This window comes from Amphiprion ocellaris, chromosome 2 (genome assembly GCF_022539595.1).
Source record: "Amphiprion ocellaris isolate individual 3 ecotype Okinawa chromosome 2, ASM2253959v1, whole genome shotgun sequence".
Lineage (NCBI taxonomy): Eukaryota > Metazoa > Chordata > Actinopteri > Pomacentridae > Amphiprion > Amphiprion ocellaris.
The window spans coordinates 33,015,889-33,160,067 of record NC_072767.1 but is presented as its reverse complement, the minus strand read 5'-3'; the positions used below and the strand labels follow the sequence as shown (position 1 = coordinate 33,160,067).

General features: G+C 39.0%; 4 protein-coding genes across 14 annotated transcripts in view; 3 read left to right on the top strand and 1 right to left on the bottom strand.

Annotated features, from left to right (window-relative positions):
* gabrb3 (gamma-aminobutyric acid type A receptor subunit beta3) overlaps window positions 1-23,232 on the top strand; it is a 63,190-nt gene extending 39,958 nt beyond the window's left edge. For 2 of the 4 annotated variants that reach the window (XM_035956723.2, XM_023289105.3), the window contains 7 exons: window positions 4,976-5,196; window positions 7,245-7,327; window positions 9,019-9,156; window positions 11,574-11,726; window positions 15,638-15,882; window positions 19,040-19,120; window positions 20,295-23,232. In XM_035956723.2, coding sequence (XP_035812616.1) covers window positions 4,976-5,196; window positions 7,245-7,327; window positions 9,019-9,156; window positions 11,574-11,726; window positions 15,638-15,882; window positions 19,040-19,120; window positions 20,295-20,642 — 1,269 coding nt within the window. In that variant the 3' untranslated portion in view covers window positions 20,643-23,232. The remainder of the gene's footprint in view (window positions 1-4,975; window positions 5,197-7,244; window positions 7,328-9,018; window positions 9,157-11,573; window positions 11,727-15,637; window positions 15,883-19,039; window positions 19,121-20,294) is intronic. The other 2 variants (XM_035956724.2, XM_023289104.3) reach the window with 1 other exon arrangement.
* Window positions 23,233-53,639: 30,407 nt separating this feature from the next.
* On the top strand, window positions 53,640-103,299 carry atp10a (ATPase phospholipid transporting 10A). Its single transcript, XM_023289101.3, has 21 exons — window positions 53,640-54,309; window positions 60,867-61,071; window positions 63,222-63,307; window positions 70,048-70,154; window positions 70,238-70,369; window positions 70,529-70,659; window positions 72,711-72,963; window positions 75,435-75,652; window positions 75,726-75,920; window positions 79,885-80,446; window positions 85,851-85,954; window positions 86,383-86,509; window positions 86,612-86,796; window positions 87,374-87,731; window positions 92,828-92,904; window positions 94,006-94,131; window positions 94,221-94,421; window positions 96,260-96,340; window positions 96,468-96,572; window positions 99,499-99,686; window positions 99,861-103,299. The coding sequence occupies exons 1-21, from the start codon at window positions 53,879-53,881 to the stop codon at window positions 100,501-100,503; spliced, it is 4,515 nt and encodes a 1,504-aa protein (XP_023144869.2). The 5' UTR covers window positions 53,640-53,878; the 3' UTR covers window positions 100,504-103,299.
* An 8,910-nt stretch (window positions 103,300-112,209) lies between these two features.
* ube3a (ubiquitin protein ligase E3A) lies at window positions 112,210-123,265 on the top strand. 3 transcript variants are annotated; one of them, XM_035956726.2, is made up of 11 exons: window positions 112,210-112,491; window positions 115,768-115,813; window positions 116,295-116,364; window positions 116,447-117,642; window positions 117,742-117,886; window positions 119,117-119,322; window positions 119,491-119,655; window positions 121,212-121,367; window positions 121,457-121,530; window positions 121,616-121,759; window positions 122,227-123,265. In XM_035956726.2, exons 3-11 carry the CDS (start codon window positions 116,331-116,333, stop codon window positions 122,345-122,347), a joined length of 2,241 nt encoding a protein of 746 aa, XP_035812619.1. In that variant the 5' UTR covers window positions 112,210-112,491; window positions 115,768-115,813; window positions 116,295-116,330; the 3' UTR covers window positions 122,348-123,265. The 3 variants fall into 3 exon arrangements, with proteins under 3 accessions (XP_035812619.1, XP_023144864.1, XP_023144865.1); XM_023289096.3 differs by having other exon boundaries at window positions 116,096-116,364; XM_023289097.3 differs by lacking the exon at window positions 115,768-115,813.
* Window positions 123,266-124,327: 1,062 nt separating this feature from the next.
* Window positions 124,328-134,197, bottom strand: cnga3a (cyclic nucleotide gated channel subunit alpha 3a). Of its 6 annotated transcripts, none has more exons than XM_023289100.3 (9): window positions 133,967-134,197; window positions 131,985-132,109; window positions 131,222-131,311; window positions 129,124-129,297; window positions 128,388-128,447; window positions 127,653-127,847; window positions 127,425-127,526; window positions 126,286-126,392; window positions 124,328-126,184 (listed from the first exon to the last, which is right to left on the bottom strand). In XM_023289100.3, exons 2-9 carry the CDS (start codon window positions 132,083-132,085, stop codon window positions 124,788-124,790), a joined length of 2,226 nt encoding a protein of 741 aa, XP_023144868.2. In that variant the 5' UTR covers window positions 132,086-132,109; window positions 133,967-134,197; the 3' UTR covers window positions 124,328-124,787. The 6 variants fall into 6 exon arrangements, with proteins under 6 accessions (XP_023144868.2, XP_054875438.1, XP_035812620.2 ...); XM_055019463.1 differs by having other exon boundaries at window positions 128,388-128,438; XM_035956727.2 differs by having other exon boundaries at window positions 129,124-129,252; window positions 133,967-134,195.
* Window positions 134,198-144,179: the final 9,982 nt, after the last annotated feature.

Genomic DNA, 144,179 nt, shown 5'->3' with positions numbered 1-144,179 from the left:
AAGGTGGCTAAGAGTTTCTTCATGGCTTTAGGACATCAATTGCTCTAATCATGGACTTTTACTCTGTATGAAGTGCTTTTTAATATCCAAATGTGTGTTTACAAACAACAGACACTGCCAGGGGTCTGTACTACAAAGACGGTTCAATATACCCAGCGGTCATATGCAGCTGGTTATCAACTCGTTAAATCAACCCAGGTTTTCCCAACTTACCTCTGAGTGTGTTCAAATAAAAGGAGCAAAGTTGGCACCGATTGCAAACATGGACAGGTCTAGAGCTGCATATTTCTCACAAGAATAGCAAACTATAATCTTAAATCAAAATGAGGAGTTTAAAATTATAATACAGGCTACAAACAACACAGCTGCCACAGCCGATGTCAGGAAGGAGTTCTTGCAACAAACTGTGTAAATGCGAAATTTAATCAGCTTGTTTATATCAGAGCCATCATTAAGGCAAAAGCAGATCTGGCCATAATTACAATTTTACGTTTCATTAAATGTGCTGCTTAGATGTAGTCTGATTGTATAGTGTGGAAGACAGTTGTTCTTTCATCTTACAGTCTTGGGAGAAAGTCAAGTATAAATATAAAAACATAATTCAAACCGGTAAGAAGGCTTATAGCAAATCTTATAAGGTCAACAAGTTCAAGGCTTTAATGCTGCAATCGGGCTGTTTTAGGATTATATGTCTATACAAAGAAGACCAGTGAAATGGCTTTGAAAATTTCTTAGAGTCAACAAGAGAAAAATAAAGCAAGGAAGACTAGACTTCCTGCCAGTGAGAGTCTATATCTGCCATATCTATGCTTATCAGAAAGAACAGGGTTTAGACAGAGTCCCAAAGAGACCCTCTCACTATCTGCACACAGCAAGCTCTGTGGTATCTTCTACAGATGGTAATGCTAAAACGAGAATTTGGTCGAATGAAGCCATGTGGATCAGCCAATCGATCAGCTGACCTCGACACTACAGCCCTGCCAGTTTTAGGGTTTTCCAGGGCATTTGCAGACCCCATTTCAAGCAGGTTGAGGAACTTTGTTTTGTTATTGCTGCTTGTTTGTTCTTTGTTGGTTTGTCTTGACTTCACTATTTTTCATACATCCTGATATCCTCTGTTACCGACAGAGTGGAGATGTATCTTCTGATGATCTATTATGGTTTTGATGGGTTGAAAGTTTCATTCTTTGTACGTCTACTGGTTATTGCAGTATATAGTTATATCTACGCTCCATAAAAATAGCCAATTGACAATTTTTGTCTTCTGAAAGTACTTGCAAGTGACCAGTTTTTAAGACAGTGGAAAGAATGAAATCATTTAATGAAAGGCTTGTTAAATGCTGTGTGGGAGAATGCAGAGAGTGAAATGATGAAACGCATGGTTTGTAAAACACATCTAGTACACTTCTGAATCCCACTGGGAACACTTAACTGTCTCATGGAGTGATGAAACGCCCCCCTCTCACACGGGGCAAGCGTCTCTGAGTGCTATTCCTGTATTCCCAGCAGATATCTTGGTGTTAAATTGACGTAGACGATGTTTGACTGACACACAGTAGCCATGTCTGAGTCTGAGACTGTGAACTCTCCGAGCCGAAGATGACACGACAGTCTCCTCTTCCCAGTGGGCCTCATTTACTCACTGGTGCTGAGAAGAAACCTCTTTCTGTCTCTTGTGGTCTACATATCTGACAACACACAACAGCACTCTTTAGTGTGCCTAAACCCAAATCAGAGTAGAAAGAGCATCTACAGGTATTCTCAGAGTTTGTTTTTAAACTCGGCTGCTTCACAGTATGACGCCAACATGCTGAAATACTTCACACTGAATATTCATTTGCAGTATAGTTGGGCCATAATTCAATAAAGCCGTTAGAGACTTTGAGTGGAATTGTATGTTTGCTTTTTACAAGATTAACATTTTCAGTCATGCTGGCTTTTTCATCAACTGTGTGCTTGCAGCCAGTCACAGTTGTGCTGCTATAGTAGTCATTATATCCATAGATATCTTGCTTTCTGGTGATACACTCAGACAACACTATTTAGTGCTGTTAGCTCCCTCCACCACCCAACCTCATCCTCACATGCTATAATTTAGTTTTGCTGATTTATCTACAAATAATAGTCATATATGTTTATTAATGGGGGGTTATTCTTAAAAGCAGACCCTTCCTCCCCTTTAATATAACTGTATAACCAATTATTAACAATGGCCGATTTCTTGACATATGCATCTCTGAACAGACTCAAATTAATCACTGGAGTTCTTATTTTACATCAGTTTTGTCTTGCATAAAGGTTCATTGCTTTTTGCAGTAATTTGATAGTTTGATTTGATTTTGCAAGCATTTACCATTTCACAATATTGATTTCAACTGTTTCACTCAGCCATCATATTCTGAGATTCAAATACAAAAAAATATATAGTGCATTAAGGATAAATGTTGAAAGTTAAGATCTAATTTTACACTTGCTAAGATGTTAGAGGGAAAAGATAGCAAAAGATGTGATTATATTTGTCCATAGTGCAGGGTTTCCTTATCCAAAGTCGCTCACGTGCTTCCATGATAAATGTGTTCTTTAAACACAGTGGAAGGTTAAGGTAAAGTGATCATCAAAATATAAATGAAAGAAATGATGTTCTGCAGTCTTATAGTGCCCCAGCACTTTAGTGAAATGCCTAACATTGGTTTTAAGTCATCTTTGTAGCAGAACTTTAGAAACTGAAAAGCTGCATTTGGTAACAAAGACTGTATATGCAAGATGGATGCAGCCACTCAAGGACACTACAAAGCCCCTAAAACATACCCAGCGTACTGTCCTTTTTACTCTACATGGAAATATAATTTGCAAAGTGAACATCATGTTGTATTGGAGGAGATGTGAAGTTTGCAATGAAGACCAAAAACTCATTAGGTAAATGTTAACTAAGGTAACAGATCAGAGGGGAAGCAGGGAAACTTTTGCATAGTCTTATTTAAAATTGGACTTCTTTATGCAGCAAACAGACTTGCCCCCTGCTGGCCACTGGGAATAATGCAGGTTTAAGGCACTTTCACACTCAGAGGCTACATCCTACATCTTTTTAATAGTCTAACCCAGCTATAGACTTTTGCAAAATATTTTTCCCTGAGGTGTATCACAGACACTACAATCTGGTTTTCCTATTTTAAATCCACCCAGAGTTACATGTATTGTGACAGAAAGCTACTTTTTAAAAAAACAATGGTAACAATCTTCTTATTAATTATTTATTTACATATAATAAATAAATAGAAGAAAGCATGTTTGCTGTATTTCAAATTTCTGCACCACAGACAGCCAACTAAGCGGACAAAATTAGTTTGTGACATAATCTCAGACTTGAGCCACTTTCTGAACAGCCAGTAGCTTTCATTGGACAAGAGTTGGCAATGCTGACCTCCAGAGAGGCTGTCGCCTTGTACACAAGCTGAAAAGCCTCTGTGGGGGATAAGCAGAGGACCGGAATAGATCCCTGTGGGACCCTGCAGGTTACACAGTGTGCTGTGGGAACGGGAGGGTGTACAGTACAGTGTGTACACTGAGAGTGATGTGGTAAAGCTTTGGTTCTGAAATGCTAAAGAAATGTTTAAGTGGGATCTGAAGATCTCAAACAGACTAAAATAGCCGCGGTCCAGACATGGAGGGAGCGTGTTGGTAGATGGGCTCCATCGCTGTAGTATGAGAGCTGTTGTGTAAAGCTGATTCACCCATCTCACACCTCTGCTGCATGTGGGAGGGAACATAATGAGGGCATCTTGGGGGTGAAAGAGAATTGGGAGGGCGAGGGCATCTCTGAAGAGGCTCAAAAAATAACACAGTCATTTCTCAAGCCAAGGATTTTCTGGAAGATACAGTATTTTCACTACAGAACCTACACCTAGTCTGACAAGCTGAAAATGTCTCCTTTATGGACAAACAAACAGAGACCCACACAGTCTCAGCAACCAGAGGCAACCTTTTGACATAGGCTAAAACAATAAATATGTATTCGGATTGTACGCACACACTGAATTATTCATAGGAATCAATACTATATTATACTATCAAATGGCATAATGTAATTTATTCCAAACACAAAAAAAGCTTAGAGTTTGTCAGTGGTGCATAATGCAGCTGCCCTTTTGCACCAGTGTACAGAGTAATGAGAGAATCAACAAAAAATAATGCAATTCTTCACTCTGTCAAAATCACATCAGCAGTTTCTAAGGTGGGACCTCGCAGACCAACTCCAAATCATAATTAGTTCAGTTTTGAAAAGGGAAATACCAATATTGATTTTCAGCTCTGGGCATTTTTGAACACTTTATTATGGATATGCTTTTGCACCAGAGGACAGACATTTTCAGCACAGCCAAGTTTTTTGTTTATTTCCTGAGAACTGCTTATTTATTTAAGAGGACATTAGTCAGCAGAACAAAGCCAAGTGAGCTGGTAAAGAGCTCCATTAAAGGCCTGAAAAAGCTTTTGTGTTTGATGGATCAACTTGTGGAACTAGCTGCGAATGAGCGGCCACTAAATTATTGATGTCATTGCATGTATGGCTGATAATATGTGATGATATTCATCTATCTGAAAAAAAGACTGTTAAGCTGAAACAGTCCTGATGCTGTTTCTGCAGTAATGGAAATCTATAGTTTGAGAGCCGGTGCCAGTCTTTTGCAGAGAGCAGATGAGGAAGGTTTCTTGGTGAGGCTGGTCTTGAAATATGGTCACCCAGGGCAGACTGACAATTCTATAAATATCACCTTTGTTACAAAGAAATCCATCTGCAGCTCTGGGCTGCAGACATCAAGTGCTGAACTCAGTAACCTTATAAAGAAAGCCTGCCTTCAGTTTTGCTCCTTTTGGCCACACAGACCCTAAGAAATTGCAAATGCCTGAAACAAAATTACATTTTTTATACTTTCTGTGACTCAAGTATAACTACGTGATGGTCTTTTACTTTCCACAGGACTACACGTTGACGATGTACTTCCAGCAGTATTGGAGAGATAAGAGGCTGGCCTACGCAGGGATTCCTCTCAACCTGACACTGGACAACAGAGTAGCTGACCAGCTCTGGGTCCCAGACACCTACTTCCTCAATGACAAGAAGTCCTTTGTACACGGTGTCACTGTTAAGAACCGGATGATTCGACTCCACCCGGACGGCACTGTCCTGTACGGCTTAAGGTGAGCACTGCTGTTTCCATGAAGTGAATATTTATGTGAAAGGCCCTTATTTCATAGCAGGCACACATTCTTTGTTCCCTGGTTAAAGCTGGAATATGCAGGATCATAGAAACAACAAGAGAAAGCTTTATTTTAAAAGCGCACAACTGAAACCGAACACACCGAAACACATAAAATCACACTGTCTGAGTACAACTAAAAGACTAATCCACAAGCCAAAGCGTTGGTGGGAATGGCAGTATAGTAAAACTACCTCATGTGTAAAAGCATGAGCATTTGAATAATGCATAATAATCATATCATATATAAACCTGCATAACATAAATACCATCAAAGGTCATTTGCTCACAATGACGCTACATGAACACAGACAGCAAACAGCTACATAGATAAATACAAACTGTAATGAAACTGGAGAAGGATGGAGAGCACAAAGAGCATTGAAAGACGCACAAATAAACAAGTTGGCGCAATCATGTGGCATGTTTAGCAGTGCAAGATGTACAGATGAAGGTGAAACTGTAGAATGCACTGCAGAAAAACACACTGCCGTTTTTTACAGGATATAGCAGCTACGTACAGATTGGGCTGTAGAACCGTAATTATGCCTGAGGTATTCACAGCACCGTGTGTGAATATAGCACAGGATATCTGGAGAATTTAGAACTTCTTACTGTGTTTGGGCACCATTGATGGAAAGCATGCGCAAATCCAAGCACCTCCAAAGTCCTGGAGCGACTAATTCAGTTCTCTATTCATACTTGCAGGGTGGTGCTGGTGTACATGGAGTGGGAAGGTGTAAATGAGGCTTCACAGATTTGCACATTCTAGAGGAAGCAACCATGTGGAATTACATTTAAGCCATTTTATTACAAGAAGGGATTATTTTCATAGATTTAAAAAAACTTTTAAATATGTAACTTTTTTCATAGAGATGAGTTTATGAGTTAAATCGACAACCAGAGATGGACTTTAATACGGCCTTCCCTGATGTTTACCCATTGTCTTAAAAAAATCTGCATAATGGAAACAGTGTTAAGCTACCAAGACTGAAAAACAACACTCCTTTCAGAATTTCAACCCTGTAAGTGTTTCAGCATTCCCTTTGACAGAAGGAATTTAGGCTTTTAGTTTGGAGTAATGGAAAAGGATAAACAATTATGAAAACATTAGTTCTCTTAAAAAATTGAATTAGTGCTGTGGAAATGGACACTGTGCTGAATTTAACATGTTAGCTGTTGCTGTAGACTACAGATACTGTAATTCCACCTCTCTTAGCCTTTATTAGCAACCGTTATTCGAATACTGGCTTTTTTATGAGAATTTGTGGTTTAGGAATAACATAATCTCCATTAATTCCCATTCCAGCTGGTCAATACGCACAAAAAAGACTCTATGACTGTATATGAAGACCTGTTAAGACTTGCAATTTAAGCGTCATTTATCCTGATAAAATTAACATATGATACACTTTTATTAACACTTCTCCACATTCTGTATAGTATATACTTACACTTCCATTAGCCAGAATGGAAATCAGTCTTGGCTGACGTTTGCATCTTGGAGTACCAGATGTATTTACACATTTTCATCATCTCTCACCACTTCCCATGATGCTTTCAGTAATTAGCAAGCAATCTATCGCCAGTGCTTATTGACTCTGCATTTACTCTTGGCTTTTACTCTGTCGTGTAGCTCTCTAAACTGCCCAAGATGCATGAAGTGGCAAAGCGCTTTATTTGCTTTGTTGAAGTCATTTGAGCTGCAGCTCAACACAATTTAATACCAACACAGCGACTCACGTCCCATAACTCGTGTTGTATGTTTGTTCAAACTGCGGCTCAGAATTGGATTTTCTTTATAAATGTGCAGCTCTGAGGGAGTGCCTGCCTCTGAAAGCAATTGGCAGTGAGTTTTACTTTATAAAGAAATAATAATAAATATTGTTTTCTTCTTTCATAGATGGTCTGTACTAGCCGCTTCTTACTGTAAAACCTGCACTGAATATAAAACGAGGTCACGTCTCTTTTGGTTCTCTTTTGATCCAGAATCACAACGACAGCAGCCTGCATGATGGATCTGAGGCGATACCCGCTGGACGAACAGAACTGCACTCTGGAAATTGAGAGCTGTAAGTTTAAGCCCCACATCTTGTGCTTAGTAAAGAAATACAGCAGACAGCTCCACTTTTTCATCACTTAAAAATATGAATAGCGCCGTGATTCTCATAAAAAAAAAAAAAAGTTCTCACACTGCTCATCTTGTGGAGACAGAAACTGCACAGACCGCTGAATCGCTCTGGATTTATTAACCTGTCGTATCTCAGCAAGATTGCTCGCCGCAGCCTCTCCAGTTACGACTTCATCCCCACAGAAAGGTTTTAGGCGGACAGTGATTTCTGTAGTAGAGATTTGGGTGCTGTGGCATTCTATGCTGCAATAAAATTATAGACAGTTATGGATTTCATGCATGTCATGCGTATCATGAGAATTTCCATCACATGCAATCAGATCTTACAGACCGTCAGGTTAGTGTGATTCATAAGACTTAGTGTAAATCAGTTATAGCTATTCGACCTCCAGATTTCACTTAAGGAAATAAAAGTACATGATTAATTTTAGCCATCTAAGAAATGAGACAGCAGCACTTTTCAATGCTTTTCTGCTCATAACAATCACATCTAGCTGTCAAGGGTGTCGGACACCTTGACAGCCATCTTTGACCAACAGGTTCTCCAAATGACCACGTCTACATTAAAACCCTTTCAGACATGCACTTCTTTCAGTTAATCTGACAGCATGAATGTGTCGGCTGCACGTTTGCATGTGCCCCTATTTGGTAATAGTTTTGGTAAAACTGCAATCTTACTAGGTCAAACCTCGGAACATTTCTGAATTACTTCCAACATGGCACAAGTCTGAACTAAATGTTTACTCAACAATGTAAATCTGGGTTTGGACAAAACATAAACAGGAGTTGAAGTTCAGCTTGTTGCTTCCAGCTGTTTGTGGGAAGTTTTCCTCTAAATTTATTAATTACCTGCAGCATCAAATAGCAGCAGGATCTGTATGAGTTTCCAAACAGAGAGACAGAGCTGCATGCATTTACACACATGGAACAACAGAAGTAGCATCATTAATTACTTCTAATTCTAAATTATCCCCAACATGGAGACAGGATCGATGATGATCTGATGGCGGGTCACATGATGTACTTTTATTTACCTCAGATAGATGAGCTGTCACATGGAGTCACAATGTAAAAGCTGCAGTTAAATCATTTGTTACACAGCGGATTTAGACTTATTCTTTTGCTTTTTAGTGCATTATTATGCATTATGTCGTTTGACGTATCATCCAATCCTGAATGTTGGTACTGTGGCTCACCCTGTCAATGTCATGGGTGCATTTGAATAAAATCACGAGGAGCATTAATGTGAAGGTGACCTATGTTTGCATCAAAGAATGCCGTCACTTTAACAGGGTGATGAAGTCAGCAACGTTACATATCCTACATCTGAAATGGCCTTAGACTGCACAGACCACCTCCTTCACTCTCAGTCTGAAATATATTTGTATTTGTAGTACCCCATTTCAAGTGCAAAACAAGTAAAAACCTGCGTTTGCTGCAACAACCCTGTTTAATTTGCACATGCACTTTTGCTTTTGTGTACACTGTATGTACAGGAAACATTTCATAATTAGTTTTCTTGTACATTTGTTTATTGTAATTGTGATGTCTTTTATCTTGTGCCCATGACTTTAAGGCAAGTTGCCTAAAATGACTGAATGAAACTGAATGTCGTGCCTTGTTTTCTTGCAGATGGTTACACAACAGATGATATAGAGTTCTACTGGAAGGGAGGAGACACTGCTGTGACCGGAGTCACACGAATTGAGCTCCCTCAGTTCTCCATAGTGGACTACAAACTGGTCTCCAGGAACGTGGTCTTTTCCACAGGTGAGTAAAGGACACAACAGTGGTGTTTGAGATAATGCATTATTGTTTATATTCCTATTTATCCTCTGAACCAGTGTTTGAAAGGCATGTGTTTGTTTAAAAAATCACCAAAATTACACCAGTTATTAAAGCTAGAAACTAAAAACAGAAGGAATCATCTGATTTTCAAATGTCCGACGATCCTTGAACTTAATGAGTGATTTGTGGTTTCATCAGAAAAATCAAGATATTTTATTAAAATCACTTTATTCTATACGTCCCATTAAGAAAATGCCACAAATAAACCACCAGAGATTGAGTTCTCTCTACTTCTAGTCGTGGTTGTGCTGTTTCCATAGAGGTGCAGGATTTGTATTGCATTGAAAAATGAGCCCACACTGAGTAAAAGTGTAAGAGGAGCAAAAAACACAGAGAAACTGCTTGGGGTTCATCGGGTTGAATTCATGTAATAACAAACACCTTATGGGGCACTTTCCTCACGTTCAGTTATATGCCCTTAAATCAGCTGAAAACGTCTGTGCATGTAACATCAAATATTCATGACTAAATAAGCATATATCAAAGTTGAAAACATCCTATTATTTATTAATAGTTTGACACAATGTCTACACAGCCAACAAAATAAAAGCAGCGTGACAGCAGTTCTCTGCCAGGTTGTAGTCAAGATGTATTCAGGCACAGTCCTGTGTTTAGTTCTTTCCCTTTTTACTACAGTCCAACACACTATTATTTTAGACATGTCATTATTATCCATCCATCTGTTATCTATACACTGCGTAATCCTCATTAGGGTCGTGGGGGGCTGGAGTCTATCCCAGCTGACTTAGAGCGAAGGGAGGGGACACCTGGACAGATCACCAGTCCATCACAGGGCTACATATACAGACAAACAAGCACACTCACATTCACACCTATGGACAAATTCGAATCACCAATTAACCTCCGCATGTTTTTGGACTGTGGGAGGAAGCCGGAGTACCCGGAGAAAATCCACATGTGCACAGGGAGAACATGCAAACTCCATGCAGAAAGATCCCAGGACCAGGCTGGGACACGAACCGGGGATCTTCTAGCTGCAAAGCGACAGTGCTAACCACTGAACCACTGCAGCCCCGTCTCTCTCACACACACACACACACACACACACACACACACACACACACACACACACACACACACACACACACACACACACACACACACACACACACACACACACACACACACATATATACACACACATTATTATACATATATTTTTATACATGCAATACTGCAAGTAAAAGAGACGTTATATTTACTGTGTGAATACAGGACTGTTGTTGAGTCCTGATTGGCATACAGGTTTTCTCAAGTAACACTGCTGCATGCAAGAGAAAAACGTGAAATAATTATAACTCTTCAGACGCTGTCAGAAATTTATAAGCTGATTGGTAGAATACCTCGTCAGTGCCTTTAAAGCTTCACAAGTATCAGCAAATCTGCTGCATTGTACAGTTTGGGCTTTCTTAAAAACAATATGTGCATCATATGTGAGCCTCTCTCATCAGAACTGAGAATAATAATAAAGAAGCAGTTACTGTCTGATAAGTCACATGTTACGAATAACAGCCAATCAACACTCAGAGTTACTGTGGACAGACTGGGACAGACAAGCGCATTAACAGAGCAGAGCAACTGATGTGAATTAGCATATTTAGGCCTTAGTGGGCAATCAAAGTGACAGCACATTGAAAGACTTACAAATCAAAGAAGAATAGCAGCCATAACTGCAGGAGAAGAGGAGATAAAATGTTTATAATCTCACTGTCAACTTAGGAGTATGTCCTAATGTCTGCACCAAGTTAGGAATGACAGGTTCCTGCTATCACATGCTGTTCATATGTAACATTTTATGCCTGTCGGCTCCAAATATCAAATATTGGTCTTACTTGAGCACCAATAATTGGAATCAGCCCTGAAGCACACACTCAGTCGATTCACCTTGTGCTCTTGATCGTGTTCCTCCATCTGTTTCTTAGCTGTTTCTGTGGTGTGGTGGCTATGTGCTGTCCTACTGAGGGAAGCTGCTGCTGTCAGGGAGCTCTCTTGCTATGGACGTGCTGATTGGTGGGTGGATGGTACATGCCAAAGTAATATCCACACGAATGCCAGAACAGGTGCAAAACATTGCACTGTGATGAGAAAATCAGTGTTTTTCACTTCACTTGTTGGTTGTTTTAATGCTGTATATGACTATGAGGTGTTGGATAATCTCAAGACTAAGTTCCATCAGATGATTTGCAGCTTGAACCATGCTTGCTTGTTTCCATGGTGATGAAATCAATTCATGAGACCATCACCATAGGAACCAAAACAAAGTGATGTTTCTCCTGAATTAAAGAGGGCTGATTCTTCTTCTGTGTCGTGTCCTGCAGGTGCCTACCCTCGACTGTCTTTGAGCTTCAAGCTGAAGCGAAACATTGGCTACTTCATCCTGCAGACGTACATGCCCTCCATCCTCATCACCATCCTTTCCTGGGTGTCGTTCTGGATAAATTATGACGCCTCAGCTGCCAGAGTTGCATTAGGTATGATGTGTCCTGTGCAGGGAGGTGACCTCAGGTCTGTGGTTTAATCTACAGGCAGATGTCTTCTGTGTTTAATAGATTGGGCCTGCAGGCTTGTGAACGGTGGCCACCCCTGCCACAAAGCAAGAAACCTGACAGAGGCATTTAAACTATGATATCATAAAGTGGAGTCAAATAGAGAATGAATCTAGGATTGATGGTAAATGTAAATGTCACTGGACCCTGCAACTTTTAGTAGGTTGACTGGTTCCTCTGTAGTCACGTTGACCCAGATGCTTTCATGGTGGTCCTTTTTGTCATTCAGCAAAGTAATGCCTTACGCTTGATCACATGATGTTGATTTTAACACAATTGCAGGTCCAAGTTATATAAATTGTTATGTAAATTGTACATTATTGGTGGTGTATTTGTGTTGTATTTGTATTGTAATGTTATAAGTGCAATATTCAAATCACAGAAACTCCATTTTTTGGATGACGCTCAAATTTGTCCAAAAGACCTTTTTAAATGAAGCATCGTAGTGCTACATAGATACCCCAGCCTACGAATCATATTTTCTGGACGAAAGGGAACACGTTTGACCGACAGAATCACCATTCCTGCTAAAACTATGACTCGTATCTCAAATATATAAGTATTCGCAATATAACTTTTTTTTTTTTTTGCATATCCTTCAGCCCTGTCATAGCTTCAGCTGCAAGGAGACAAGGAAGACAAATTACAATATATTTGCAGAAGTAGGAAACTTAAAGCATCATACAGCAATATATCCACTTAGCACCGTGTGTCAAGAGAAAAACTATTCCAAGAAAACATACACCAGCTATTGAAACATTACCTTCACATTGGCACTGACAACTAAATTTTAATGTCGGGCTTTTTTCTGCTACACTTCGCACCTTTTATCTTCCGATTTCGATTTGCAAGTTCTTCTCCTTCCAGTCTTGCAGTTCCCTTAAACCACTAATGCTTAGTCTTTTGCTGCAGTTGCACGCCACATTACTCACACAGGTAGGAAAGGACAGATTAAAAACAGGAAGTATGAAGAGAAGACAGTGGTGGGATGCAGGTGGGAGGTAATGAGGATGTTCTGAATGGATGGAAACTGCAGAAAATCAGACTGTTTTGTTACGCCGGATACGTTGATGACTGATGGCCTCTTTCCCCCCTGAGATGCTGTACAGTTGATGGAACGTTTGCTGTGAAATCATGTCTAGCTCTTAAGATTCACCATGCCGACCTGCAAGGATGACAGGTTGGATGTTTCTGGCCTCCAAAGGATATTTAGTGAACTGAAATTAGTTTGTGGTGACATTTGGATGTATCTGTAGCGCAAAAAAGGATGTTAAGGAGTTTAGTTTTACTTCGTGACATTATTTGATTCAGTAAGTTCTTCACAGATCTACTTCAGACTTTTAACCAGTACGCGGTTAAAGCTGCACCAGTCAGTGTTCTTTTTTGAAGATTCATTTTTGGCTTTACTTTGTTAGCAGCAGTAGAGATAGACATTACATGTGGGGAAACAGAACAGGAGAAGGACATTCAGTAAACTAAGTAGGGGCTCACTGCTGACGGCATTTCCATCCATGTGGTCTGCTCCCCACTCGGTTATCAGGTCGTCCCTCCAGTCACTGTTTTTATATTAACAGTGGGTCAAATAAGTAGGTCCAGTGTAAAATGGGTCACTCAGAGTGATAACCGACAGAGAATCATCACTCGACTCCTCAGTTCCCCTCAGCTCTCCAAATAAAAGTCACGGTTGACTTTTTGGTCTTAAAACTGACCACAACCTTTCCTAAACTTTCATCAAGTTCAGTAGCTAAATAAAACTATAACCAGCAATGCTATAGTCACTCCAAGTAAATATTGTACTGCAAAAAAAAAAACAAAAAACAAACATGCTGTCAGTTAGCATATTACTGATACTTTCCATATCATGTCTGTCACTGGTTACATGTTAATTATGTAACTTGTGCTGATACAAACCAGAATTAACAACTTTGTTTTCTTCAAAATGCATTTTCTGTCACAGTTTGGTCATAAAGAAATACAATTCCTATGAGGCATGTTTGACACAGACAACTTTTTTGTGTGCATTCACTATTTTATGAGGTGGTGAATTTGTGAACTGTTTTCCTCAGTTGGAGAAACAGTTATTTAGTACTGCTTTAAACAACATTCAACTGCTGCAATGGTAAATAAAAATTAGGTTAGTACTTTTCAGTAAATTCCTTGTGAGCAAACATAGTGTGGCGCAAATATTCAAGCGTAGCGTGGTGTTGACTTCCTGCTCAAATTTGACTTTTTTATCATTCTTTGATCAGATAGTTTCCAATTTAATTTAGCTAAATTAGACATTGTATTTATGAAATGTTCAGCCACTTGATTCTAGACAAAAAGATTTGAGAAAATTGGCTACTTTTGTCAAAATGAAACAAGGTTTTTTTAAAATAACGTTTATATTACTCAAAGTAAAAGCTTTTCTTTGCTGTCTCTGTACAACATTCTGTAGTATAGTAAATTACCCCTAGGTAACATTGTGCAAAGCAATACTGTTGAATTCACCTATGAGCAAATAAATATTTGGTTCAAAAACAGCATACTATCACAGTGTTTCCTTCAGCCTGTTCTAGGCAGCTGACTGGTGGAGTAACAGGAGACACAACTGGATCTAATACTCTCTCAGACTTTCCACTGACCTGTGATACTGAAACTAAAATAAGACTCAGTTCACCGCTGGAAAACACCAAACCTCCACTAACTTCATTGATCTCTGCAAGAATAGTTGCCTTAATGGAAATCCTCATCCAGCCTCAGTGCAGTAAAAGGTACTGCCTGCGTTAGAAAGAGCACATTACTGCAGCAATCATTAAATCAGCTGTACGTACACTAACTTAAGGCGAATATAGTAGGTTTCAGGAGGCCTAGTGGACTGTTAGAAGTGGAAGCACCTCCGCAGGGTCAGAACTCTTAAGGAAACTCAGTCCTCTGGTTCATCTGATGTAACGCCTCCTCACTGAGAAGAAAGCTGTCTGAGACACCATGAGATCAATGCAAGTTAGAAAGCTTTTACACTTACTGTGCTGTCCAAATTTAATCACTGTCTGTGTGATGATTTATTACAGGTTTCCATTCTCTCTGCCATTATGGTGGTGTGAATATCCTGAGCAAAACTACATTTGAAAGGATACCCATCAGGCTCAGCAGTGGAAAAACACGTCTAAAGTGGGATGTTAAGAAGTTAAACCGTATATTTATATGGAATCTCTGCAGCTGCATAATTTATGTCGTCTGTGATTTTCACTTCATAATTTGCCCGTCTACTTCAGCCGTTGTAAAGTTGATAGCGGTGCTGCACAGTTTTTCGAGAGGTTTGTTGAGTATCTGTCTCCTCTGGACTCTCAGAGAGTTTAGATTCTTGCTTGTCCCTTTGTTATGCAGAAATCGATGCCTTGTACCCACGGCGCTCTCGACTCCCCCACACACACCATACAGTGAAACATTTTTGTTTTAATTATGTAAGCCTGAATCGACAGAAATAGACGCACCGTCCAGGTTGGTGAGCCATCCAGGAGACACAGAAACAACACAGGCACATTACTGTCGATGGTGTTTATTGCTGGGAGACCGACTACACTGCTGTTTGTTGTGTATCTGCTGAGTTTGTTCACTCAGTGTGTGCTGGGATGAGCATTTTCTGCTTATCCAAGCTAAGAAAATAAAAGCCTACCACGATCCATCCAACAAAGTTGAAGGTTTTTATTTGTTTGGAATTTTTTTTAATTATCAATGATAAAAAGTTACCAGCAGCTGATGAAAATGACTCATACTTAGACCTTGACAGAAAAATAAAATGCTCTACTTTAATTTTAGAGAGTGACAGTGTGGGAATTGATTTTCCTTTCTTCCAGGGATCACCACTGTGCTGACCATGACAACCATCAACACTCATTTGAGAGAGACTCTACCCAAGATCCCCTACGTCAAAGCTATAGACATGTACCTGATGGGCTGCTTCGTGTTCGTCTTCCTGGCTCTGCTGGAATATGCCTTCGTCAACTACATCTTCTTTGGACGAGGTCCTCAGATGCAGAAGAAACTGGCCGAGAAGGCGCAAAAGGCAAATAATGACCGCAATAAGTTTGACGTTCCCAAGGTGAGAATCAGTTCCAAACACCGGGGAGGTGCTGTGTATGTTTTTATAACTAACCGCTGTTCAGCAAATCTTTATTCTAGGGCTGGATGTTAAGGATAGAATTTGTATATAATCAACTTCAGTGCATCCAGTGATTGTATCGACCACATGGATCAATTCTCCATGACCGTGATGGAAATATTTGTAATATTAATTCACAGTTGATCAGTACTTTTAACAAAACTAGTCTTAGAGGTTACTGATTTGTTTTCATTTGTGTGCACAATATAAGTAATTAAAAGTTCCGTAGCAGTTTTAAATCTTCGTTTCCATGTTTGAAATTGCATTGCGTTAAAATTTACAAATTGAAATTAACTTTTTGGCTCATCGGCTGACAAAATCCACCAGTCAAGCATACTAACAATAATTAATTCCCATGTTGTGTTGCATGTACATTTCTTTAAATTCAGATAATGAGGTATTATGTTGAATACAAATCTAAAAAGAGGTCATAGCAATATTAAACAACAGGTAATCAGTGTAGTAACGCTCAAAAAGTCTTGACTTTAAAATTCTACTGAACCTATTTGTTATTAAATGCTAATTAAGCCTCAAATATTTCAGGAAATTTGAAGGTTTTTCCTGAAATTTCCTTACTCTTCTCACTCTTTACCTAACAGTGATAGTTGGCTGTTGTTTGTTGGTTGGGATTATGGTTAGATTATGAGAGTTACACAAAAATAGTCATGGAAACAGAGCAGGTTCTCCGATGAGTACATGTGTGAAAAAATGAATTATTTGTAGATGCTGGTAGCATCCCATACTATAATAAATTTGATTGTAATATTTTTTTAAATTTTTGTTTAGATCAAATGAAAGTGAATATGCAGTTATCAAATCTGTTGTCATTTCGTAAAGTGAGGTTAACCCCCAAGTTGATTTCTGAAATCTGTCTCTGAAGATCGTCAAAACCCAACAGGAGAGATCTATGAGCCAAAACATCATGACCTCCCCCACCTGATAGACTCTTGGTCCTTGTGCCAGCAGCTCCAACCCACCGAGGTCTGGGCTGCTTTTCATTATGCTAATGAATGCTGTTTCGCATCCTCTCTCTCCATGTCATCCAGAAATGTTTCTTCTGTCCATCATGAAGAATTTTCCAAATATTTAGATGCACCTTGAGAAGACAAGGGGATGGATAGCTTCTGGAGAAGCTTTTAACAAGGAAACACAAGCGTAGCCTACCTGTCACATCTTTACTTGAAGCATCTTAGACACAAGGAGACACATCAGTGTGATGAGAAGCACTTCAGGACTCTAGAAGACCTCTGATGTGCAGCTGTTGGTCTCCACTAACAAGACTTGTGCAATAGATCCTGTAAATTCAAGTCCTGTAAATTGGCAATAGCAGCTGCTGTCTGTCAGAGTTGTTCACTAGCATCCTCCAAAACCCCGTCATTGATTTATGGTTTGCCATCACTGTCAGCCAATATTTACCACTGCTGACCTGCAGCACCACTCGATCCTTGCCGTTTCCAAGACGACGTGACCCAGACGTCTGACTGTCACAATTTGTCAAAGTCACTCAGGTCTTCACACCCAAATGAATCATCCACCTCCAATATGGTGACTACGTTAACAAATCAATTCCAGACCTTGACATGCATCAGTGACATGATAATCAACATCATTCTCTCACCTGTGTGGGGTCATAATGTTTTGGCTCATCAGTGTTGTAAACCCATGTTCTAGATGATCTGCTGGCAGGCAGAGCTCCCCCAGCCCCAAAATAAGACAACTACCCTAATATTAAGAAGTCTACAGCAAGGTTGACAGTTTTGAGCTCCGTTGTCACAAAGAGCAACAGTGAAATCTGCTAAAGGTAGGATTATGACAAATATACGTGACTGGATTAGGATGGATCATTTACAAGTCTGACTGATACCAATGTTTATGTTTAGCCTTTCTCAGATTATCTGTTTTGTAATTTTTAAAGATAAAGATAAAGATAAGATAAAGTTCTTTATTTCTCCCCACTCCAGGGGAAATTTACATTGTTACAGCAGTTTTATTTACAATATATACAAGGGTGGCAAAATTTTTAACAGAAAAAATAAAAATAAAAATAAAGTTTAAAAGTGCAAAGATGTGCAGTGCAAGAATGTTATTGGCCAATTATCGCTAAATATATTAAATGCCCTACTTTGACTCTAATGCAGCTTGCTGTCTCTCTCTGTACAGTCACTCTGACGTCTTTGCCAAGTCCCGCCCACAGCACTCTGTGATTGGTTACATTCACGATGACTGAAAGCTATTGTTTACGCAGAAGGACAGATGAGTGCATTTGCAGAGTGGAGCAGCTCCAGTGAGTTGGTGAAGTTGTGTTGGGAAGATGAGGTAGCAGATGTTGCTGAGGTTGTGATAAACAAACACAACTTTCAAAAACTGAGCACAGTACAGCAATCGCCACAAATCAGGAAATTAGGTACTTTCACAGTGGCTAAGGCTATGCTAACAGCTAGTGGCTAAGTTAGGTTACAGCCACAGATTACCCCGAAAAACAAAAAACAATAGCAAATAATGCTTTCAGATATGGGACTTCATGGGAAATGAAAATGGCAAAACAGTGGCAAAATACCGAAACAGAGAAGAACAACAGGTAGAGCTGCAGGAGACAAACTGTTGTTGATCTCAATCAGTCAATCGCATAGTCAACAGAGCAGATCATAGTCACGTCATGTGATGCTCAGACGTCATCACTTGTATTTCTAATGTACATATTTACTTATGGAATCCTTATTAATGATGTAATCTAGTTATAAATGACAGGTCCGCTGCTATCACATGCTGTTAATATCTGAGATTTATTGTGTATCACTTTAAAATATTGGTTGTCTGCCTTTCTTGATTACTTGTAATCAATATCAACATCAGCCCTGAAAAAAACATTTTGATCGATCCTGAGAATGGATGAGTATTTCACAATAATGATGTATTTTCAAACATGGAAACAAAATGAACCCTGGTTCAGTGATTCTGATGAATCACAGATTTTACTGGTGCACACAGAAGGACTCTTCCATCATCCTTCTGTGACTGTGAAGCTCTGTGAGCATCTCAGCTACCACCTGACCAAAGCTCAGATGAAGGAGTTTGTGTTTGTGTTTCTCCCGGCTAGTCCCTTCTGGAAGGAGGCAATTGCAAGTCCTCGTCTCTTAAACAGTCCAATCAGGTACAAGGGCGTCGTCACTCACGACGGGTGAGTGTCTGTCACTGCCTGTAGTGTCACATCTGTGAACCCACCGCTGAAACTTTGCTGCCGCGGTGCAAAGTTTGGCCTCCTCATTTAACCAAGGAACATACTTTTTATCACAGCATCCTCCTCGACAAGCCATTTCTCTGACCACCACCATCGTATGAGTATCCTCCTCTTAACACTGCTTTTCCCTGTGTCGTGTCTCATGTTTTTATTGTTGTGTTTGTGTCTCTTATTGTTCTCTATGTTAAATGTAAACAAACTAGCCATCACTGAGCTTATTGTTAGGTAATTACAGCCTTAGTCCTCAGTGTGCAGATGCAGATTTACTTTGTGCATTTCTAAAGATGAAATTGGTTGATTTAATTATGAATATCTTCACCTTGTCTTAAATGAAGGATGAACCACATGTATCGAACCTCAAATTTAGTATGTTATATTCATATTATTTTCTGCCAAAAAAATCTACTTCCCATATGTATATACAAAAAGTACACTGAGCAACTTGACAGCTTTCTGTGATGCAAAATGATGATTATATGACTTTAATGTTATGTCTGTTTTTTCTTTGATACATGTATAGCTACTTCCAGGAATTTGCTTGAATGAAATATGATTTTATACGTTTTGTTTCCGATGATGTGTGGCTCCTACAAATAATCAGAGGAAGGAGTCGATATCACACGAGGTGGAGGAGGCTTTAATTTATATGTGATCTCTGATGTGGATCTCAGAATGTCCATATTTCATTCTCATATTGTAGAATAAAATCAGATGGCGTCATGAGTTTCCACCAAAGTTGACAGAGAATAAATATTTCCCTTGTCACCTCCTCTCATGCCATGTCACCACGATCCTGTATCACTGTGTTCATCTTGTGCCTCTATTTTTGCCACACAGGTCCAAATGATTTATCTGTTTTTGTGTGGGCAGCGATAGTTGTCATGACATTAGTGTTAGAGCCATCCAGTCCAACCTTGAGCTGATTTGTGAGAAGTGATTTAACTTTGGGACAGAAAAGCTGCTTTTGAAGGCCACTCTCTGTTTCCTCGGCTGTAATCAGTCAGCTGCTGGAGGAGTTCGGCCCCGGGCCCCTGACACTTGCTGCACATGTGTCATCAGTCACCGACGCCTCAGCTTCAGCCCATTTTTAACCGCTGCTGTCTGTCGTTCCTAGGTCGACTCCCAGGGGAACATTTTGCTGACAACCTTGGAGATGCACAACGAGGTGGGAGGGAACGAGATCACAACCACCGTCAGCGAGACTCACAACTCCTCTTCCATGGTGTTCGACAACTCGGGGGTCCAGTACAGGAAGCCGAGTGCACCGCGAGAGTCGGGCCGCCTCAGCTTGGAAAGGAACGCACATCTTAAGAAAACCCGCCTGCGGAGACGATCCTCGCAGCTCAAAATCAAAATCCCCGACCTCACCGACGTGAACGCCATTGACAGATGGTCACGGATTATATTCCCCTTCACCTTCTCCCTCTTCAACCTCATCTACTGGCTTTATTACGTCAATTAACACATTTGTGTTTTTTTAAACCCATCTCTGACTCATTCTGGTTTCTGAATGAGAGCCTTGTTTGTGACGAACCTGACACTGTAACATTTTTTTTAATCAGAGTGACTGCAGACTTTGACACTCAGACGGTGCACAGTCATAGGGATTAATCTACAGAACATGTGTTTTACAAAGACTCGCATGTACAGACAGTAACTCTCTGCTCCAACCCCTGTGAACTCCTGAGACAACGATCTCATGGGTTGAAACACGCACTCTCTGCAGTGTTATATCTCCAGCTGTTTACACTTCTTCACATCAGCTCTTAGATCTGTCCCCAGAACTCCAGAATATAATGTGGTCACATTATTACAGCTTAGTGCGAATGACAAGTATTCATAGTATTACTGCAGCTCTAATCTAGTCCATCAACGTGCACGGGAACATACATGGACAAACACAATGTGTACATCTATGCTAAAATCTGACTTAATGATCTGGAAATGATTTATAATGACTGTGTTTACATGCGCATTAGTGTCCCTATTATGAGGTTTCTCACAGTTTTGATCATATTTAGGATGTGGCATTTACATAAAACAGGGAAAAGTGGTTCTTCATACCCTGTATACGTGATAAATAATATCCTGGTTACTACATGCTTTTAGCGCAGACACCTGTGAGGTTTACAACACAAACCATCAGTTTAATTGACATTCCTGTTATTATTAGCCTAATCTTATTATATATTCTATAATTATTTGACTATGGCGTTTGCCAACACTCATGCAAACACAGTCTATGAAGCCAGACTTGAAGGGGTAGTTCTGATTTCTGGAAAAAACATGCTTATTTGCTTTGTTTTGTGAGAATTAATTGAGAAGATCAATACCCCTCTCATGTCTGTCTCTTAAATCTGGAGCTACAGCCAGCAGCTGGTTAGCTTAGCATAAAGAAACCGCTGAGCAGATTTTCCAAAATCTTGAACTTATCCTTTAATTTGCCTCGGAGTCGATGCCACCGGCTGTTTTCTCACTGTGACCTTGCTCCTGTGATTAACCAAACACTGTGCAACGATGTCAGAAAGTCTTTCAAAGCCCAGTTTTAATCAACAAGTGAATCCATACCAGCATTTTATAAAATCATCATTCGTTGCCTTTACTTAAAGGAATACTTTGGGATTTTTTTTCTCATTAGCTTTCGTTCCAAAAAGAAGATTGATACCACTCTCCTTTCTGTACGCTGAATATCAAGCTAAAGCTAGCAGCGGATTAACTTAACACAATTGGAACCTCTGATGCTAACTAACACATTATATCAACTAGCACGTGTTGAATAGAAGAAAAATTGTGTTTTGAGGTGATTACAAACTACTTTTTTCTTCTCCTCTGCTACACTGGAGACAAATAATATTGAATATATTCAACAAAAAAGTTGTGGTGCAATAATGTTTGAAAACCCCGCAGTGAGCCCTTATGATTCAGTTATGATGAAACTTTATTGGTCCTCATCAGCATTTACATTATTCTGAAAAGCACCACTGTGCATGAATTCTTTTAATTATATTTTAATGCTCATACTTTGTTGTCATTTGAGTCAAATTTATGTAAGTACAAGATCCAAGAACTTCGACCATCACTGAAATTAAAAACAACATTATGCCAAGCCATGGTTATTTATATAGCACTTTTTAAACAAATGTTCAGGTAATCTCTGTTAGAGAAATGAGATAGCTACATATTTACCGAACAACTTTATACATTAAAGACCCTAAAGTAAGAAAGTATGTATGTGAATTTACTGGACCAACCCTATAATTAAAAGGTCTTTGTAAACTGTACAGCTGACATTTCAATAGCCAGGTTAGATATTTCATATTTTAATGCTAAGCTACGCTAACTGTCTGGTAGCTATAACTTGGTATCAAAGTGGTTTCAGTCTTTTCATTTTACTCACAACAACAATGTACATGCATTCAAGTATTTCCAAAATAACATCCTATTTCTTTGTCATTTACAGTGACCCATTTGCTTTTACTTTTTAAAAACATGCAGCCGACAACAAGCGGACAGATTATGTGTCAGTAGAGCTGCAACTAACAAATTTCGCAAATAGTTGATTATCAAAATAGCTGCTGCTTAATTTAAAGGCAACGAATCGGCTGATTGATTAATCGTTGTGGCTCTATGTGGCACATGACATCAGCGCAAACATTCCCAGGCTTTTATTGTAAACTTGTACACTATCTGTTCAGATTACACTATTTCACTGTTGTTGTGCTTTCATGACTGCCATCACGATATTTTACTGAGTTTGTAAAACACATATACAACACAGCAAAACTTTTAAGGCAACTTCCTGTTTCCCTCCAGACTGCATGTTGTGAGAGGGCCGAGTCGTCGCTGCATCTCCAGGTTTCTCGCTCCTCTCTGGGGTTTGATGTACATACTGTAACTCTGCACACGTTCTCTCAGCTCACGTTTACTACATGGCTACACGTTGTCAACAGTGTTTTGCTCAGTGATTTCTGGAACTTGCTGTTTTGTTTTGTTAGTCTTTACACAACATTATAATTTCCTATTTGTGAATGAAAATATAAAACACAAAGTCACAGCTTGTGATTATTTCCTTTCTTTCTAAGAGGTAGAACAAGAGATCCTCCCAGTGAGGAAGGGAGGGATGTAGTATGTCAGAAAAAAAACAACATAAAAAACACAACTGCTGGCAACTCGACACGCACCATCTGCACTGCCTGGTTGAGCGACTTGCAGGCGTGGGAGTGACAACACCTGCCAGAAGTCGACGCCGCTCAGCGACACCCGCGAGCCTGATGGAGCTCAACGTCTCCGACAGAAACGATGCATATCTGATGTCCCAGCAGCACTTTCTCAATGAATGGAAACGCTTTGAAATATTTACTGCACTTGATTTCCCCCATGTTCCTTTAAAATCACTTTAACCCTCCTGTTGTCGTCATTTACGAGCACCAAAAAATGTTTCCTTGTCTGAAAAAAATCCAAAAATTCAGCAAAAAAATTCCCCAATTTTCTGAAAATTTGCAAAACCTTCAGGAAGGAAATTCCAATAATTCCTTAAAAATTTCCCTTAAAAGTTTTTTTTTTTTTAAATCCCCCTAATTTGGCAAGAAAATTCTTGTCAATATTTTCAAAAAATTTGTAAAAATCCTCCAAAAAAATCCTAAAAATATCTAAAGTGATTACAAATTTATTATTTAAGAACATTCACATAAAAATCAACCAAAATCCAGCGAATTTCATTGGATTTTGGTTGATTTTTATGTGAATGTTCTTAAGAAACATTTTTAACATTTTTTTTTCGCCAAAAATATTCAAAGATTTCCCAAAAATGTTGAAAATGTGGACATCAATATATCAATATATGTTTTCCCCACATTTTCAAACTTTAAAACGGGTCAATTTTGACTCGCAGGACGACACGAGGGTTAATGTTGCTTTATTCTACCTACTCTGCAGACGTTTAGGTAACTGGCTGACAAAACATGAGAGTGAACAGGTAAGTCTGTCTAATTTAGCATTTATAAGCAGTAAGCAAAGACTAGTTATGAAGTTCAGATTTGTTTATTTGTCAAACTATGTAGTCAAATGTACTGAATAATAAGAACCAGTCAACTCAGTAGACAAACTACAAACACTGGAGAAACAGAAAATGCAAAATATTGCCAAAAGTGCCAAAAATAGGAAAAATCTAAAGATTTAGAAAAGAATTTGTCTATATGCTTGTGCAGGGTCCAGCCAGCGAGTCTTTGCTGCCCTTTGTAGGAAAACACAGCTAATCCAATGCATCTGCTGTCAAATACAGGTAGAATGTGAGCAGTTAATGTTTTAAATGCTGCACCTAACTATTGTTTTTATTTATTTGCGAGAATATTTCTTTTGATTTACTTTAATTCATTGTACTTTTCTTTTTATAGGTTGCAGCCAGTTGCACTCGTGTTGTTACTGTTTTGTATTTCTTGTTTTGACTGTACCAAACTTGTACTGAACCATGCTCTCAAAACTACGGTACACAGCAAACTACGATTTTTGTGTAACTTTACACTTCTAGTAGATTTGGGCAGACAGTAGAACTGATCCAATCTAGCACCAACCATCAGGGAAAGAAATAATATGAAGTCACCCTGATAATTCCTGCTTCAAAGTTCAAATTTTATGCAATGAAATCATTTCCAAAGCGTAGAGGTACGATAATCAAACATATATTTTTAAAAAAGTTGTTTAGAACAGGGAAGGGAACTTTAACACATTGTTCTTTTCATTAAATCGGTAGTTTTCCAATAGCTTTGCACTGAGATATGACGTGTCCGTGATTACATTTCTTCTTGTGTACTACATGACCATGTGACCAAACAGCACAGTGACTACTGTAACCCTATAAATAAGCCGACTGACTGATTACAAGTTTGTAGACACCTGTGATGCTAATTAGAGGACACACCTTGATTGAACATGTCCCTATGGTCACATTATTTTCAGTCTTTTCTAGGGGTACCATCATTTTTGTCCAGGTCTGTTTCATGAGTTTATTTTTTAAAATAATTCTGTTGAACCACAGTTCAAAAGCAATGTCTGATTTTCACTGGTTAATTTTCATAGAATTTTTATTTATTAATACTTTTGTCAAATTCAAATTATTTCTGTGACCATTGTGGGTTTTAGTTTCATTAACCGAGGGGTACCAACAATTTTGTCCATGTGTGTATTATTCTGGTGTCCACACACTTGTAACAACCATGTAAAACAGAAAAGAAGCTTTGATCTACTGCTGAAAAGTCAGTAGAATCATAAATGTCTGGACAAAAATTCATGCCATTATATGAAATAGTTGTTGATATTCCAAAGTGCTGATGCGGCTAAAAAATCCACCTGAAGTCTACTGTACTTACTGCTCACATTTTATGCTTATTTGCTGTTGCAGTGCAATAAAGTCAGAGCATAAATGATCTGCAGCCGTAGATAAACGAAGCTGGACGAGGTATTTCTCCTGTAGATCCTCGTCAGCAGAAACAGCCACAACAACCACCAGAACGCAGAAACTGTTTTACTGTGTGAGCACCAGCACTGACGAGTCTCAAACGAACAACGCTTGCATCATTTTCATAACCTGTAAGACGACTGTGAGCTCTAATCATTCATTAATCGTCTGCATTCATCATTTAGCTCCACATCCTCTCTCTGCTCCATTATGTTCCCACTAACGTTACTCATTCTAATCTCATTTCTGTCACTGGGCCTGTTTGTTCCTTATTCCCGGCTCGTGTCAGAGCAGTGATCGGTGTACTGGAGGATAAATGGATCGCAGGATTCGGCTGCAGGATAAGCCGGAGCTGCAATAATTCAATCCGCAATCCGCCGCTGATTGATAGCGGTGCACTTCAGACAAATGAACAGCAGGTGTGTGTCTGGCTGTGTGCTGCACATTATGATGATGTGACACACAAGCGGCAGATTTTAGGCCTGAAATTTCTCTCTCCTACATTATGGTGGAGTGTGAGCTGTGCAGCCTGCGGTCGCCTGCTCTGATTAAATGGCTCTGTTCTGGTGACACATGAGATTAATCAAACCACTGGAACTGGTCCGGGCTGAAATGACTCATAATGACTGAATGAAAGTAGGATGTTGTACAGTTAGCAGCGGCCCGTCTCTCCTGAACATGCAGGGGTGTTTTATATGTTAGCCATGTTTCCTTACAGCGGTCATGTGAATTTGAAACAAACTTTAGAAATGTCGAGAATGAAATAAGGCCCGTTTCTCCACACTGTTGAGTGAATAAACTCCATCAGAAGGTGGTGATAAATGCTACATTAGCTGTGTTATTAACCCTCACGTTGTCCTGCAGGTCAAACTGACCCGTTTTAAAATTTGAAAATGTGATCTACGTCATTCTGAGTGGTTCAATCTTCATACAAGATTTCTAGAAAGGACAATGTACCTTCATGAACAGATGTTAACTTGCACTTGTAAAGGCTGTGTCTAGCATGGCAGTCTTAAGTTTCCATTTATTCTTTTTGCAATGAATTCTCTATGATGGACTTCGCTCTTTTATAGATTTATTGAAGGTCTTCTAGAAATACGACAAAATCTGGTGGGTCAAAAATATACACACGGCAATGCTAATATTTGATTAAACTTCCTTCTGGTCATTTTCATCCCAATGAGGTGCTTTTGGTAGCCAGACACAAACTTCTGGTTACATCTTTGACCACAGTTCTTGGCAGAACTGGTGCAGTTCAATTAAATGTGTTGCTTTTCAACGATTCCATCAAATTCATATTGAAAAACTGGAAACTCAAGACTGCAATGAAATACATTGTCTTTACAAGTGTATGAAAACTTTTGTTCATGACTGTAGATATCTTGAATGGAGGGGAATTAAAGATACCTTGAACCAGAATTATGACTAGTCCCAGTTAAACTACAGATATCTGAAACTGAAATTACAACTAGTCATCATTCAGCTGCAAAAATCTGCAGCTGCGTTGTAGATATCTGTAATGACGAACACATGAATGGTAAAGGAGATTGGAATGATATGAAGAACGTCATCGTAGATATCTGAAGTGTTACTGCCGGCTCACTTTCCTTCTTACAGTGTCCATCACTTTCTTTAAATTCAATTTAATCATGTCAAAGTGAGCTGAAAGTGAGTTATAATTAGAAACTGTAACTAACAAACTCCTCCAGCTCTGTTCCCCATAAGCAGACGTCCTTGCTGTTTGTAAGAAGTGACAGTAGCACAAATAACATCTGTTTTTTAAAGTAAACCTTTAAAGCTTTTTGTTCAGACCTTAATTTAAAGCACAGAACAGGCCTTGGGGAAAAAAAACAACAAAAAATCATCAGCCCACTGCAGCACGATGACAATGAAACTGAAATAAAGTTGCCACATGAAAGCGGGCGTTGCTGTATATTCAGAGATGACAACTTTTAGAGAAACAAAAAGCTTCCTGTGTGATAGAATCCCTGAGGATGCTGGACTGTAAATGCGGCGCAACAAACAGCGCTTTGAGGATTTGACTGTATAATTAGGGTTTTTACAGGGAAGCTGTCAGATGGGTGGGTGAGAGAGAGAGAGAGTGTCAGTCGTAAAAAATTATAGATTTGTTCAGTAATTGGCATGTAAATGAGGGATCAGATGGTACAAGACTAGGAGAAGAGAGCGCTACTCGGGGAATCTTAAATGGACAGTGAGATATTTTTAACTGTTAGATCAGAACATAATGCTGGAGATTAAAGAAAACATTGTTGGAATGAAACAAAAAAAAAATCTCACCTCTGTGTCTTCAGATTAAAGATAATGAACCTCGAGGTGTTTGCAATAAAGGAAACAAATCAGACACTTGATTGGGCTTCTTTGGGACGATAATTAGACCGAGGCAATAATACGTTTCTGGGCGTAATGAGACAGACAGTTGGAATATCTGTACAGCCGCACAGGATAATGAATCTAAATGAGTGATATTAAAACTGGAGGCGGCAGAAACAACAACAGCAGCTGCCGTTAGAGACAGAAAATCCCCCCAAAGAGCAGCCGGACAATAACCAGGAGCCAAAGCTGCAGCCACAAATTGGTTCTCCAGGTTCATCAGAGAAGCTCTTCATCAAGCAGCCGAGGAGATTTATCACCAGCAGCCGCTTTCTGCATGTTCACCGGAGTGTTTTACACAGAAAAAGGCAACTTTTTAGAACTCTATAGTTAAAATTTGGCACAACTGCTTCACCAGATTGATCGGTTTTAGATGGAACTCTGCTCGGCCTGCACGCTTTTCTTCTCAGTTGTCTTAGAGTGATTGAAAGGCAGTTTATAAAGTCCAACTGCACAGCTTTGAAAGATCTTATTGTGCATGACTGTATATTTAGGCTCCTTCAGCATACAGCTTTAAATGATGTCCATCAAAAGGAGAATGACACAAACACTTATAATTCCTTTGTCCAATTAATTAATTAATTTTCATGTTCTGTTTTAAAGTAGTGCCACGGTCTTCTTGTTTTTTTCTTGCTTTTCCCCTCACATCTCCTGTGCATCTCTTCCTGTCACCTTTTCTCATTTGTTAACTTCTACATCCACGATTCCTCTCTTGTCTCTTGGAGTCTTCGTTCCTCCCACCTGACATATGAGCAGAGGAGGTGAGGAAGAGATACGTCAATTAAATGTGACACGTGTCACAGCTGCATCATCTGTCTGTGGTTTTGTTTCAACCTGCTGCTGTTTTATGATCTCTGTCAGATGTCACAACAGTGTTCATGACAGCTTACAGTCTTAGTTGCTATTAATTCAATTCATATCGTGACAGGAATAAGATGAGACAGAATTTTATTAATCCCCAAGGAAATTCTTGTGCCAGATGTTGCCAAGAAGAAAATGACACAACATGAGAATAAATGCAGTGAATAATGGAAAAGCGATAATATACAAGTATGATACAATACTAAAAACAAGAAAAGCACTCAGACAGTGCAGTACTCTGCCAAGGCTGCTCAGTCGTTGTATAAAGTCCCGATAGGTCCGCAATGGTTGATCTGTAGTAGCATCGTAATCGTGTGATCGTCAGCAAGCAGCTGATATGGTTACAGTGACGCTGTCGCTACCCTGCAATGATACAGAAATCTGCCCAAATCTGATCACTTGGTCCTTGTGTCATTTCTGACCTTCCCTGAAAATTTCATCCAATCATCATCATTGTGTTTTGAGTAATGTTGTGCACAGACAGACAAACAGACGGATTCACGTACGCCGATCATTACTTAGCTCCGCCGCATTCCTTGGCAGAGTAATAAAAATAAATAAGATAACATGACTAGAATAGAAAAATGGTAAGTAATACATAGTAAGGAATATAATAAGTAATAAATGGTGATGATACTGAATAGAAGGGAAGTAATATTGCAGATTACAGAAATGTTGCACCTGAAAAAAGCAATATTTTATTTATTTCATGTGCAGATGTCGTATTTTTTACTCTGCCAAGGAACACGGCGGAGTTACGTGACAATCGGTGTACGTTTGTCTATGCACAACATTACTCATTATTTGTGTATCGTTAAGAGATAGCGGCATGGCGTCATTCATCTAGACTGCAGCAGGTCTGCACCTGATGTCCCACAACAGCCAGGTCAGATATCACATCTTCTATCTGCTGCAAAAACAGCAGTGCTGTTGTGCTGCAAACTGAACATCTATGAACCTGTAGGAAATGCCACTACCTATTGAGAATTAATTCATTTCTTCTTATGTACAGGTTCAGCCACACAGGTGACCTCCAGCTACACTGAAATTAGAAGCAAAGGATGTTTTATTTATTGTTAAAGCACTGACTTTCTTTTACTGGTGTTCTTTCATTATTTCACAGTTCATCTGGTTTACATGAAATACTGCAGTTATTCTGCACAGTCTTATATACACTTGAGTCAAAGCTACATTACATACAGAATGCTAAATAACAATAAAAACTATTTTAAATCGAGTTTTTAGAAGAATAAGGTATCAGTTTAGCACTCGAGGCCTCATGTTGGTGAAACTCTGCACATCACATTATTCATGCAAACACCAGTACAGATGTGTGGCCCTGCCTCATCCCCACAACATCCCACTGAGCTGACAAGAAAAATAAACTGCAGTGACAAATGTACAGCAGATTCACTGTAACACCGTCAGGCTGGTTACAGCGAAGCACCTGAACTCATCACTTTTATGAGCTCACCTCAGCTGCTGCTAGAGTGCAGAGCTGCTCACCAGCTGGGCTGCAGCGAGTCCAGATGGTTCTGCTGCATTCACACCAGACAGATAGCCACGCAGCGTAATAGATGCACAGAGAATGAAGCGGTTCAAAATCAGTTTTCAGCTCGTAAATGTCTTTTATTATCGTGCAAATTGGTGCAAAGCAAAATATATTGTCTTATGTCCAGTAGCTTCTTTCTAGCAGCAAGTAAATGAAAATGATTTCTCAATCAGGTTTTTTTTTGTTTGTTTCTGATAACATGTTTAATGTGAATATTAGTGAAGTTGTAGCCCTCATTTGTCCTCACTGTTGCTAAAATATTTATATCGACAGGGTTGAATCACATGTGGTTCCACTTCCACACTGGTCACTTGTTCAGTTACATATAGCATCTATTTAGTTTTAGTGATACGTTTGGACTGAGAATGAGTCTATTCATCGTTTTTAGCGAAAGTCCCGTCTGTGGTTGCAGATGACACTTAATGCATGGTGGTGGCATCATCATTTCAACTGAATTTCTGAACAAGATCATCAAACAAACAAACAAACAGCACATGAATGTTTGCCTGAGAGTAAAAAGATAAAAAGTCAGTGCTCAACTGGAATTATTTTCCTGAAGAATAAAAACAAAAGTTGAGTGAATCAGAGTGTTAAAGATTCACAGTTCACAGTGGTCTCCGTTGGTTGCCATCTTTAATGGATGAATGAATGGTAAATATCGCTGCTAAACAGATTAGCATTTAACTTAAAGCACCTAAGTGTCTCAGTAGTCTTACAATCCTCCATAAGAATCAGTTTTTATAGCTTATGAACAAAATCTGTCATTTTCTTCCACACACCAGGCTCCATATTAAGCAGTAAGGAAATATCACTTCACCAAATATTCTATTTCATATCGTAAATAACTTAAAAATCACAGGACTATTGTCTTGATTTTGTTGTCTATTGATGAGTTCATTGTATTCCACATCTTCACACTGCAAGATTCAAGCCATCACGTCCGAGCAAAATGTAAACTTGCAGCTTTTCTTATATTTTATTCTAGTATCAGCTGAAAAATGAAAGTGAAATGGTGTGGAATTAGACATGCAGGGTTCGTGTTTGTGAGCACGAAAACCAAATATCAGTGGTTTTCAAGCTGCCGTCAAATACAAGGCTGAGATGAAAAAGGCTTCGGTAAGCAGTTGGTTCGCTCCAGAAAACTCACCATTATTAGTTCAAGGTCAGCAACCAGCGCAAGAACTGGACTAGATGTTTTTAATGAATTTTACACACAGTTCAGCGACGAGGAAACATTCATTTACTGTGGAATTTTAATTAGTTTTTAATAGATTAGTAGAAAGTGGGTCTTTTCTTGCATAATTATCCTTTTATTGTTGCAAAGTGATGCTGCTGCAATGTTTCACGTGGAGCTCTGGGGTGTTTCCAGAGAGTCCAGGCCTCTGTTTTGTTATTCTTCTCTCAGATTGATTGGATGTCTCTGAGTGGAGCCTTTTTGGACTTGACTGTGCTCCGTCAGCAGGTCTCAGCTCTTCACTGCATCCTCTCCATCTCCATCTCAGCCACGTTTAATGATACACTCATTATTACAATCAGCAGTAATGAGCAGCTCTGAGTGTGTGTTGTCTAGACGTTTAGGTGTGTGTGTGTGTATGTGTGTGTGTGCTGGTAGAAGGTAATAGAAATGTGATTCATCAAATGCTCCATAAAGTGCAGCAACATACTATAATAAGTTCAAATATTTTCAGTATTTGTTCATAAAAGCTGCTTCAGCTCACTGGGATGAATATTAACGTACCAAACACACAAATACACTTTACATTTACTTAACTCTAATAAATATCTCTCTGGTTGTTAATTTAACCTGTAAAAACTCACCTCTGTGTATCAAAGTTACAGATTTAGGAGTGTTTGTCATTACAGTAATCCCTTCCGTCCACTGGTGTAGATGTAAACCATTGCTTCCTCTAGAACAGGAGTGTTAAACATACGGCCTGCGGGTCAAAATCGGCCTGCCAGAGGGATCAATCCGGCCCGCAGTATGACTTTGTAAAGTCTAAAAATTACAGACATGACATTAACTGCAAACTGTAAATTTGTCAAACTATAAATTCAAAATAATTTCTAGATCATGACAAATTGTTTTGATCATAAAGGAAAATACTAGAATGTTCATTGTTATTTTGTTGTTTTGTATCTCATTTTTGTCATATTTTGTCTTGTTTTTGTTGTTTTTTGTGTTTTTTTTGTCTGACTTTTGTCATTTATCTCATGTTTGTTGTTTTGATTGTCATTTTGTGTTTCCTTTTTGTCTTTTTTCTTCCCCTTTCCTTTCCTTTTCTTCTCTTCCCCTCCTCTTCTCACAAAAAAAAAATAATTTTACAAGCTCTGAAACTGAAAAAGGAATAGGCTGAAGCTGAGGCTTATTTTGCCACAACAGACCATTACCTGTGGTACATGTCCTTTATTTGTAGGTTAATATTAACTGTCAGTGTCAGCAGCTCTCCAGTGCATTCTGTTAGCGTCACACTGTGCTTTGAATGATGGGACATCACTTTAGCTGCTCCTCATTTGCATTGAGTCAAGGTTTGGGCTGCTTTATGCAAATCATCTAAAGGGCATCTAAAGCAACTTGTCCTCTCTGGAAACTTTAAAACTGACTGTGGTTGACCTAAAATGAAGACAGATTCAGCAACTGCAGAAACACATTTCAGTGAACTGTTCATGTAAGAGAATATAAAGTTTCTGAAGCTGCCATGTTGGTCTTTTAAGAAATCCAGTTGTACAATGCCATCAAGTAAAGCATTCGTCCAATCAGGTGCAGCCAGCGTCTGCAGGGTTGTAGGAGGGTGGAGTCTTTCATGTTTCCTGTTTCAGCGAAGGAGAGAATCTGTCAATCTTCTGCTGAATCACACGTTTATCAAGTGTCCAATGCAGGGAAGCACCAAGACCCTTCATGTCCAAAATATCCTGTATCCCCATCCTGGAATCTGGCTTAAAGTGCTGCAGTGTTTGCTGGTATGCTTAGGTCCTGAGTGTCGTGCAGACAGACTTGTTGTCTTCCGTTTCCTTTTTCATGTTTTTGCTTTTTTCCAATGTCGTCTCTGATGACTGGGGTCACCCTGGGATTTCTGTACATCTAAGTTACTCGCAGTCGTGAAAACAAAACACTGACTCTGGCAAAAAATGCAGGAACGTAACATTTTTGTGTTCTTAAACTTGTCATCATCGTGCCTAAAAGTTGTGAAACAGAACTGTTACAACCTGCAGGAGGTAAAAAACCCCATACCAAGTTTCCATCATGCAAAGATCTCCAGAATGAAGGCGACCAGGGGAAGGTAGTCGATAGGCTGAACCTCATTTACCTGCCTACATATTCAGATATGAGGGTTTAATATGCAGTAATATAGGTTACTGCACCACTGTCTGTTGTCTGTAACACTGTGATCCAACCACTGGTGTTTGTGGACTTTTCAAATGTCACTTATGCTTGTTGGAAAATATTCAAGTTTTAATTTATATGCAGTTGTAGGTCGACTGAGTTTGGTCAGTTGACAGAGGACAATTTGACAACCCCATGTTGTTTTGTACTGAGATGACCCTAATGTGTTGATTGCAGTTTTATTTTGAGCTACTTTTCTGTTTCAGAAGGTTGTACTTCCGTCTTTGTCTTGTTCTCGTCTCTGATTGTCCCTGATTGCTTCCACCTTGTCCTAATTACCTCAGTGTGTTCATCCTGTCCTCTGTTAGTTCGTCTGTTCTCATGCCTGTTTTTCTGTTGTTCCCTGACTTTTGGTTTCTCCTTTTCTTCTGTTAAATGATCTCCTGTTAGACTTTAATACAGACTTTAACTACCAGACTCCTGCAGCCTCTTTTGTGATTCATTACAGTAAGTTCCATTCAAGTTCACCGTAGTTTGTTTTACCTGACATACCCAAAATGTGTTGCAACACTTCTCTCTGTCATTCAAACTGAGGTAGTGGGTGACGCCATTCACGACCAAGATCTCAAATTCAGTGTTTATATCTTATATTTGGGCTACTTTTTTTTGCAGTGTACAAGACAAATCACCAGTTTTGCTGTTAACCACGTGCAAGTTCTTGAGTCTTCATGCACTTATCAAGACCGTACCTCAGAGTCCGTGCATCTGTTGATGCAAACATCAGGATTGGATTCTCTTGTGACTCTCGTAAGAATCCATCTGTCTCCTAAAGTTCTGAGTCTGAGTCTGAGGCTGTGTGTCGGCAGTTTGTGTGCAGAACCTGAGAATTCAGGTGAACGCAGCAATTGTACAGTTACCTCATTAATTTAAAGGCTTTCTGGGCATCATGCCAGCGTCAGTGGAGTGTGCCAAGGTTGAGGAGCATCATAGACTACTATTATTCAGAGATGTTACAGTGATCTCCAGTATGCTTCATTACATGCAGGGTTAGAGGTGACTGTTGAACAGGGACGACTCTGCTCCGTTGGCTGACTTTTGCAATGTTCGTATCTGCAGGGCTTTAAAACCGTCCTGTTATCTGCTCACACACCTGAACTGAGACGCAGCGTGTTATTCATTTATATTTTGCCTTTACTGGTTTTTATATTTTGATTTTTTTAAACTTTAAGGCTGCATCATCCAGTACTTTACTCAAGCTGTATTAGCAACTCTGGTTAAAGGATGAAACAGCAACGTACCAGTCATTTCTTTTACATTTAAAATGCTATATTTAAATTTTCATGTGTAATATTATTTCCCTACTTCAGAATAACATTACTTCTTACTTTCTATTTTAGTCTTACATCAGCTTATTTTTAATTTTAGTCATGTTTCATACTTACATATATTTTGTTATGTATCTTTTTTCTTTTAGGGACTGTTTTTTTTTATTTTTTAGCGATGTCTATCATAGACATTTCCTTCAGGAATAACAAAGTTCTATATTATCTTAATTTGCACGGTACAGTCAACATCGATAGCCATTTGTATCGACAAGACTTGAATTCAGATTTGAATGTGGAATTTATGTTGTTTCAGCTTAGAGAAAACATTCATTTTAGGTGAATGTTTTAGATTTTTTTTCAATCATGCATTATGTTCAATAAAAATGCATTTTTTTCCATCTGTGCAAACTAACTAGGAAGTGGTTAATGTCAGGGAAACTTGGTACATAAAGTTAGAAAGAAAAATAGAACAGGGCTGAAATGGAGTTTTAGTGAATAAAGCAACATGTTTCAGTGGATTCATTTCTATATAGTCCATTAATTATTTTTATTCATTTTACTGAGCTATATTTATTTGATATTTGTTTAATATTTTATTAATGCTTCTTTTCATGTTTTTATTTCATTGTCTATTTCATTGATATAAATATGGCTCTTCTTGTCTTTGATATGTTTGCAGCCAAATCAAGCTCAAGCAGTTTATCCTCAGACGCTCTTTCAGTAAAACACTTAATGAAACAGTGATTCTGCAGTTCAGTCTATTAGTCTCTGTCAGTTTCAGTCTGAACACAAGCCAGTCCAGAGCAAACACAGCTGGAGGAACATTTACAGCCTGTAACATAAAGAACAGCTCTGAACAAAGTATCTTATAATATAATCATTTATTTTAAAGAACTTCATTTGCTCATTTATATTATTAGTTTACATTCTTTGTTACATTTTCTGCACATTCTTCAAACTACAGACTGATGCTGTAAGAATATTTGGTTCATATTGCAGGCTGTTTAATGTCTTTAAAGCCAGTGAGCAGATATTTCATGTGCAGAAATAATTGAATTTATTTCTGTGATGTTTTTTTTTTTTTTTTTTAATCAGAACATCTGCAGTCAGCACTGGAATAACAAGTTAAAAAACTCTGGCGCTGAATCAGGTCTAATATTTATGCTTTTCTCTGGAGAGTGTGTCTTGGTAATATTTATTTTATAGCTATTAAATACACTAAAGATTTACATTTATGATATTTTCTCCAACTGCCAAAACTATTTTATATCTGTTAGTTGGTAAAATAACTTGTGTTTTAATGTGTTTATAGTTCACTGGCCCCAAGAGATCTCATGCAGGAAACTTTTTTGGCTTCATCAATCATTCAGTGATTTCCATTCAAGTCAGCGGAGGCCAACTCTGACTCCGATGTCCAGATTTTATAACTATATAAACAATCTACATTTCAAACTCATCCAAAAGTCACTTTTGTAAATGTTTCACATTGACATCAACGCAGGCAACTTATTCATTAGATTCATGAGAGTAACTAACAGATCAGGCTAAACACGCTTTGGACTCTGGCGACAGGAAAGTTTACTTTTAGCTTCGGGAAAGAATCAACACACAGTAAATGTTTAGTGGCAGTGTTTGGCTTTCCAAAGGAGAATTCTAAATATTTACTGTGGATCTAAGCCTCTCACTATTTGCACTAAACGCAAACAGTTTACTGCTGATTAATTCAAACAATAAAAGCTACACTTATGATTACAAGAGCTATCTAAATGATAGGAAGAAGTTTCACTATTAGATCAGAGTGTCAGTGACTTCAAAATTCTGTTGACCCCCAGTTTATAAAGCAATTTCATGATTTCAAGTAAAGTATGCGGACTGGATGTGGAGCAGATGCTGCAACACTACATTTCTATTATAATCAATAAAAGCAGATGTAAACAGCGTGGAGGTGGTGCTACAAATGGACAAAAAAACTCAACGGACCAGTCTGTTAATATTTCTATCCAAAATGTGTGCGCAGCCCCATTACACAGAATTGGGTTATCAGGTGTATGTTTTTTGTTTTTTTTTTAAATAAACTGCAGGTACCCAGGAATTGACGGCTTTGTATCAAACAAGGTTCCACTTGTTGATTAATTTTCCACACCCTATTTCTTGTGCTTTCAGCAATCATATAATAATTTAGAGCCAAAATAATCTTACTGATTTAAAGACTAATGTAATGTTTGTGATTCTCAGATAGAACAGCAGGAAACAAGCAACGGACCAGAACGATAAGTGTCTTGTCTTCAGTAATTCATTGCCTACAAGCTACTGGTTGAAGCTGAGTAAGTCATGGAGTTTTGGTTTCATTGAGGAACACAGATATTTTTAGTTTTTTTACAGAATTTATTCAGAGCAAATAGATTATTATTGATGAGTTTTAAATGAGACAAATCGAATAGCTGTGGTATTTCATGAATTACCATGATTTAAGATATAGACTGGGTTCCCGACCAAACTGTACATCACAGATGAGCAGTTTCCTCCCCATGGGAGAGCTGAAAATCTAACCGTTCTGCAATAACATAAGATTGTAGTATATGTGGAAAAGTAGATATTGCACAAGGTTTTTAACAGTACAAAATATCTATAAATCACAGAATGTGTGAATAGATGGTGTAAATTTTGGCCGTTTTTTCAACATTGCATGTCTTCAAGTGGCTGACATCTCAGTCATTGTATGCGTTTATTTACAGAACCGTTCTGGGTGTTGTTCTTTCCTACTTGGAAGTTACAATCTCCAATCTACGGATGCTCTGCAATTTGTCGTCCCCAAAGAGCGACCTGAACTGGGCAAGAAAGCCTTTAGCTTTCTGCCACCTGATGCTTGGAATAAACTACAATCTAAACTTCAACTTCAAGCCCTTGTTACATTGAATGAGTTTAAAGCGCTGGTGAAATCATTAAAGTCTACCTTGTCTGTGTGTAAGTGTTGTACGTAGGCAAATTTTAATGCTAATTTTATCTGTTGTTTACTGTTTTTAATGTGACTATGCTGCTTGGCCAGGTCTCTGATCTCAGTGGGGCTAACCTGGTTAAATAAATGCTAAATAAAAATAAAATTCATGCCAATCAGGGTCAGCAAGAGTAAAGTGTTTTTAAGTTTTCATAGCTCCACCAAGCCGTGCATCGTCTTCTCTCTTTTCTGTGCTGTATTGATGTTAGTAAAAGTCATTTGTTCAATGCTTATTAGGTCCAACGCGACTCGTTCATTTTCAGCCACTGTGGTTTGAAGAACATTGAAGTAACTCAACACGGTGGCATAGAAACACCAAAGATTACTAGTGTTTTGGTGGTGTCAGTACAGAAAGACGCAGAAACACCAACAGACAATTCTGACAGCAGATCTGCTGTTTTCTATCACAAGTTAAGTGATCTTATACAATAAAAATTCTCCCTGGAAATAACGATTTGCCTGTGGTGAGTGTTCTGCACAAGTTTTACTACGACTACGACCTGAACTGTCCAGGAAAGTGACAACGCTCAGTGCTACATGGCTCCCTCCATGCACCCTGGAGAAGACCCACAACTCAGGAAGGCTAGTAAAAAGATTGCTGACCTGCTGGATGATGTTCTCTCCGATGAACTGAGGGACAAAGACGCTCTGCTAGCCAGGTCTATGGAGGTGGCCCACCAGCAGTCCATGAGGATTGCCTCTCTCTGTCTCTGCGGCCTTCCAGGACACGCCACGCTGGGATCCCTCCTGTCCACGGTCCTCGTCCTGCTCTACAGCCAGCGATCATGGACAGAGGTAGTGATCCGGGCAGGCAGAAGACCCAAGTCAGAGCCGTCTCGCCTCCACTCTCCCTCTAGAATCGCTTCATGGCTCTGTCGCAGATTGAAGAAAAGCCAGCTGGTGGTGAAGGCCTGAGCTCAGCTCCAGTGGTTTTCTCCGCGCCTTCCTGCTCCAACGGCCCGGCGGCTCCCCCTCCTCTGCTGGACACCGAGACGGTTGTGCACTTTGCTGGATCTGCGTCCCCGGATCAGCAGCTGACATCCCGGGCCTCGACATCTGCTTCACGCCGGAGGCTCCTAGAGGAGGCTGTGCGGAGGCGTTCTGGAGGCTTCCACTGCCCTGGAACGATCCTGGATCCTTCTCCAGACTCCTCAGTTCGAGCACCTGGCTCCAGCACACCTGCGCAGCTCACAATCTGAATTTTATTGACAATTTTAATCTCTTCTGGAACGGCCCTGGATTTGATCGACACGGCGGACTGCATCCGAGCACACCGGGCAGCTCGGTTTAACAGGTAACATTCTCCATGCGGTTCAATCAACACCTGCTGACTGATTGCCCACAGGCCACGCCCACTCACCACACACCTCACACACCTCCCCTCCGCCCACAGGACAACATCACCCACAACATCCCGACTGCAGTTTTTAACAGATCAAACAAAACTTGGACTGTTTTTAGACCAAGAACCGTGATTCCGTTAAAACGCCAGGAGGAGCGCGCGTTCTGCACGAGCATCAACATGGCCGTGCTAAACGTGCGCTCTCTTTTAAACAAAACTTTTATCACTAACGACCTGATTTTAGATAATAAATTGGATTCTGACAGAGACATGGCTTGGCACTGATGCACCTGCTGTTCTCACCGAGGCTTCCCCACCGAATTTTAACTTTTTATTCTCCACCAGACAGAGTAGAAGAGGAGGCAGAACTGCCTCCATCACTAGAAACGCTCTCACCCCAACTGAAGTATCTTTTAACAGTTACTCATCATTTGAGCATCATGCCTTTGTTTTTAGCAGCACTCAGATCCTCTGTTTAACAGTGTACAGACCACCCCATCACTCCAGCCTTTTTATCAGTGAATTTTCAGAACTTTTATCAGTCATTCACACCAAATACAACAGAATTTTAATAACTGGTGATTTTAATCTACATGTTGACAACATCTTGGACCCAATGTCCAGAGGCTTTTTAAATCTTTTAAACTGTCTTGATTTTAATCAACATGTCACACTGCCGACTCACAACAGAGGACACAACCTGGACCTGCTTCTAACCCATTGCCTGTCCATTGGTGTGTCCTCTGTTGTTGACCTGGCTGTGTCTGACCATTACTGTGTGTTTTTTAATATCACCAGTTTTAACCAGTGGGAGGCCCAGTGAGAATGGTGAGGAAACGCTACCTAACTTCTGAAGTGGCTGCAAATTTTATTGAGATTTTATGTAAGAACGATATTAGAGCCAATAAGACTGATGAGCAGAAAGACGAAGTAATCATCCAGCTGCACTTTATTTCATTAATCAATGCTCATTACTGAATATTTTGTAACTCTGCAGGAATGAATGTGAATTATTAATCCAACTCTGCTGCTAGCAGCTCAAACGTCTTATTATGGGATCAATTGTTGACTGATTTCAGTGGAGAATTCATCTCTTCGTTATTGGAGGTGGATGGTAAAGTTCTCTCAGCTTTTATACCCTTTAAAGTCAAACAGTTTCATTCTGGATGTTTGTGAATCCGAGTTTAACACAAAAGTCGCTCCACTGTTGGTTACATTCAGAGTCTCGGAGGTCCAGGAGAGCAGAAATGGCAAAATAATTTTTAGTGATTTGTGTGCAATAAGTCTTCCTCAGATCCATGAGATCAATACCTGCCCAAGAACAAACTGCTGTTAATTTGGAATTAAATATTGATTCATGTCATTCAACAATGCCATGGGAATCGGCAGCGCTCCATTTTCCATTTAAAAGCAGCAATTTACATGAGAGTAACATTTCATTTCATCATACTGCAGTGTTCAATCAGTGTATTCAGTGTGTAGCTGCACCAGGTTTTAGCCAATAGCAGGACAGCTCTGAGGATGGTAGATTTCTTCTGTTAGTCTCCAGTTTAACCCAGTCTGAAACATCTTAACAACTCGTGGACTAACTGCTGTGAAATCTGGTGCAGATATTCATAGTTTCTGAATGATTTGGATAATCTGTAATGACTTTGATGGTCCCTTCTCTGGTGAAAATCAGTTTAACTTCCATACGATGTTTTTTTATATGCTGGAAAACACATTATGGGCAAAATAAGTGAGTATTTCTTGAAACTACAGCCTCACTGGTTAAAAAACATGGTTTCAGACTTACAGAGTTTTGTATGTAAACAAACCTAAAGACCCAACGTTCAAACCAGAAACCAGTTTTAACATGTACAGCTGGATTAGTCCAGTACTGCCACTTGTCATTGTGTAGCTTAGAATAGTTTTACAGTGTAAAAACAGAGATGTAGGTGAGCTGATGTGCTGAGCTGCAGTGTGTGTGGAGAAGACACAGGAACTTTCCAGATCTTCACATTCTACAGGAAGCAACAGCATAGAGTTACATGCGAATCATTTTATGGCAGGAAGAGATTATTTTCATGGGGGAAAAAAAATCCAAAATATTTAAGTTTGATACGCAGAGTTTTTTAAAGGCTTCAACAACTATATTCTGTGGATCAAAATAGAAATACTTGTAACTAACTGCAAAACTAATGACGCTGATCGGATTGGGAAAGCATGCTAACACACTCAACTGAAAAGGGAGGTCAAGCAACAAAAGCATCCTCAGTGCTGACATGGAATTAGTCTGAAATTGTATTTGCTCGACCAGGAAGTCAACACGTTTCCACTAGAAAAGGCAGAATTTAAATCATGGGAGAATGTTTAACCCCTGAAAAAGTCCATGTTCTTTTTATACCTTCCAAATGAAGACCTTCGTAGAGAATAGTTCCTGACTTGACACACATTCTGTCTCAAATCCTGACTTTCTTCCTGTAATACAAACATCTTTAACTTATATCTGTGTATTTCTTACAGTAATATTCAGAAGATGAGGCTAATTTACAAAAAACTGAGTACAAGAATGATTATTATCTGCTTCACAGAAGGTGTCGTCCATTCTCTGCCTTAATTTTTACATCTGGCTGACGTGTTTCCACCATTCAGCCACTAATTAAGGGGTCATGTCATGGCTGCAGATTCTAGCGTATGTTAATTAAAAGCATCATACCCTCCAGCACAATGTGCCAGTTGTTTATGTGAGTTCTCTCTCGGTGTGATTTCCCAAAGCCCCACCAGCTGCACATTTCTGCAGATTTAGCAAAACTGTCTCCATTTTGCCGGGAAATCCATCAAATCAATTATTGAGTTAATTACTTTGATTTATTTGGGCCTCTGCGCAGTGAACTTCTAAACGCATTCTACATTCAAGAGGCAGTCAGCTAAATCTTTTGATAACCGGGTTATGCACACGCAGCAGAGACGCTGGTGTTTCTGAGTGTTATGGATCTCAGTGATAACAGCCAGTCTGGAGATTCTATAGCACAAAGTACAGCTGAGCCTGATAGGAATGCTGCATTGTGGCCATTTAGTCATAAGCCCAGGTGCTAAATGAAACAGTAAGAGGGAACTAAAGTGATTTTAATTCATCCTGAGGGGAGCATGAATCACAAATGTCTGTATTAAATTTAAATGCAACATATCCAATAGTTAATAAGACATTTTAAATTCTCAAACATAAACTTGATAGTGAAGTAACCAAAAAAAATGAATTCAATTTTCAATTCAATCTTATTTATATAGCACCAGTTGCAGTTCAAATTGTCTCAAGATGCTTTACAGAACCCATATGCTTGAACCTCCAGAGCAGCCCTAAGGTGACAGTGGCAAGAAAAAAACTCCGGGAAAAAATCCTGAGCAGAACATGCAGCAAACAGCCATGGGTGGGACTCGAACCCACGGCCGCTACCTCAGGGACTAGTCCACCAGTTCATGGGTTGCCTACATAACCAGTTGAACTACCGGGACACCCACAAACGCTCGATTTTTAAAATGGTATCTATGAAATTGACTGATATAACAAATACTTTCCAAGAGAATGCTTTTCTATTTAGACTAGCCGTTGAACAGTGAATTTTTTTTCCACACAGAAATTTGAGGATGTGTTTGAACAACAATGTCTCAGGAACTATTAAAGATAAAAGTCAGAAATGTTCATTGTCATATCTCATCATACCATTTAGTATAAGATCTGATCTATATGTTTTGCTTTGTATCATTGTGACATGCAGCTACACATGGCTCAGAAAATATCAGTAGTTGACGTATAACATGTTGTTGTTACTGTGAAAGTGTTAAACTAACCTTAACATATGGTTGTAGAGCCTAAATCAGACCAAATAGCAAGTAAAAATCAAAAATTAACAGGAAATGAAAAGTCCTGTTGCAGATTTTTGGTGGGAAATCCTCTAAATAGTTGTGGAGAAATGTCAATAAAAAATGTCATTCTGTTAGAGGATCAAAGTGGTGAACCGGCTGACATCCATTTAGTCCTGCTGGTACCATGGGTTTAAAGAAACTGTGCACAAACACTACATGTGCAACTGTTAGTTCATTACTATCAGTCACTGTCTAACATGTCCAAACTAAACTCAGCTCGTCTGTCCTCCATGAGACGCCGTTTTTATCTGCTAAGTTCCCACCTCTGCTCTGCTGTTTGTGTCGCATCAGTCCACATTCTCCGAGGTGCAGGCTTCATAATTAGGATGCTCAGGCGCTGCAAAGGGAGATACTAATTTTAAACTCATCTTCATCAAAATGGCAACATGTTTTTTAATTAAGCAGACCAGTATCCACTTCATGAACTCTCGGGAGAAATGCTCATTCAATGAGTTTTCTCATTAAACACCAATCAGGTTCTGCATGCTCCGTATGCAGCCGCTCGCTTACTGCTGCTGTGTTTTACGTTTGCTAATAAAGGCATGCTACTGCAGCTGTAACAGCCAGACAAACCCAAAAGACATCTCTGCCTTTATTAAAGTTAATGTCAAGCTGTTAATCAGACACCAGTGCTTGTGGGTGTGCTGCTAATGCCTGCTGGAAGCCTCCGTTTGTGATGACTTCAACACTAATTTCCAAACAAGCTTCTCCGGTTTCCGACAGCAATTTGGGGACACAGTTGGTGTAGGTGGTTGTGATGGTGGCATCCACAGATGGTGAGAGGAAGACACAGAGGATCCACTTGTTCTAAGTGGAGGAAGTAATCTACAGTTGATGTAGTGGTAGATTGTAAAGCCATAATGTGGGGTTTTCTGGGATTTTCCATTCTGTCTTTGCGCAATATAATAATCAAAAGTCACAGTAGCTTAACTGCACTTTGTACAAATGTTGAAGATTCCTACAGGATATTTATAAGTATGAGACCTTCTGTCCTTATATACACCCAGCAAAAGCTGTCCTCACACTACAGGAGTTTCTAATCCTAGCAGATTTTAATATCTAGTTGCATCACATGCATAACGATAAACTTACCTGATATTCTTCTCTGTAATTTCAAAGCTGCAAACACAAAAAAATTTAAAAAATGCACACATCAGGATATTGTTAAGATTACAGTGCCAGAAGGAGCAAACAGGGAGAAGAGCATCACCTCACATCATCTCACAGGGAAGCAAAATGGAATCTGTGTTGCAATAACTTGCTTTAATGTCATCAGTGCTTTTGTAGTAAGAAAAAACTAAACCAGGGAGCTAAAGCAAGTCTGAAAGAGAAAATGTTTGGGGAAATGGGATCACCATCAGTTGTCATCTGCCCTTTCTTACTGCTACATGTTGGGCTTCAGCACAGATCGTTTACACGTTTATTAAGCTTTTGGCTAAAGCTGGAGTGATGAGCATATAAATGATCACCTGTTATGTTCAAACCAAATTACTATACAGAGTTTCTTTCAAATTACTATAAATATCTGTAAAATAAGATTTTTTGCTAGTTTAAATACTGTGCAAAATATTGTGTTTTTATGGTCAGGCATTACAAAGGAACACTTACCATTTTTGGTATTTTTTTTATTTTTGATGTGGACATTATTTGCAGTTTTGGGCAGTTAAGGTCAACATGTAAATTAAAATGCAATCATCCGTAATTTCCCCAGAACAGAGAACACTGTTTTTAAATATCAGTAAATTGTTCAAAAACTAACAGTTAAAAACAGTTTAAAAATGCGTTCATTTTTTACAGTGTAGACTCTTGCTTGCAAGACTAGAAATTGCGTATTTTGACAGTGCAGTGTCACTACTTTTTCTGAATTAAATACGTCTGCAATACTCTGAACTAGATTGCTAAGAGTTGACCTGATTTAAACTGTCTAAATGCTCCATCCATGACACGTCTCATAATCATGCTCCTCAATCACTGAACGACTGAAATTTGATTCTCGGCCAACCAATTCCATTCAGCTTTTACACATTATGTGTTTGTTCTGAACTCTGCATATCAACCAACAACCTCCTGTATTGCAGGTCGAGCGGAGACATCAGCTGCTGGTTAGTGTAAGTTCCTTCTGTGTCTGTCAGACTTTTCCTGAAAGTGTTTGTCCAGTGTGCACACTGACTGCTACAGTCCCGGACCTGTTATCTTCATCACTAAAATTAGAATTTTGCATCTAAAATAAGCCCTGACAGGAGGTGACATGGTTCTCTTGTCCCAGATTTCATCAGTATCCAAATGAGATTTTCTCCAAACATCCTAAACACGTCAAAATACACAAACTTTTGAAAAACAGGTTCCAAATTGATCACCAGTTTACTGGGCCTGTTTAGCACGCCCATATACTACACCTTTACTGTGCATACTCTTTTATCTATTACTGGTGTTTTCTTAGCGGTCTAGTGTGCACACTTTAGGCAACTCTATTGGCAGAAATTGAGTTTAATTTTCCTAATTCTGTTTTCACTATTGCATAATCACCTGCTAATAAGAACTGCGTTTCTGTTGGCATAGAATGAGTCCTTTATATCTACAGAGACAATGATGATTCTACAGTAGCCTAGAATGGACAAACTAAGCACTGGCAGTATAGAGTGACTTTCTTGTATTTGTGTTTTTTAAAGTTGCCATCGGTTCTCCTACATATATGGAATGAGAGGGTGTGATGAGTGGTATTCAGTTGGATAGAAATAAGCGACTGAGAAGTTTTGCCAACGTAGAAGTGCCAGAAACTGCAGTTCTGCGAATGTCCACTTGAGGCTGGCTCCATAAACGAGTCAATCCCCATTGATCCTAATGCAAAAATGTCCAATTTTATAATACACATACACATATTCACAGACTTGTACCAAAAAAATTGGTCACTATAGCTAGTTTGCCTGTTCATAACTGTATGGAGGTGGATTTCTATACAACTTACCCATTTAAATTGTCTTAAGACTTAAGATTGTAGATAACCAAAGTTGAAGTCACAGAGGGTTTGTCTGCAACATCACTGCTACAAATCAAGATTTTCTACACCGCTGGCCTGGGAAACAGTACATACCTGTAGTGTCATTATTCATGATTTTGGTGATCCATAATATCTAAAATTCCTGAAGGTTACAACATAATAAGAACACTGCAAATTCAACTTTGTGTTGATTCAAATTTTTACATCCTTGTGTTGATACATCATCACGTTAGCAAGTGGCTAATTCTTAAGAATGTGACAGTGTTGGAAAGCATCAAGTATGTACTCGAGTACAATTTTGAGGTGCTTGTACTTTACTTGAATTTTTCCATGTTATTGCTATTTTATCTTTCCACTCCACTACCTCTACCTGACAGCAATGGATAGTATAGCAGGCTTTAAAATACAACACATTGTTGAAGAATAAACAACCTTTTATGTCTTCCTAAAAATGCAATGTGTAGTCAGGCCCACATCTCTCATGTGTTCGCAGCTCCACCATGTATTGATTTTTACTTTAAACTTCTCACATGGTTCCATTTCAATCAATGTTCAAATGAACCATTATTCACCTAAAATCAAAGTTTAGAGAAAAAATGCAAAATCTGGAAACACGGTTGTGTATCACAACTTTTTTTCATATTTCTTCTGTCATTAATCATGTTTGGAGCTCTCAGATTTATCTGCTGTCCCTTTATAGAAAACTATATGTAAAGCAGTTCAAACCTGCAGCAGCTACAACAGCAACATGCTGCTGACACACTGATGCTTCACTAGTAATAATATAATGTCATATATAACAATATATCAATCAGAGGGCCGAAACCAGATCTTTACTGTAATAATTTAACTACATACATGTAGGATTTTTTTATGCAGGACCTTTATTTGTAATGAAGTATTGTTAAATTGCTCTACTGGTGCTTTTACTTAACTATAGGATCTGAAAACTTGTTCCTCCACCACTGGAACATGACTGAAGCAGAATCACTGCAGAAGGACATTAAATACATGAGGGAATTTAATCATTTATCTGATTTTTCTGCAGCAGAAGTATATTTTTCTGCCAAGTGCAGTAACGGATTACCTTTGTTACAATGGCCCTGAGCCACTGTACATCATTCCTGCAGATTGATCTGCAACTTCAACAGAATCAGCAGGTTTACTCCTGGCTCACCTGGAAATCACTGGGCTCGGCAGCTATTGCTTATCTGTGTGACAAACATAATATCCATCCTGTGGATTCATTACAAGAAGAGAGTGAATAAGGTGATTTACAGCGAGTGCAGAGATGGATGTTTATTCACATTTTCTCACCTGTGAGCCTGTCCTCATCAGTCTAAATGGACATACTTTGTTTAGCTGCTAACGTTGGACTATATATTTCTAGACGCTGACATGTAAATGATGTGTAACCACTCAGTGTGAAGGACCTTTGGAGATTTTGTTTGCTTTGATTTATAGAAAAAGTTGAGTTGATTTAAGATCCATTTTGCTTCGTAAACTCCCCAATGGGTAACACACAGTTTCAAACAGGACGGCAGCTAGAAAAACTGCAAAATCTACTTTACTGCCCGAGAAAATTAGTGTTTTTAGTCATCAGACGTGAAAGAAGTTGGAGCTAATCCTGTATGTGTCTTTGCGTTTACACTGATGGCTTCCTCATGCTGTCTAAACACCTACAGATCACTTCACAAGTCCTAAACATCTCACTGTCTCTAGGCAACAGGAGGATGCTTCTCTCAGTGCACACATTGTTTGATTTCACACGGCTTCCACTCACTTTTAATTTACTTTATATCCAAATCCTTTTAATTTCTCAAGGTCGCTGCTCCATGATTGCAGAAATATAAATTGTGGCTGTTTGTGTGACCTGCAGGACTTAATGTGATGTGTAAATTTTAGTTCATATTCAGTGTGATCTTACTGGAGTTTGATCTCATACAATCTGACAGTGAAAACACCATTAAAGAATGAAAAATCATGCAAGATGTTTGCTCCATGTTTGTCGTATTGCACCTACAGTCTCCATTAACTTCTCCCTGCAGTTTAGGCATTGCAGTGGAAGGACTGATTGGAATATCATGCCCTCTTCTGGCAGGTGACAGCCGATGAACTGCAGCTGGATCACTGCACTTCATGCACAAACCTACTCTGATAGTTTCCAGCCTTGTTCTGAGCTTTTTCATTCCTGAGAGAGGATTATTTACTTGTATTTGATCTTGTACTATTTTGTTCTGCACTTGCTGTGAATATTAACCATTCTGAGCTACTTTACTCTTCTATTCCTCTGTGATTCAGGAGGAAAGATTGTATTTTTTTATTCTACCACTACTTGACCTGACAGCTGTGCCTACTTTACTGGTTAAGATTTTGTGTATATTAATCTTTTGTAAAATAGAATTTTTGCTAAACTTTAAGATGTGGTAGATGTTCAACTGAATATGATATGAGACAAGGAAATGTAGCAAATTCTTCAACCTCAATCATTTGCCTAAAAGTTTCTTTATGTTGTTTGTGACTCTTTTCGTGCTTCATTAATCATCTCACGACCCCTCAGATTTATTTTAATGACCTTGTGAGTGGGCCCTTACTCATGTGTGCTTGTATATTGTAGTGTACAGAACACATGCTGTCTATTTTTGCTGGAAATCTATGTGCAATCTATATAAAACTCTACCGCTTGATTGTCACACTCAGTCACAACATTAAAGCTGCTGACAGGTGGACAGAATAATTAGCTCCTGTCACTGGGTGAGATATATTAGGAAGCAAGTGAACAGTCGGTTCCTGAAGTTGAGATGTTGAAAACAGGAAAAAATGAGCAGCATGAGGATCTGAGAAACTTTGAGAAGGACTGAATTGTGATGACCAGACAGATGAATTAGAACAACAGCAGGTGTTGTGGGGTGTTCCTGGTATGCAGTGGTTAATACCTTCAAGAAAAGGTCCAAGAAAAGGATGGGCACTCCAAGATCACTGAGGAATGAGGAGAGCAAAGGCTGACAATGTGGTCTAATCCCACAGAAGAACTACTGTAACGCTAAAAACCTCAAGGCTGCTGTGACAGAAAGGTGTCAGAACATATAGAGCATCACAGTTGAAGGTGTGCAGCTGCAGACTGGTCACAATGTCAGTGCTCACTTTTATCCATCCCTGCAAGCAGCTAAAATAGGCAAATAAGGGTTCGGACTGGACCACGGAGCAACAGAAGGAGGAGGCCTGATCTGAGGAATCATCGTTCCTTTAAAATCACGTGATCAGCCTTTTGCACTTCCATCGTTTACCTGAGGAAGAGATGGCAGCAGGATGGGAAGAAGCTGAGCTGGTGGAGGCAGTGTGGCGTTCTGCTGGAGAACCTTAAAGTCCTGCATTCATGTGGATGTTGCAGACCATTTGCAGCCTCCCTGACAGCAGTACTTCCTGATGGTGGTGACCTTTTTCAGCAGGATAATGCTCGGTAGCATGAAACAACAGTGTTTAGGGTTGATTGAAGGAAAATGACAAAAAGCTCAAGGTGTTGCCTCCAAATTCTTGAGATCTCTGTTCAATCCTGCATCTGCAATATATGCTGTTAAAAACAAATCTGATCCCTGGAATACTCACGACTTACTGGACTTAAAAGATCTACTGCTAGCATATTGGTGCCTGATATCACCAGACACTGCCAGACTTCTGTATTGACCAAAACAATACTGGGCAGATAATGTTTTAAAGATGTGCTTTTGGATGATTTTATGTATGTTTTAACTAACATTAATTGTTCAAACAAATGCCTTTAAAAGTAGAGAAGATATATGATGCATAATTATACCTTGATATCAAACTGTTCAATTCAATTCAATTTTATTTATATAGCGCCAATTACAGGTCAAATTGTCTCAGTATATCAGTATTATTATTAGAAGGTACAGAGTTCCTGTTTACAAAAGTGATATTATGTAATACAAACCATTTAAAAATTGCTTATATTTTTAGGTCTGAAAAACATAAGCTATATAAGATGTGCATGTGTGTATGTACCTTAATAATGTCTCGAATCAATATAGATGTCTGTCCTGTGAGTTTATGTTCAAGGGCAGCAGCTTGTCAGTACACTCTGAGAGGCTGTTGCGTTTTTATGTTCCACTGAAGGACATGATGAAGACATCAAAGTGATCACAGATGGAGAGCGAACTGGTATTAAAGTGAGAGACATGAAAAAAGTTTAATAGTCATCACTAGTAAAGCCATGTGTTGTGTTTTATTTGACTTGGAATCACAAAGAATTAGTGGAAAATCTGTGATCCTGCAAGGTTAATTCCATCACAGGGATGAGAGAAACTTCAGTCATACACAAAAATGAAAAGGATCAACACTCCAAAAGCTGATTTAATACATAAAAAATTGAAGGGCGCCGTGTTACACCGTGAGCAGCAGAAGAAGGGAAAATGAAATGCTCAAAAGTTGCATTTGAGCACTTTTCCTTCACTGTCACAACTGTAATGCCAGGTAACATGAGAGCAGATGTCGTCATGTTCATCCTGTTAAAAATATTGGATGTACAAAATCTTATTTCCCCCAAAAACAAACAAAATCATTGGATGATTTCATTTTAATTAAGAAGCCAAACCTGATTTTTTTTCTTTTTGCTATTGTTTCCGCCATGCAGTAGCTGACTTTTTGAGGCCACAGTCAGCCTGTTGTCTCAGATCCACCTCACTCAGGTCATTTATCATGTGGAAATTGAATTGTTCTCCATGCCAAGATGCCACAGTGTACAATCAGCCATTACTTTTAAGCCCAACAGTTGGATGCTCCTGTGGCAAATTGCTGCAGACTGCCTTGGAATAAGCCTTTGATTTATCACCTCCGGGGAACCTGCTGGCTAAGAGGCCGGTCAGCCTCTGGAGGCGCTAATATTTCAGTCTCATGTCCACTCAGTGTAATTCTGAGGTCACAAGTTGATGTTTCCTTCAGGAATGTGTTCCAGCAATATAGCATCGCAGCAGTGAGTTGTGATGGATCTTATATCCGAGCATCAAATTTAAGGTCCTATGTGTTCGATTTTCGTGTCGAGATTTGGGGATTTCTAGTGATTGTAAATAAAAAGGCACAACTTGCTTGTCAAATTTAGTGACATAATGTTTCCATTATTTGAGTCCTCGTCAAAAGTCAAATTGAACTTTACTGCCAGTTCTGCCACATGTACTGGACATAGACAGGATTGAAATGTTGTCTCTCTCAGATCCCTGTGCAAACGTGCAAAGCACAGTAGAAAAACAAACAAGACAAAGATACTAAGAAACAAGCAAAGCAATGGATAGTGCAGTGGTGTAGTAAAATACTGTCTGGCTGTGTTCAAGTAGATCGAAATTCATAGATGTTGAGTAGATAGGTATTTACATATTACAGTACGGTATATTTACAGATGTAAAAAGCAGTGCAATATGTTGTAATTGGAGCAAAAGTGATGCTAATATGATAAAAATATTACAGTATAGCATCAGAGAAACAGCAGATCATAACATACTGAAGCACATGGAAATAACAGCTGTTAAAAATGTTGCCAAACACATTTTTATTGGTGCAAATTTACATATTTTTCTTTTCATGCTTGAATGTGGTGCAATGAATTTGCAAAAGAGTGTGAAAATCTATATGAAATTTCTTACAAGTACATAACAAGAAAAGCACTCAGAGAGCACAGTACTCTGCCAAGGCTGCTCCATCGTACGATTTCTGACGGGTAAGTGAAAACTGTTGTTTCTTCTCTTGATGTTTCGTGCTACTTGATGATCCCTGACATGAAGGCTCATTACCGCAGGTGACTGACACAGAAGGTGATGTTTTCTTCTTAGAGTGGTTTGAGATCCACAGAGAAATCACAAAGGTGTACCTGCCAGTGATCACAAAAATGTGTGTAACATTGGTCCAGATCCTGAATTGTGACACATACTGTTCACACATGTGAACGCAGAACCAGAAGTTTTTGATCATCTCTCCTATTTTCAAACTGTACTTTGACAAAAATGTTGATGTTGTAATGGTGGCTTACTCTGGCTGACACTGTTTACCGGAAATCAGTTGTTCTAAGTGACAGTTTACTGAAGAAACTACTGGCCATAGACCTGCAGCGTGAAAGGATAACTGTCCAGTTCTCCTGTGTGGATGGACTCAGAACTAAAGGAATAGTTCACTCAGAATGTATATTGTTGTCTTACTCTGCAGTCTATGGTCCAGTGTTTATTGCAAAATTTGCACCGCTTCTGTGACTAATGTTAATTTCATAATGATCTTGACCCACTGAAGTTAAGTGATAATGTAATGTAACGTAAGTACCACTTTGGGTGAACTAAATATGCAGGTGTACTCTTATGAGGTCCTCTTCTGAATGAGCCACTTTGACAAAAACAGTAATCTATATATAGATGAATATAACATTACATTTTACATAAATGGATAATATATGATAATATATATAAGGGCTGCATTGTACTAGAAGATCCCCAGTTTGTGTCCCGGCCTGGGATCTTTCTGTGTGGAGTTGGAATGTTCTCTCTGTGCATGTGTGGGTTTTCTCCGGGTACTCCAACTTCCTCCCACAGTCATAGCCATAAAATTGTAGTCATAAATTATATATATTGTATATTTTATATATATATATATATATATAAAATGACACGAAGGGGGTCACAAACAGGGTATTTGTTTTAATACATTTATATATATATGTCAGAAAATAATCTTTCTAGTTAGTAGTTTAATTCTTATCTGACTACTATATAGGTGTTTATATAATCAAAGTAAACTAATGTGATCATCATCAATAGTAGTAGTTGTATATTATTATTGTTGTTGTTGTTGGTATGATGCAGCAAATGTTGTATTAAAGTATTGAATGTGCACATTAGAATGTCTTCGCATATTAAAGTGATACTCAAATTGTCCTGCATGAGAGATTTCACATCCGTGACAGGCAGCAAAGAAATACTGATTAAACTTTTTTAACGTTGAAAAACTTCTTTACTGTCTGGCACCAAACAGTTAGTGTGATATAAACCCCCTCCAGGGTGAATAATCCTGCTTTATTGGTGTGTTTGCTGCGGGTCTGTGTAAACTGAATGCTACCGCGTGGCACTGGGGCTCCAGGTTGCTCTAGGAGGGGCCTCAGATCACATTTCACACAGGAGCGACCCCACAGCCGCTGGCGAGCCTCCTGCCGCTGCGCATCCTGCGCGCTGCCGCTGCTCCCTAAGCTGCGCAGCTGCGCGCATCCAGCGGCAGTGAAGGATCCACATGATGAGCAGATCTACGGAGCAACGGCGGGACGTCCGAGTCAAACCTCCCACCGTCTGAGCATCCTCCAGCTGCAGGGAAAAAACGAGAAGCTAAACAAGCAAAAGTTTCCTCCGAGTCGAGAAAAGAGGAGCCGACATGGAGGAAAAGCTGCCGTTGGTGTGAGCGACCGAGGACGGTGAGGGAGAGTCGGTAAACACGGTGAGAGATGATAACTTAGCTCGGGCTGCTAGTTTGAGAAAAGCTAAAGTGTGGGAAAGTTTGAGGAGCTGCTATGGCGCGGCGGAGCAGCGAAGACACCGGGACGGTCAAAGCTCCGGAGAGCAGGAGGCAGAGGAAGAAGAGGAGCAAAGAGAACAAAACCAGGACGGTCCACGCAAACCTGCTGTACGACGCCGCCAACAAAGGAGAGGAAAACCCCAACAGACACTACGCTAACAACAAGATCAAGACAACCAAGTACACCGTGCTGTCATTCCTGCCCAAGAACCTTTTCGAGCAGTTCCACAGGTTCGCCAATGTTTACTTTGTCTTCATCGCTCTGCTCAACTTCGTCCCGGTTGTCAACGCGTTTCAGCCCGAGCTGGCTCTAGCTCCGGTGGTCTTCATCTTGTCCGTCACCGCCATCAAAGACCTGTGGGAGGACTACCGGAGACACCGGTCCGACAAGGAGATCAATCACATGGACTGTCTGGTGTTCAGCAGGTTAGTGGGCCTCAGCAGCAGCCAGATGTGTCCAGCTGCTGTTAGTAATGTACAGACTGTGCTGCTCACATCAGCTGACCAAGACTCACTTTAAAAACAACAACCGACCAACTTTTTTTTTTCCTGGCCAGTAGGGCTGCAGCTAACAATTACTTCCTTTGTCCAAGAGTCTGTCAATTATTATTCTCGGTTAATCGATTAGTTTCTTAGAAAATCGTGAAAAATGTCCAAAAGTCCAGGATGACGTCCTCAGATGTCTTATTTTGTCCACAAGCTCAAAGATATTCAGTTTACTGTCATAGAGGAGGAAAGAAACCGAAAATAAATATCACATTTAAGAAGCTGAAATCTGAGAATTTTAACTTTGAAAAAAATGAAGTTACTGAGTTCAATGTTTCATTACTATAATAGATGGCAATTCATTTATTAGACAGCTAATCAATTATTCATTGCAGCTTTTGAATCAACAATTTGCTCCTTTTTCTTGCTCATAAGGCTACAACTAATACTTATTTTTATTGCTATTCAATCAGTTAACCATTTTCTCGATCAATCAATTCATTTTTCTCATTGAAAATTGTGAAAAATGTCCAGAAGTCCAAGGTTGTCTTGTTTTGTCCACAGACACAAAGACATTAAGTTCACTGTCATAGAGAAGGAAAGTAACTAGGAAAATAAATCATATTTAAGAAACAGAATTTAGAGAAGTTTAACTTTTTCTTACACTAGAAGTTCCTTACTGATGTCAACTTAATGATGAACAGTTAGTAATTAATTTATCAGTTGACAACTAATCAGTTGTTCGTTGCAGCTCTTGAATCAACAGTTTGCTTCATTTTCTTGCTAGCAGTGCTGCAACTAATGATTATCACTGTCCATTAATATGTCAGTTATTTTCTCAATTAATTGATTAATTTTTTCATTGAAAATTGCGAGAAATATCAAAAAGTGCAAGATGACGTCCTCGGATGTCTTTTTTTGTCCACAAGCTGGAAAATAATAAGTTTCCTCTCATGGATTGGGAAAGAAATAGAAAATAATCTCATTTTATAACCTGGAATCATTTTGTTTTAACTTTTCTGAAATTAAAGGTTACTGAAATCAGTTAATCAAATATCATAACAATTTGTGAATAATTTAGTAGCTGACAATTAATCAATTATTCATTGCAGCTCTTCAGTCAACACACATTAGCTTAGTTTATTACTTTTGTAATACTTCCGTATTTTGATTATGTTCTGGACTAATTGATTTGGTTTATTATATGTAAGAAAATGGTAAAAACTATTCTAAAGTCCAAGGTGATGTCCTCAAATGTCTTGTTTTGTTCACAAACATAAAGATATTTAGTTTACTGTCATACAAGAATGAATAAAACGGAAAATATTCACATTTAAGAAGTTGAAATCAAAGAATTTAGACATTTTTTCTTTCGATCATTTCTCTATATGAATTATTGATTATCAAAATAGTTGTAGATTTATTCAGTAATTGACAACTAATCAATTATTCATTGCAGCTCTTCAGTCAACACACATTAGCTTAGTTTCTGGCCAGTAGAGCTGCAACTCAGGATTACTTTCATTGTTGATTAATATTTTGATTAGTTTCTAGACTAATCAATTAGTTAGTCTCTCAATATGATGTCTTCAAATGTGTAATTTTGTCCTCAGATAAGACATTCAGTTTACTGTAATAGAGGAGGTAAGAAACCAGATATTATTCACATTTGTGGAGCTGAAATCAGAAATTTAGGACTTTCTTTCTTGCCTATTAATTTACTAGATGACAACTAATTGATTCTTTACTGCAGTTTAACAATGAACACACTTCTGTCTTAGTTGTTTTGCCAGTAGTGCTGCAACAAGTAATTATTTTACATTGTCAAAAAATCAAATCAAGTCAAATATTTTCTTCATTAATCCATTAGTTGTTCAATGTAAGAAGTGTCAGAAAATGTCCCAAAGCCCAAGATAATGTCAGAAAATGTCTTGTTTTGCCCAGTAACTCAAAAAATATTCAGTTTACTGTCACAGAGGAGCAGAGAAGCCGGAAAATATTCACATTTTATAAACAGGAATTAGAGAAATTGTAGTTTTTTTAATTAAGAAAATGACTCAAACCGATTAACCAGTTATCAAAATAGTTGGCGGGTTGAGCACTAATCAATTGCTGAGGCTCTACAATCAACACACGTTTGCTGCAACTCAGAATTTCTATTAATGTTGATTAACCTTCCAGGTAATTTTCTAATTAATTATTTGTTTTATCTATGAGATGTAAGAAAATGTTAAAAATGGTTTGTACACAACCCAAAGTTATTCAGTTTGCTGTCATAGAGAAGTAAGAAAGCCAGAAAATACTCACATTTAACGAGCTGGAATTAAAGAATTTGTTTGTTTTCCCCCTAAAATGTGACTTATAGTAATTAACCGATTCTGAAAAAAGTTGAAGAACAATTTAGAAGATGTCAGCTAATTAATTGTGTTGCAACTCTACTTGCCAGACTAGACACACTGATCTTCATTCATGAACCTCAGATAATCAAGAGCATAGATTTCACTTGAAATGTGGAAGAAACTTCATGTCCTGCTTTCTGGAGGTTCTCTGTGCTTGTTGTTGCTGCAGCATTGTGCAAGACTTAGGGTTAGGGTTACTACCAGTAAACTACTTTGGTGCTGGAAGACTCCTTAAAACCTGATGAGGGAAGTTCTGAAGTACTTCAGTTGAAATCTGGTGAAATTTAACTTGCAGTAAATTCAGAACAAGACAATCATCGCTCATTTGTGAACCTCGAAACCTCAATTGTTTGGCATTTTTATGTGAATTTCTGTGTGTAGTCGGTTTGTGATTTTGCAGGAAGACAGAATTCATTCACCAGGTGAAACAAAATATAACTGAATATAACGTAGTAAGGCTCTCAGACATTCTGTATTTCTTCTGAATATTTATTCTCCCATTGATCAGCTTTTCTGGTTTAATATCATCCCTGTTGATTCAACACTCATGCAGGTTGGAGTGACTCTTCTATCCTCTTTTGTGGTTTTCATTTGGGGAAGGAAACTTTTTAAATTTTGTATCTTTTCACGTCAGTGATAAATTAATTGATTTCAAAGCTTTCTGCACATTCAGAACACGTGTTTTCCTTCTTTCTTGTTTTTATTAGAGAGAACAAATGCTCTAAATATTGAGAGGGACGTATCTCCTGGAGAAAATCTTTATTTTTCAATCAGGATTCGAGGAAGCAGAACATTTCAGAGTTTTGCTCACACATGATAAATATGTGGCATCCAAAAGTCCAGAAAACACCAGATTCCTGCCCACCTGTCTGCCACACAGATGTGAAACTGTTTTTTTTCTGATAGTAAAAGCTTTTCTGCTTTCTCTATTAATAATGAGCCAGTTCGCAACCTGATGACCTGCTTCTGACTTATTTTCCTGCATCTGTGTGCTCAGACTGTATTTTGCTAATGAAAAGCAGCACTGTCGTTGGTGTACAGAGCATAATTCACGGTTATCAAAAGGCTCAGTGTTTAGCGGCTCCACAGTTTTAGCTTAAGTCTCGACCCCAGTTGTTCTGTCAAGGTTGGACAGTATTGAATTTTCTTTTGCTGTAGCAATATTGTGCAAAACATCGCCTTTCTTAACCTGGCGAGAAGCTGACTTGACTAAAAACGTATTTCATTTTTCTCAAGGTTGCGGCACAGGGTCGCTCAAACTATCTGTCACTTTGTGTTTGTGGAAAACTTGTAGCTGCTTCTGAACTCATCTGAATCCATTTTATCCTCACACAGTGCAGAAGCCGCAATAGGAAACCCCAGTTATTAAATATGTGATGTTTAGAGAGTCTGAAAGGAGGATTCCTCCTGAATGCAGATTCAATCTAATCATACATTCCTGCTAATAAACTTTCTGGAATGTAAATAGTTTGCTCTTAATCTGGTTTTCAGGGTGCACAGCCTCCTCTGGAAATAATCTGCTCTGCAGGTCACTGAACAACACTGTTAGTTTATGTTGTTGTTTTCTCTGAAAGCTGGTAAATTCCTTCGTAACTGGATAATTAATTAGTTATCGCTGATGAGTGTGCAGGCTGACTTATTTTGCAGTCATGCTCAAACAATGGCAGATACGTTTCACATTTAATCATCATCAAAAGACAGACGTGATTTCCATCAGACTGCAGATATAATGATATTTTTTCACTTTGTCCTCGTTAAAATTTTCCTGTTTGTTCCATTAAATAATTATTAAAGGGAATCTGTCTGAAATAAACCATTAAATTATAATTTAATGTAGAAATTCTTGTTTAAAATGGAACAGGAGTGCTTGTGGTGAATATTTAGACAGGGATTAGAGTTGCAACCAATTAATATTTTCATTGTTTATTAATCTCTCTATTATTTTCTTGAATATTAAATTCATTGTTTGGTCTATAAAGGTGAAAAATGCCGATCAAATTTTCTCCAAAGCCCAAGATGGCATCCTCAAATGTCTTTTTTTTTTGTTCTTAAAACTAAAATATTTAATTAAGAGTCAACCAGAAGGAAAGAAAACAGAGAATATTCACATTTCAGGAGCTGGAATCAGAATTTAGACGTTATTTCCTTAAAAAAAATAAATACAACTGATTAATCGATTATCAAAATAATTGCTATCTAATGTAATAGTTAACAACTAATCGATAAATTGTTGTGTCTCTAGTTTGAGGTACTTCTTTCCAGCGTGGATCTGTTCCAAAATCAGCTTTGATGAAGTGATAGACGGCAAAATCCACAGTTGTCCATAGGTGTAAAAATAGATTCTAAAGTTTATCTGAGGCAAACATGAGGTTTGAGGAAACTGACTCTGTCAAATCAGGAGGAAATCTTCCAGGAAAAACAATCTTCTATTGTTTAGAGGAGCAACTAACAATTTAATCATCTTGATTAATTCATTAGTTGTTTGCTTTGTAAAATGTAAGAAAATTGTGAAAATTGTTCATCAGTGTTTCTCCAAACCCTAAAATGGTATCTTCAAATGTCTTGTTTTGTCTACAATCCAGATATATTCAGTTTACTGTCATAGAGGATTAAATATATATATATATATATATATATATATATATTTTTATTTATTTATTTTTATTTTTATATATATATATATATATATATATATATATATATATATATATATATATATATATATATATGTATTCCCATGTAAGAAGGTTGAGTCAGAGAAGTTTTTTTTCCACAAAAAATGGTCAAATCAATTAATCAAAGATGAAAATCATTGGAGATTATCTTCAATAATTCTTTTTTTTCATTCATTGTTAAATTCACTGTGTTTCCATGCCTGCTGATCTTTCTCATCTCCAAAATAAAGTCCATGTTGTGTTTACCCTAAATATGGCTGCACGTAACCTGCTGTTTTCTGCACTAACTGGTCCAACATTTTGTTCAGAAAAGGTCAGAAAATATTAAAAAATGATCATCAGAATGTCCCACAGCCAAAAATGCTGTCCTCTAATGGCCTTATGGAGGTCTGATTCCCAGTGATGTTCACTTAATAGTATCTGAGTCAAAGAAATCGTTGTACTCACTTATTTCAGGACCATCATGTGTTTGGTGTTTTTGTCTGAAAAATGACGTCAAAGATTAATCAGTTATCAAACTCTGTTAGCTGAACTGTCCAAACTGTGGACATCATCCAAGAAAAAATTGTGTTTTTAAGTTGGATTTCAGCTGCTGTTACTTCATTGAGGCTGCAGATGAGAGTTGTGTTTATTGTCGATTGATCTATCTATTAAATTTCTCGAATGATCATTAAGATGCCTGTTGCAGGAAAGAATTCAGATTGCCACTTCATACTTAACAAGTCTGCAGTTTATTCAGTATCATCGAGAAATTGATCCATTTTTGTGCAATCAAAAGGAATTTATTGCCCTTTTCCAAGTTACTTTGCATTTACTTTGTATTTTACAAACAAAGTGGCCAGTGTAATGCTCTTGTTTTCTTGCTGGCATTACATGCATTTCACCATCAAAATTCACGGAAGGGAATGTTTTTATGTTACACTCAGATGCGAGTCATTAATGTCGGGGTGGGAGTTGTTATGAATAAATAACTGTAAGTTTTTCCTTTCACTTCTGCACTGTTTATATATGCATTATTTAGCAGTTCGCTGCCAGAATCATCACACTGGTCAGAAATGAAGCTGGTGGTCACCATTAGCACAGTTTCAGAGCGTTAATATTCATCCCTGAGTGTTTTTGAACATTAATGGTTTAGAGTTCATACAGTTCTTCTCAGAATAGTGACATTATGCACCATAGTTTACTCCACCATGATGGACTCTCTGAATTGAACATGTTCCATTAAATGGAATCTGAGAGTCGCTCCCCCAGCTTTAGCATCAACAAACAGGCTTTCCTCTTTTGTGCATAACATATTTACTATCCCTCATAGATTTATGGAAGTTGGGCTGAAGTGTCTGTTTATAGAAGCACCAATTGTTGCAAACAATAGCTTCACATCTTTCATTCTGCAGCCGTTTGTTTCTCGCGTTTATTCTGGCAGAGCTGAGAGACGCTATGTGGAGAAGTACTGGAAGGAGGTTCGGGTGGGAGACTTCATCAGGCTGCGATGCAACGAGATCCTCCCCGCCGACGTCCTGCTGCTGAGCTCCAGCGACCCCGACCGGCTGTGTCACATCGAGACCGCCACGCTGGACGGAGAAACCAACCTGAAGCAGAGGCAGGTCGTTCGCAGCTTCTTTGACCTGGTGAGACGTTTCACTTCTTGTCTGCTTTTTGGAAAAGATTTGGTGGTTTTGGTTTACTGTGATTCCAGCTGTTTTAATGTGTCATTGTGGTTGCAGACGTTTGATAGAAACCTCAAGCTGAGTTTCTACCAAAAGTCACTGAAGGCTTTAGTTCTCCTAAGTGTCTTTTCAGCCTTTTGTTATCTGCGTTTTTCCCTGTGGTAAAAAAACACTAATTAGACAGATAATTAGGCAGATTATTTAGCTGAGGATTCAGAAGTGTCATTTTGTTCACACACCAGTACAAATCAATTCTAGTTGTTTTTTTTTTTTTTAGCAGTTTTCCACTGCAGGAACTTGAGAACAATTTTAGGATGGCCCAAACCTTTGTGCCTTTTCTGACTGCAAGAACCACCTTTGTAGAACCTCTTTCAGGGCTGCTTTCATTGGGGAAAGTACTTACTCCAGGGTAGGTACTAATGAACAACCTTAAACAACTGCTGTGCATTGCCAAACACTGATTGGTTATTCATTGGCCATTTTTCTGTCCTCGTGATGTCCTTCTCAAGTTGCAGTTTTCTCCTCTCTAACATTGTTATCATAATTGAAAAAGTCTTACAAAATATTAGCTCACGTCAATTACTCCATTGTTTTATTTCCTACCTGCTCATAGAACTGGATTTATGCTAAGTTACTACTGTTGCAGTGGAATCATAAAGGCTGAAAGGGTGATTTTGAATTAGTTTATGTAAAAGTTTGTGCGATGTCGTGCCTGAACTGAGTTCAAAACCACTTGTTACAGCTTTAAAATAGACCTAGTCATTGTGGACTAAGGTTTCAAATTCAGGATGAGTATTTTCCTCTGCATAAATGCTTTATCTTGTCATCAGAGATTTCTTTTGACCTGCATTTTTTCACTGAACTACAGTGAGTGGAAGTGAAATAAACATACAAGCAAATGCAAGCTTTTAAAAATTTCACCCATCCCTGTTGTTCGGACTGAAACTGTTCCTGAACTTTTGGAAGATCCTCCTCTCAGCGGGCAGGTTACAACCATCTCTCTGGAGCTGGTTCCTGTGGAGGAGACACAGGCAGAAGAACTGAGATCCTGAAAAGATTCGTGTTGTCCAAACAAAGTGTTGCAGTGCAAAAGCAGCTTTACAAAAGTCATCAGATAAGAGCAGAACTAGTTATATGTTAAATAGTTTTAGCTCACACCTTCCATACATTTTGGAGAGTGTTAGCCATATAACAATGCCAACAGATAGTTTTCATTTGATGAATTTTACATTTTGAAAGTTAAATTGCTGAAGTTTTGTGTGGCATTCATGATTAAAGTCATCGCTCTACACCAAAGCTAAATATTTTTATTTCCACGTCCAATGATGATACAGTAGTTATTTACATACCAGGCTTTTTTCTGGCTCAGTTTGGCTTTTGGGGGTGACAGTACATGACAGTGAGCATGTTCAGTCTGTGTAGTGTGATGACAACGAGTCTGTGTGGCCTATTTTAATGAAATCTTTGCCTCTTTTGTTATTTCTGACCATCTGATAAACTAAAATGTATTTTCTGCTTGAGTAATTGAAGAGCTAATTATCAACAATGGTTAAAGTGATAAATTTTTAAAGTTCTCAGCAATTATCAACAATTTGGCACCGAGAAAAGTCTTTTTGAGCAGTGCCAAGAATTCTGTTACACAGTAGAAACCATGAAGTGATTAAATGGTTCCCATCGCTAGAATAAATAATAAACTAAGGTGTAACTGTGTAAAAACTCTGTTTTTTTTAGAGCAGCCGAGCATTTTGAGATCAGCATGAGTTAAGTTAGTCAAAGAAAATTCATTATATATAACATGCATTACTTTAACTACACTGTAGGTCAACTAAGAGTTAAAAATAATGAACTAAACACTTGTAGAAGTCGCCTAATGTACGCTGCACAAGCTTTTACTGTCCTGCAACACATCCTGCCTCCCTGATGAACTGATAAGATTCGTCAGGCCGTTTGTGAAATGATGTGTAATTGCACTTCATTATATAAAGCAATTTTTCTATATTTTGCCCACCCTTCCTGCTAGTATAATACACTAAACACTCTGTATATTAAGAGCTCATTTACTGAGGTGTTGCGTTCTTCATCTGAATAATCTGTTTGTTTTCTGGTTCCAGGACTGCGAGTTCGACCCCTTGAAGTACAACAGTATAATTGAATGTGAAAAGCCCAACAACGACCTGAACAGATTCAGAGGCTACATGTGAGTACTGATGCTGCACACGGTGGCTGCAAACCACGTGGTCTGAACTTTTAAAACAACTGTTTTCAACATCGGACGCTCATGTTGAACTTCCTTGCTAACTCTCATCAGAGGTTTCAGGTTTCATTTTTGCTTCACTGTAAATTAATGCAGTGCTGAGCTTCAGACTGGAAATAATGTGACCGTGCGGTTTGTTGACAAGCCAGCAGTTTCCAACTTATAATTAGGACTTGAACAGTTTTTCCAAGTCAGGATTACGATTTGCCGTCTTGGGATGTGGTCGCAGGGTTTTGACCAGGCACATTTGAAGATGTATGTGCTTCATCATGACCATAATAAACTGCAACTTTACTACTGGAGCTGTAGTTGCTAGTTAGCTTGTGTTTTCACTCTCAATCTTTCTTCCTTTCTGTCTGCAGTGGAAACGTTCAAGGGTGTTTTCCCAAGATGTACATACGTGATTGTTGGGTTCTGTGGATGTATTGAAAGACATAAGAAAGGAAGGAAGGAAGGAGTGTGGCTGAGTTTCATGCACTGACTCATCTCCTTCATTAACCCTCTGAACTCCAAACAGATTCTGGGTTTTGTTTTGCTCTTGTCACATTTTCCTCACTGTGGGCTCATTTTTGACTGCAGTATAAAGTCCTGCACCTCTGTGGAAACAGCACAGCCATGGCAAGAGGTAGAGAGAACTCAGAAATGTCTTTTGTGCGGCATACCAAAATTAATAATGCAATAATCAAAGAAAAAGAGAGAAAAAAAACAAAAGTTGAATTTACTTTTTTAAAAAATGTATTAATACATACACATTTTTCCAAGCACCCACAGATGTTAATAATATTGGAAAAAATGGTGACTCTACATACCTTAAAGATTTTATAACTTAAGCTTTTACAACTTCTACACACAAGGGACTTTTCACATCAATCTGCTCATCAGATATTTCAACATGCTGATTATGTCTTCCAATAGTTTGCTGAGATCTGGCTCCTCTGTATACTGTTTTTGAGCCATGCTGCATTAATTTAACTGATCAAGTATGTTTTACTGTCCTGTCAGCCTCTTTAATTTGTTTCCATGCTTGCCTCTTCTTCACTCTGTATACACAGCCTGCAGTTCAGCCAAATAGTCTGTAATGTTGTCATGTGACTGTTGGTACTTGAGTCACTCATGGCTGCTTGTAGTTGTTCTGAGGAGTGCAGAATTTGAATTTTTTTTTTTTTTTTTTTTTATTAACAGAATGTTACACAAAACGATTGTATTTGGCATTTTTTTTACAACTAGGACACGTAAAATACACTGATATTGATGAATTATAACAATTTTAAGCTTAGATTTGGTCAATTCTGAAGACAAAACGGCAGATCACACATGGTTAGTTCAAGGAGAATCTGAAATCTGAAATGTTAGCTTTTTTAAAGCAAGCATGCCGTTTTAAATGCACCTACAGGTTTTGGGGTTTCGAGAGCTAATGACATTTAAGATAGTTGTTGTTTGGCTTGTTGGACTATTCAGCTGCTGTAGTGATGACATGTAGTTTATGTAAACTGTCTGATCAGAGTTCAATTTTCACAGAGGACCTAATGCAAGATGTTGCTGTGTTGCATTCATGGGAAATCATAGTATTCATGGAGTTTTGTGCTTTACACATGCAAAATATGAGAAATTGGGATATGTCATATATTGCTGCTTTGATTTTGACACAAATGTTCCCAAGTGGCTCTTTAAACACTGGACTGTAAGACTTTGCAGTTCTGTTACATTTGTGATTTGCTCCGTCTCATACATGTCCCATAGTTTTTGGATCCAGCGTTGTCAGCTGTAGCATCAGGTTTCAACCGCTTAATTGCAATACAATTTATGTCAGCCTTTTAATAGATTTGTTTCAAACAGATTTTAGTGCTTCCCTGAAAAGCCTACTGCAAGCCTTCAGTGCCTTCTTGCACCTAGACAGAAATATACCGATCATTCTTCAACTTCAGACACATTCAAAAAATACAACTATGGTTGCTGATTTCAGATTTTTCTCCAACACTTACCTAAGAAAATTTTACTGTTACCTCCAGAATCTGGTATCTGACTTCCATTTAAAATAAATCCAAATCTTAGATTTGATCACAAAGTGTCGCTGCCCACACATCTCTCCCTGTATTTCAAATTATAGTGAGTGTTATAGTATATTATTTTTATGTAGCTCCTTTTGTTGTAAGGAGTTATTTGGCTTCATGGACAATAATATTTGGTATTAAACTGTTCTGTTGAGGTGAGATTACCATTTCCAGTCCCTCATTTGTTATTAGAAAGTGTTGGAGATCAATCAATCAATCAAAGTTTATTTATATAGCCCTTTACAACAGCCCAGAGGGTGACCAAAGTGCTTTACAGTGAAAACAAGAGAGTAACTTAAAAACAATACAGTAACTTAAAGCAGAAACAGCAATAAAATATACAATAAAACAATAAAAATAGACAGCAATAAAACAACACTAAAATATGCATCTTAAAGTTAGTACATAAAAAATTAATTTATTTATCAAAAATGTCATTGTCCTCTACGAAACACTGTAACTGTATGAAAACACCTTTGTCTAAAACCTTGGACAATAAAGGTAAACGTGAAACAGGTCTAAAATCTGATAAAACTGAAGGATCGAGCTGAGGTTTTTTAAGGAGAGATGCAGGTATGTGAAAAATTCAGTCCTACTTTCTTATCTCTTTGAATGATGTGAGGCTTCATAGTGCGATATTTGATGTGAGCAGCTTTGTCCGTGTTTAGAAATTTAGCTTTTTGAAACTTTTGTCTATACATACCCTTCATCCACCCTCCCAGCTGACCATCTTTACTTGTCACATGAATTTTGAGATTTAGAATCCTGCATCTTAAATATTGATCATTGAACAACAAATTAAAACTAAACATCCATCTATTCTTTTTATTATTTTCATTTCATCAACATTTTTGGTACTACTTTTAGGTATTACTGTTTATTTAATCCATCTAATTAATTAATGTTTTGCAATTTTCATCAGATATTTTCTCTGTAAACATGTTTATGAGAAATGTCTACTGGTTGCCTGCCAGCCTCATGCTGAAAACTCGACTACAGAAACATGTAACTGGTTAATTAGAGAACTTTAGAGGTGCTGGTAGGAGGATTTTGTTATGTTTTGACCATAGACTGTGTGTAAAGGAGGACAAACCCTTTGTGTCATCACTCACATAAATTCCTAAAGACCAGTTTTGAAGCTCAGTGTAGTGTTGTCATCTTGGCAGTACACGACTCCTTCTAGCTCGTGGCTAATCCAAAAATGAGTAAAGAGGTGGGGCTGAGGTGGACCATGCAAACCTCTCTGACTCATAGACTGTTCTGTGACTACACTGAGCTGTCACTTCTAGTAGTCACTCCCCTTAATTATGCATAACTTTAGGCCTTAGTATAATTTAAAGTGGTGACTTGTATTGAAATACACCCTTGAAAGTTGTCATGAATGAGAAAATTAGCTTTAGAGACCCAAGTAATTTCTGTACCAGGCTGTAAACATGTATTTTTCTACGGTGAACTTGGACATTTTAACATAGACGTCTATGAGGTTTGGTTCAATTTGGAGTCAGTCTCAGGTGGATATTGAAGTAGCTGCAGTTTTTGGTACTTCTGTGTTGGCTTCGCTTTTTAAGACCTAGAGGTGGCTGCTTGTTCCTCCCTATGATCACAGCAGATGTTTGACGGTCCTTAACCTGTTTGTTTAAGACACCATGTCACAGAAATATACATCTATCATAAATATGCCAAACAAGAAACTTAGCAAGTTTCTAGGTTCCCATCAGTTTTCTAAGAAGGTCTCAGACGGTTGTTATTTATTAATTACAGCAGACTCCATAATGACTTCCAATGTACTGCTTATTTTTTAAACTCTCAATGCTGCTTCTTGGTTAAGACACTGTTTCCAGTCGCTATGCTAAGCTAAGCTAACTTGCTCGCTCTAACCTCATATGTTCCATGCAGATAAAATGCTACCGATCTCCTCCTGTCACTCTCACTTTTGTGTTTTACCAAAATCATGTACTGTTAATGTTCTTCTAACATGTTGGTGTTTCTCAGTAAGATGCTGCCAAGACATTCAGAGTCGTGGATTCAAACCAGTCGTGTTTACATGCAGTTTTCTTTCCTCCCACACTGAGAGGTGTTGGGTAAGTGTGTGTGAGATGGTGATGAGCAGTGTCAAAGAAAGCGTCCATGTCGACATGCACTCAGACGGTTATGACATGTATTATTTGCTCAGAAGGCGACCAGATGCTGCAGGTATTCAGTTGCCAGGCTACAGCAGAGCACCTTGTCTCAGCAACGTTTTATTACATTATGACCAGTGACACTGGATCTAATCTCAGTCCCTTTGTGGAAGAGAAAGCACTCTGTGTCTCAGAGGGTGTTATCAATTTCTCGAACAGTGCAGGCTGTGAGTCGGACGAGCTGTGTGCGAACTGCTCAGGGTCACTGTTATTAGTCCATAAAGGTGGCGACCTGTCAGTTGGCTGCTGTCAGGGGCCAGAAGATGAACATTCCTGTTGGTAAACGTGCTGACAGTTGCGTGAGTCTGAAAGGAGCCACAGCAGAGCTGATTAAGCACTTCTCCCAGCTAAAGGTTAACTAACACACTTGTAATCTATGATTTAGTAATAGGATTAAGGCTGACATTAAAAGCTAAGCCAGCCCCCCTCAGTCCCTCATTTAATGCAGCTCAACATACATCACACTTTTAGTTAAAAAGCTTTCCCCTAAGAGGGGCTTTAAACTTCCTCGGTGGGCCGCCTAAGAGCTGAATTCCTTCTTTGTATGACATTGACTCTCTATATGAGCCTGACGAGCTTTAAACTGGCGAGTCTCCGGTGAGATCTGGGGGTCAGCGATGAGGCCGTGAATTGCCTGATTGACTCGAAGCCCGAGGGGGTTTGTGTGGAGCAGCAGAACGGTAGCTTCTTCTGTATCAGAGGGAATTTGTGCTGAGATAAGGGCTCCTGGTGAGGCGGGACCGTGGTGCTTTAGAGCGTGATTGATTGAGGTGCTGAGCAGAATAAACAGATGTTGTCTTTGGGCTCCGCTATATATACTTGCCTACAACATCTATAGTTTCACCTGAGTGTAGCGGCGCTCATTTTGCTGGCACAGACATTTTCATGCAGGGGTTAAATTTATATTTGAGGAGGGGTCAGAGCTGCAGACATGATACATAACGACCGTTTCTTTAGTTGAACGTAGTTCTAGTGAAAACTGCACACAATGTGTTCTGTAGATGTGGGATCTTGAGTTTTTGCTGTGTGATTTTGTCAATGTCTTTTTAAAACCCTTTAAACCTGCTTGTCTGTCACATTTTTAGTCAACTGTATAATTTTTCTCTGAAATATAAGGTCCTGCACCTCTGTGGAAGCATATTTAGAAGTAGAGAGAACTCAAAAATGTTTTCTGTGCAGCAAAGGTACAATGCCATAAATCATTTTAAAAAAAAGAAGAAACTGAAATGGAATTTCTTTGTTTGCCAAAATTTGGAAAAAACTGGAATCAGCATGTACAACATTTCTCCAAGCGCCCACAGATGCAAACAATACTGGGAAAATGGTGATTTTACAAATTGTAGATATTTTACTACTTAAATGTTAACAGCTTCTACATACTACACGTATTTCACACCACTTTGCACGTGAACTCAAGAAAAATATTTCACCATGCTGAATGTATCGTTCTACAACTTACTGACAACTTGCGTCTCTGTTAACCATTTTTATTGAATTGATCATTTATGGAAATTTCCTTACAGTCTCTGTAATTTGTTTCCATCCTTGTCTTGTGTAAACACAGTTCAGCCCAATCGTCTCTGTATTTTTGTCTTATGACTGTTGATTACGCTGCAGTCATTCATGATTTCTCAGATGTGTTGAGGATTTTTTTTTTAACAGAAACTGGTACAAAAGATGTGTATTGACATTTAAAAAAAAACAGAAAAAAGTAATGTTGCTGGAATATCATGATTTTAAGCTTAGATTTGCTAGTTTTCCCTGAAAAAACTGCCCATCACACATGATTCCGCAAGTACCAGTGATTCCCTCTGTACAGTTTCTGGCTCTGATGAATGGTGGTGTCTTTTTTTTTTTTCTAAACGATAACACGCCTTTCAAACGTGCCTGCAGGTTTTTTTAGGGTTCAGAGGATAATAACGTTTGAGATGAAACCCATGCAGAATTACAAAGCTATTATGCCATAAATCACAACAAAAACATAAATTCAAAGTGGAATTTCTTCATTTGTTTTGCAAGAATTGCTCTGTAAACACAACCTGTAGTTCAGTAGAAAATTCACTTCATTTTTGACATTTGACTCTTGGTCACAGCTCAATAAATCATGACTTCTTAGTTGTTGTTGTTGTTGTTTTTTTTTTTTTTTTTTTTACATAATCTGGTGCAAACAGTTAATTTTGGCATTTTTTAAAATTAGATATGTAGAATAAAGTGGGTTTAATGAAATCTCGCAATTTTAGCATAGATTTGGTTAGTTTTGCTGACAAATCCGAAAGCCACACATGACACATTCAAGGGCTTTCAGTAAGTTGAAAACGCAATGATTTTTTTCTGTTTTTACAGTTTCTGGCTCTGATAAATGGTGTTACTTAGGCCATTTGTGTATAGATAACATGTCTTTCAAACCTGCGGATGTTTTAACCTCTGTTTTTTGCATCTTCTAACTTGACAGAATCCATCGAAGCGGCAGAAGAGATGCACTTTACAAAGAAAACCTGCTGCTGCGAGGCTGCACCATCCGCAACACAGAGGAGGCTGTGGGAATAGTCATTTACGCAGGTCGGCCCTCAAAATAACAGTGTTGCCGTGTATCACAACACTACATACTTGGCCTCTGACAAACACGCCGTGTGTCTTCGCAGGTCATGAGACCAAAGCCATGCTGAACAACAACGGCCCGCGTTACAAGCGCAGCAAACTGGAGAGACAGATGAATGTAGATGTGTTCTGGTGTGTCGTCATCCTGCTGGTCTTGTGCCTGTTTGCTGCTATTGGTATGTAACAGTTACGTAAACAGCTGTTAGGGCGGCCTGCAGTTTTCTTGTAATGAAGAAGAAAGAAAATCTCCTTTCATGTCGTGTGTACACCGTTTTTATTCCTCTCCTATGATTCCGGTGTTTATATGAGTTGACCTTGTGGTGTTGCTGTTCCAGGTCACGGGCTGTGGATGTTTCAGTACGGAGATAAGAGGCCTGTGTTTGACGTTCTTAGTCCAGAGGGGACGGACTTATCGCCCATCATGTCAGCCATTTATCTCTTCCTCACTATGATCATCGTCTTTCAGGTACAGAACAGAGAGGAGCTTAAAGAAACAAAGAAGCAGATAAAGATATAAAGGAGCCAAACAGTATCACTGAGTTTGAAATGTTTTATCCCACTGTACACAAGCGCTGCTGTAAATCAAAGCAGTATTATTTTAGCCCCTGGCTGCCTGCGACCTCTAGATCTTTATCTTCACATTTATTCTGGAACAGCCGTGAGAAAGCACATTATAAGCTTCATGCAGCAAAATCATCTCTGAAATGCAAGATCAAAATAGGAGAAAGTGACACCAGACAGCTATTGATCTGGTTCTTTCAGTTTTCTCACTTGCAAACTTGTCAGTAAACGTCACCCTGTCTGTCCTGCTGTGTGAGTCGCCTGATCTCAGGTAGCAGAAGTCAGCGAGGAGAAAGTCTTGGTTTCGCTGTACAAACAGTAACTGTGTAGGACTGGAAATTTACCAGTATTACCAGACATGTACTGATACACTTTCAAATAAACACACGACTGTTGGCGTTCAGAGGAGAGTGTGCAGACTTCACTGCCCTCGCAAAAGCCATGACTCATTTCTCCGGAACTACTTTCCAGAAATGTTGCCTGGAAATGTCCCACTCTGGATTCCACCAACATTTTTAAACAATCAAACGTGCACCCAGTACACTCATAAATCATTTGTTTAGCCCCCAAGGTTTTGGATGGTAACAGTACCACAGAACATTTTTGTTGTCATAGTAAGCCAGGTGAACTTCAGTGCCCCTTGTTTTTCACCACCATTTATCCTTGACTTTTATCTTACTACTTCATCTGTTACTTGTTTTTGACTATTTCAGTCGTTTATCCACTGTGTTTGTATGTTAGTGAATGGTGGAACACTGAGCGCTTTTTGTCTTTTGTCTTGAATTGATCAAGTACCTGCCTGTCAGGTTTAGTGTCTGTTTGGTAACAGAATGCCAAATGCAATAATTTTTTCTGCAAAACGGATCTACCCATGGGTATAACCTTAAACCTTGAACCTTGATCTTTATCTAACTGCTCAAGCCATTAATCTGTTACTTTTAGGTAAATGTTTCAGCTATTTAGTAATTACTTCGAACTCTGTGTTTTTAACCAGGTATTGTGTTCTTTTGCCTACTTTTCAACAGTTTATCCTTGATTTTTAGCTAGCAATTTATGTCCTCTATTGTAACAATTATTCTGGGACATTTAGCAATTTCAATATTTATCCATATTACTTTGGGGTACATCTACAACAATATAACATTCCTTTTACTAATTTCAACCCTTATCTATTAGCTGCAACAATTGTTTATACATTTTTTTAATCTTGATTGTTTTTTTTTTTTTTTTTTTTTACTCTAAGCTGGCTAGCTAATATAGGAAGCTAAGGATGAGCAAACACCTGTCAAAGCTGACTGTTGCAACTGTTTATCCATGACTTTATCCATGATTTCACCATGTATCTCTTACTTGTAGCAAATCATTTCAGTTGTTTATCCGGTATTGTTTAGCTAACAATTTGTAAATTGCTTTTAGAAATGTCACCATTTATCCATTAAATGTTTGTACTTTGTCCATTTCCTTCTTTTTAGCTAGCCATCTATGTAATCTATTTTTTCCCATCTTTGCTTATCTGAGTTTTTTAAATTACATTTTCTGTTGTTTCCAAGTAGTTCACATACTGTACAATCGTTCCATGTTTTCCCTGTCAATTGCGAAACTTCTACTAAAGTAAAAATAGTTCTGGTTGGGAATTTTCATTTTAATTTCATTTATTTTTAGCCATATATTGTCACTTTTATTAACCTGTTTCAGTTATTTATTCACTCCTTGAACCTGTTTAATCTGTTACTTTAAGATATTTCTGTTATTTAGCTATTACTTTTCTTTGTTTTAACTTTATAACTCTGTTGTTAAATGTGTAACTATCTATTTTAATCTTTTAACCATTACTTTTAGCAATTTCCTGATTTTCCTGTTATTTCAAGCGTAGTATTAGAACCGTTTATCCATTGCTTATCCGTTTAACTGATAGGCAGTTCTACGTCTCTTAATAAACACTCTCTCCTGTCTTAGGTGCTGATACCCATCTCCCTTTTTGTGTCAATTGAGATCGTCAAGATCTGCCAAGTGTACTTCATTCATCAGGACATGGATCTGTACGACGAGGAGACAGACTCTCACCTGCAGTGCAGAGCACTTAATATCACTGAGGATCTGGGCCAGATGCAATACATCTTCTCTGACAAGACAGGCACACTGACTGAGAACAAGATGGTGTTTCGACGCTGCACTGTGGCAGGGGTGGAGTACTCCCATGATGCCAATGGTGAGACAAGGAAGCCAGCAAACACACACACACACACACACACACACACACACACACACACTTGCATACCCTTACAGGAACAGTTAGCAGTCACTGTCTTGTTATTCCTCTGAATACCAAGCATTTTCTGGCCATTTTTTAAATTTCCTGTCACATTTCTTCTCACCATGGACTCGTTTTTCACAGCATTTTAAAGTCCTGCACCTCAGTGGATACAACTGTGTGGTAGCTACAAGTGGAGGGAATTCAAAAATGATCTTTATGCACTACAACAAAGTTGTAATGCCATAAATCATTAAAAAGGAAACAAAGAAAATTTTATGTTTTAATTTACAAGAATTGAAAAAAATACGAAATTATACAAAGTACCCATAGGAGCTACCAGTACAAGAAAAAATGGTGACTCTACATAATGCGAGTATTTTTAGCTCACGATCTGATCTCAGTACCTGTTTGCACCACCAGGTGGAGCATGTCATGGTTTAACACTGTAGAAGTGGAAGAGACCAGCACCTCCATGTTGGCAAGCAGAGAGCATTAGTAAAGGAACACTGTGACAGAGACTTAATGGCATCAACCTAGGAAACGAGTGATAAATGACATTGGGTCTAAATAAGATGGCGATCCTGCATCTCAGAGTAACATCTGACCGTCATTCTTGCGTGTTGTTTTGACATTACTGCTTGAAAACAAATATAAACAATGTATCGAGTATAGGTATGTGCAGACACCAGATACTTCAAAATTCACCCAATCTTGGGATTGCGCTTGGGTCATCCTTACTAAGCTGTATTAATATTTTACTATTTATATTTTACACAGCCTGCAGTTCAACTTTCAGAATTTTTATCAAGTGACAGTCGGTGACAGCCGAATCAATAATTGTTGCAGGAGGAGCGCAAAATTTTTAGTTTTTTACAGAATCAGTTCAGTCGTAGCAGTTTATTTTTGTCCAGGATTTTAATGAAATCTTATTATTTTAAGCTTAGATTTGGTAAACTTTCTTGACAAAACTGCCCGTCAAAGTCAGGGATGGGCCCTGGTTCTAAATGAGCCCTTGCTTTCTAAATCTCAACGAGTTCTGTCTTTCGGAGTCTGTAGCTCCGACAGACGGAACACCTGCTGTGGAGCAGCTCCGTCATTCATCTGCAGTTCTGTGCAGCAACACAGACGTGATGATGGAGGAGAAATAAACATTTAAAACTATGATTGAACTTCACTACAGTTGATGCAGAAAATGTTTATTGCCACAAGAGTAACAAGTCGTTGCATGTCAGAGCAGAAGCACGGTCAATCTGCAGAAAGATTTGGTGAACGCTCATCACGTCTGGAGCTTGTAGTTCATCCCTCGATAACCAGGTACATTATGTTTGCTAGCAGCCCGAAAACGGAGTTTACTAAATTATGCGAACATTAGCTAATAACTAGGTCAGTAAGAAGTAAGTGTTCTGCAGCCGTTTGTTGAACTGTGACTGTTTATGAGTTTGATCTGAAAATCAGAGTATCATTTTAGTTTCACATTCAGAGCAGCAGGATTTCATGATTTGGAGACTGCAGGCAAACTGACTTTATTTTCAGTTTTTCTATTTCTGGATGTTTGTGTCAGAAGTAGAAGTATTTCAACTGCTTTCTTCACTAAACTATTAAAATCACACGGTAAAAATACTGTCAGAGTCCTGCGTTGATTTTACACTCAAAAGTCAAAAATTAAACCAGTTTTATATTTATTATCTGTTCTGTTCTGACACTGTCCTCACTGCTCTGATTATCCCATCAACACAACATTAGTGTCTATATAAATGTTAATTTTTACACAGTACATGTGAGAAAATATAGCAATCTTTATTCTGTTCCTAATTTGCTTAATTTTTTTCTCTCAAAAAAAACAAACAAAAAGAAAGATGAGTAGTTCATGGACTATTGGAAAGTAAAAATGTGATGATTGTTTTACAGGTTTTGGCTCTAGTAAATGGTGTAATTTTGAAGGCTTCTTTAGAGACAAGAAAAGCATTCAGAGAGCGCAGTACTCCACCAAAGCTGCTCAGTCGCTGTATGGTTTCCAACAAATACGTCCGGAGTGGTGGATTTGTAGTAGGATCGCAATCATGTGATCGTCAGCAGGTAGCTGATGTAGTGTTCACTTGTTGTCATAGTTACAGCGACGCCATGCCGGTATCCCGCCATGATACAGAAATCTTTAACAAATCCGTGGATCCAGACAATAAGCCGCATCACTGCCAAAATCTAATCACTTGCTCTTTGTGTCATTTCTGACCTTCCCTGAAAATTTCATTGAACTCCGTTTTGGTTTTGAGTAATGTTGCGCACAGGTAAACAGGCAAACTGACAAATGAACGCCGATCGTCATAACTCTGCTGCGTTCCTTGGCAGAATAATAGCATGCCTTATAAACTTGCCAGTGGATGTTGGGATTCAGAAGTCATTGTTAATGCTGTGTTTGTGTTATTCAGCCAAAAGACTTGCCATGTACCAAGAAATGGATTCTGAGGAAGAGGAGTGTACGTCTCACGGCGGCACCCTGCCCCGGCGGGACAGTGTTACCAGCCACCAGAGCGCCCGAGTGGTGCTGCGATCCCAAAGCACCAAGTCCCACCGCAGGACGGGCAGCAGGGCGGAGGCCAAGCGAGCCAGCATCCTGTCCAAGCACACAGCCTTCAGCAGCCCCATGGTTAGTTTCCTCTGCTGTCCTGCTGTTTTCATGCTGTCGGCTCTTCACTGATAAAACCTGCTCTGTCCCGCAGGAGAAAGATATCACCCCTGACCCTAAGCTTCTAGACAAAGTCAATGACTGCAGCAGTCAAATGGACTTCATGCGCTTTCACAGCCAGCCCATGTCCCAGCTGCCCTCTGACCTCTCCGACACCATTGATTTCTTCATCGCTCTCACCATCTGCAACACGGTGGTGGTGTCCTCCCCCAACCAGCCCAGGCACAAGGTAACCCTCGGCTAAATCAATTCAGTCAAACCTTCCTCCTGGAAATAAGAGATTACATCTTGATTTGATCACACATGCTGCCAGATGTGTGATTTTTATTAAACTGATTTTGCCGTAATTTTATTTCACACTTCTTTGTTCTGGTTTGTTGCTTTTCTTAGTCTAGTGTGTTCTGTTATTGTGTGTGCATCTCTGTGGCACCGAGTGTTTAACTAGCAGGTAAAGCCGGCTGTGCTTTTAATTACTGTAATAGACGTGTCTGTTCTGCTGGTGAAGAAGCTGAGCTTGTAATATCGTGCTGACAGCATAACAGCGGCTGGGTGATGTCCTGCTGGAGCCACCAGAATGCAACTTACAAGCTTCTCTCCACATCAGCCTTCCTTTTATCAGAGTGTGTCTGTGCTGTTACAATTTTACAAGCAAATGTACTTAATCTGGTGAATAATTAATTTACCCTGTTCTTTTATAACTACGATACCTTTTAAAAATGCAAAAAGAAAAGTACTTTTGGATAGATGTTGCCTTTATTTGATAGTAAACATGCAACAGGAGACAATGGGAGACAGAGGCAATGATGTACCCCCAGAAACACTGGAAATATACACCAACCAGCCGCAACACTAAAATTATCTACCTATTATTGTGAGTGTGTGTCACTACTGCAGCCAAACAGCCCTGGCAATTCTGGGCACCTTTGAGGGCGGTCCTGTGGTATCTGGAAGCAGATCCTTTGGGTTCTGTAAGTGGCAGGGTGGGATCTCCATGGTGATCCATGGGGAGCCTTACGGAAACAAAGAAAGCATGAATTGGTCTTCAGTTATACTTGGTTTGTAGTGCTAATTAGCAAATGTTTGCATGCTAACACGCTAAACTAAGATGATAATAGTAAACTTTGTACCTTGTAAAAATCAGCACATAAACATTGTTGCTGTGTGGATGTTGGCGTTTCGCTTTAAGCACCACTATGTCTGATGCAGCCTGATGGAGCTGCTGTCATCGCTGTAGTTTTCTGGTGAATTTCTTAATATTTTAGGTGTTTCTATGCTCTTAGACATATACTGGGAGATCCCAAATAGACGTGTCTCTCTTTAAAGTGGTTATAATTTAAAAAGTATTGTGATCCACTGCCCAAAGCTTCTGTTACACTATGTAATTCTTAATTCTGCCATCATTTTGTCAGAAAATAGTGTCACAGTAGGATGGAGTCCTACAGACACCATCTCAATGCACCATCTACCAACAAGCCAAAGTACAAATCACTGGTGTTTTGTTCCTTACGAGTCCTTTGTAATCTGAAACAAGAGTAATATGTAGAAAGCAACAGAGGATCCAAAAATTCAACTGATATGCTTCCAAAAACTACCAAAACACTGACAGGAGGGCTTCTCTAAAGTGCCCGATTTCTTGTTTGTCTTTTTTTTAACTACATGGGAGTAGTTTCCATCTTTTGATGAAAAGAATTCAAATTCAAGCTGCTTGTTATATAATTCGAAAACCTTTCCAAAATCCAACAAAGCCTGTGTTTGCACGTAGCTTTCACTGTTGTGCTGCGTGTATCTTTGATGTGCTCGGTCCAGTCGAAGCTGCGTATCCGTGTTTTGTTTTGCTCTTGTGTGAGTCTGGGTGTGGTCGTCCTGTTCAGAGGTGATATCCTTTCCTCGCCACAAACCGTCCTGCCAGGCAGACGCACAAATCTGCACAGATTAATCCGTGCACAGTGACACATTATTTATGTGAGGCTGTGTTTCTGTTTGGAGGTTATCTGATAACATGGAGGGAAATGTAAATCTGCAGAATACTGCTGGCTCTGACACAGTCTCAAGTTTTCTTTTCTTTCACTTTTTATTGTTTTACTTTGTTGTCCTTTGTGTCAGTGTAATTGTTCACATTTTCTGATGATGCCCTTGTGGCTAACCCAGCACCTGAAGGATTTATACTTGTATATATGTGAGAACTGTGGCTCCTGCTGCCAGGAGACCTCAAAGTGAGTCACTCTTTATGCTATTGTACTGCACCACCTTGGGATGAAGGATTGGCTGAAGGATTACAGCCAGGAGGGGCATTTTCATCAGTTTGAGATCTTCTGTGCCAGTAGAGCTGGGCCTTATTTTTTCTCAAAGATAATAAAAATCCCTCCTAAGAACTTTTTAAGCTTAAGAAATGTTTCCCAAAAGTAGTTTACACACTTTATGAGCCTCTTACAAGTTATCATAGATTAATGAATAATCTCCGTCCACTGGTTTCAGTCAAGTTTTTCTTGTTCTTTGCATTTACCCATGTTCCCTAATACTCTCTTTAAAGCTACGGTAATCAGTATTTCTTGACACACTTCATTGCCATAACATTGTCTTAACCTTTGACCATCACAGTCTGTAGCTGGAAATGAGCTGTCATCTGTCTGTGGACTCTCGGCAGCTCAAACTTGTTTATACTCAAGACACAGCAGCATATGTGATGGAACTGCACAGAGGATTGTGGGTCTGAATGGCCAGAAAGCATGCTAAGGCTTGCATACTGCAAAATCCGACTTGATGTCATAAACGTCGTGGTATTTTTGGTATACTTCGTTGATGTTAATGTGTCTTGGGACACATCAAATCTATTTCTGGGTTACCATATAGATGTTAGAAGAATGTGGTGACACATTAGGTTAAACGGAGGACTCTTTTTTAGTAAAATTGGGATTTGAGACCACGGGTGTATGTGGACGTTTAGATTGAGTATCTTTGTGTTTGAGGTGCGTGCGTATGCTCGTGCTCATATGGTGGTATTGTGTTGGCACACTTAATATAACAGTTCTTCATTTAGTTATAGTTTTAATACAGTTTGGATTACAGACAGTTGAACTGATAACTTTCAAGTGTATTCTGTAGTGGCAGCTCCATAGAGAGCTGACATTAGGCTTTTAACAGAGTGGCTGCACAGCTGCTCTGAGTGCCGCTTTGGGAAAATTTTAAATTTTAGAGTATTTATACACACGTGTAGAATAAAACTCATCATATAACTCTCTAAAACCCAAGCATTGATGTTACTGATGTGTAATTTTCTTCTTTATTTTTCAGCTGTTGATAGTAACTCTCTGTTCAAGACAATAATCAGGTTTCTTTTCTCTTTTTTCTTCTGGTTTTTACAGGATTTTGTGAAAAGTAGCAAAATTGTAACAACAGATCTTAATGCTGACAAATATCACAAATTTAATTTTAACAAAGTCCATAAATTATTAGGGATACATTATTCAATTATATGAATATATGGATCTTAAAAATGCAATGTGATACATCACAATAGAAAGCAGTGGGTTTCACTGATGAATCTCTGGTTTATCTCTACCTGACGCTTTGCTCCCCTCATGTCTGTAAATGATGTGGACAAAATATTAAGAACACTCTTTAATATAATATAATCCAGTATGACACCATCACAAACTAACCTTCTGAGTCCTCATTAAAGTAGAATTAATATATTTTATTGATGTCAACAAAAACTGAAAATGTAGAAGATTTGTAAAAGTAGAATGAATGGCAAAGCTGTTGCATTGGAGTTTATGGGTGTTCCTACTGAAAAACACTGAAAAAAATGTTCCAAATCTTGTGTGATGTACTTTTTAAGTTAATACGTTCTTTGAATCCTTAGTAATTAAGGGGAAAGGTTATTACTGGTCAAACTCTTAGCTGGAAAATTGTTGAGATTGGTCCAAAAGAGAGCCAGGAAGTCAGAACATGTTGTTTAAAAATGGAATGTGGTATGTTTTTCCCTTATTAATGTGTTTCCCTCTGTGGTGTTGTGAGATTTGTAGAGTTTGTCTACAGTCACTCTGTAATGAGAACTGCTAATCAGTGTTAAAAGGCTGCTTTAACTGTGGACAGAGTAAAGACGAGATTGATTTTTAAGAGGAAATGTGCCCCTGCTACAATCTGTAAGTTCTGCTGCAGATGTGATTGACCAACTTTTCTTTGTCCTCCAGGTCCGGATGAGGTTTGAGCTGAAGTCTCCAGTTAAGACCATCGAGGATTTCATCAAACGCTTCACCCCCAGCCGGCTGACCTCCGGCTCCAACAGCAGCAGCTCCTCCAGCCTCATCACCAACCGCTCCTCCAATAAGGGATGCTCCAGCCTGCTGTCGTCTCCATCGGCAGAGAGCACGCTCACCAAACTGCACGAGGAACGTTCATGTGGAGGTTTGGAAAACGCCTTCAGCCCCGTCCCGCCCAGCTACGATGGAAAGGCCTCCTGGAACATAGAGGAAGGAGAGCTGCGCTACGAGGCTGAGTCGCCGGATGAGGCTGCGCTGGTCTACGCCGCCCGGGCCTACAAGTGCTCCCTCGTCGGACGTCTCCCCGACCAGGTGACTGTGGAGCTGCCTCACCTGGGGAAGCTGAGCTTTGAGCTGCTGCACACTCTGGGCTTCGACTCCACCAGGAAACGCATGTCTGTGGTGGTTCGACACCCTCTGACGGATCAGATCACCGTCTACACCAAAGGAGCCGATTCTGTCATCATGGACCTCATCAAACCACCCAACACAGGTAGGAAATTGTTCATATTTATCAAAACTTTATCCATTCTTAGATTATTGCATGCAGCTGGGAAATTGAAGGTGAATTTAAAGTTGGTGCAGTCTTGAATGCTGTTGGCTGTTATGTGGTTTGGATTGGATGTGTGACAGATGCTGTATCATGTTCCAGCAGACATGATGAATCGTGGCTGTCAGGTGGAGATCAGCCACTAATCATTTTATGTAATCTTCACATGGCACATGGGCTTACTGGACATGTCAGTAATGAGAATAGTGTCACTTTATGCTGGTCAGTCCAGAATGATTTGTTTTCAGCTGGACTTTGGTGAAAACGTGATGAGACTGGGTGTGAACGCAGCACAGGGAGGTGCTCTTTGTCTTTATAGAGCACTAAAGGTCTCACCCAGCCTTCACTAAACCTTCAAGCTTTCCACTGAGGTAAACATATAAAGTCACATGTTATGTAAGAACTTGTATTTTTAGAGCTGCTCAACTCAATGCCTACCTTGACGGCTTTCTCAAAACAACTTCCTTGTGCATTTTTTTCCTCCTTTTTTCCTTGTTCCGTCTCCTACTCGTTCTTTTATGTCCTAATGGCAAAGGTGTAGCAGGTTGTTAGTATTCCAGGCACACAAAGAGCCACACAGGCACTTTTCACTAATGCTTTGTACACAGTCACCAGACATCATCTGTCCAACGGTGCTTAGCAGGGACTGTTTCAACGCACATGAAGGCTAAACACAACGTGCTGTTTGTAGGGCTGCAGCCAAGGATCATTTTAATCATTATATTTTGGTGATTGATCATTTATTCCGTAGAATAGTTTAGAAGAAATTTCATTCACATTTTCCTTGACGCCAAGTCTTTAGGCTCCTTGTTTTTGTCTAATTAACCGTTTGCAACTGAACGAAGAGTGATTGAAATAATATGAAACACAGCCATAGCAGCAAATCCAAAGATTTGAGACGCTGGAACCATCATGTTTGGCAGTTTTTATTGTTAAATGACTAAGACACTTCAGATGCAATTTCTTTGGATTGATGAGCCACATATGAAATTTTACATTTAACAAACTGTGCTATTGTGTTGTATTATTGGAAGTGTATTGGGATGTGCTAATCAACAGATGGGAATAGAGAGAGACGCTGACCAATTACAGCCAATAAACTGATGTGCACTAGAGTTGAAATGATTAATAAAGTAGTTGTCAGCTATTAAATTGTCAACTATTTTGACAATTGACAAATCAATTTGAATAATATTTTAAGAAAAAAATAAATTCTCTGATTCCAGGTTTAGAAATGCGATTATTTTCTAGTTTTTTTCCTCCTCTATGATAGTAAACAGAATATCTTTCTAAGGCATTGGAGGACGTTATACTGGGTTTTGGGTCATTATTTTCACTGTTTTTGGACATGTTATAGACCCAAATGACTAAAAACAGAGTAAGTGTGTCTTTGGTTTCAGTAATTTTTTAAAGAAAAAAGTTTATCATCTCTGATTGCAGCTTCTTAAATGTGAGTATTTTTATTTTTTTTAAAAAGGTACTCTTGTAAGGTATTTTCTTTCCTCCTCTATGACAGTGACCTGAATACCTTTGAGTTCTGGACAAAACAATAGACTAGTCATCTTGGTGTTTTTGAAACATCGCTTGACATTTTTCATCATTTTTTGCCATTTTATAGACAAAACAACTGTTTGTGGTACATAAATGAGCTTTTAGGGGTTTAATTAATGCCTGGAGGGGGACTTCAGCTTTATTCACAAGGCCTATCAAAGTAATTGTAATTAGAGACAACTGCAGGCGCCTACATACCAAACATTAGACAGTCACTAAATCTTTATTTTTACACACTTCCTTATATTCTGTATGCTGCAGTATATTGAATCTCAATTAATTAATAATCCAAATTATACTGTATAATACGTCAAGTTACTGTTTTGTTTTTGTATCAGATCCTGGACTTCGTGTCTGGATGCACATTGAGCAGAAGAAGTACTTCCTGCCTCTACTCTTTATCATTCTTTTGTAAGTGCAGTACTTAATCACTGGAGTGTACCTTCCAGGTATCAGGACTTCTACTTTGTTTACACGCTGACCATGATTTAGTGAGATGCACATTTCTTTTCATGATGTGGTATTTGGTGTAAAAGCCCCATAAACTAGTCGTATATTCTCCATATTTATATTTTGATGGAATGAATCAACCTGCGCAGCAACTTGTCTCGACTTCCTCTTAGTAAAAGCCTGCTGTCATGTCGTGTGTGTGATTCATTTATTTCTCATGCCTGCTTTGTGGCTCCCTCCTCGTCATTAGAAGCAGGCAGTTCATCTCAACAAGGCAGCTCAGCTTTGCAGAAAAATGACTCTCTGGCTAAATTATCCTCCTACTCTGAATAAAGACTTGTTAACTGCAACACATCAACGGAGGAAAGCACTCCCATCTAGTTTTGGCATGTTTTCCAGCTGACGTGCAGTCCCATTCTTCGCAGGAATTCTGAATTACAATATGATTTATTGTATTGATTTTCCATTATGGGGACCATGCAGCCCTTTCGCATTTGCTGATTGTTCATCATTTTTAAAGCCCTGTTCAGAGCGGTGCCTGAGCTGGCACACTGTGGCATTTAGAAGTTTTTCACGTCCTTAAAATTCAGAGCGATGCTGTTCACTAGAGAAGAGAGTCTCCACTGGGACAGATCCACACCCACCCACTCCTCCACCTTGTGTCTCAGTCCAGAAGCTTTAATGGCCAGCGGGGTGTGCCCTCACACAGACAACTCACTACTGTGTTTCACCATTGGGCAAAAGCAGCCAATTAGAGCGCAGTACGAGCTGGGCCTCCTCGTAACACAGACCTCCATAATGGCTCCATTCAGGCGATGAGGGAGTAGTTCAGTGTCACTCTAATAACAGTGCACGTGCACGTGGACATGGACTGTCGACCCTCAGGGCTCAGCAGTGAAGAGTGTGAGCCTCATGATGTAACTCTAGTCTGGTTCCTGCTGCAGAGGCCTGTTCAACTGCAAGTTCCACCTTAAAACAGAACTTTAATTTTAATGTTATTCATCCAGGTTTTGTTGCTCACAGCTTGTCTGTTGAGTGACAAAATTATGTAATTAAAGCTGCTGTAATCAATATTTATTACATCATAGACCGGGTTAAATGACTATTTGTGCTCATAAGTGTATGTACCCTTGCATAATTTGTAAAATATGTAGCATTATTTAAAATGAAAACATGAAAGCACAGAGCAAATACAATTGTGAGATAATAACTTAGACGTAGATATTCCATTAAAAATCATCCCTTTCCAGCTAGAATAGTCATTTACCACATTCACAATGTCTACACAGGATTTCTGATTAATTTAATAGACAACTGCTTTTCTTCCAAAAATAAGGACATTTCTAAGTGACCCCAAACTTTTGAACGGTTTTGCATGTATCCTTATGAGCTCAACTATAAATGCAACCTATAAATGCAAAATCATTATTAACTCGACTGAGTTGTGTTTCAGCACATTTCAACTCATTGTTTTAGCTTTATTGTTTTCCTAGCCTCTTGCCACTCCTATGCCATCTTTTTCAGCTGCTGTAGATGATCCTGAAAGCACACTACAACCTAAAACCAAATGGTAGACATGCACTTAGCAACTGACTGTTGAACATTGTGTAGCATTGAGCAACTATACAGAGCTACATGCTAGACCTAGATGTTTCTCTGAGGAGTAAATCAAGACAGTGGTGTGAAGAGTGTGGATATGGCATTTAACACAGTTTTTCTTGGCTCAGAATGGGCATTTGCAGAGTGACTACCCACAATAGTAACTGCTGCAGTTACAGTAAAGGCAATTTAGTCTGGGTTTCCTCATTTAGCAGAAATCTACAGACTTGAATTTTGAATGTATCTTTGTTAGCATCTACCATTATTTTTTGCCTCTAGGAAATGCACTGAATTCAAGTGAGAAAGAATTTATTTTTCATCTTATTTTGAAGTAAATTGTTTTACATTTGCAGGAATGCCACATAACATGAAGTGAACAGTGCTCTGTTTATTCAAATGTCGAAGCGCACTAAAGATATGGTATCCCTACATTCACTTTATAATCAGGGTCTCAGTATTGATCAGAATAATAGTAAGCGTGCAACCCCAAGCTGTACTGTCAGCTAAGCTCTGTTAAAACCAACAGACACAGTTAGCAACTAGCTGTGATTGTAGCATTTAGCAGCTAAACAGATATTTCACCCAGGAGTCCACAGAGACACGACAGAGCTCCAAGAAAGGTGAATACTGCCTCTTAAATTTCTTGAGTGAATACAGACATGATTGTTAATGAATGCTAAAGCTACTCTTTCTGCCCTGTGTACAGTTGGGCAACACTTTGCTAACATGCTGGCCAACTTAAGATAAAAATATATATCAGAATGATTCTCTTGTATATAAAAACAAAGCATTGTTTACTTCCATGTTTGCGTACTTTTCTGAAATGTTGGTGCCACCTGTTGATTAGTGGAATTTCCTTGGCTCAAAAAGTTTATGACACCACAGCAGGGCGCCACACATAAATCTACAGCTCTTTAGCATTAATAGCTGTTAAAACTCCTCTGGGAACCTTCAACACACAGGACTCAAGTCCTGTTTGAGGTGGATTTTCCCATTTTCAGGGGCAGGAAAAATAAACATTGTGTAAAGTTCCACCTGTTTCTGTAAGGCCTTCTGGTCTGAGCAGCTCATGGTTTTTCCATAGCCAAAGAGACTATAGTGTAAATATTACTTCTTTATGAGACAACCAAGGCTGTGTCAGTTGTGAAAAAAATATTCTCATATTTTTAAGAAAAAAATAACTTTTTCTGGCTGAATTCTTTGATTGCTGCCTATTTTGTGTTGATTTGTTCCTTTCAGTAAAAATAATTTTGCGCGGCGGTCCATGTGTCGCTGTGCCTGCCAAGCTGTCGTGTTATTACTGAGATTACATGGACGGTAATCAGAGTGTTGGCTGGTGCATCTGTGTCAGGAGACCCATAAAGCCAATCTGTTTGTGTGCTGTCCCACTGCCAGAGAGATGGCCAAGATGCTGCAGCCACACAGACACTTCTGCAAGACTCCAGTACAAAACACCATCTTAAAAAACATGCAACACTCAGTCATATTAAAGTCATTCAGACAGGTAGTTGAAATACGTTGATTATGGTTGTAAGATGATATGTTTTATCATCTGATATGAAGACCTGATGAAATATATTGAAATGCAGTGTACATGGTTAGTTTAGGTGTGAGGACAGATGGCTTTTCTGTGCCTTTTGGAAGAACTATTTGGCAATTTGGAACTAAAATGTCAAACCGCTTATGGTAATTCCCTTGAAACAATATTATTTAATCTTCATTCCTCTGTGTTTCTCTGTCTTTTAAGGTAACTCCAAAGGGAAAAGGCAGAAGAAAATCGTCTGCAGGACTCAGAACTACCTGAACCTGTATGCAGCAGATGGCCTTCGCACACTGTGCATTGCAAAAAAGGTAAGCAAACAGGGATCCATAAACCTCACAAGAAGCGCTCAACGCTGTCGTCCTTCATTTCAGTGCTTCAGACGGAGAAAGAGATGCTGCGTCTCAGTGGCGTTTTGGCAGTATGCGTTTGTAGCCCGGCACAGATGATCACATGGGCCGGCCCTTCCAAAAGTGACATTCTTCGTGACTCAGCTGCAATCTGTGCCACTTTCCCAGCCTGTTAATTTATGCTCTCACAAGCCGGGCTCATTATATTCCTGCTTGTGCAAAGCCTGTCACCGACACAAAGTGATAAAACACCTTGTCAAGGTCTCACATTCTGCTGTGGATCTTTCACTGCAGTGTGGGGAAAAGAAGGAGAAGCTGCTCCACTGTTCAGTTTTACCCTCAATACACGTGATAATTTGTGTGTGATAATGTTTGTGTTTTTGTGTCAGATTCTGAGCCAGGAGGAGTACGCCTGCTGGCTGCAGCGTCACTTGGAGGCTGAGACGGCTATTCAGGGACGAGAGCAGCTGCTGTTTGAGTCGGCCCTGCGACTGGAGACAAACCTCCAGCTCCTCGGTAGATTTCACAACATTTTCATCCTGCGCTTGTAGCTGGAAGTGTGACTTTAGTACGTTTCATTAAATATATGGCTCTAATGTTGCGCGTCTTCACCTACAGGAGCGACGGGCATTGAAGATCGACTGCAGGACGGAGTTCCTGAAACTATAGCTTCTCTGAGGAAGGCTGGCCTGCAGATTTGGGTGCTGACAGGTGACAAACAGGAAACAGCCGTGAATATCGCATATGCCTGCAAGCTGCTGGACCCCGAGGAGGAGATCCTGACGCTCAATGCTGACTCTCAGGTGACCAGCAGAGTCCAGAACCTCGTAGATCAGAGTTGAATTTCAAGCACCCAAATGTATATATAGAACAAAAATGTGTTCAGTTACTTGGGTTACCTACTAATATGTGGTAAATAAAAGATCTATAAATATTCTTGTTTGGTTGTTCTGAGATTGTCTTCACTGAGTTTGCAGTTTATGGATTTATTTGTAGAATCAAACACCACATTTTGATTTCAGACAAATTACAAAAGAGACTACAACAACTTGGAGAGGATTTGTTGAATCTGCAGCAAAAAACTGCTAGTGCCCCTGATCTAAAACCTCCAGAGACATAAAACAAAACAGAAACAGGCACTTAAATCACTAATATTATGATAATGATGACCCCAAAAATAACAAATGTGATTGTGTATCTCAGCTTTCCTTGTCGAAAACTCACCTTTAATGAAGTGAGATGGTCCACTTCAGAGTCATGATGTTTAATTCTGTGCTGTTGAAGCATCTGGTTTCCAGATGTGAAGCATGTCTGGGAGATTTGATACTAAACAATGCTGTGTCCTGATGCTGAACCTGCTCTGTGCTCTCTCCCAACCAGGAGGCGTGTGCGCTGCTGCTGGAGGAGAGTTTACACTACATCCAAGCCAAATTCCTCTGCAGCTCTGCAGACCAAACCACCAAGGCCTTCCATTCCAGCTTTGCGCCCTTTGACCTCCATCCCTCTTCATCTCTGTCCTCCTCATCCTCCCACGCCGCTCCCTTCCTGGTACACCGGCTGGGCCTGGTGATTGACGGCCGGACCTTGGCCTACGCGCTGGATAAGAGTTTGGAGGATAAGTTTCTGGCTGTTGCGCGCAGCTGCCGTTCGGTTCTCTGCTGCCGATCCACTCCGCTGCAGAAGAGCATGGTGGTCAAACTGGTGCGGAACAAGCTGAAGGTCATGACTCTGGCTATAGGTGAGTGTAAGGTCAATAATACACACATTATGATTTAAATAAAACCCTTTTTATTTGAGCTGTTGACTGACAGGTGCCCCAGTGTTCATGATTGTTAGACTTGTGCACCTATTGCAGCAGATTTCACCAGAAGAGAAACAAAACTTTTACTCTCATCTCATGTTTGCATGTGTTTACAGTGACAGACACAAGAATTTGAGCCTCTTAACATCTAAAGTTGTGATAAAACGTTCCTTTGCATTAAATGGATTAAACTAAATGCTGCAGGCTATCACCAGTGTGTACAATCTGACAGTGTCCAGACAGATCAAAATACGCCTGAACTTTCATACACAGCTGCTGACAGGAGAAAAGAATCGACAAGAAAAGTAGCTTCAAAATTCAGATTGGCTTGACTGAAGTTCTTCATTTTTTAAGGTGGTAATGTGTATCTGCCTCACCTTTACTAGTATTGTCTGTGTTTTTATGAAACTGGTGAAACGAGTGCTGCATCCGGTCTTTCTCCCAGATCATTTCTCATCTGTGTGAGGAGTAACTTTTATCAGAATCAGACTTTAGTCGCTATCTCATAAAATACATTGAGGCATAGCAACTGTTTGTAAGATGTTGCTCATGTCAGCTGCAGGACACTAAAACAACATTTTCATGCTTCCATGCTGCTGATGGCTCCTTTGTTGTCTTTTTGTTCACTAAATAATTCCAGATGCGTCATTTCATATTATTGATGTCTTCGGCTTTGTTCCATGATGAAGGACACAATGAAGCAACGAAAATATGTTTGGAACGAGTCGGTGTGTCCAAACTTTTGTCTGGCACTGTGCACCGGTATCACGAGGGGCTTACATGGACCCTGGATTGATTCATTGAAGGAGCGTTGTGGCCGGACAGTCGGCTCTTCTGACAATGTATATCTTCAAGTTGTGATTTACAAAGACAGCTTTGCATGGAGGTGTGATTATTTTTTGGTAAACTTGACTCATTCAGGGAACCATGAGTCATGTTGCAGTGACTGGATCCAGTGTTATGTTGTTGAAGTGCGGCACTAAAATGCTGGAATGCCCCTTTGATACAAATTTAGCATTGGAATTTGACTCTGATCATGTTTACATGCACACCGGTGTCCTGCTGCATGGATTATTTTGTATTGATCATATTTAGGATATGACACTTACGTGGAGCAGAAAGAAATCTGGTTATTCACATCTGTGTATACAGCATAAGTACTAGTGACTATTTAACAATGACTTCAAACTGTGATGTTTAGCACAAAATGGCATTTTAATCTTACATTCCTTTAACTGTTAGCCTAACTGTATGTTATTGTATTTGCACACTTGTTATAGATTTAGCTTGTCCACCTAATTTCCAGCAACTGGAGACGAGAGTGTGACTGTGCAGGAGTTTGCAGCAATGGATGAAAATGAAAGCTGTGACTTCTAGAACAGTGTCATTAAAATGGAGTTCAGTGACCCTCAGTTGATAGAAAGCTTCCGTATGAGTCAGGAATCATAGGTCAATGTTTCATTTTAGTTGCTTTTGATAATTATTAATAGTTTTTATTGACCTATTTTTAATAAAGACCAGGAAATGAGGTTTATTTAGAATTTCATCATGTTGCGTTTGGCTTTAACTATTGAGGTCTTTTTAACAGGTAAACAGATTTTTGATGTTAACACAACAATGAAAAACACACAAATACATTAAATGACACACCTAAATTGAAATAAATAAGGAACGATCTCGCCTTCATACATATAGAATAAAATAAATGAGTCAAACCTGGAGGTTCATGGAGGCAAAGGACATGTTTTTGATTCAGGGAGGGGCCATGCTTGGAGTTTGATCACGCAACGTTTTCGTTGTGTCCTTTCATGATTCTTCCTAACAAATGCATTTAAATAAAACCATCAAACCAAACAAAAGTATCTCTCACCAATAGATTGATTTGTTGTCAACATATAGGACATCCTTTCACTGTCTGTGTGACACAGTTGATCCATTCACCAGACCAATAACAGAGACAAGGGTTTGAGTGTCGGTAGTTTGTAGTGTTGTACAACCTGAGCAGCTGTGGGGAACGTTGCTTGTTTACTAACTAGTTTTAGGTTCACAGAAACACTGAAGTTGTGTCCGCACAGGAGAGCGGCAGCGGTCTGAAGTCAGGATGAGATGTGTCCATGCTACAGTATCCTGGCTTTTTATGGTCCGCTCCAGCAAACATGAAATGGTTTGTTCTGAAATTGGGATATTATGTTAAGTGCACACAAATGGAATACTTCAGAAGCTTCGTGTATGGACACACTGTCACTGATTTCAGGTTTACAGCTTTGAACGTTCTACATAGCTACTAAATCCTACTAAAGCCTTTGCAGATTTTTATCCAGTGAGTGCAAGTCGTTTCTTTTTTTTTTTTTAAACAAACACATTCCTGCAGTATTTTCAGTTTCATGCCCACATACTCTGAACCTGTCTGTCCTGCAGTGAAAAAATCTGTTTGTGTACTTTCTGTTCAGGTGAGGTGTTAAAAACTAAAATCTGAGCAGCTGTAAAATTTTAATGTCCAAATGTTGCGTATTTGGCCGGCTTAGGAAACAGAAATATTTATAATTCAGTGAGTTCACAGAGAGCATCACTGTCAAATATTCGAGTAGCACTTACTGCTTATACACTTAAACAGATTCTCCACAGGTTTGTCTTCAAGCCTCATTACAATCTTGCATTTTTAAAGTCATTTAATGCTAAATCATGTTTCCTTTTATCATGAATATCCTGAATAATATATGAGTCAGACGTAGAGGAGCTCCTGGTTGTTCTCCCACTGCTGTGTCAATATGAGCTGACTTTGAAATTCAGGTTACATCGAGGTGAACCATTCATCATACACACCTCTGCTGTGACCACTCAGTCGAAAAACCGTGTTATTCTCAGTAATTATGCACCAGGGCTTAACAAAGCTGCTGCCTGACAGAGGTGACACGAGGATGTCGGTGTGACTTAGAATTGTCTTTCCCGTGTTTTCCATTTTATTTGTTCCCGCTGCACACAGGAGGATCTGTTTTTCTGCCAGCCCAGCATTTTTCTGTCATTGCTCCGTTTGCAGCAGTGAGGAGGAAACACTACAGCTCCTCACTTCTCTTTCATGTTGCATCTCTGGGGACAGCAGAGGAGGCTGAAACTCTAATATATCACTACTCCAGTCTATCTTAACACCTAAACTGTTATTTATAATAATGATAATTGTAATTATTTGGCTTTCTGTGACAGCAGTTAATGGTTTATGTAAGAAACCACAAGGAAAACATGCAAAATATGTAAATTCTACTGCATAAAAAAAATTAAATCAGGCAATGATGGTTTTCATCTGTAGAGCTGAGCCTCCAAGTCGACTAATTTATTAGTCATATGGCAGAAAATGAATTACCAGCACTTTCAGATCCCAGGCAGGTTCTTACATGCACATTTTCTGCTCTGTATCATTTTAAGTTGAATATTATTTGGTTTTAGAAAAACAGAAGTAATTTGGAGAGATCTGGGAAGTTGCAGTGGACATTTCTTGCTTTTTTCTTACATTTTGATTCAAACATTAATTAAGGAAAGATAAGCTTTTATTAACTCCACAGCAAGGACTTTTCCAGTAGTGAATGGGGATAATGCAAACATAGGGAACATCAGTAAACAATAAAAATCAACAAGACTGAATGAATATGATATTTTGTGTTAAAAATTGACGTGACCTTCCAATCGTAAGTGTGTCATTTTAATTTGAGCTTCACCGTGCAAAATTTGACACAAGTCTGTTCAGTAAATAGTTTTGAGTTTTTAAAATAAACAGTATTTGCACAGATGCTACATAGATAAGAATAAGGAGCTGTATTTTTAATAATTTATAAGTAGTTTATTCAACTTTTTTGTGGAAACACCTCATGAAATACCTCATGAAATTCAGGAATGTCGCCACAGGAAACTGAAACGCAGAGATTTACCTGCTTTCATCATGTGAACTTGTTTGGCAAAGACGTTCATTTAGATCTAAACTCTAGCTTAAACCTAAAACTGTTAAAATTTAAAGTACAGTTTTTAGAAGTAGCTTCTTTAATTAATTCTTTTATACATTTTACATAATTTATTTTATTATGTATTTCTATCTTAATACATTTTAAAGTTATTTAATATTAAACACTTTTGGACTCCTCAGTCTGAAACACCAATGTGAAACGTGCAGAAAGCACACATTTCATCACTGTTTCACTGTTTCTTTTTTCTACATAACAAGATAAGATAAGTCCTTTATTTCTCCCCACACCAGGGGAAATTCACATTGTTACAGCAGCTTATGTAGCAATGGACTTAGTAATAGAAATACAATAATAATAGAACAGTAGTAATAATATTTACAATATGTACAGGGATGAGAAATGAGGATGAAATAGTGCAGTAGTGACACACTGTAAGACAATGCAATATAAAGTGGCTTAAAAAAATAAGTTTAAAAAGTGCCCAGTTAAAGACTTGATTCCTATTCTGATTCTTTAATATGTTATAGATGCTTTTAATAGAGCACATACTGCAGCGGTTATCACTCTGCTGCCGCCCCGGTGTGTTCGAATAGATTTAGTCACACTGGGAGAGTATTAAGAGCCAACACAAACTTCTATTTAAGCGCTCATCACCACCTACTTCTCATATTCATCCTGCGCTGCCACTGCGCTGCCATTAACTGTTGTGACAACAAAACCTCCTCTGCCCACCTACACTTCATCTCCCACTTCACCACCTGTAGTGATGAAAAAAATCCATCCTCAGAGTGGAGCCAAAAGGAAACGTGCTCTTCATCAACCACCATAGCAGGCCTGGATCAGCCTGAGAGGGGCAGAGGAGCTGGTGAAGGGCAGGTAGTAAACAGCTCGGGATAATAAACACACAGCTAATATAACAGCTGATGAATCTCACTGTTCCTCCCACAGAACAGTGCAGCTCAGGGAGGAACACTGTCTTTTCCATCTTGCCTTCGCCGTGCTCGATAAACCTCCATCAGATTGTGTATCAGTGTATGTTGAGACTCCTGTTCTAAGGGACTATTTTCTCTTTTATCACAGGTGATGGGGCCAATGACGTCAGCATGATCCAGGTCGCAGACGTCGGTGTTGGGATCTCTGGACAGGAGGGCATGCAGGTAAGGACACAAGTGTGGGGGGGATTTACAGCGGATCATAAAGAAGCATCACAGTGTGAGAGATCCTGAGAGCGAGAGGAGCATTGGGATTGAAGATAAGGGAATAAGGGAAGGCATTCTTTAGCATAGTTAATGGCTTTTCATTACTCTTAAGTGCGAGTTTCAGCCCACAACTGCACACATCCTCTAAATAGGATTGCCTGTGTTCTGCTGACTCAGGAAGCTCGTCCTGCAGGGAAGCAGCTCACTTTATGGGTGCTTCAGTCTGGACTCCATCTGCACCAGCGTCTCCCTGATCTAAGGTCACGTCCAAAGTAGCGTCTTCAACAAAGGCTGCAGAAAAAAAATGTGAAAAAAACTGATTGGTCCCTCATCCCCTGTGCTCATTTTCCTGCGGCGCCTTGTTCCAGAACGGTGATCCCACATAGCAGTGATGGAGATTCCCAATTAGCTTCCAGGGGAGATTTCGCCGGCGCGCTGCTGTGTAGCACATCTGTTAAAGCCTCCGTATCCTGTCTTTAAATGAGCCGCTAGATTAATCACTGTTAATCATATTTGCTCTTAATGAGACAGCGGTCACTCCTCGGGACTCCACTGTGTGCTGAGACGCACATTTCTGCAGTCGTGCCGCTGCTCTATGATTAACACACCTTTGCTTTATTAGGGGCTCGCTCCCCAGTCAGTCGTTGGGAGGCCGTTATTAGAGCGCAGCAGAAACTAAACGAGGTTCCTGCTGTTATTTCTCTTGTTGACAGATAATGTTGACAGTTGAGAGGTGTCATAAAGGGTTAGCGGCGCTGTTTAAGATGTAAGTTACAAAGCGGGCCTGACTGAGGAGGGTTTTAGATGGTGATAGATGAGCCTGACAGCTTCCAGCCGCCGGATCGTTGAATCCCAAAAGGTGGACAACTCGTTTACGAGTTATTGCTTTGGAAAGATTATACCCACTAAAGCTTCATTAAAAACAGGCAGCTGTGAGTGAAGCAGCAGACATTTCAAACAGTTATTTCCTAATGGCTGCCTGTGTCATGTGTCTGTGGGAGGCAGAGACAGCGTGGAGGAGGGAGGAGACTGAATGCTGGTGCTTCTGTCGTTTTGCAGGCGGTGATGGCGAGCGACTTTGCTCTCCCACGTTTCCGGTATCTCCAGAAGCTCCTGCTGGTCCACGGGCACTGGTGCTACTCCCGGCTGGCCAACATGATTCTCTATTTTTTCTACAAGAATGCCGTAAGGCAGTTTTTCTCCTCATCTGACACATAGTGGATGAGTTGCAATGGTGTGTTTCACCTGAGTCTGTCCCTTATTTGCTCCCACAGATGTTTGTGGCGCTCATCTTCTGGTTTCAGTTCTACTGTGGATTCTCAGGTTCAGCCATGATTGACCAGTGGTATCTCATCTTCTTCAACCTGATGTTCTCTGCCTTCCCACAACTCATCACTGGCACTCTGGACAAAGACGTGTCAGCAGAGACTCTTCAACACCTACCTCAGCTCTACGTGAACGGCCAGAACTCCGAGGTCCAGTAGCACTGAACGATTTGCATTTTAAAGAAGCTAGTGATGTAAAGGAAGATGTATGTTTTAACTCAGCTGATATCTTTTTTTTAAACTAAACATTTCAGTCATTATTTAGAAGCTTGTCATTATATCATAGCTTCTTCAGTTTAATTATTATTGTCCGTAAATAGTTGACAGATTCTCACGTATGATGCAGTGCAATGTTTTAGTTTCTCAGGTTACACTGTCTAAGGCCTTGTTCACACTAATGTGGACTTTTTTCTAGATGGATATTTCTCCTCTCCGTTTAACCAAAAATAAAAATTCTGTCCACTCAACATTTTACAAAAGATCTCCTTACACACAAGAATGCAAATGCTCTAATACAAATGCTGGGCCAGTCCACGTCAATGATACGTCAAATACCAAGAACTCTCTGTTATTCTGTGAATTATGCAAACTTTTATTATGATTTTTGGAATTTAGATTTCACGCCAGGTCAAGACTTTCTCAAGTCTTGATGTGATGTAATACATGTATTCAGGAGCCCTTCGTTTCCCCAGACTAGCTCCATTCAAATGGGCTGCAGTTTTAAACCCAGGGGGGAGTCATTCTGAATGCAGCCCTACTTTTGGGTGTGTTTAAACCAATTCCTGCTCTTCATGTCTGCAAAGATACACAACCTCAGTTGTGTCATCTACCCATAAACATCCACAGAAGGGTTTTTGTGGATCCTCGTGGGCATCCGCATGCAGACACTGAAAACCCACTGACTGTGAAGGTGCCAGGAAAACAAATGCTGCTCAAAACAAATGCTTGTTTTTAGAAGACATTGTGCCAGACTGTGTTTTTCAGCCACACTTTTATAATTATTTTTTACAAGATGTATAATTGAAGTAGTTGCTGTCAGACTTTGGGGGGTGCTTTGATTTGTACATGCTTTCCATCAGCAGGGGCAGAACATAGTGGGAAGTTCTAGAATCTCCAGAAATCGTGTACACTGTGCTCAGAATCAGAATCACAATCAAAAAAATCAATCAACCAATCAAAATTTATTTATAGAGCACTTTACAACACTCAAGGTGACCAAAGTGCTTTCCATGTCTTTATTGTCATTGTATGAGAACAACGAAATTGAAAGTGCAGTCCTTACAGTGCCTAATAAAATAAAAACAAATAACATAACAAAATCAAAGAAACATGTAAGACCATCAGTATGAAAACATTCAGAAAAAACATTCATAAAATCCATTAAACACTACAATTATTTAATGTGTCCTGAGTTTAGTACATAAATGGCATTTGCATAGAAACTATTTCTGAGTCTACCTCAGGAATAATCACATTGACATAGTTCTATAGTGTATCCTGTAAAAACTGCAAACTCACAGCCTTTCAGAAACATCACAGGAGACCTGTGTGTTTCTCTGTGTTTGATTTGAGTAGCAGAGCAACCGTCTGTGTAGTGGACCTTCACATAACTGCTATTATGTATATTGTAGTAGGAAATAAAACAACGTACGCTCCATGTTCAAATCATTTATTTCAAATGAAAGCTTTATTCCATTTCTAGAGTTAATTGTTGAGAATACAACATAGCTGGGCTACTTCTGTACATAGAGATTGTGTAAAAGTGATACAAATACATCCTTGGTCATTGATTTCAAAGTTTTCGATGCCTTTGTTGAATGGAATAGAGAAAACCTCTACGTACCATTTTACTCAGTTGGCAGTTAGCTTTAACTTTCTGATTAATGGCAATAGATTTTATTTAATGCTGTCCATTTGCTATAAATTCGACCCCTGCCAGTCGACTTGATGAAGTACCTAACTGTTAATGTCTGGGTTTTATCTTGCAGGAATATAAGCCATATATGTTCTGGATGAACATGATTGATGCCTTCTACCAAAGTCTGATGTGCTTCTTCATTCCTTACTTTGTGAGTCTGGTTTTAATTTCCATCGGCACGTCTGCATTCAGTAATTTCTCTTTGCTGTCACTTACCCATCATCTCCTCTGTCTTCACCCCCTTCTCCTACATCCTCCCCTCTGTTCTCCCCCCTCAGGCCTATGCTGACTCTGACATGGATCTGTTTACATGGGGAACTCCCATCACCACCCTCGCTTTGTTCACCATTCTGCTACATTTGGGCATCGAGACCAAAACCTGGGTAACAAACCTGATTTTAGACTCACTAATGACAGTTCATGAGTTTCCATTATTTCAGCTTCATGCTGTTTTGTGTCAGTCATCGGCTCCATGCGATCTCTGCTGTGGAAGCTGACGGCAACGTAGATATTTAACTCGGGCTGATTGGATTGAATCAGAAAGCTCTGCAGCATCAGGGCCTATATATCAGCTTGACAGCGTGTCTGCCTCCATCCAGGCCCTCTGTAAACAGTTGACGCTACATTACAGCACACCACCACTTCACACTGCCACAGAGCTCCAAAATACCTGATTTTATTCCCCCACTGCCTTGGTTTTACTCTCGGGTATCCATGCACGGTTCTCAGCATTCTTGGTCATGAGCCATTTTAAATTTATGACTCTGCATTGAATCAGAGTCTTTTCCATTATGTCCAGGCAGTAAATTTAACTTAAGTTTTTTTTTTTTTTTTAAATACATGAAGAATGTCCTTTCCTCTAACTACAGTCCTGGGCACGAGTGCCCCTCGTGCAGAGGAATGTTCATGCAGAGCAGCATCAACCAAAAGCAAACATTTCCAAATGCTCTGCTGGCAGGTACTTCATTCTCTCACTGCTCAGGAACATAATGCATGCATGATTGGAAAATGACTGCGAAAGTCAATTAAAGGTATTTGAGGTGACAGCAGGCAGCGCTCTTGTCTCTCCCCCATACAGTAGCTGTGAGGCTGTAATTAATTATGTGTGTCAGAACAATACTCCAGTGAGCCATTGTATAGTATCCACTCTGTCAGATGTCAGATCAGCCAGTCAATTCAAGGATGAAGCATGAGTGGTTTTTTTGTATCCTGAGCCGACTAAACTCATTAAAGTGCACAAGAAGACATCTCTCTATATCCTGTTTTGCATGCAGACTTCTCACAGTGATTTCTTTTATTGCATTCAGTGGTTTTCTAGACCTGCATAAAGGGAAGTACTGGTTTCAGTATATATATATATATATATATATATATATATATATATATGGCAAGACGTTACAACATTTAATATTCTGAGATTGACTATCCAGAATTACAATTATAGATTACAAGGTCATTTTGACCAGTCCCAGTTTTCATTCCAGATATCTATGATTAGAGGTATTATGACTAGTCCATGCCAATGTGAAGCTTCTCGTTGGATGATGGTCCAGCAAAGCATTTAACACAATTAGCAGAATTAATGGTGGCTGCTGTGGTGGGTAAAGTCTTTAGAAAATGCAGTGAAATAGTAAGAGCTCATCAGCTAGTATGTTGTGGAGAACGTTAATTTGTTCATTAGAGATTTGTTGCTGAAATTTAGTGAAACTTAAAGCTCTGACTGTTTTAAGATGTTAGGAAAACAGCTTGCCATATGCAGTTACGTTTGCATTGCCGTAATATGTTTGCAAAGCAAGCCGCCTACATCTCTGACCTGCTCGAGCTTCTGACATAACCACACATGTCTGTAATGCCATCTTGTTTTGTGAAAACTCTAATTCAAGTTATCTGATATTACATTTGACAAGTCAGAGTTCCAGTTCAAGATACAACCACAATATCATTCATACCTGTTCAAATTTAATGTAAGATATTTAAAAAGGACAAAGTAGATATCTTGAATTGAGGGGAATTAAAGATATATTGAAGTATAATTATGACTAATCAGATTCTATCTGTAGACTACTGAAACTGAAATTAGTACTTGTTCGGGTGCAGCTATAATTCCCATGCTAGGAAACCCCATACATATGAATGTTACAATGCATCACTCTGTCGTGTGGACCAGGTCAGAAGACCATTTTGAGGAGATTAATAACATCACAGGATATTTACTATGGAAGACTGCAGCTTGTTTGCCTGTTAATTTCTGCTATTTGATTTATATTAAAGTAACCTTTTATTTACTTTATTTGTTTTTAAATGTAAGCAAGCAGATTATGCATTGTACATTAAGTGTCAGAGGTTAAGAACTCTGTTTTTTTTTGGAACTGGAAAAACATCACCATTTTTCATAACGCTCTGACCTCCAAGCAGTTGCTTCTGTCACATTTTTGCTCACTGTGAGCTCATTTTTCACTGTAATATAAAGTCCTGCATCTCTATGGAAACAGCACAACCATGGCTGGAAGTAGAGAGGACTCAACAATGACTTAATGCAGTAGAACGAAGGTGTGATGTCGTAAATGATAAAAAAAAATAAATAAATATTTGATCATTTGTTTTGCAAAAATGTTACAACCTGAAATCAACATGTAGAATCTTTTTACAGAGAGTTACCAGTTCTAGGAGAAATGATGTCTCTGTACACTGCAGATATTTCACTACTTTTAATTTGTTTTCATACTTGTCTCCCATCTGCTCTGTGTAAACACAACCTGCAGTCCCTGAATTTTTGTCATGTGAGTGTTGGGTGCAGCAGAGTCGCTAATGGCTTTCCAGTTGCACTGAGGGTTGGAGGGTTTTTTTTGGTTTCTTACAGAATCTGGTTAGAACAAACTGTTCATTTTTGGTCAATTTTAAATGAGGCTTGTAGAATAAAGTGACATTGGTGACATATCACAATGTTAAACCAAGATTTGTTTAATTTTCCTGCTGGAACTGCACGTGACAAAATTCAGCGTAGTTCACAGAGCTCAAGGACTCTGAAAGTTGAAAATGCAACAATTCTATTGCTTTTTAAAAAAAAATGTAATGCTTTGTCTGTAAGATAACATGCCTTTCAAAGCTGACAGCGAGTTTTGGATTCACCCTAGTCTTTATGCTGTTACTGATTCAGAGAATTTGACTGTGGATTGGTTTTTTAACGTACCCTTGAATCGTCACTAGTGGTGCACATACACATAATCACTTCATCGCTCATACTAAATATGTAAGAACTACATCAAATTGCTTGCCAGTTTCATTTCTGTCATGATGTCCCCCCTGCAGACCTGGATGAACTGGCTGTCGATCGCTTTCAGCATCGCCTTATTCTTCACCGTGGCTCTGTGCTACAACGCCTCCTGTCCCACCTGCTACTCGCCCTCCAACCCCTACTGGACCATGCAGAGGCTGCTGCAGGACCCGCTCTTCTACCTGCTCTGCATCATCACGCCTGTAGCCGCACTGCTGCCTCGGTACGCTGCATTCGACGCACGGACTCACGAGCCAGTTTTTCTCAAATATTTATGATCCGTGCCGTGATTTACATCTTGTTATTAATAGCAGATGCCTTTCATGTTTATCCCGAGAGCCTGGCATTCATCCTGCTCAAGTGTGTCCTGATGTCTGGCTCTGTTTTTACTTTGCAGATATTTCTACAGGGCGTGTCAAGGCACGTTGTTTCCAAGCCCAGTCCAAGTTGGAAGACAGTTAGATAAACTCCCTGCTGACACCCGCAGGAACATCCTCAGCCTGACCAGGGTCAAGGTGGGGTCGCCGCTCAGCCCCAAGCCTCCCTTCCTGTCCCTCAGCAAGGCCTCACCTAAAGGATGCAATAAAAATGACCAGAGGAGCATCAGCGGCTCCAAGACATTAGAGGCCACACAGGGGCAAGCAGATGAAGAGGAGGACCGGAGCTGCCTGTCGGGGCCCACGGACAGTGAGATGCACCTCTCAGATCTCTACACATTAGTTCCTTCAGAAATAGACACTCTTCCCTACACCAAAGACGCTCCTCAGCCCGCGGGGGAGCTGCAGCCTCCTTCCACCGAAGTTTCGGAGTGCCTCGATAAGACTTTAGAACCGTCAGATGTGAGTCTGTCCAGCTGGATCACCTCCACGCCTTTGCTCACGCCGGCGGACAGCGTGCAGCTGAACCTGCTCCCGGACGGAGCTCCTCAGTGCGTCAGATACTCGAGGAACTCTGAGGACAGACTCAAACCCGACCATGCAGTTCATCCAGCACACAGGACAGAGCAGGAGGTGGAGCAGCTGCTGCACACCAAATTATGATGCCTTACAGTCTTATGTTACTCAAACTCCAATTTGCACGATAGTTTTTTAAAATTTTATTGTATTTTTCAAGGAGATTCTTTTATAAAAGACACAAAGAGGTACTTTATATTTTGGATGTAACGCTAAAGTAAAGATACTCTAGAGGTTTGGGAGATGTAAGAACTGGAATATCTCCCCTTTCTTTTTTTGAATACTGGGAAATTTGGATTTCACAAAGAAGCATCTCAGTACTTGATCAGGTTCTAATGTAAGAATGAGGAGAGTCGAGACATTCCACTGCCGGGTTATTTGGGAGTTTGTTTTCTCTCTGATATGGTACCCTGTTCGTTCTTTCAGCGAGCCCTGTAAATGCAGTAAGACCCGGATCAGACACCACTGTGGCCTTGAATCACTGCTGGTATTACTCCTGAGGAGAGAAGTTTAATATGTTTTAAGTCCCCACAGAAACGTAATTTCTTTGAGGACTTCCATGCAGATAATTCCAAAGTTTTATATTTACATACAGCAAATAGTGGCATTTGCTCAGTGCACGTTTTAGTCTTGTTGCTGGACAGTTTTTGCTCAATTTCAAAGAATAAAAAGTGTGTTCATAGCTGTTCTGTTGCACAGTACATTCCGCTGAAAATGTATGAGCTGTTGACTTTAAATATAAGTATGCATCATAAGAGTTCATCAAGAAGTTTTCATTTCAGTCTTTGTACACTCAGAATCTACCAGGAATTATGCTCTGTGTGAGTATGTGTATGTTTGTGTATCCATGTCTTTCTATGTTTGTGTGGATCAAAATTTTAGTTTTATATGTTGTAGGGTCAAGATTTTTTTTTAAGGTTTAGGTTGGAGTTATTTAGTTGTGATGGTTGCATTTGGATTAAGGGTTAGGGGATGCATTAGCTCAATTTTTGTCCTCACAAAGACAGAAAGACATGTAAATGTGTGTGTGCTTATTCATTGAGTCATTGTATCTCTTTAAACGGTGCCTGCCAGTTTAAATGAGTATAGATCTGCATTTTTGGCATTGATGGCCCTTTTTGCCAATATGACAGAATCAATACAGTTAAATATGAAGGTAATGCCAGAGACAGACTGAAAATAGTGGAGACAGCCAGAGTGGTTGTGTCCAAATATGAAAGAAAAAATCCTCTTTCTAGCTATGTTAAATCTCTTTTCTTTTTCAACCTGCACAAAAGTATGTGCTAGAGTTTGCCAGGTAAAAGGCAGAATCTCAAGATGCACCTAGCAAAAAAGTAGTGCAACCTTTAATTCTGGTAAAACTATTAAATGTTGTTCCTACACTTCAGTTTTTGTATAGCTTTATAAAACAGACCTGGGCAAGATAAGCTGATGGATTTTGTTACCTTTAGACACAGCGATCCAAGCTGTATCCCCCTCAGCTAAGCTAACCGTTGTGTGGCTTCAGCTTCTTATTTAACAAACGGACATGGCAGATATCATTTAGTTGGGCTGAGACAACAGTTAGCTTAGCATAAAGACTGGAAAAGTTAGTCTGGCTACCAGCTGTCAAGAGCTAACAAAAGTTTGTGTTATAACTGGAGTTTTGGTGTCACTTGTTGTTCAGAGACAACCAAAAGTAGTGCAGCTCTTCCTTGAAGCTACCATCACATTTCATAAACAAGTGTACTTGAAGGTCCTTTTATAGCAGTTTATTTCATATGTTGAGTTTATCTGAAGCCAGTCTTGTTTTTTTTTGTTTTTTTTTCTGCCCATGTTCAGCTGTAAACCAAATCCCCTGTGCCATTCATCCAAGGTTCATTCCAAATGCAAAAGATGCGGCATTAAATTTTAAATTTGCACTTTGAAAGCAGTTTGTCAGAATTGCCACTGAGTATTGTTGGTGACGTGTGCAGTGCTCAGATACAGAATACAAAGAATGGGAGATTTCATTCTTACCTTTGCAAACAACACGATGTGTTGGTCATCAAAGTATGGAAAATTGGAAAGATTCTACAGTTTATTGTTCAGCATTTAAAGCAGCAGCACCTTTAATATTTTATGATTGTTGTATCTCTTGTCTCATTGCAGTATGTTTTTGTATAAAGTAAAACATTTACCAAAGGTCATTTATATTTCTGTATTTTCTAAGCAATCGTATGTGCCTTAACACTGGATAAGAAATTACAAATCTGCTCATGATGCTGTATTTGTTTGAAGATGATGGAACATCTTTGTGTTTTTGGAGATGTTTTATGAGGCTACATGCTATGTGGTTTCTGTCCTCCAGCCTTTTTAATTCTAATTTTTCTTTTTTTTTTTTTTGCCGACGCTGTCTCTCTGGCATGTCGTTACAATTCTGACTCCACAGTCTGTTCAGTTTGTTTTATAGGTTCTGTCCGTTCTGTGCTTTTGGCGTCGCACTTTGTGTGCCAGACTGAAGCTCGAGCGTTTTCACTGCGGCATTCCAACGTACCCACTTTCACATATTCTTCACAGGAACATTCGTTCATTTCTCTTCACACAGCCTTGAATATATCTGAGCTCATTTTGTTGGCTCTTCATTTCTATTTTGGTGTGAAGGTAGGCCTACAGTTGTAACACTCATCAGAGCTGTTTACCTGCTCTTAAACCTTGATTTCAGTTTATGTCAACGTATTCATCTGGATACTTTATAGTTGGGAAATTGGTGTAGTATGCAAGAAACACTGAAAAGCTTCATGTGAGAAAGACTTTTTTTTGCCAGAATTTCTTATTTTGCATCAGCTCTTTGTCCTTTGAGTAATTGGACTCTTCCTGTACATGGCAACTTGTGAACAAAATAAAAATGGTAATAATAAAGTATTTATCCGTGTATACCTGTTTGTCTCATCAGGATGTACACTATTGGATTGATATAATGTCTCAGCCCTCAGTTTTTAGATATTTTGTGGGCTTGGCCTGTGTTCTTTAAAGAGCTCATATTATGTACAATTACAGGTTTACTAGTGACTTTAGAGAGGAAATACTGTTGGACTGTGAGGCAGCTGCTCATTTTTTGTATTAGGGCCAATCTAGCAGTTATGCAATTGCAACACTGATGAAAATAAGTAAAGGAAGAAAAGCCTGGACTTAAAGTGTTTCAGGCAGGTAAGAAGCAGTATCTTTTGTCAGAGAATAGCTCTCTTTAGGGTGGACTTGGGGCTTTGTTAGTTTGCGGACCTTTCTCCCCATTACTCTCCCCCTAGCTGGTTGAGCAGATAGCTGCCATCCCTGAACCTGGTTCTGCCAAAGGTTTCTTCCAGGTAAAAGAAGAGTTTTTTCTTCACACTGTTGCCAAGTACTTATTCAAAGAGAACTCTAGATTTGTTTTGTTTCCCTGTTTGATTTTAATTTAAAGCATATAAACATTTGAATGGAAGGTCCTCTTCTATGTGAAGTTCATTGAGATGATATATGTTATGAATTGGTGCTACATAAATAAAATTATATTGAACTGAGTTGAATTAGATGCACAAAAACAGCTATATAACACTGAGGAAAAGAGAAATCTCAGCTGACACAATTAGTCCAATATTTCCTCCCCTTTTAGCTCTGTTGCTAACTAGCGTTTTAGCTGAGTTAGTTGTTAACTTTGTCTGTTGGTCATTTTGTACTGAAGAGGTAGAGGATTTTTTGGCATTACTTGCTGTGATTAAAAACAATGCTGCTTCACAATGACAGTCAGCCAAAACAGTAAAGTTGCAGCCGTAAAACCAAAACAATGGGCTGAGGGGAAACACTGAGTTATAAATCTCCATGCATTGATCATTCCAAGTGATATCTTTCACATTACTGATTGCAGTTTGACCCATTGTTGATATAAAAATATTTATTAGAGCAGCTATAAAGTACCTACCTCAAGAGGATCTTTGACAATAAGTAGCTTTTCACTGCAGGAACTTGGAACCCCATTCAACCTGTTTTGCCTTTCTGTTTCCATTGTGGTGTAGGATCTGATAGCTTAGACCACAAAAATCTCTGAGTGCCCTAAAACAATGAGAAATGGTAGCGGCAGGTCATAACTCTGCTTCTATGAGCACATAGGAAATGGAACAATTCAAGTTGGATTTGTTAGTATGATGTGTTTTGTGTTGTTGATGCTGATGTTAGAGAGACATGGACACTGAGAGGACAGAAAAATGTTACTCCCCTTTCAGGGTTCCTTAGAAGTATCTACCTTGGAGAAAGCAAGGTTTTTTTTTCCTAAAACAGCCCTAAAAGAGGATCTATAGGGATCTATAGGGGTGCTTCTTACAGTGAAAACATGCACAAAGGTTTGGGTTGCCCTTAAACTTCCTGCAAGTTCTTGCAGTGGAAAATGGCCAAATGAAAACATCAGTGTCTTAGTATCCTGTAAGTGCCACTTGTGGCCATAGTTGGTGCTGTTCATCAAATCTTACATAGTCCCACTTCTATTTAAAGTTTGGGAAGCAGCTTAAAGTCACTGACCTTTAAATAGAATTGTGATAACTCTGTGAATTGTTGACTATAATTGGCTTTCCCACCAGAACAACAGGGAAAACCCCTTTAAATTAGCTTAAAAGTCACTACTACAGGTATGTGCAGCCCAGCAGGTAGATTAAGACTCACACTTAGTGACTCTGCTCACAAAAGACCCAACACGCATGCTAAAAATGTAACTTCTCACGAAGCTTTATTGTGCCTTGGACCAAAACAAGCATCACTTTGCCACTGCAGTCAGACAGAGCTGACATTATTCCACATGGTTTGACCCTTCACCCCTCTGGGTCTGTTTGCTTTTTAAAGAAGCTCTGGCTCCAGTTACTGAGTGAGTCAGTGCCAATAATAAATACACAGTGTCTGCATGTACACTGACCACCACCTTTCCGGGAGCAGGTTCCTCGCCTGGACACCGAGATAATGATGACTCCTCTTCTCTTGCAGTGCTTCTTGCTCCATCTCTTTCAAAGCCTGGGTGTAAACCAGCCCCATTGATCAGCTGTTTTTCTGCATACTCTGTGTGTGACTTTGTGCACAGCTTCGAGTCTCAGTATTTTCTGCAGTGCATCTGCTCTCAGTGGAATTGCTGCGATGATAAGCAGCACGTGCAGTAAAACAAATTTTTGTCATACATGTTATGAGACTACATGAGAAAGATTGATAATATAATTAAAGCGGCTCCGCTGTGGAAATGAAGGATTCCTTGCAGTCGTCTCTCATCTTCTCTAATTACTTTTTGGATGAGCTGCAGTCCACAGACAGACTAGAGACTAATTCTGCACCGGCTAATAGAGTTTGATTTGAATTTTGTCATATAGTGGCTTCATTGATTCTTGGTCATTAAAGTCGCCTTGACCTGCTTCATGACCCATTGTTTCAACAAGCTTAAATCAGGACATTTTCAATTTCCTAAGCTGCCTCGTAAATAAACTGCACCAATGAAGCCGTCAGAGAGCGGGATTATGGGAATTGTTTATGCTTTGAAAGGCCTTGCAGCCTCTCCTCTCCACACTGCAGAGTTTTGCTGTTAAATTTTGCTCATTTACACCAGTGGAGACGTACACTGCGTCACTTTTGATTTGAAGGCTTTTTTATTTATTTTTTTGCAAGCCAGGGCCATCTGTCTTTCAGTTGGAGGAGGCATTGTACGGCTCCATTCTGCTCCGTCACGTAGGAGTGGCTTAGACAAAGCACTACTGCGCTTTTTTTTCAGTCTAACTTCCCACTGACACAGGAAGCCCGCCAACAGAAACAGCAGGGAGACGCACTGAGCAGATAACACAAAGACGGACCAACACCTACGATCGATTTAGGGTCTTTGCTTCACCTACAGTGGGCTGCATTGAGGAAATGAAAGCACTAAGTAAAGAAAAATGCTTAATAGTCCTACATGAGAGAGAAATAAATAAGAAGAAAGTGACAAAACCAGAAGTACTGGTGGTTATGAACGGTTGTGGTCAAAATTATACGTCGCTGGACAAGGAAATCAGGTGTTTAGCTGCTACTGACTCACATGGAGATCTAACAAAGTACCATTCTACTATAGTGTGATAATCTATGGTTATATCATTTCCCTCCCAGCCATCTGATATGGATTAAGCGGGCCTAAAACTTGTCACGTCTCTTTCTCCCAAACGTATCAATTAACCTCAGTCGTGCTTGTCGGCAGTTTGAGTGTGACTGCAGGTGGTGCAGAGTTCAGGAGAGGATGCTGAAGGTTGCATGTAGGACGGTTCTGTAGTGTGAAGTGCAGGATTACTTTATCATGGCCGCTAAGCCATTCCTGGAAGTGCGACAGGGGTCACCGAGGCAATCAAGACACAGTTGACATCTTCTGTGATCAAGATACTTGCACCTCAGAGACATCCTCACATCTGGCTCAGAACTCGAGTTCGTCCGCCCGGGGGATTTTCAACACTTCAGCACAACGCAAATGTTCAGATCATCACAACAAGCAGGCGGTGAACTGAAGTGTTTATGAGGCAAAAACAAGGAATTTGCTTATATGAAGGTTTATGTCCTCACACTGTTTTCACAGCACAAAGTTCCTGTATGTAAGAGATGCTCCTGTTCTTTTCTGGCTTTAGGTTGATAATTAGTTTAGCCATTTTTGTGTCTTTAGAGATGGCACTGATGGTCAGCGACTTGGATATTGACCTACTCATCTTGATTTTCTGAGGATAAACTCTCTTGACTTCAACATTCCTGTAACTTACCTCGACACTTTTTAGGGAAATATCTCAATAACTATTGGACGGACTGCGTACAGACACCTTTGGTCACCAGATGATGAACTGTAACATGTACTGGATGATCCCATTAATTTCTACAATATTTCTATAATATATATAGCTCATAATCTACACATGATTTATAATGAACATAAAAAACTTCTTTTTTTTACTTTTAATAAAAATGTTTGCAAGATATATCCCATGGACTTCAAAAGTCCCTCAAATATATTGGCCCAGATATAAATGTAGCGCATAAAGGTTGCAAATGCTCATTTTGAATGTGTATGTGAAATATTATTTGGCTTTGCCTCTACAATTAATTTCAGCATCTATAAAATATTGAATCTACATCTCTATTAGTGATGCTGCTCATTAATGTAACATACTATATGTGAAGAAGCTTGGAAAAGTGAAATTCCTAAGTGATGCACTTTTCTGAATACCAGCATAGTTTGTTCTTTTTTATTGCTGTTACTAAGATAAGTAGTCATGTTATAGTTTCATAGTTCACATGCCTGTGACCTGATTCTGCTCAGTGTGCTGACAGTGACTCCTAGTGTTCATGTGGATTACTGCAGCTACCGAGATGTCACCTCAGAGAGATGCTAAATGACATGCTTTCATTATTCTATGGCATATTTGTTTGCATCTCAGTGCTTAGTTTAATAAATATGAAATAATAACATGAAAAGCAGCTTAATATCTTTAAAAAAAAAAAAACGTGCTCTCAATCCCCTCAGAGAACACTCAGCTATAAAAAAAAGAATATTTTTTCATCCAGACTGATTTTGAGCTGCTTTCTGTCTGCATTAACACATGCGAGCCTCTATTTACTTCCATTCGACCTCCAGTGACCTGCCTGGTCCAAGATGAAGCCTCTCATTGTGCAGAGTGACACAGACGACTGATTGGCTCAGGAAGCAAATGTCACGTTAACTGTAAAACTCCATATTGGCTCCAACGCTGACAGAATTACAAACATCTCTGCACTGCCACAGCAATGCACAGGGATCAGATAATGCATAATTTACAAGGCGCTGTCGCAGAATGAGATGGCGGCCCGTTTTGACTACCTGTTCTGTGTGTCAGGTTTGATTTATGGTTGGTGAATATGATTTAGAGGTTATGAATGAGAGCGAGCCATGTGTTGGCCTCCATTGATATAGCAACTCAAACGGTCCACATTCTGACTTCTGATATAAACCACATCCATCTCTTTGCAATGGTCGTAGTGAATATACACTACCGTTCAAAAGTTTGGGGTCACCCAGGCAATTTCATGTTTTCCATGAAAACTCACACTTCTGTTCATGTGCTAACATAATTGTTCAAGGGTTTTCTAATCATCAGTTAGCCTTTCAACACCATTAGCTAACACAATGTAGCATTAGAACACAGGAGTGATGGTTGCTGGAAATGTTCCTCTGTACCCCTATGGAGATATTCCATTAAAAATCAGCTGTTTCCAGCTAGAATAGTCACTTACCACATTAACAATGTCTAGAGCAGGTGTGTCAAATATACTGTCTAATGTCTCGACCCTGACAAGCTGTTTTGCACATAAAGTAAAATACTAAATTTTTCATTGTTCTTTTGTTGTTTTGCGTCTCATTTTTGTAATATTTTGTCTTGTTTTTGTTTGTTTTTTGTCTGACATTTGTCGTTTGTCTCATGTTTTTGTCGTTTTGTTTTTCCTTTTTGTCTTGCTTGTGTTTTTTGTCTTATTGTCATTTTGCGTTTTGCTGTATTCGTTGTTTTGAGCATCGTTTTTGTCCTTTTGTTTCTCACTTTTGTCATTTTTTTAATCTTGTTTTTGTCATTTATGTAATTTTTTGTCTCGTTTTTGTCATTTGTACATTTTTTTGTCACTTTGTAACTTTTTTATCAAATTTTTTCTCACTTTTTTGGTTTGTTTGATGTCGTTTGTCTAATTTATTGTCATTTTGTTTCTTGCTTTTGTCATTTATGTTGTTTTTTGTCTTTTTTTTATCTGACTTTTGTTGTTTTGACCATAAACTAAAATACTATATCATTCAGTTCCAGATACCTGTGATGAAATGTTTTGTGTCTCTGTAGATAAACACTAATTTGTAAGTTGTAATGTGTAAATGATAAACTGAGGCATAATGTTGTTGAAATTAAATTTATTTTTCTTCAGAAATTTCGAGTTGTTCATGATGTTTTGTAAAAGGATAATTCCTTCAATGTGAACATTTTTGCACTAAAACAAAAGAAACATTTGGAGTTGTGTTTATTTATAGGCTATTACGTTTTAATTTTACTGGTCCAGCCGACTTGAGATCAAACTGGGCTGAATGTGGCTCCTGAACTAAATATAGACTGTATTTCTGATTCATTTAGTGTTATCTTCATTGGAAAAAAGGCTAGGAGTCAAACAATTATCAGTTTAGGGATACAATAATCAGCAATTTTTCTAATTATTGGTGTCATAATTTTTTTACTTGATTCTTAATACAATAATTTTAAAATGTTCTACTTTGGCATATTTTAAACAAGTGATTATTTATTAAAACCAAAGGATACATGTTTTAAAATGTTTTCCTTTAATCAAACCTATGTTAAACATAAATAAAACAAATCATTTCAACAAGTTTTGTGTTGGCACTTGTGTTCTTTTAAATTTTGACACCAAAGTTTACATTTTTACTACAAATACATGCACATGTATTGATTCCAAATATCAGTTATCGGTCTCTTGATCACTAATCTGGTTTGTTTATTTTTTGCTATCAGTCAACCTTTAATTCAGACTCTTTCACTTTTTGCACAATTATCTGTGTTGTAGGTTTGTTAAATGGCTGCATTTGGCATTTTCCCATCAAATGTGACTCAGTGATCCATAATGACAACGAATTTTAGAAGTCTTTGCAGATTTTTCAGACATCAAACACTAAAATTTTTTAGGTTTTTAAAGTTTTCAGGCCTGCAAATTTGTATTTCGGCATCAGTTACGGCTCTCCTTTAAATCCTTGGCCATTATTTGTCTTTTATTTTGCTGTCTGTGTAGGTGCTTGACCATAAAGGCCTGAATAATGTGTTTCTGCTGTTAGATCATTGGGCTCTTGGTTACCCTCTTGACCACTAACCTTCTTGCTTGTTACTCTATTTGGAGCGACAGCCAGCTCTGGAAAGTTTACCCAAAGTTCCACTGTGCTCTGGAACACCCAGACCTTTATAGATGTTTTATATCCATTGCCCCCATCGCTGCCTCAGCACAGTTTTACTGCAGAGGTCTGCAGAGTCTCTTGTTTTTATGATTTGGGTTTTTGTCCAGACTTGCAGTGTGACTTGTGAGATCTTATATGCACAGGTGTGAGTCCAATTCAGCTTGGACTAGACAGACTGCAATTAATTCTTCGTCACATTTTAAGGATAATTAAAGCAAATAGAATGAACATGAGTACACTTTAGGCTGAGTCCACATGAACACTGGCATTTTTAAAACAGATTTTCCTTCACTTGTAAAAAGAAAAACACAACTGAAGGAATGCAGTGAGTCAAAACAATGAACATCAGAAGTCTGAAAAAAATCAGTAATACCAGTTCCAGCAGGCTGCCACATGTGGACTGATTCTGACGCCTCTTTTAGTCAATATTATGAAAGAATAACTGTACATTCATATGTGAACATGTAAAAGGAAGGTCACATCAGCCATTCCACAAAATCACCTCATATAAACGGAGGCAGCACACACTGATATCACAAGCCAAAAATTCGCTCTTTACATGTCAGCACTGCAAACAGTTTCTGAATATTTTCACTGAACATATTCCAGTGAATATAAAACATGTTTTGACTTATTTCACACTTTTTTGTTTACTTCATAATTCCATATGTGTTCTTTCATAATTTTGATGCCTTCAGTGAGAATCTACAATGTAAATAATAATGAAATAACGAAAAACCATTAAATGAGAAAGTGTGTCCAAACTTTTGACTCGTATATATTCACTATATTGTTGCTTTTCCTTAAGCAAATGATTGAAATAAGCTGCGTCTTTCACCAGTGGGTATAAAAGTATTCTAATTAGTGGCAAACATGAAGACCTACTGTGGGTTTAACTGCCTGTGCTCAAGAATTAATCAATAATCATTTTTCTACCCGCTTCAGCAGAAAGCATCTGTTGAATTAACCACCAGTCATGCATCTTTATATTGTAATGAAGGGCTTCATGTTTATAAAAATGTATTAATTTGGGAGTTAAGGCTCTGGAATGAGTCTGGTACATGTTTTAGAATACATATTCTAAGAAAGTCCCATTTTATATTCACTATTTCGCTGCTTTTCCTTAAGTAAATGATCTTAACCCTCGTGTCGTCCTGCGAGTCAAAATTGACCCGTTTTCAAGTTTGAAAATGTGGAGGAAAAAAAAATTCACAGTGAAACTTCTGATGTCCACATTTTCAACATTTTTGGGAACTCTTTGAATATTTTTTGTTGGGAAAAAAAAGAAATTTTAAAAATGTTTCTTAAGAACATTCACAAAAAAAATCAACCAAAATCCAGTGAATTTCGCTGGATTTTGGTTGATTTTTATATGAATGTTCTTAAGAGAATATTAGAAGTTTTACTGACATATATATGTAATGACTTTAGATATTTTTAGGCTTTTTTTTGGAAGATTTTTACTAATTTTTTGAAAATATTTACAAGAATTTTCTTGCCAAATTTGGGGGGATTTTTTTTTTTTTTAAATAAAACTTTCAAGGGAAATTTTTAAGGAATTATTTGAATTTTCTTCCTGAAGGTTTTGCAAAGTTTCACAAATTTGGGGAATTTTTCTTGTGGGATTTTTGGATTTTTTTCAGACAAGGAAACAATATTTTTTGGTGCCCATAAATGAGGACAACCGGAGGGTTAATAAGCCACTTTGAGTATAAAAATATTACAATATAAAAATAGGCTATTTAACTACATCTCTGATGCTGAAATGATAAAATCTGAAAACTTAAATCCGTTTTAAGCAGTTGAACATGTGTGTGTTTCTGTAAAGGAGGAGGGGGAATGAGGTTTGACAGCCGCGGTGCATGCCGGGATACATGGCGCTCTTGTTTACAAGATGACAGAGGAGGAAATTTGTCTCTGACTCAGCGAACAAAACGTGTCTGCGCCTCCCTTCGTCGTCACTCTCCGGCCTGGTTTTGTTGCGTTTAAATACATGTGAAGTGTTTGTGTTCGGGCGGAGCGACGTAAAGCGGCGCAGCTCGGAGTGACTCCAGAGATTTTTTTGCAGTGTCACTGACAGACAGACGGAGAGACAGACAGACAGACAGACAGGACGATCCTTCAGCTCTCAGGTCAGTCAGACGCACTGACTAACACTGCTGCACCAACTCTGTCCGCATGTTTAGTGGGTTTAAATGAAGCTAGAATGGGTTGGCTGATTAAAACTGTCTGTTTCTGCAGGATCGTGTTGATGTTGTCATGTATTTATTAATTAAAGCAGATTGAATGCAGTGGTGCATGAAAAAATCTGAATGATTTTATCATAGTCTGCTTGTTTGACGTGTGAGCTTTTTTTTCCTCTGTGTTTTAAATTAAATCAAGTTGTCCTCTATAATAATGATTAAAATCAAGTAAACTTTATTCATACAGCTCATTTAAAACAACAGCCGTTGAGTCAAAGTGCAGAAAAAATTACCACAAAGTCAAAATATTAAGGATTAAGACCCTACAAAATTATATAAGATAGCAATGTAATATATAAGAAGGATAAGATAGCAATATAAACCTATAATATAAGCCTCTACAATATTAATAACTATGCAAACATAGCTGAGTAATTTGAATATTTAAGTTAAAACACAAGCGAATTATATAGAGTGTCTATAAAAAGTTTACACATCCCCAACTTTGAATCAAGAAAATGACAGTGCTTTTGTAGTATTATTCACACCCCTTGGAACTTTTATTGTTTTTCAACATTGGATCACGGTCATATTAGTTTGACTTTTTTTTTAAAAAACTAGAATTCAAAAACAAAACAAAAAAAAAATCACAAAATTTAGTCAAATTGAAAACTTATTTCTGCAAGATCAGCCCATCTAATTAGATCAAAGAAGTGTCTTCCAGTTGATTCTGCAATTTTAATACTTAAACTAATTTGAATATTACAATTAAGACACGAGAAAGTAATATACAGTGCCTATGAAAAGTACTGGAACTTGGAATGTTTATTGATTTTTAACATTGAATCGTTGTCAGTGTAATTTGGCTTAACAAAAATATACAACAAAAAAAGATTCTTTCATGTCAAAGTGAGATTGAATACAGATTTCTAGAGTCAAAAATCTCAGATTTGGTCTCATCAGAACAAAGAATCTTCTTCCAATTGACTCTACAGTATTAATAACTATGCAAATTTACACGACAAATTTAAATGTTAAAGATTAAAAAAACATACTATATAAAATATTTACCACTTGGAACTTAAATTGGTCTTCAGCATTGAATTATAGTGAGTTTAGTTTGTCTATTTTGACTACAATTGACAAAACAAGATTCTTTCATGTCAAAGCTGTTTTATACAAAGACAAAGCTTTGGTCTTACTAGATCAAAGAACTGTCTTCAACAATGTTAATACTTGTGCAAATTTACCAGACTAATTTAAATACTAAGGTTAAGACACATGGAAATTATGTGCATTGCCTATGAAAAGTATTCACCCCCCTTGCAGCTTGTATGGCTTTTCAATTTCAAATCATATTCAATTTAATTTGGCTTTTTTTTTTTTTTTTTTTTTTAAAGAATTTACAAAAACAGATTCTGTCATGTCAAACTGATACTGAGTATAGATTTCTGGAACCAAAAAGCTCAATTTTGGTCTCATCGTAACAAAGATGTTTCTTTCAGTTGACTCAAATATTAATAAATAAGCAAATATGCCTGACTAATTTAAACATTAAAGTTAAGACACAGGAATATTGCATACACTGCATATAAAAAGTATTCACCCCCTTTGGAACTTGTATTTTTCAGCATTTAATCAAGGTCATTTTATTTGAGCTTTTTGGCAATTTACAAAAAATCATTTTATGCCAAAGTGAGCATGAGAACATATTTCTACAAAGTCTAATTGCTACAACCTCAACTTTGATCTCATCTGATCAAAAACACTTCCTCCAGGTGGCTCTACAATATTAATATTTATGGAAATTTACCTGACTAATTAAAAATTATTCACCCATTTGATTGTAGTATAAAGACACCTGTATCTGGAAGCTCTAATCACTGGTAAATTTGTGCTACTGGCTATAATAAACCATGAAGACAAACAAACACACCAAACAACTGAGTGAGAAGGTTACTGAAAGCTGAAGTCAGGAGATGGAGCCAAGAACATTTTGTAAGTCAATGAATATCCTTTGGAGTTAAGTTAAGTGCATCATTGCAAAATGGAAGGAATATGGTACATGTATAAATCTGCCTACAGCAGGCTGTCCTCAAAAACTGAGTGTCTGTGCAAGAAAGAGACTAGTGAGAAGGCCACCAAGACACCTATGACTCCTCTGAGTCACAAGCTTCAGTGGCTGAGATGGGACAGACTGTGGATACGACAACTGTTGCTTGGTTCCTTCACTGGTCAAAGGTATACGAAAGAGTGGGAAAGGGAAAGACACTGTTGTAAGACAAGAAAAGCACTCAGAGAGCGCAGCACTCCACCAAGGCTGCTCAGTCGTTGTATGATTTCTGATGGATAAGTCCTGATAAGTCCGCAGCAGTGTATTTGTAGTGGGATTGCAATCATGTCATCATCAGCAGGCAGCTGACGTAGCGTTCACTTGTCAGAGTTACAGTGATGCTGTGCCGCTATCTCACAATGATACAGAAATCTTTAACAAATCCGTGGATCCAGACTGTAAGCCGCATCACTGCCAAAATCTAATCACTTGGTCTTTGTGTCATTTCTGACCTTCCCTGAAAATTTCATCCAAGTCCGTTATTCTGTTTTTGAGTAATGTTTCACACAGACAGACAGACTAACAGACGGACAAACATACGCCAATCGTCACATAACTCCGCCACATTCCTTGGCAGAGTAAAAAAAAAGCTTGTATTAAATCTTGACTAGAGTTCACCAGAAGTCACATGGAAACTCTAAAGTCAACTGGAAGAAGATCCTTTGGTCTGATGAGACCAAAATTGAGCTTTCATGATGTCAGAGTTTGTACAAATCTGTTGTCACTTTAACATGGAATTTTTCTGCAGAGGTAAATTTCTGCAAAAAAGCCAAATCAAAATCACCAATGCTGAAAAACAAGAAAAAGGGAACATTTCCAAGGGAATACTTTTTATAGGTCCTGAATAATACAAACTAACCCAACTGGTTTAAACATTAAGCTTAAGAACCTACAGTGTTATATATCCTAACGAGTTTACCTGGCTAATTCAAAAATTAAGGTTAAGACCCGACAGACTTACATGTGCACGGAAAACCCAACACATCCAATAACTTCCTTTGAGCAAACATATTGGCGACAGTTGAGAGAAAAACCTCCAGTCCACCCAAAAATCATGGTAGCCTGAGCTGTACAGTCACAGCAAATAAGATGTCCCACTATTGTCCTTTCAGAGGACTGTCCACCGGCCTGCAGAACGGCATCTGAATCCAGCCGAATGTAAGTCACTTTATTTGCCCTTTTAGTAACAAAACTAATACAAAAGCAATTAGTTCAACTATTTTTATTCAGAGTTGCACCTCTTCATCTTTCATTAATTTCTTCTAAGGCTCATGTCTCAGCCTCTTGGACAAGAACATTTGTAATAATGCTTGTTAAATATCCTGTTCTGTTCATTGTATATATCTTATTTGCCTTGCAAGTACGTGTCTATGCTTTTTATTCTAACTATGGACGACGTGAGTCCATCAATCTGACTTCCTGTTTGAATGTCTTGCACAGGAACAGAGCGACTGCAAAGCATCTAATTGAGCGCTACTTTCGGCAGTTAACTGAAGGCTGTGGAAATGGCAACTGCACGAATGAGTTTTGCGCATCATGTCGCGATTTTCGACCTTTGGATAGCAACTCAGCAGCTGCCAAAGCACTTGAGCTGTTTAAGATTAACGCCAAACTCTGTGATTATTACCCCTCCTTCAAGTCCAGCGCAGACGGAAACTCTCTGCTGGACAGTACGATGAGCGATAAAGACACCAATGACGACTTCTCAGGTACAGTAACGCTGACTCTTGACTCTTTTGGATGTCTAGCCAGTTCTAATTCCAGTTTTTTTTTTGTTCTGTTTTATTGCAGACGTCCATTACCTCACTGAGAACAACATCTGTATGATCCTGAATTTCTGTGAGGAGGAAGGGGATTATTCTGCTCTCGTCCGTGTCATCGGCAGGGTTTTCTCCAACGCTGAAGCCCTGATGAAGAGTTTCAAGAAGGATGAACCAAATGCCACTGAAAACTCTTGCAAACCAACAGATGTGGAGAAACAGAATGATCAAACCTTGGAGAAGATGGGTGCCGCCTCTGCAGCAACTTTGCCAGATGATGCGTTGAGTGATGCGTTAAGCACCTGTGAAGTTGCAGTGGACATCCAGGCTGTGAGGAGAGTCTACGACAGACTCCTATCCATCGACCAGGTGGAGGCCTCCCTTGTAAATGCGCTCATTTACCTCACTCCAAATGTGGAACTTGACCTGGAATATCTTGACGTGTATGAGGCAAACCCAGATTACCTGAATATCTTCATCATCGTCATGGAGAACAGTAACCTGCACAGCCCGGAGTATCTCGAAGTGGCGTTACCGCAGTTCTGCAAGGCAATGAGCAAACTGCCAGTAACTGCGCTCGCCAGGCTGTCGAAGCTCTGGTCGATGTACGGCCTCCCGCACATCCGCCGTATGATGGAAACCTTCCAGCAGCTCATCACATTCACAGTTGTCAGCAATGAATACGATGCCGAAAACCTGGTAAATGATGACGAGACCGTGGTGGCTGCGACCCAGTGTTTGAAGATCGTCTTCTATGCAAGTATCCTGGCAGGTGATGTGGATGTAGAGCACAACGAGGAGGACGAGGAAGACACGGATTCTGATGAGTTAACGCTGCATGAGTTGCTGGGTGAGGAGCGGCTCTATAAGAAGGGCCCTCGGGTCGACCCTCTAGAGAAGGAACTGGGCATCCGAACTGTAGATAGTATACACCCCGTCATCCCCTTTGAGGACTTTGTCAATGAGTCACTGAATGATGTGGTCGAGATGGACAAAGATTTCACCTTCTTCAAGGTCAACGCCGAAACTAAATTTTCTTTCCAGAGCTGCCCATTCATCCTCAGCGTCATCACCAAGAACCAAGGGCTTTACTATGACAACAGGATCAGGATGTACAGCGAGCGGCGCCTCACAGCCCTCTACAGTATGGTGCAGGGGCAGCAGCCAAACCCATATCTGAAGCTCAAAGTTCGCAGAGACCACATCATTGACGACGCACTCGTCAGAGTGAGTCCTGTGTAGCTGTTTCATGTGTTGGGGATGTCACATCAAGGCACCAATCCCACAGTGTTTGTAAAATAATTGAGGTCACATGTTGTGTTGCAGCTGGAGATGATTTCCATGGAGAACCCATCAGACCTGAAGAAGCAGCTGTTTGTTGAGTTTGAAGGGGAGCAAGGTGTTGACGAAGGAGGAGTTTCAAAGGAGTTCTTTCAGTTGGTTTTGGAGGAAATTTTCAACCCTGACATAGGTTAGATACTTTCTCTTTACTTTCAGTGCATGCTACAGCTGCCCTCTCAAAGTACATAGTGTCTCATGGAGTATGCATGCAATTGGGACATACTACTTTGTCATAATAATGCACCTTAAACTTTGAATGTCAGAGTCTGTGATGGAACTGCACAGAGGATTGTGGGTCAGAATGGACAGAAAAGCATGCTGGCTTGTATACTATGAAATCCAGCTGGATGTAGTAGGACATCCTGCTTGTTTATATTATATGTAGGAACAAATAAAATATTTTTCTCTCGTGTAATATAGTATAGTAGTTTGCATACTGGATTGTGCTAAATGTATCAACATGGGCTTCCTGTGTAACCCTGAATATTCCAATATTTTGAAAATTGTGTTCAATTGCTTTCTTGGTGAGTCTTACATGAGAAGGATGATACCACTTTTATGTCTGCCAGAACATGGTTAGCTTAGCTTAGCACACAGTCATTATATCTTTAGTGAAAACTGAACTGTGCAAACATCAAGTTGTGGTTTTCTGGGAGATTATGTGCTGAACTTGTTCCTGCTGGTCAAGTGCAGAGACTTGCTGATTTAAGCTTGTTTTCTGACAACCTCCTCCAACCTAGAAGTGTTCACACTAGATTTCTTGTGGAAACTAAACAAGTCTTTCGTGAGTTTTAATGGTTCTGATTTTTTTCACTTTTCAACTGAGGCAAATTAGGTGTTTCCTCAATATTCTAAGCTTTGTGTTAAGCTAAGCTAATAGCTGTAACTTGATTTACTGTACAGAGATGAGAATGGTATCCCCCTTTATTTTGGCCACGATCCCCATTGCAGTAGTCTTCTTGTCCAGCAAAACAACTCTCCCAGTGCTTCTGTTACACTTATAACACTGCCTGGAAGTCCCTGTATGTAAGCAAGTTAAGCAGAATGTGCAGTGAGTGTAGAATCTCCTAAACTGTGTCCCAACAGAGATGCATTGTTGAATTTCACAAGAAGCCACATAGATGTAAATTTGGTGATTAGGGCAAATGAAGAGCGATGGTTGTGTTATTTTGGCCAAAAATTGTGTACAATCGCTACTGTTACTGGTGCACTGCTGTTTGCAGGATGTCACATGGTTCTTAACTCTGTTGCGCTCTGTGCACATGCAGCACAAATAGACCCAGAACTTTTCAATCACAACACGTCATGTAAGTAATTCATTTTCCTTGTGTTCTCTCTCTATTTCTGACTTTCGAAACAGGAATGTTCACCTATGATGATGAAACCAAGCTTTTCTGGTTCAATTCATCCTCGCTGGAGAACGAAGCACAGTACACTCTCATTGGAATTGTCCTGGGACTTGCTATTTACAACAACTGCATCCTCGACGTCCATTTCCCGATGGTTGTCTACAGGAAACTCATGGGAAAAAAAGGGACCTACTTGGACCTGTCAGACTCACATCCAGTATAGTAACTTTCTCCAGAGTTAATACACTGTGAAACACTATAGATCAGTTTTATTTCCAAAAGTAACTTTTGCAATTATGCAGCACTTTTTAGTTCAATTTAAAGTTTTTTTTTTTTAACTGTAGATTCACTGTAAATTTGACAGCAAATGTTTCACCTGTTGCAGGTTCTCTACCAAAGTCTGAAGGGACTTCTTGAATATACCGGCAATGTGAAGGAAGACATGATGCTTACCTTCCAAATATCACATACAGACCTTTTTGGAAACCCTGTATTGTATGACTTGAAGGATCAGGGAGACCAGATCCCTGTTACTATTGAGAACAGACAGGTGAGTCTGGGTAACCAAGTGACCATGATTAATGTTGTGGAAAGTCACTGGAAAATGATGATGCTAAAAAAGTTGCACATAGCAGTAGCAATTAGAAAAGCAGTAAGGGAATCAAAGTGGCTCAATCATATTTATTGTAGGGTGAAGTCTTCATTAAGTGTTTCCTGCAAGTTGCTCGTCATAACAGACCATATAAGGCAGAAAAAACCCTTCCTATGAGGAAGTCCCATTGTCTTGCTTTATAAACTCGTGTAGTGTCTAAGTATGACCACTTATACAGCTCAGGAGTTACAGAAGATGCCGCGCATGACCGAATATGTATATATTTTATTTTCCTGACTAAATTCACTGTTAATAGGGATGGCCCGATCTATTTCTTTTTTTTTTTTTTTTAACTCCAATCCGATCCCATTCATTTGATATTTTGTATCTGCCAATACGCATCCCAGTCTGATACCGTTTTACATGAAAGTCTTTAAAATCAACGCAATGTATATACTTGCTAACTGAATAGTTCAGCAATGCATTAAGAAAATACTGCATTTCATTTTCCAAGCTGTTCCTTAATGTCACATAGATGATCACTGATCCTGTTGTAAAGCTCCAATTGAAATGTAGTGTCAAGAAATGTACCATAGTTCCACAAGCTCCAAAGCAAAACTGTTTTGCCTACATACATGTCAGAAAATGTTTTGTACTTCAGCTGTAGTATCAGATTGCGCCACCAGATGGAGCCTCTTACTGTTTCATACTGTAGTGACCTGAAAAGGTGGTCACTTTGACTATGTTGGCAAGCAAAGAGCATTGTGGGGGTTTAGCTAGCAATGGACCACCATGATCAAGATTTCTGTGGCAGTTAATGGTCTCCAGTCTGAGTTTGTGTGTTAAAGACAATCTGGGATCAACTAGGACAGATTTCCTACATGCCAGTGGCATTTGCAAGACAGCTCCAAATTTTGTGGCCATTGATGTAATAATCAATATCAGTGATCATTACAAAGGAACTTGTTTAATCAATGAGTTATGCATGAACAATAAATTATGTTCTTTTAATTGAAACTGCATGAAATCCACTGGAGTCTTTCAGACTAGTGTTTAGCTAGACAAACTCTGTTTTTGCAGTTTTGTTTCGATTCTAGTCAATTTTTATAGTTTATTTTTCTCTAAGTAATTAAACATTTGTTTGCGTAATTTTTTTCCCTTAAGATCAAATCAGAATCTGATTTTGTTCGTAACTCACTTTTAATCAAATGTGTAGTCACTGTGTTACGGCTTTGTAGTGCAGAAAAGCAGTGCAGCATAGTCTGTAGAGGCTGCTAACCTTGTCCTTGTTCCCCTTTTGACTGAAATGTACATTTCACAAGAACAACATCCGGAACGTGATCTATATAAAAAACTATGCAACACAACTGCCATTTCCTCAGCACTACATTCTGTAGGTCTGCTTATCTAAAAGCACAAAATACACACAGTGAATATCAATAAAAGGTTAATGAGAAAATGTTTTCTGGCACATTAAAAATCTTTTTGTTGCTTTTTATGTCTATAATTCACAGGAGTTTGTGGATCTGTATGTTGACTACATCCTGAACACCAGCGTGGAGAGACAATTCAGAGCCTTCAAAAAAGGTTTCCTAATGGTCACGAATGAGTCCCCGCTGAAATATTTGTTCAGACCAGAGGAAGTAGAGCTGCTTATCTGTGGAAGCAGGGTGAGAAAACACACCATAGTTCAGATTTTTATTACTTAATTGTGGCCAGTGTTGTATTAATGGTAGTACAATCTGTTGACGTTCCACAGAAACTTGACTTTGAAGCACTTGAAAAGACAACAGAATACGATGGTGGTTATAGCAAAGACAGTCAAATTATCAAGTAAGTGATGATGTCTATAAATGTTTCAGGCTAAAGGGGGTTCACCCAAATTTTATGAGGGATTTTCTTTATTTTCTGCATGCAGAGACTTCTGGGAAACTATTCACTCGTTTGGAGAGGAGCAGAAGAGGTTTTTTCTTCAGTTTACCACTGGTACAGACAGAGCACCGGTTGGAGGGCTCGGAAAATTAAAGATGATCATCGCCAAGAACGGCTCTGACACAGACAGGTATAGAGAAGTCATTTGACCCATTTGAATTTCACCACCCAGCATGCCTGAACAAATACTTAATTTCCTGCAATCTGGTAAATTCTATGTACCAACCTGTGCCTTTTCTGCATCCATTTATGGTGGAAACTTCTTTATTTATGTAAGGGAAACACAAATGAAAATATAATGAAACATATGTGGATCTAATTACATCGCCCACAGTAGATTCAGTGGTTGTATAAGTTCATAATCCATATTTGAGAGTAAAGAAAAACGCAGAGTGAAGAAAGAAGGCACTTCCTTGTCTGAGATATTCTTTTGTCTATTCTCAGCACATCTTCAAAATCTGTGCTTATGTAAAAATATACCCATTACTGACAGTTTCTTACTTTGTTCAGATCAGATCTAGACTCAGACTTCTCTGTTGATGCTCAAAAACACTGGTCTCACCTCCAATTTGTCCACTTTTCTTACTTTTCCTGCAGACTACCAACCTCTCACACCTGCTTTAACGCACTGCTGCTCCCTGAATACTCCACCAAGGAGAAACTCAGGGAGAGACTCCTCAAGGCCATCACTTACGCCAAAGGCTTTGGGATGCTGTGACAGATCCAAAGGAAAGTTTTCAGACTGCATTTGAACAACAAAAAAAGGGAGTATCACAAAAACACATAGGGAAACGCCATGAACAAACAAAATGCTGCAATAACTTTGTGCCTAACCAAACTCCTGCAGCCATCATTGGCCTTTCACGCTGAGGCCTCACTTCCATTTAGAGCCACTTTCATTTACATTAGATTCCCCAAAGAATTTCAAACTTCACTTAAATTGTGTTTTTTTTTTCACGTGTGTTTTGTTTTCTGAGCAGACATAAATAATGTTTGGTTTGTGAAACTGTGAAAGTGCACTTATACACAGCACATACAGTATATTTATTTAGTTGGACTTTTCTCATGTGTTTGCAGTCTTGAAAATGTAGCAGTATTCAGTCCTCAGGCTCTTTTCTCACTAGAGTGCGCTGCTCATAATGGTGCTCTTTGGCTACGGTTGTCATTGTATTATGTTAAGGTGAAGGCTTTTATATTACTGCTAATCCAAATACCCTAAAGCGTGTATTTAAAGTATTTCCTGTGAGTGTGACAACAAACTGTCCGCTGACACTGAGTTGATTTTATGGTTGTATTCTAACAGTTTTGATTTTGTCGTGCCTCTTGTATTGCATATGAAATGAATAGTGTTTGTTGTGTGAATTGCTCACAGGGTTTCAGATGTAGTCACTGGCTGGTCGGTTCAGACTTTCACATCCTGAAAAAAATATTTCTCTTCTCTTGGCTTATTTGCTAAGAGGTTTTGATCGCACACTTATAAGTGCAGTCGCCAAATGTGCAATGCCTATATGAAGAAAAAAGTCACATGAAATGTTTTATTTGGCCAAATATCTCAGGTACATAACGAATGTGCAGATAATGTGAAACTCTTCTGTAAATCTACTATTATGCAAAATAAAAGAACGGTAATCTACAACCTTTGTCCTAAATACTCATTAGAGTAATTGTGAAATATAGAAAACTTAAAGCTGCTGCAATCAATATTTTTTATGGTATCTATCAATCACAAGGACAAACTCACAGACTTATCACATGATGACAATTCCTCCTATCAGCGCTGAATTGATTTTCAATGCATCATTTTGATTTTAGCGGCTCCAACTTCACCATTTTGGACAATTTTACTGCTGCAATGGGCAGCTTTTTGTCTGCAAAGCGTCCTGAAAACACACTGCACTGCTCAACAACAAAAGGTTTTCAGATCTGTCATGTAAGTGGAAGTACCAATTCAGCGATGTAAACGTACTCCATTATAAGTAAAAGTCTTGTGTCAAAAAAAATTCTATTTAAGTAATAAAATTAGCAGCAAAATGTGAAGTATAAAAGCAAAAGTCCTGGTTTGGTTCCTCTGATGGATATATTATTATATACGACATTGTTATATTAATAGTGAAGCATCAGTGTGTTCGCTGCATATTACTGGTGTAGATGCTGCAGGTGGAGTTTTATATACAGGCACAGCAGGTGAAGCAGGCGATTAACGTGGGAGGAAAGAAAAATAACTAAGATTTGATCCATTAATCTGTTTCCAGTTTTCCCACTTTATTCCTAGTCTGTGTTTTTTGCTGCAATGTGGGATCACTTGAACTCACAACTCACAACATCTGAAATGTGAGTCTGACAAGGGCTTCGTGATTTGGGGAAAATATCTAATGGCAGTTTTTCTGACACATATAGTGATTTGATGTACTTTTCTAAAGTCATCAGCGTCAGCATCAAGTGTTCTCTGTGTAATGAAAGACTACCAGGTAAGATACCATTAAATGCGTTATTGTCGGCAGTTTTGCAGATAAATGTAAATCTACAGCTGTTTACAAGAGCATAATACGGCAAAATTGTGTTCAAAGTTTGTTTCTGCCGCCCTCAAGTGGCCAAAAAAATAGGTTATGGCAGGTACAATAACCTAAAATTACTGCAATTCTCAGCGTATCTCAACTAACAGGATTCTTTACATCCATCCACAACATGACAATTTAGACAAGATTTTAATCTTTATTTTACATAGAAGATTTACGACTGATAATGTATGCTGACAGTAACTTAGAAACAGGACTGGCATTTTAGCTTATTATTTACAGTCTTATACATTATCAAATGGGAAATACAGTTGTATTTTTGTGTATGAATTGTACTCAATAGTTCACAGACAGTATTATATTTCTCTGTGAAATTGCCAATACTGATCAGGAAAAAAATAACCATTATTCTAAGGCTAGAAAAAGCCATTTTTTGCATACATACATACTCAAGTAGTTTTATGACAACATGAAATTAGCTGTCAGTCAGAGCATACACACAAATAAACATATTATTCATATACTGTACACAATTTGACACATTATGATGATAATAAACATGATGTATAAATAGATATAAACATGGGCCTTTAAAAAGTTTAATTCTTTTTTTTCCTGTAGAGTTCTCGGGTGTCTGTCATATTACTGAACTTTTTTGTCCTTGTCGGCCATCACCTCAGTGAGGTCCTCGGGCCGAAGGGATTTCACTTTGGCCTCCATGTTGGTCACTCTCTGCTTCATCCTCGTCTGGTTGGAGGTGAACTCCGCCATCAGCTGGGCGAATTTAACCTGCATGGTGTCCAGGTTGCTCTGCAGTTTGACGATCTTCTCCTCCATGTCTTTGGGGTCGGCGCCGGCATTTGCAATGGCCTCGTCAATCAGGTTGTCTTTCATCAGGATGGCTTTGCCCTTCTCCTCCAGAGCCTTCTTTGCCTCAGGATATTCAGTAAGAGCTTCCATCAAGTCGTCTTTGGACAGCGCAAAGAGATCGGAGTAACCAACGCTTCTGATGTTGGCCGTTCTTCTGTTACCAGCTTTACTGCCCTTGATACCTAAGATACTGATTTCCCCAAAGTATGCGCCGTCACTGAGCACCACAAATTGAGTGACACCATCATCGGCCACCACCGCTAACTTCCCCTCCTTGATGATGTACATCTCTCTGCCGATATCCCCCTTCTTACAGATGTAATCTCCAGGGCTGAACACTTGTGGCTGCAGCTTGAGCACCAATTCAATCAACAGACCGGCTTCACAATCCTGGAAAATTCGCACTTTCTTCAGTGTATCCAAGTGGACGTTGATGGCAATCTCTGCCTTGAGCTTGTCTGGGAGGTTTTTCAAAACTTCCTTCTCATCGCAGGTCTTCTTCTCTGTCCACAGGTAGTCAAACCACTTGATGACCCTGGCCTCCAGGTCTTTGGTGACCTTTCGAAACTGCATGTACTGCTTTATGGAATCAATTTTTGCTTGGAACTCAGCACGGGAGGCATTCATGTTGGAGATCATGGCACCGACATTACCGACGATACTCGCAAAAATCAACACACCAGTAAGGAAGTCGGCAATGACAAAGAGGAATTCAACATCTCTGACTGGTGGAGGGGTCTCTCCGATGGTGGTGAGGGTCAGTGTAGACCAGTATAGGGAGTAGATGTACTTTCTCGCCAAGCGGCCATGCTCTGGGTGGCTGATATTGGGGTATACCCAAGTGTCCGACCCAAAACCAATGGTTTTTGAAATGGCAAAGAACAGACAAGCATTCCAGTGGATAATGACAAGGATATAAAGTACGAGATTGCTGATACGAAACATGTTTGGGAAGCTGGTTCTGGTTTCAGTCCGCTCAAAGAACTCAAAAAGCCTCGAAATCTTGCACAGACGGTTGAATCTGAACTCTGGATTGTTGTATCCATATTTCAGGAACAAAAGATCAGTGGGTATCATTGAAATGATATCATACTTGAACTGAGATGTTGTTCTGTATTTCTCTCTCAATTTTTTGGACTCTTTTACCAGCAGACCTTGTTCCAGGTAACCTGAAGGACAAACATGAAATCAGAAGCCAAATCTCAAACTAAAATGGACACAAAATGATGTACAGACAAATTCTTTTCTAAAACATTTTCAAGAATCCAACCTGTTCTTGACCTGACAAATGTGTCAGCATAGTAGATGGCATCTGAGGTATAGTCCAGGACTAACCAGAGTTTTGTATACGAGTCCTGTAGTTCATTAAAACAGGCCCTAGAAGATAGGAAGGAAAAATCTGTCAGTGCCTTTCTAGGTGATTATCAAAATGTAAGTTTACCTCCAGCTCTGAGCCCAGTTCCGTCCACTTATGGCAACATTAAACATTTTGTAGGTGTGTAGAATTCTGTTCAGAATTAACAATACAACCAATACTAACAAAACTGTGACTTGTCAGTATTTTTACTCCAGATAACTATAATTTCATTCTGAATAGCCAAAGCAATAGTTAGAGACATCTATAATTTAGTTTTGACTAGTCATATATTGATCCAGCAAAGCATTTGAACAGTGTTAACGGAGGCAATGGCAGCTGCTGTGGTAACTAATACTGCTAGAAAATGCAGTGAAATGGAAAGAGATTAATAGCAAGGAATATGTACAAAACGTGATCTTCGTACATTTAAGACTTGCAGTCCAAATTACCCAGAACCTCAGACTCAGACTGCTCTGACATGGTGGTAAAGCTGCTTGTCATATGTGGTTACAGTGTCATAGTAAGCTTGAAAAGCATTTTGCCTCCAACTTTTTGTAGCTTCTGACATGACAACAGATATCTACAGTGTCATTCTCTCCAGTCGAACTCTAATTCAGGATATCTGTAATTGCATTTTGACTAGTCAGAATTCTAGTGTAAGATATCTTAAAGACTCTGACTGGTTCGTACTTAATTTAAGATATTGAAAAGGGACAATGAAGATACCTTGAGTTGAGGCGAGTTAAAGATATCTTGGACTAGAATTATGACTGATCAGAGTTAAACTACACATATTTGAAAGTGGAATTACAACTAGTCCTATATCAGTTGCAAATATACGCAATGTACATTGCAGATATCTGCAGTTAAATTGCAGATATCTACAATGAGAAGCCTCATACACAAGTGGGAAACGTAATGTATCTGTTCAAGGAAGAATGTCATTAAGGATCTAGTAAGTATAATCAGTGGTAACACTAGCATTTTTGTGGTTAGTTTACAGCACAAAAACCAGTGTGCATTACAGCTTTAATAGGTGATCTGGTCATTACCTTGTTACAATCATCATCAGGTTATAAAAGACTGGGCCTGCGATGACAGACAGCCATTTGTAGTACTGGTCTGCGGCTGGATCCATAATCCAGATTTCTTTCCTGGAAACAACTTAAAGTTAATATTGCTGCAAGGTTTTTGTTAATTTTACACAAATAGAAAAGAGAGAGACCCTTTCTTTATTTCTGTAGCTGTAATACACTTAGTGCACCTAATGTGGTACTTACGGGGGTTCCTCTTTCTTTTTATCATCTTTCTTATCATCTTTCTTATCATCTTTCTTCTCATCTTTTTTCTCATCCTTCTTCTCATCCTTCTTTTCCTCTTCCTTCTTGTCCCCATCCTTCTTCTCATCCTCATTCTTCTTTTCGTCTTTTTTCTCCTCCTCCTTTTTGTCATCTTTTTTAATCTCCTCTTTTTTGCTACGGATCACAAGTTTAGTTTTTTTTTATATAGTTGTGGATAAAGGCTGGAGGTGGTCTCTGAGGGACTGTCTGAGGGACTGTCTGAGGTGCTAACAGACTACATGAAGGGCTTCTACTTTGGGAATATTTGAAACTCAAGGCTTTGTTGGAAGATCTGGTGCAGGTCATACGCTTGTCCAGCAGATGGCATCATACTACAGGTAAGTTACTCTCAGTTTACCTTTTAAGAATGCCAGTTAAACTCCACAATATGTTTTTACAGTTTCCATCTGAAGATTTATTCAGTACAACCCACATCAATACTTGCAACAAAAAACCTTCAAGAGAATAAAGGGACAGTTTTTTTTTCTATTACAGGAGGAAACACAGGATGAAGATGAGGGAGTAGGACAACATGGTTTCAAGGTTGTTTTACTGCTACTAGCTATGCTATTCACAGCATTAGCTGCAAGAAAAGATGCTAGAATAGTGTCCACAATGATAGACGACTACTACTTCTAAAAAAAAATGTTTTCTGACAGATATGCTCACACTTACTCGTCTGTGTTGTTGCAGTTATTCATGTTGTAAGTAGCTAGAGGCCACTTACTGGCAAGACTTTGGAAAGAAAAAGGAAACATTTTTTCATCGTGAACCCTCAGAGAATTCTCATCCATCTCTTCTGACATGTTAAATGTCACAGAATATGTTAGTCCATTTTTAAATTCAACATTTTTCTCTTCTTAAAAAATAATATTTTGGTGACATATGTTAAACTTGGGAGTTTGCAAAAATTCATATGAATGCTTTTGATTTGGGGTGCAAGGAAACCCACATTTGGTTCTTAGTGCCTCAGCAGAGTGATATTATTTGTTGGCTTATACACTTTACAGCCAATAAAGAAAATTAGAAGTTGCAGGCACATAAATTAAGAAACTTCAATAAGAATGATAATGAAAACATCAAAAAGACAAATAATTAGCGCAAAAGATTGTAGTTCTGGTCTAATTTATCTTTCCCCTGATCTAACAGTAGGTGTCTGGGAACCAACAGGAGATATGTCACACTACTGAATGTATAGAGGCTAACTTTCATTGTGTTGTGACTTGGCTTTCTAGGTCTTTTCAGCCCTGTTTGATGCCTTAAAGCTGACAGGATGTGGTTCATACTCTTATAGTTCATGTTTATTGTCCAGTTTAGTGGGTTTGTTGGAATTTGTTCACACAGAAGAAGCCCCACAGTTGCTCTGACTCCAGAAATCTCGTTAACATACTGACCACTGGCAGCTGCTTACTTTCTCTTGCGGAGTGTGTCGTCAGGGCCCACAGACTGGGCGTTACTCTCTCGACAGGACATGTCTTTGAGCTCAGGGCCTCTGAAGCGCTCGAGGAAAGAGTCGTGCCGTTCTTCTTCGGGGTTCATTCTGTGAGACGCCCAAGTTCGCAGCATGAAGAAGAAGTAAGACAACCTAGAGGGTCAGCGGAGGTAAGAACAGCACAAAGTAACACCCGTCTAGGCTAGAAATGGACTACTAGTCATGTCAACTGCACATGTAAATACCAGCAGAGGAGTTCAGACTATACACTTAAGTACATGTAAAGAGGATTGTCACCAAAATGTACTTAAAGCATGAAAAGTGTACATTCTGCAGAAACAGATACATAAACTTACATTGTTAGATACTGATGCTTATAGCTAATTAAGAGTTTATCTATCTGTGATTCTCAACCTAGGGGTTGTATCACCTCAAAGAGTCAGAAGATGAACTAGAGGGTAGTGGGAGAAGTTTTATGAGAGGAAATAAACACATTTGTAATTGCATTTTTTGCAAAGGGGTTACCATACACTGTATATAAAAGATGGATGTAGTCAAAATGACATCACTTGTTGGTTTATGAATTGTTTTGAAGCCTCAAGTCTGGAAACAGGTCGTCACCATCTTGGTCTTTTGGAATCCAACATAGTGAGCAAGGAGTGGTTCTAACAGAGAACTTGATGCCACACATGCACCATTATGGCACTGATCTGTCAATCACAATGTTGCCCCGCCCTAATAAAAATCCCTGTTTATTTTACTCTAAATAGGACCAATTTACAAAATGAACATCATGCTGTATTCAAAAAGTCTTGAAACTAGCCATCAAGACCATATGCTAATTTGGAAAATGTTTACTGAATCAAGAAGTCAAGCAAAAAATAGGTTCATTTTCTCTCAAACTTTTATACAGTCTGACTTCTTTTTGGAACCAGAGGAGTCACCCCCTGCTGGCTGTTGGAGAGGATGCATGTTTACGGCACTTCAAGGTAATGTCCATCTTTTAGATACAGCATGTGATTAATGTACAAGCAAACACAGGTTCTACTTGGTTTAGACAGTTTAACTATTAGTGGCTGTCGATTTAGAAACCAGAACAGCTCAGAGGGTCACAACATAAGTCTGAGGGCTCATGAGATGATTTGTATCAGAGGAAACGGGAGAAAATAAATCTGTATTTGCATTTTTGAAAAGGAGTTGCAATGCAAAAAGGTTGACAACCACTGGTATATTTTTAATAGTAACTAATGTAACTAGTTAAGGAGGAGGCACTCAGAAAATACATTAAATCAGTAAATCAGTGATGGAGCCAATCAGTTTCAGTAGGGGTGGCTTTTTTATTATTATTTTTTCCCAGCAAGTTGCTGTTGACCAAATAGTGATTTCTTTGGTCACTCTTATTACTCTTAGTTACTTTTATTCTTAGCTTCTGCAACTAAGACTGCCATGCAAAAGTACACGAGAACTCATATACAGTATAATAAACTTTTTATTTAACCCTCAATTGAATAAAAAAACTGCAACAATTGCTAAAGTTATATTTTTTTTAATTAATGTTCATAGGATACTTACAATTAAAATAACATAAGTGTTTATGATACTCCCATGTCTTTAAGAGTCAGTAGAACAGCTTCAATTAAAATTGACAGCTAAACCTGAATCAAGCACTCTTTAACTAATAAAAACATGTATAGATTATTTGTTTTCCTATAAAAATAGATACATTATAGACTGACTACACTTTCCAATGAATGTAAAATCTTTGAAATGCAACAAGATCAGTGTAAACATTGTCTGGTTGGTCAGAAGTACCTGGTTGCATGTAGGGTCGTAGAGCCGTTAAAATACATCTGTTTGAGAACAACAACAAGATATGATTCTGCAAAAAGTTCTGCCAGAAAATCAGCAGATACTGGATTAACTCCAGTTCTATAAGTCCTTGCGAGGCCCTCTAACAGGCTTCACTACTGGTTGTGTGAAGATTTTGGTCACCTCAGGCCACCCTCAGCTCCACTCCTGGGGTAAACACCTACCAAGAACTTACTACTACTAAGGAAGTATAACTACTGAAGTTTACCTGGCCATCGCCCCAGCACCTGTAAATGAATCTCTGTGCGGCCCTGAAGACAGAGCTCTCTCAGAGTTGCCTTCACAAATAGAGTGTGCCCTGGAAGACAGCAGGTGAGGAATAATGTTATTGACAAGATCAAGCAATGAACTTCCACACGATTAATTTCAGTCTGTCAGTCGTGCACAAAACATCAGCATGACAAAAAAAACCCTCTGATGAAAATCATTTCTTTTTTTACCTTGTTACCATGTCCATACAATGTTTTTCATATGGCAGAAGACACATCATGAGTGAAATAAGCTGTTAACAACACGGTTGAACATTTCTACCCTGTAAATGCAGGGAACTGATGGAGTTTTATACGTAACAAACCAAAGGAACTGTTTGTCAGCTTGCTGGATGTGGTTTTTCTGTATCATTATTCTTCTTTAGAATCTGTTTCCATTCCCAACATCTATAGCTGAATCGCTCCAATATCATCCCGTTGTGTAGCGTAATGTAGTTTTATAGTGTTTCAGCAGAGTTGTAAGAGAGCTGGTGTGCTTGAGCTGTAGCAAGCAAAGAGAAGTGGGTGTAGAGTTACATCTAAACCATTCTAAGACCGCAACAGATTATTTTCATGGAACACATTTCCAAATTCGTAAGTTTGATATACAGAGATGAGTTTTTAGGGATTTACCCAACAACCAGAGAGGGACTTTGAAGCACGTAGTCAACAATGCAATGATGTGGGAGAAAAATCTCTCGACTAATGATGGAAATATCGAACCTGCTGTCCCCATTTTCAATGACAGCGAGCTCATCGTCTGACGTGTTAGTGGACAGTCGCTGTCTGGCCGAAAACGATTTTTCACTGCCGACTTTCGCCATCTTGTCGTGTCTGGCTCTGCCGGCCTGCAGCACACAGAAACAAACATCATCGTGTCAGCCTGAAATCAACACGACAAGTGACTCATGAGAGTTGTTGATGTGTTTACTGAACGCCGCTCTTCTCTGTCTGAGAGTGGCGCCTAAAAATATATCCTGATTACGTTCTTAAACACTAAACAGGATCAGTGCCCTTTCTCTGTGAACCATCAGCTGGCTTTTAAAATAACTAAGCTTTGGCTTACAGGTGGACTGTGGTTGTACGTTCTGTGGTGGATGCAGCAAGTTAAGTCTATTAGGGCACCACTTAAAGAACAAGTAGAAAGGTACAAGGCTGCGAGCAGTGACAGCATGGACAAACAGCCTGGTCTGCTGCAGCAAGCGCATTTTAAAAAGTCTGTTTTACATTTTCATCTGAAGCTTATGGAATTTGGGCTTTTCAGAACATTTACATCCAATGAAGATTATTTAATTGTAACATGGAAAGTGAGGTTTAATTAATTTTTTAGCTTGAAATGATATATTATGTAAGTATATACATATATATATATATATGTGTGTGTATGTATTGTGTATGGTGAATAATGACTCCCTGATCTCTGGTCAACACCGATGGTTGTAACACGTGCACTCATGTAGATTAGTGCTAATACCAGGGAGTTAAGCAGCAACCCCCACTAAATTAAATCACACTGAGAGAATTGCCAAGAAGCTGAGTGCTTGAAGGATGACGACAGGTAAAGGCAGCAGTGTGTCTGTGCATTAAATGTGCAGTTACATCATCATCCAACAACCACGCAGCACTTTTGCTGATCTGGACGATGCATATTTCTGAGCAAAGGCTACTAGAAATTATTATATTGATGCAAGGTGTAGGTCTGAGTTTTAATCTATGTTGTTTTGCTTTTAAGCATAATAGTCACAACTGAAATCTTCACACCACAACTGCAGCTGGTCAAAAAATACTCCAATTACTGCACTGTGTGGTTTAATTAGACCAAAATTATTTTAAAATATATTTATGACTATGCTCAATTTAGAATAAACATTGCATAAAGCCAGCTAAATTTAAGGCCCATACCTCAATGCTGCTTTACACACACAAGTAACCATTAAAATAGTATAAGTATTACATATTAAATCGAAAAATCTCTAGAATTAAGTATTGGTTTAAACCTATGAATTGTGGTGAATGTGGCTGCTCGTGTAACGGTGATAAAATACGTACAAATACATGAATTCTCACGTTACAAGTCCTAGCACTTGTCCTTTAGTTGATATTTATGCAGTTGTACAAGTAATCATATACATTGCTTTTTAGTGGCACTGAAGATACATAATTCTAAACAGTAGTAAAGATAAAGTACAAGATATATGCACATACTAACATGTGATATTTGAATATGCTGCTCATATTTCCTGACCAAATTACACAATGTCTTTTTAAAGTTTCAGTTTATTCTGTTCTGTTCCTGGAATGATATGTTCTTCACAGTCAAGGCTGGTTCTAAGGCTTGAGATTTGAGGTAAGATTGTGCTTTCATTAAGAGATCTTTGATATACATACATACATACATATATAGAAATCCAAAGTAAACATATAAATTGAAGATGATATTGAATGCTAGTTGTACACGCAGACCAGTAAGACCAGTAATAATTATGCTTTAATTATATACATTACATTATCATGCATCTACATTATACTGATAACACAAGGGTTGTTTTTGTGCATTACACTTGTTGTAACTGTACATTTCTATTGATTTATGTAGATAGATCAAAAATAAATCAAGGTCATTATAAACTGTGCTTATTCTGTTTATTTCATCATGAACTGGATGTGAAATCCAAACTATGTGTGAATATCAGTCTGTAACTCACCTGTTGGAAGCCTCTTCACACTGAGCCGATCAGAGCAGCGCTTCTCCTCTGATTCCTTCGGTTTAATCCCATTTTCTGACACAGGAATGTAACGTGTTCTGATAGATTTTTCGTTCCTGTATTCCGGGGAAATATTCCCGATCGTTTAGTCCCAGAACACAGTCACCAAAAACATCGATGCCGGCTGTCCATGATTGGCAGCAGAGACTCTGCAGCGTGAAGACGGAGGACAGAGGACAGATCAGAGGAGGAGGAGGAGGAGGAGTCCTGACCGCTGACCTGAGAACAGCCCACAAGCACTGATCATTAAAACCTGCTGGAACCTGAGACACACATGACCATACAACATATATGGAATGCATTAGTACACTGTAAAAATAAATAAATAAATAAAAAAAACTGCAAAATAGCAATAAAATGACAGGTAGACTGAATTTACCTGTTAAATAATAAAAACATCTAAATAGTTTTCTAAGTTTTAATAAAATTTGATAGCAATATTACAATAAGACCTATAACATTATAGGTAGTTTCATAGTTGTAACACAGGTAAATATACTTTAGTTAGCATTATATATATTTGAAATTGAGGGAACGGACTGTGTTTTAGTTATGGAAAATTCTCTTTTTTTAAAATGAGATGACTAATTTGCATTATTTTACAGTAGTTTTTGGTGCACCAGATGTAGGGATTATACTGTTTTTTCTCTTCTTTTCTTTTCTTTTTGTTTTTGCTTTGTTTTTTGGGGGGAAAGTATAGCTACTTCTTCACTATATCTTAGAAGCATTGGTGGACAGAAAATATTTAGATAAGTAACCTAAAATTACCACACAAAACAGTAGGAGTTTATCTGCAAATTCCACCGACGACATCAATAGTTAAAGTAATGTCTACATTTTACTAAAGTACCTCCAAAGGGTCGCAGGAGAAATCTGTTCTGATCGTCTTCAACTTGGACTTTTTACTGATCTTTGCTTCTTTTTTTTAAGGCTCTCTCTGGAAAACTCATCTCAGTGTGTCATACAGATGTTTTTTTGAAGTTTCTTTTCCATGAAAACAATTCCTTTCTGCCTTAGAAGTGTTTAGATGTAGCTGTACACTCTTACTTCATCTAGAATGTGCAGATGAATGTTCTGCCTCTTTCTCTATCCACCCCTCCCAGTCAGTCCCTCCAGGATTTCGCGGGTGTTTTTTGAGATTGTTGCGGCTGAAAATGCCTGAATTCGCGGCAACTTTTCTAAAAAATTGTGATGTAAGTTGTGATGTTTTAAGTTTATTTGTTGCGATGAAATTGTGGGAGACAGTGAATTGCTAAAAAGTTGAATTTTTTTTTTAGCTTTTAGAACATGTTTCAGCAGTATTTTTTGTTGGTAAATGACAGACATTAGAATAGGACATGTCTGCATGTTCAAACAAAAAAAAAGTGAATTGAGTGATGTACGTGCATTATGTTTGTGCTGGGGACTGCTATGATTGGTGGAACTCATGGGAGGCGGGCCAAAGTTGCGGAAAAGTTGGGTGATTGGACAAAATTGCAGGGTCGCGCAGAATTCGCGGAGATTGGTTTAATTCGCATGAATTTGCGGATCGGAGCATTGCAAATTCCTAGAGGGACTGTCAAGCACACCAGCTCACCTATTACTCTGCTCAAACACTGTAAGCTGAAAAGTTGCAATATTGGAGTAATTTCTTTGGACAAGTAAGAACCAGAAACCAATCCTGAAGAAGAAGAATGATACAGAAAGTCCCACTCTGCAAGCTAACAGGATTACTTCCTTACGTTTGTTATCTATGAGCCCAGAAAATCGAAGTCTGTGTTTTTTTAGTATTATGATCATCAGTAGTTTCAAGGTGGAAATGCTCAGCCATGGTGATGTCTGCTTATTTCTCTTGTGATATGTCCAGTATATAAAAGCACCATATGAATGGGTTAAAAAAACAAACAAAAAAAAAATCTATGTAACATCCAGAAAATCTTTGTTGCTAATGACACCAGTGGGTGTTAAATGAACTGCAATCAGCATCCTGTTGCTTGTGCTGTCGCTCTATTGGTGCAAGCAAGTATCCTTGGCACTGGCCAAAACAGTGACATGACACACACGAAACTGAACAAGCATCGTCTTGATAGATGTGATTACTAAGACTACATTGTTATTATAGTTTGACTATATATTTGACTGTCCAGTGCTGGCACATCACAAAAACAAAGTGTGGAGATACAGTTGTTTTGGCTACCTTCGTTTCTCTTTTGCTAATGTTTTACCTCGTGCCTTTTGTCCATCCCTAATTTGAATTCCCGCCCAATGTTGACCCTAATTTCCAGTGAGGTTTTTCGCTTCCCATGTAGCCATACAGGCGTCAATGGTTTTGTTTTTTTCTGTGTTTATGCAGAGTTTGTGTTGGAGTCAGTGTTGTGCTGGAGGCTGTTCAACTGATAGTAGCAGGCTCTATTTCTAAGCTAACAGTAGAGTTTCACACTGCTGGTGCTGAGGATCAAACATCGTCACATCTTCTGAATTTTCACAGTAAACCCGCCCCAAGTCTTTTCCAAAGAAATCAGTCCACAGGGGAAAGTCTTATTTATTAAGTTACGATCTGTTCACAGTTTGCTAATAAAAAAGTGATTAATTCATGTAAATCGCTTCACATTTACAGGAAAGATTAGAGAGGAAATAAGTAATGTTAGTGTTCTAAATATTAGTTTGGTTAAGTTTTTGCTTTTTAACCGTACTGAAGTCTTTGATCATACAAAAACATTATTCCCAAAAGAGAACTTGCCAGCACCCTGCCTCAAACAGACAACTTTGTCAATGATACTAACTCTGAATAATCAACCTTTCTCTCTTCTACCCACCCACCCTAATACAACAAGCTACAACTGGCCCCATGGATCAAAGGTTATTGGACGGTCTTTGTTAAGAAAAATTGTGTTTAAAAATGTCGGAAACAGCAGACAAACAGTGGTCCAGTGTTTTGTTGGCCTGTCCATCCACCCCAACCTCCTTCCCATGCAGACTTCGTGGTTTTCTTTGTCTCTTTGCTGCCTCCTCTGCTAATGTTGTAATTAATATGAACAGGGACCCCAATCTTCAAATGCATTGAAGAGTCCCAACTAGACACAACTTTTTTTGTGAGGGAACTGTCAGGGCTCCCTCCTCAGTCCCAGCTTCAGCCCCCACCTGACCTCCCTCATCCTCCACCTGACCTCCCTCATCCTCCCTCATCCTCCCTCTCCCCCTCCTCCCTCCTATTCCTCTCTCCACCTTCCTGCTCTGTCCAGCTGCTGTTCATCACCAATCACTCATCAACAGAACTCCTGGCAGCTGCGGTGCAGCACACCTGATGATCATCTCCACCATAAAAGCTGGCTGCACACTCCACACCCTGCCAGATAGTAAATTCTGCTCATGCAGTCAGTTGTCTAGTCTTGCACCTTTACTGAGATTTTTCTATTGAAAAGCCTTGCCTCGTCTAACCCTGTTTTTCTTGTTTAGCTCCGCTGACCCAGCTGCCTGGTTCCACCTGCTCTGCCCCTCCATCTCCTGCACTCCGGATCCAGCCCTGACCAGACCTTCCCCCTCCCTCCCTCACCTTGGACCTGCTGCCTGCTCCTGGATCTCCTACTCATCGTGGAGGGTCTCTACCTGCCGTGTGCCCCCCTCAGCTCTGGAAAACACCCCGCCTGTTGCCCCCCTGGAATGAGGCCCTCCTGCCCGCTCTCTGACGCCGACCCACCCCATGGAGAACGCCAACCGGGCCGCCGGTTCCTGGTACAATCACCCCCCCAACCTCCCCTTTAGTTCAGTATTTCCAGCCACCAGGTTCCCCACCCCGTCCAGCACTCCCCTTTGTTTTTGTTAATAAAATCCACCTTCGTTCTTGCCTCAGTCCCTCGTCTGTGTGCTCTCTGCTCGGGTTCACCCCCACACTGTGACAGGAACAACTGATTTAAAAGCATTTTATTTTCTGAACTTTATGTTTTAAGCTATAAATATAGTTTCTTGTATGTTGAACAGACTCCTGAATGTGAGTGGTCATATTACCTGGACGTCAGTGACTTGATGACCAATGCTTTGTGTAATTAGAGACAGAAGCATCATTAGGCTCATCGTCCCACCTCTGCACATCGTGTCGCCGCCCCACACATCACCCACAGGCATAAGGTTAAAAAAGAAATCCTTTGGCAATATACAGAGCTGCACTGCTAATCCCAGCTTAGACTTGAGTACCTATTTCAGCCAGCTAATGCCCCCTCGCTTAAAGCAGTAGAACATTTTTCCTTTTATATCAATATTAAACTAAATCCGTGCACCAGACACCTGCTGATTGATATTTTAAATGTGATTAATGTGTCCAATGTGGACTATTTTATCGCATGGTTTCTGACTGCCTGTATCTATATACATATTTAAATAATTATCAAACTGAAAATTGTCTTCTGTAATTTATATGTGAATACTAGAGGTGAAGAAGCAGTTAGTGTTTGTTTTGTTGTGTATGTACTGTCATCACAAAGTGAAAGGAATTAACTGTGACTTTAGGATTGTTCTCACTGAGAGGGGCTTTAGGGCAATCCAGATACAGGCAAGGGGCTTATAGTGTAAATAAAGAGCCTTTGGACACTGAGATTATTACTCTAACACATGATACACAGCATATGCAGTAGGTGTTTATTTACAGTGTAATATTACAATAAAATGCTGTTTTTGTAAAAGGCTCCCCTTCTACGAACCTCATTAGGTTTAGCGTCCAGGTGCATAGGGATCTATTGAAAGCGTCTTTACATCTCTGCCAGAAGGCACATGGTAATTACTGCATCCTTAAACCCTGCCTTTCCCAGAGTGTTGTCTCCTGCATGTTGGCCTGCCTGTGCATTTCCAAGTCAATCAGACTCCCCATTCATTGATAACCATCAGCCATGCAACAATGAGTTGAATCCAAACTGATGTGATGAGTCTGTAATCAGGTCTGGTTAGCAGCTGGCAGCATTGTCGCTCCGAGCTGGAAAGAAGTAGAAAAAACAGAAAGATGATCACATGTCCAACGTACAGCTCTGTTTGACTGTCTGCCTTGTTTTTACATGTTCAAGCCAAACACTGTGCAGCAGCTCCTTTGGTCTGTTGAATCCATATCAACTGAACTTCAATCAGCACCTCGCTTTTTCAAGTTCACAATACAGTTTTTACAATTATAAGTTTAGGTTTAATTTAGGTTAGTTAAGCTTTGTTATTAATAATGCCAACCATTTATCCATTCAACCTAAACTAGTATGTCCTACGCAGCTGTCCTGGTCACCAGTCTGTCACAGGGCTACATACAGAGACAAACAAGCACTCACACATTCACACCTACGGGCAATTTAGAATGATCAATTAACCTCAGCATATTTTTGGACTGTGGGAGGAAGCCGGAGTACCCGGAGAAAACCCACGCATGCACAGGGAGAACATGCAAACTCCATGCAGAAAGATCCCGGGAAAGCCGGGACGCGAACCAGGGACCTTCTCGCTGCAAGGCGAAAGTGCTAACCACTACACCACTGTGCAGCCTCATTTGAACACAGTTTTATTAAAATATAGCTAAGATTTTAAACTGCTTAGCAAATTTTTGGTTTGACCATTGCCATTAATTATTTTACCTATTGGACAATAGCATTTTTGTCCATTAGCTAAGTGTTTTACCATATACAGTATGTCCATTTACCGTTATCTTATTGTTAATTGTTTAGCCATCTCCAAGCTAACTACTTCACCATATTTATTCAATACTGTAGCTCATTTAACAAGATATCCACCAAGTGTGCCCATTTATTTAGCCTAAATATTAACGGTGTATTTATTAACGCACCACTTTACCTTGTTTATCATTACTTTAGCTAACTGTAACAGTTTTTTTAACCTAACCAATACCCTTTTCCTCAGCTATCCTGTTTGCATGCTAGCCAATCATTTTAACCATTTATTTTTCAGTAATTGTTTGAACTTAAGTGGCTCATTTTAACTGACTAATTTTTTGTTTATCCCTTACCATTAGTTATCATATTAGTTATTAGTTAGATTACCATACAATTAAAATACCATAATGAGTCCAAGTAACTTAGAATTAGTTACTTGTATTATCCATTATTTATCATCATATCTTTTTCAAAAAATCATTACTTCAACCATTTTCCCTTGTTTTCAATCCTTCTCAGGCTGTGGGTCTATGACAGGCTGGTAGTTTATGACAGTACATTCACGACAGACAAACATCGTGCTGATTTTTAATTCTATGTCATTATTTATTTTTCACCTACATACAAATTTTTGATTTATGTTTTAATTAGTTGAGCTACTCCACAGTCTTTCCACATCCTACAGCAACATAACCTACAGCGATATCTCAAGACATAAAGATGTCCTTTTGTTGGTTATGTTGGAGCTCGATCCCAATCTACCAGCAAAATAGACTATGTGTGAGATAGCTCCTGCGCCTTCGTTGAATGAAGCAATAGGAGAGGATAATTAGGTCTCACTATGAATGTTTATTTAGCAGAAGAATGACTATAACACAACTGAATTCTGGGTCCAGACTCCTTTCCCTAACAGCAATAGAGACACTGTCAGTTCATGAAGTCTGACTATGCCTGGCTTCACCCTGACCCAGACTTATATACTATTACAAAATCATGCAAGCTTTCTTGGTGTCTTCTCCCTCTGATTGGCTTCTTCTCTCATCTTGTGTCCGCTCATGCACGGCCCGGTTGTGTAGTCTTCAACATGAGATACTGTCCTTGCTGATCTCTGAAACACAAATGTTCACAGGGGCCCAGACACCCAGTGCTTTTCCACTACAGCATACTACTCTAAGTGACAGCCACTGTTATACGTATGTGGACTATTCTAAACTTCTATAATAAAGGCACACCAATTAATAAACAAAAGTTATATAAGGCACAATAATCCCACAATTAAATCCTCCAAAAATAAATGCACAGTGGATAAAGCTGAACAAATGCAAGAAATTAGACATGGATGAGGTTTGAGCAGGGCTGTTAATCTACAGAAGATGCAGAGCAGCATGAGGCAACAAGCCAAAGCTGCCCTCCAGGCGTGAGGCCAAAACGTGGTGTTGATCAGAGCACAGGTGAACAGTGTGAGTGGACAGCAGCAGAGGGTTTTTGTATGGGCTGAATTACTGAACAACACTGCACAATTAGCCTAATAATCACACTGAATTGCCATTTTGTATTCACATTGTTGGCATCAACATTCAGTCATTTGTGAATTGAACTATGGTGAACGACTCAGAGGTTTAGAGCTGCGGCAGGATAACAAGACTGTCTTAATACAAAGAAACAAGAGTCTGTACCCACGATAACAGCAATGTGAGGCTCAGCTTAAGCCCAGTGATGCTTACAGTTAAATGCTAACATGCTCACAGTGGCAGTGTTATACATGCTGATGATACGTGGGTTTATTGCCATGTCAGCACTGTGAAGAATGGTCTGGCTGCACCTCACTATGGTCTGGCCATGTGAGACTATGTTTATGGTCACCTGGCAGTTACAAGCATTTACTGTCCTTTGAGCTCTGCTTTGGTCTCCACTAACTCTCAACAGAAATATCTGACTGTTTGGCTGCTTTGGTTCTCCTGTTTTCACCAGATAGTTTAAAGCAAAGCTGTCAGCAATTTGGTGCTTTTGACTTTTAGAACAGCAGTTGGACACAGTGCTGATGATAGTGAACCAAAACATTAAAGGCTGAACAACAGAAAACCTTAACAATTTATGCTTTCCATGAAACCAGCTGCTGTGTTATGTAAAAAGTTAAAAGTCACATCCTTTCAGAATCATCCCACAGATCTCTGTCGATGTTTACGGGTTCAGTGCAGCAGATCTATGCATATATAATAGTATAAATAGCCTGTTATAGTATGAATGGACCTGCATGTGCATTCTCAGTTCAAAGTTCATATTGGTCATTGCACTGTGGAAATTCTAAACTGGATGTAAATATGCTAAAAAGCTCCATGGCACTGAATCAAACCGGGTTATAGTTCTCTGTGTTTTTCATGTTGAACGACATCTTTTCATACACATCGTCACATGATCCAGTGTCGAAATAAAAATATGAATTGTAGATGCTTTAATAGATAAAACTGATGTCTGTAGTTGTGGCACTTGGTCCGAGATAAAAAGCATTTATAAAAATAATTTCCTAAAACACCCCGGTACCGAAGTGTGAAGCAAACTTTACTCAGACAGGAGTGAGTAGTGCATCTGATGGCAGCTTGTGCTATGATGTGACGCAGTAGCTTCTGAACAACAATGGAACTCAATGGGAGAGCAGAGTGAGATATAACAGGCTGCGGGTACACATGCAATACTTGTTAGTGAGATAAATTATATAGATATATATTACGATATCACCTGATTTTTTTTAGATAAGTCATCTTGACAAACCTTAAGTGGGAATATTGTCTCTGTATATGAGTCTGGTTGATGGGTGTGAAATCAAACACATGACTGCATGTCGCTGTGCAGATGGTCACATTCTTTAAATGTCTTGAGAAATCCAGAGTGTTTGGATGTGTTTGTCTTGGTGAAATTGCTGTGATTAGAGTCAGAGCATCAAAAAACAAAGGAAAGTGCCAGAAAAGACTGAGGTGTGCAGTAGTGTATAGTGGACTTCACATGCTAAACAGCAAAAAACAAGATGAAATCAGTTAATGGACATGCCATACATGCCTGTGATGTAAATTAGAGCACAATCTGCATAATAAGTGGGCCCTCAGATGTGTCTTGGCAGTTTAAGTGTCTGTGAGTCCTCTTGTGCTGATGAGTTGTTCCCTGCTCATCAGACGCTGCCGAATGTTACTTGAACATGGTCATTGTTTTATTCCCAAAAGAGGAGATGATTTATCCTCCGCCAAACACTTACAGAGGGTTGCTATAACAACCTCAAGGACAAATTTGTGGGCCGTTGCCAGACACATCAAGAAAAAAAATGCGAGTGTGTGGCTTTGATTTGATTTTAGTTTCATAATCCTCTAATAATGCAGTCATTTAATGTGTGCTGTAATCAGCTGTTCTGTTCCTATTTGCAATCAGTCGACAGCACAAGTGCTTGCTTTGGTGCTTTTGTTTTCGTACATGAATTACATGATTTCAGTGGCTGGACGCTGAGCTCCTCTGTTACAACATCCATGCTTTAAAATCAGTCAGTTGGATTCAAGGATTCAGTCAGAGTGAACAGAGGTATGAGCTGTAATGTAAAGTCCCAAAAAAGCCTTGAAATATCAGCATGCTGTATCACGGAGGTAATGACAAGGATGGTTTCATCTAAAGCAGTTATTCACCTGTATCAGTCAGTCAATCAATAAATCAATCAAACTTTATTCATACAGCAGTTTTTAACAAATCAAATGCAGTTTGGTGGGCAGTTAGGATGATGAAAGACTTAGAAAAGGCAGAACAATCAATAAAAAAACAAGGTCATGAAATATGACACAAAATAAATTGATTAAATTAACACTATAAAATGTTAATAAAATAGAATTAAATAACAAAGCTAATTACTATAATACTGAAGCTACACAATTATATAATGGTCTACAAATGATGTGTTGCAGTCATGTTGACGTGAGCCTTAATAACAAAGAAATATCTCAGGCGTCTTGAGGACTCCTTCATTCAAAGAACGGAGGGTGTTTTAGGGCAACGGGAGGTTCTACCCAGCATTAGTATGGTGTTCTTAACCCCTAGAACATTTTACGTTCAAATTCACACCCTTTCTTCTCAGTTGAATTGCTCTCAAAGTATTTGTTGCTGTTAGATGCAGCTCAGATCAATGAGACTTTACAACTTAATCTTTCCAGTAATTCCAATTTCTTTTCTGTATGATAGGAGTTGACGAGAAAAACTATTTTGAAATTTACATCCCGTTTAATCATAGTTGCAACCTGCATATACCACTGCATCCATCTCCAATACTCACTACTCTTGCTTGAACTACTCATGAACTTGCCATTGAATTATTATGATCATTTCTAAATATTAACATATCTATGTATGGAGAGATTTGTATTTATGCTTGTTATTGTCTTAGTTATGGGATATAAAGCAATCAATCCTGAAGGCAGAGCATCAAAATTAAGTTTTGAACTTTAAGTAAACAGGAAAAACTGGTAAAATGATCTTTACATGAGGCGAAAAGTGACCCTGTGAGCACT

Excerpts from the sequence above, each read along its gene's own strand:
- atp10a (XM_023289101.3), top strand. The coding sequence starts at position 53,879 with ATGGCGCGGCGGAGCAGCGAAGACACCGGGACGGTCAAAGCTCCGGAG. Across the intron at positions 61,072-63,221 it reads TTCGCAGCTTCTTTGACCTG|GACTGCGAGTTCGACCCCTT; the intron begins GTGAGACGTTTC and ends TTCTGGTTCCAG. Across the intron at positions 99,687-99,860 it reads GTAGCCGCACTGCTGCCTCG|ATATTTCTACAGGGCGTGTC; the intron begins GTACGCTGCATT and ends TTTACTTTGCAG.
- ube3a (XM_023289096.3), top strand. Across the intron at positions 119,323-119,490 it reads ACCTGTCAGACTCACATCCA|GTTCTCTACCAAAGTCTGAA; the intron begins GTATAGTAACTT and ends CACCTGTTGCAG. Across the intron at positions 121,531-121,615 it reads AAAGACAGTCAAATTATCAA|AGACTTCTGGGAAACTATTC; the intron begins GTAAGTGATGAT and ends TTCTGCATGCAG.
- cnga3a (XM_023289100.3), bottom strand. The coding sequence starts at position 132,085 with ATGGCGAAAGTCGGCAGTGAAAAATCGTTTTCGGCCAGACAGCGACTG. Across the intron at positions 131,312-131,984 it reads ATTGAAAATGGGGACAGCAG|GGCACACTCTATTTGTGAAG; the intron begins GTTCGATATTTC and ends GCTGTCTTCCAG. Across the intron at positions 129,298-131,221 it reads GGTGCTGGGGCGATGGCCAG|GTTGTCTTACTTCTTCTTCA; the intron begins GTAAACTTCAGT and ends CTGACCCTCTAG.